At 41.4% G+C, this 143326-nt stretch overlaps 6 protein-coding genes and 1 long non-coding RNA gene across 18 annotated transcripts; 3 read left to right on the top strand and 4 right to left on the bottom strand.

The window, feature by feature from the left end:
* Positions 1–30674: 30674 nt before the first annotated feature.
* Ctnnd1 (catenin delta 1) lies at positions 30675–82478 on the bottom strand. Of its 10 annotated transcripts, none has more exons than XM_051184341.1 (20): positions 82303–82474; positions 57073–57185; positions 55673–55961; positions 53386–53457; positions 52076–52228; positions 51118–51653; positions 46651–47114; positions 44817–45000; positions 43320–43437; positions 42432–42585; positions 42061–42078; positions 41557–41625; positions 40281–40408; positions 40032–40182; positions 39229–39421; positions 38543–38657; positions 37927–38014; positions 35054–35116; positions 33522–33625; positions 30675–32766 (listed from the first exon to the last, which is right to left on the bottom strand). In XM_051184341.1, the coding sequence occupies exons 3-20, from the start codon at positions 55865–55867 to the stop codon at positions 32758–32760; spliced, it is 2814 nt and encodes a 937-aa protein (XP_051040298.1). In that variant the 5' UTR covers positions 55868–55961; positions 57073–57185; positions 82303–82474; the 3' UTR covers positions 30675–32757. The 10 variants fall into 10 exon arrangements, with proteins under 10 accessions (XP_051040298.1, XP_051040297.1, XP_051040301.1 ...); XM_051184340.1 differs by having other exon boundaries at positions 30675–32769; positions 82303–82472; XM_051184334.1 differs by having other exon boundaries at positions 32697–33155; positions 82303–82476.
* A 5075-nt stretch (positions 82479–87553) lies between these two features.
* Positions 87554–88653, top strand: LOC127222341 (uncharacterized). Its single transcript, XR_007834535.1, has 3 exons — positions 87554–87853; positions 88048–88254; positions 88568–88653. It is a non-coding gene; the product is annotated as an uncharacterized LOC127222341 (long non-coding RNA).
* Positions 88654–89840: 1187 nt separating this feature from the next.
* Btbd18 (BTB domain containing 18) lies at positions 89841–94166 on the top strand. Its single transcript, XM_051184345.1, has 2 exons — positions 89841–89980; positions 91510–94166. Exons 1-2 carry the CDS (start codon positions 89857–89859, stop codon positions 93573–93575), a joined length of 2190 nt encoding a protein of 729 aa, XP_051040302.1. The 5' UTR covers positions 89841–89856; the 3' UTR covers positions 93576–94166.
* Positions 94167–94491: 325 nt separating this feature from the next.
* On the bottom strand, positions 94492–95966 carry Selenoh (selenoprotein H). Of its 2 annotated transcripts, none has more exons than XR_007834534.1 (4): positions 95700–95966; positions 95463–95608; positions 95182–95344; positions 94492–94668 (listed from the first exon to the last, which is right to left on the bottom strand). XR_007834534.1 is itself a non-coding variant. In XM_051184360.1 (4 exons), the coding sequence occupies exons 1-3, from the start codon at positions 95795–95797 to the stop codon at positions 95244–95246; spliced, it is 345 nt and encodes a 114-aa protein (XP_051040317.1). In that variant the 5' UTR covers positions 95798–95966; the 3' UTR covers positions 94492–94668; positions 95214–95243. The 2 variants fall into 2 exon arrangements, 1 of the variants encoding a protein (XP_051040317.1); XM_051184360.1 differs by having other exon boundaries at positions 95214–95344.
* Positions 95967–96666: 700 nt separating this feature from the next.
* Positions 96667–104771, bottom strand: Tmx2 (thioredoxin related transmembrane protein 2). Its single transcript, XM_051184355.1, has 8 exons — positions 104502–104771; positions 101354–101414; positions 101026–101139; positions 100289–100365; positions 98828–98934; positions 98395–98460; positions 98164–98293; positions 96667–97735 (listed from the first exon to the last, which is right to left on the bottom strand). The coding sequence occupies exons 1-8, from the start codon at positions 104688–104690 to the stop codon at positions 97589–97591; spliced, it is 891 nt and encodes a 296-aa protein (XP_051040312.1). The 5' UTR covers positions 104691–104771; the 3' UTR covers positions 96667–97588.
* Positions 104772–105005: 234 nt separating this feature from the next.
* On the top strand, positions 105006–114956 carry Med19 (mediator complex subunit 19). Its single transcript, XM_051184356.1, has 5 exons — positions 105006–105309; positions 111656–111912; positions 112039–112135; positions 112431–112525; positions 113213–114956. The coding sequence occupies exons 1-5, from the start codon at positions 105093–105095 to the stop codon at positions 113279–113281; spliced, it is 735 nt and encodes a 244-aa protein (XP_051040313.1). The 5' UTR covers positions 105006–105092; the 3' UTR covers positions 113282–114956.
* Positions 114697–141541, bottom strand: Zdhhc5 (zinc finger DHHC-type palmitoyltransferase 5). 2 transcript variants are annotated; one of them, XM_051184346.1, is made up of 12 exons: positions 141386–141541; positions 136945–138099; positions 129327–129448; positions 123186–123343; positions 121259–121431; positions 121010–121112; positions 119894–119985; positions 119305–119437; positions 118823–118946; positions 117662–117774; positions 116401–117260; positions 114697–116005 (listed from the first exon to the last, which is right to left on the bottom strand). In XM_051184346.1, exons 2-12 carry the CDS (start codon positions 137046–137048, stop codon positions 115840–115842), a joined length of 2148 nt encoding a protein of 715 aa, XP_051040303.1. In that variant the 5' UTR covers positions 137049–138099; positions 141386–141541; the 3' UTR covers positions 114697–115839. The 2 variants fall into 2 exon arrangements, with proteins under 2 accessions (XP_051040303.1, XP_051040304.1); XM_051184347.1 differs by lacking the exon at positions 141386–141541 and adding an exon at positions 139219–139235.
* Between the last annotated feature and the right edge of the window lie 1785 nt (positions 141542–143326).

Raw genomic sequence — 143326 nt, 5'->3', positions numbered from 1 at the left:
GTTGTTATCTTAGCAGAGAAAAATTAAAGCAATCTTGTTTATCAAAAGTCAGAAACTCATGGATAGATTTGGGCAGAACTAAAACCCCAAAGAAAGTCAGTAAAGTAAGGATAAACAAAGACCATGCATGGACGCCCAGGTGAAAAAGCCAGAGTGTAGGGCAGGAAGCTAACTTTGCTAGGTTAAATCTTAAGATTAATACTGGGCTAGGATTCAGCCACTCCACCATCAAGACCCTCATTTTCCTGACCTTTATAACAACTTGATAGTTAGGAGGTGTGGTGCTTTGAATAAGAATGTTCCACATAAGTTCATGCATTTGAATGCTTAATCATTGGGTAGTGTGTCACTGGGGGTTGGCTCTGAGGTTTCAAAAGCACAAACTTGCCCCAGTTTCCCTCTATCTTCCTGCTGCCTGCAGATAGAATATAGAATTCTTAGCTACCTCTGCAGCACCACATCTGCCTGTGTGCTGTGATGCTCTCTGCCATGACAATAATGGACTAAACCTCTGAAACTGAAAGCTAGCCCCAGTTAAATGTTTACTATTGTAAGAGTTGCCTTGATCATGGTGTCCCTTTACAGTGACAGAACAGTGACCAAGACAGAGCAGTTGTAGTATTTCAATGGATTCTTCTGCAGTCACAGGAAAAAGAGGTAGCAAGAATAGAAAGATGGCTCTGGAAGGGTCAGGGAACCATTTAGTTCTAAGATCTCAGTTTTCAGTCTGAGGTTGTATTTTCCTGATGGTAAGTAAAGACTCTTCGCAGGGGTCAGGGGCAAACTGCCAGAAACTCAGTGTCTGTGTGTACCCTTTCCTAAAACTGGCATCCTAAAGAATGCATCTTTGACAGAATCATTGTGTTTGTTTCTGACCTCTACCCTCACAGTTGCCCTTCTCTGCTTTTGGAAAGAGATGCATACTTCTCACCCATCCTGAAACTTTCTCAGAGGCATTGCATCACCATACAGAAACTTTCAGGATACCAAATAGAAGTATGTATTTAAATGACTTTAATAACAGACTATAAGGCTGGGCAGTGGTGACAAATGCCTTTAATCCCAGCACTCAGGGGGAAGAGGCAGGCAGATCTGTGGTGGTATCTTTCTTGCACAAATAAAGCTTGCTGAGAGATCAGAAAGAAGGAGCAAGACACAGCACACCTCACCTCCTAAGGGTCTCGGCAGAGAAGAGAGAGATTTCCTGTCTCTCCCTGCTTATATTCTATTTCTGCCCAGCTATGTCACTTCTGTCTGTCTGTATAGACCTCCAGATCTCTATGGCTAGCTAGTGGCAAGCTCCATTCTCTGACCCCCAGACTGGCTTTATTTGAGCAAGAAAGATATCACCACACAGATCTCTGTGTTTGAGGCCAGCCTGGTCTACAGAGGGAGCTTCAGGACAGCCAAAGCTACACAGAGAAACCCTGTCTCAAAAAAACAAAAATAAATATCAGAATGTAAAATCCATTAAAGCCATATGGATCTCTCTCCACAAAGAAAGCAGAGGGAGACTTCATATGCAGAGATGATAAAATATGAAAAGCAATTTCTGATGGTGCACCATTACATAATTCTTAAGGGTTATTATCTAAGGGGTGCAATGAATTGAGTATCTTTACCACAACGGATGTGACATTCATTTATGTTAACAAAGTGTCTCAGAACTTATCATTCCTTACTGTTTGTTGTCTGTCTGTTTTTGAGATAGGATCCCATGTATACCAAGCTGTCCTGGGAACTCACTACATAGCCACCATGACTTTGAACTTCTCGTTCCCCTGCTGCTTCCCAGGTGTTTGGATTACAAGTATATATGCTGGGATACTACTTTGCGTCCAAAATATTTACACAATATTACTGCTGTGAGTGCCCAAGTATTTGTAGGAAGCTGGACAGCTCTAAAATTGTCTATTACAATCAAGTATAAAGTATCTTTTTTGTTTGTTTTTCCAGATAGGGTTTCTCTGGGTGGTCTCAACTGTCCTGGAATTTGCTTTGTACATCAGGCTGGACTCATAGAGATCCAACTGCCTCTGCCTCCCAAGTACTGGGATTAAAGATGTGCACCACCACTGCCTGACTTAGAATATCTTTTGTCTAAGCAAGTTTTCTGTGTTCCTTGCACACACTAACACAAAGGTCCATACTTAGGCAGGAAACTGGGGAACTAGGTAGTCACTGGAAGACCAGATGTGACCTCAAAGAGCCTTCATTCCAGACCTTTACTTGGCACGTGAGGAATCAGAGACATAATAAGAGAATTGTCCAAGGTAACAGAGCAAATAGATGCAGAGCCGAAACAGAAAAGCAGCTTTATCTGTTAGCCCAGGGCTCATCCTGCCCCCTCCTATACCAATTAAGAAAGCTGGGGACGGTCTCTTCCCATAGTCTGCATGGTAACAACACTTCCCCCTTGTCCTCAAACAGAAACTTGTTTCACATGAATGATCATGAATGATTAGGTTAGTGAGGTTCTCTTGTGACTAAAGTCAAGGACATAGCCCCAACCATTCAAGAGGAAGGTATGAAGGTTCAGAAGGGAATGGAAAATCTGAACATTGCTGGTACTTTTCATGAGTTAACATCAGGCAAGCCTGAAGTGCATTTCCAAAGTGATGGCCTCTTGGGTGATGAATAGATTTGCCAAGGACAAGCTCAGTGTAGCACAGAGGATGGCATGCCTTGGAGAATGTTTGAATATAAGACAGAATGCATTCTGATATATATATATATATATATATATATATATATATATATAACACAGGTGAGACCTGAAGACATTGGCATAAATGGAAAGAAGCCAGACACAAAAGATGCTATATTATATAAATCCATTTGTGTGACATTTCCAGAATAAACAAATCCATGAAGACAAAAATAGACTAATGGCTCACAGAAAACTGAAGAAAGGGTAAAATGAATAACTACTAACAGGTATGGACTTTATTGAGGGTGGGGTGACAAAACTGTTTTGGAATGAAATATGATATTCACACAACTTTGTGGATATACTAACAACCACTGGATTCTATACTTTAAAATCATAAATTTTATGGAATATGAATTATATCTTTATTCAGAAACACGATGAAATTGTTGTCAAAGAGGAGTAAGAGATTGGGGAAGACACCTGAAATTTCTTGATTACCTACTGTACCCTAGACATGCAATCCTTTCACATTTCATTTTCTCATTTAGAGCACAGAGCAACCCTGAAAACTAAGCATATTTTCTTCAGTTCACAGGTGAAGAAACCAAGGGTTATAGGTATAGTTTAGCCAAGAAAGCATATCTAATTATTGCTACAGCACAATTAGAAACCAAGTCTCCTGTGCATAAGGGCACATGCTTTTAATGTCAGCATCTGGGAGGCTGAGGCAGGAGGATCCCAAGATGAAGACCAGCCTGAGCAACATAGTGAGTTCCACACCAGCCTGGTACACATAGTAAGATTGTGGTTTTTTTTATTTGTTTTTTTACTTTGTTCAGCTTTTTTGAGATGGGATCTCATGCACTCAGGCTCAGAGCCAGAGCTGTGTGCATCCTAAGCAAGCACTTTTAATAACTAAGCTGCCTCTGAAGTCCCAGGACCATGAGTCTATGTATGTAGATACAGACCCAGGTCTATTTGACTTCAGGGGCCTTGTGTTTTCCACTCCTGTGTGATAGTTCCCATTAGTTTCACATAAAAGAAACCTAGTTCTTCTTAGGTGTTATCCCTCACAGTGCCTTCCACAGCAGTGAACACTCTCAGAAAACACTATCTAATGGCTCAGCAGTTAAGACTATAATGCTGCTCTTACAGACGACCCAGGTTCAGTTCCCAGCACCCACATTAGATGGCTCATAACTGCCTACAACTTCAATTTCAGGAACATCTGGTACCCTACTTCAGCTTCTTTGAGTACTGCAGGTACATGGTAACACAAACAAGTAGATACACACACAATATACATAAATTTTAAGGCCGAAAATATCCATGTGGCTATCAATTGTCACCTCTGCAGATGACATCTGGAGAATGAGGTCTTACAGTAGCAGGCACCCTTCTCCCCCCCCCCCCATTACCAGGTTTGTCTTCTGGGTTTTCTCAGTTTCCCAGCTCTCCAGGAGCTTCTCTTTGGGACGTGTGTGCTCATTTATACCATACAGCAGCAAGCAACATGGGAATGACAACACTCATCTTCACCAACTCCTTAGGCCCGTGTATTTCGTCCTTGGTGCCTTCTGTTTTCCTGATATTTGTTACTCTTCTGTGATGACATCCAAGTTCTTGGTAAACCTCCTGGCCTTGCACAAGCCTATGCAGTCTAGCTAACCATCTTTGTCATGCATATGACTACTGAGAGCTTCCTGATGGCCTCCATGGCCCATGACCATTTCACAGCCATCTGCCAATCCCTTTGTTATGATTCTGTCATGACTAAAGGGACCTGTCTTCAGCTGGTGGCTGCTTCCTATGCATTTGGAACTCTGTTATTCAGACTAGGAATGTCTTTGTGGACTAAGTAACACTATGTCTGTGACATCCCTTTTCTTCTCCCCCTGGTTTGTGCCAGCACAGCCATAATGGGGTAGTTAGTATTGTATCCTTTCTGCCTGGTTACCCTCCTGTCTGCCACAGTCATCCTCACTTTCTGCAGCTGGGGCTTGGTGTATAGTTCGTGGTCTAGAAAAGGCTCTCTCCACATGTGCCTCTCACTTCCTAGACATTGCCTTTTTCTACAGCTCTGTGCTTTTCATCTGTGTTCAACCCCTTGGACCTATTGGTGGTAAATGCCAATTAGAGCTGGGCAGTGGTGGGGCACACCTTTAATCCAGCACTCAGGGTACAGGGGGGCAGAGGAAGGCAGAACTCTGTGTAGTGATATATTATTTATGATTTTTAAAGCTTGACTGAGGATTCAGAAAAGCAAAGTCAGACTCTCACTATAGAAACCAGACAGTGGTGATAGATACCCAGCAGCCAGAAGCAAGGAGGTAGTGGTACACACCTTTACTCCTAGGACTCAGGATTAAGAGGTAGGTGGCTCTCTGTGAGTTCAAGGCCACCCAGATCTACATAAGACTGAATCAGTCTAAAAGAAAATTATAACTTGCACCTTTAATCCCAAGACTCATGAGATGTATATAAGCCAGTACTTACATTCAGTATGAGTCATTTATTCTCCAGCCACACTGAAGAGAGGCAGAAGTTTGAAACTTGGTAAAGAGCTCTTGCATGGATCAGTCCTTTCAGCCTGAGCTGGAGGTGAGAGCTAGTGGCCAGTTGCTTTGCTTCCCTGATCTTCAACTTGAACCCCAATATCTGTCTCTGGGTCATTTACTTTTTGTGCTACATCTCTGTGAATTCAAGGCCAGCCTGATCTACAAAGTGAGTTCCAGGACAGCCAGGACTAGGACTACACAGAGAAACCCTGTCACAAGGGGGGCAAAAAAGCCAATTAGTATCTATCTTCTTCATCATAATAATAGCAATGCTCAATCCCTTTATGTAACAAAGAGAAAAGAGACTCCTTGCAGAGGAACCTGGGAATCAGCATCTTTTGAGCTGAGCCCTATGTGGCTGTCTGTCTTCCAAAGAACATTGTGGGTTGATCTAACAGGTTCTGAAGAAAGTAGAAGTAAGGAGGGCAATAAGCACCATAATTTATTTAGTTTATAAGGCATGTTCTTATCCATTATCATACTGAACCTTTTCCACCATATAAGTAGCAGCCATTGTTACAACAATCACATTTTACAAATAAAGAATACATGACTGGGAAAATAAATTAACTAGCTAAATTCATTAAGAGGGTGTATATTTAGGCTGGCAAGATGGCTTAGGAAGTTCATGTGCTTGCTGCTAATCATTACAACCTAAATTTAATCTATGGGTCCCACATAGGTGAAGGAAAGAACCAACTATGGAAAAGTTTTCTTTCTGATCATCCATGTGTCATATCCCCCATATAAACTCATAAATAAGAATAACATAAGAACAAGAAGGTGTGCTAGCATCATGAGTTCCACAGCAAACAAAGGGCATTTCAGTTACACCACAACTACGTTGGGTTATGTGTTATTGTCTTATCTTGTTTCCTTTGGAGACTAAAGTGTCACTCTAGCTTGAGTTATCCTAGAATTCATTTTAAGTCTTTATTGCCTTCTTATCATAACTCCCAGACAAGGGGTCACACAATTATTGCTAACTCGATACCTTCTTAGTAAAGGGGGAGTGAGCAATGGGCAACTCAGTTCTTTCCTCTGCAGAAAGAAAGAACAACAGAATGAAGGTTTGTCTACATCTTGTCACAGTTGTATTTTGTCAACATGTCTCATTAGAACCCAGGGATCATCAAATTACAGAAACCAAGGTCTTCTTCCTGCTGCCTGGTTCCCACCAGAACTGGCTTTGCCACAAATTGGTTCAGTCTCTCATTTTGACTGAGCAGTAAGTGGCAAGGAGCATTTTTGGAATGACAAGAAATTTATACAAATAAGGAATATAAAGCAGTTTGAGTGAGAACCTGACCCACCAAAGCCACACCATCCTCAGATTCCTGCATTGCTGGATTGTCTTTCCTAGAGAACAAAATGAGTCCACCCAGGGTGTGGCTCAGTGGTAGAGCTTGCCTAGAGTGCATGGAGCTCTCAGTTCAACTTCTAACACCACAATAAATAAATAAATTTCAGTATCAACAGACTTTATCCTGCATTTCTGTTTTCTAGAGAGATGTCTGTGCATTTCTCATAATTGCTAAGGGTGTGAGATGTGGGGCTTGTGTAGGTGTGTGTGAATGGTGTTTGGGCAGTGACAGCATTATGTAAGACACTTTGCTTTGGAAGATGACTCAAACCTCTTTTAATATTTGTGTCAGCAATATATATATATGCATATATAATATAATAAAGCATGTAATTATTAGTGTTTTAGAAAATCACACAAGTGATCTGGCTGTGAACTGAACACTGAACAGAACTAGTGGCCCACGCCTTTAATCCCAGGGAGGCCGACGCAGGTAGATCTCTATGAGTTTGAGGCCAGCTTGGTCTTCAGGATAGCCAGGGCTACACAAAAGAAACCCTGTTTCCTCTAAAATCACAGAGAAACCCTGTCTCAAAAAACCAAAGTTGGGGGGTGGAGAATAGTGCAATAAGAGATTTTTAAAATTTTTTTCTCAAAACTTTTCCAAAATTCTATATATATATATATATATATATATATATATGTATGTATATATATATATATATATGCATTCACACACACACACACATACACACACGCGTGCGTGCGCGCGCGTTTTAGTCTTTTTTTTTTTTTTCAAGACAAGTTTTCTCTGTAGCTTTGGAGCCTGTCCTGGAACTAGCTCTGTAGTCCAGGCTGGCCTCAAACTCACAGAGATCCACCTGCCTCTGCCTCCTGAGTGCTGGGATTAAGGGTGTGCACACCAAAGCACAGCTCAAAATTAATTTGATACTTTATTGTGAAAAAAGAATAATTAGGGTCAGTGAGATGACTCAGTGCATAAAGGCAATTGCTACCAAGCCTAACTACCAAAATTCAAGCTCAGGAGCTACATGGTAGAGAAGAGAACTGACTCCCAAAAGTTGTTCTCTGACCTCCACATACACACACACTCAAAACAGAGAAATGAATGTAATACACAGTCATAAAACCCCTTCCTGGGGGCTGAGTAGGCACATCTCTCCTGTGCTGCTGGGGATTAAACCCAGGGTCTTCTGAATGCTAGGCAAGCACTCTGCCACTGAGCCACATCCCTAGCTACATTTTTAAAACTTCTTTTTATGTGTGTGTGTGAGAGAGAGAATGTGTATACCACATGCATACAGAGGGCCATAGAGATCAGAAGAGGCTATCACATCCCCTGAAACTAGAGTTACAGACAGTTGTGAGCTGCCATCTGGGCGCTGGGAATGGAACCCAGGCCCTGTGGAAGAGCAACACATTTAACTGCTAACCCATCTCTCCAAATCCCACCTTTTGGAAATATAAAAGTCAGAAACGGGAGGTCTGGAAAGCTGAATGTGCATATGACGACTAAATAGACATTGAACAAATATTTATAGACATCTAATCTAAGGCGTGATAAATTATTACTCCGCTGGATTGACCTTTATCACCATGTTTCATACTCCTGCACCATCCCCAGTGTCCCTCACCTTTAACCCAAGGCAATAAATAAATGCTAGTGAATTCATCCGTTTCTCATGGTTATGCTACAACCAAATGGACCAAAGACACAATTAAAACAGATGCACTTTCAGAAATTTCAATAGCTTGACCATTTTTACCAACATATTTCGAGGTTAGGGCTGCTCTTCTGACTGGCTGTGATTCTCAATCCCTGTGAATCTCAATAATACATAATATTAGCTAGCTACAGTCACAACCTCAGCATTCTGGAAGCGGAGGCAAATGATCAAACTGTGAGACCAACCTGGGTGACACGGTAAACCCAGTCTCAAGCAATCAAGACACACAATGGTTCTCAGAAATGTTTTTCTAAAGTAAAATATCTGGTACTTTAACTTTACACTTAAGTGTTTGTTTTGGTAAATTAAAAAAGAAGGAGGGGAAAAAATCAATCCAAAGAATTGAGAGAGACAGAGACACAAGGCAGAGCATAAGCTTTGGTAAAACTCAGTGATGGAGAGCTCCCCTGTCATAGGCCCTGTTTGATCCATTGCATACTTTTTTTTTTTTTTTTCTGAGACAGGGTTTCTCTGTATTGTTGTGGAGCCTGACCTGAAACTAGCTGTAGACCAGTCTGGCCTCGAACTCATAGAGATCTGTCTGCCTCTGCCTCCCGAATGCTGGAATCAAAGGCTTGCACCACCAATTCCTGGCTGCTGAATGCTTTTTAAAACTTTTTGTATTTGTTTATGCCATGTGTGCAGTTGCCCATGGAGGCCAGAAGAGGGCATCAGATTCCTTGAAGCAGGAGTTACAGGGGGGTATCAGCTGCCTAATATAGGTGCTGGGAACTAAACTCTGGTCTGGAAGAACAGCAAGTGTTCTTAACCACTGAGCAATCTCTTCAGGCTCCATATTTTTTGTTTTTAATACCCGCAAGTTCTCTTTTTGAGCTCATCATTTGGCAGGTGTCAAAAGCATACTCAATCCAGAGCAATCTCATTTAAGTCAATAACTAACCCTCAACACAATCCATACACTTCTTCCCCTTCTAGTGGGATTGTGGAGTGCCAAGGAATAAGGATGGAACACACACAGGGATCCTGCCTAGTTATCTGCCTCTGTTGGCATCTCCCACAACATCCTGCCTCCCATTTGGTCCCCAATGGACGAATTATGATGATTATAGTCATAGCGACACATCTGAGTCAAGTCAGCAGTATACAACTGTAATCTCAGTATTTAGGAGGTGAAGGCAAAAAAATCAAGAGTTCAAAGTCATCCTCAGCTACATATCAACTTCAAGGCCAGCCAAAGCTACAATTATAAAATAACAAAACAAAAACTTCCTCATTCCAAGCAAAACCTCTGTAGGCTCTCAACTACTCCTTGGTCTCACACAGGGAAGTTAGATGTGTCCATCCACTCCATGCTGCCACTCTGGCTCTGCAGGGCTGTTCAGGCTATATCTATCTGACCCTGCCACACAGCCATTTCTTGTCCCTAGCTTATACCCCTCAAGGGCTTCCTGGAGATTTGCTAAAAGTGAAGCTCACTTCTTTGACTTTCTTTGCTTTCCAAGCTTAGAGAAGTTTTCATTAAGGCTTTGAGAAAAATCCAGGCACTGAGGAACTGGCTCTAACTGGTCATATATTCTTATATGCTTGTGGTTAAGCCATGACTTTTTGCCCTGGATTATTGATAGTTCTAGCATTTGAAGTTCAAAAGCTCTTAATCACAAAGGTTTTATCTCTGCCTTCAGTTTCCAAAACATATTTGTAACCTCAAAGGCCAGGGATTGACTTTTTTGGTATCTGCACTATGCTATAACAACTGTGCCCTAGGGCCTGTCGCCAGAAGTCAGGTTTGAACGAGGAAGGAACACTGAGTAACATATGTATGTATGCATATATTCAGGGATAAAAATCAGTGTATCACAGTACTCCACTATGCATACTTGTAAAGATCCAGACACTTGCTCTGTCATTACACCTTACTTCCGAGCCACAAGCTCTGACAAATAACATTTTGTACATGTGCTTCAGGTTTGGTTGTTTTCTTCTATAATTGAAAACAGTTGCTAGACTCAAATTCAAAAAGGATCAGATTTACTGTTTTGGTATAGTAAATATCTCAGTTTTAAAATCATTAACATCAGCACTTTAGTTTTCCATTTTCCACTAACTTTTATAAATGAGGGCAAATATGCTATAAAATGCCAAGTAATTGCAGAACATTGCCATATTTAGATGGCAAGGCTGCTTGAAGAAAGCTATGGGCTGGCAGGTGGCACATCATAAGGTAACTTGATATAGCTGTTTGCTCACTGAAATGGGAAAAGTCAAAATTCAATACAGAAGTTTAGTGTTTGATGCAAACATGATGCATGGTACTGCATGACTATAGATCCAGCACCAGGAGATGAAGGGGTGAGGATGAGAATGTTCAAGGGTATCCATCCCAGCTGTGTGCAAAGTCAGCTCAAAGTCAGCATGAACAACATAAGACCCTGTTTCAAAAGGGGGGGGGGAGCAGGGAAGGAGAAAGAGAGAAATGATCAAGTATATCCTAGTTATGTGCAAAGTCAGCATGAACTATATAAAATTCTGTCTCAAAAGGGGGCAGGGGTGTCTGGTACATCTGAAAATGCCAGTTATGGAGATGTTAACAATTATTTGTATTTTGATTTGTTAATTTTGTTCACTTTTCACTCATCCTAATATTCCTGAAATATATCAATATTTTGAAATTCATTTGTACGTGTATGAGTGTTTGCCTGCATGTATGTATGTGCACCACATGCATGCAGTGTCCACAGAGACCAAAAAGGGCTTCAGATCCCTTGGAAGTGGCCTCAGACTAACAGATCTATCCACCTCTGTCTCCTGAGTGCTAGGATTAAAGGGATGTTGTTATGAGCAGTTTTCCTGCCAGCCTAGTCCCACAGCCACGTCAGTCCCAAATAACACAGAGACACTGTATTACATATAAAGCTGTTGGCCTGTTACTAGTGTTTCTTATTGGCTAGCACTGTCTTAAATATTAACCCATTTCTATCAATCTAAGTGTTTCCATCTGGTCTTGTCTTACCGGAGGGTCCCAACTTCTCGCAAGTCCCTACATCTTGACTCCCCTACTACATCTCCCAGAATCCTCCTTGTCTCCTAGTCCCTCCTATCTTGATTTCCTATTGGCCAACAGGGCTTTATTCATTAACCAATAAGACATGATGTCTCCCATCAGGGTGTGCCACCACAGCCCAGCCTACTTTATTATTTTAATGCTACTATAAAGGCAATTGCATTCACACACCTAGTTAACTTTTTACGTGTGTGTGTGTGTGTGTGTGTGTGTGTGTGTGTGTGTGTGTGTGCGCGCGCACACGTGCGCACGCACGCCCACACATGAACATATATGCCATGGAACATTTGTGGAGGATACCTTTGTAGAATGGATTATCTTCTTCCATCTTCACATGAGTTCTAGGAATCAACTCTGGTCCACAGGCCTGCATGGCAAATATCTCTACCCAATGATCCATCACATGCTCTTATTAATCCATAACTTGGTTATTTTAAACAAGGTCTTGCTATGCAGTCCTGATTAATCCTGAACTCACATCCTCCTGTGTCAGCCTCCAGAGTTTGGAGTCCATCTCTCCAGTCCAATTAAGAGCACTGGCTGACCATCCAGAGGATCTAGGTTTGATTCCCAGACTCGCATGGTATTTCACAACTGTCTGTAATTCTAGTTCTAGGGGATCTGACATCCTCACTCACACATACACGCAAGTGAGACTCCAATGCACATAAAATAAAAATAAATCTTCAAAAATAAATACATTCTTAAAAATGAAAAAGAAAAAAAACCATAAAATTTGTAGGTAAATGGATATAACTAGAAAAAAAATTCATCCTGAGTGAGGTAACCCAGGCCCCAAAAGACAAATATTGTATGTTTTCTAATATGTGTGGATGTTGGCTTTTAAGCCTTTAATAGGCATTTAACAATCCATATAGCCACACAAGTTACATAGAGTAAGGACCTGAGGGGGGGTCCTCCAAGGGAGCAGAATATATAGTTATGGAGAGATGGAGAAAGACTGGAACAGATTAAACAGACAGGATGAAAAGAGAAGGATAAAGAAGGGAATGAGGGGAGAGATAGCTACCACTAAGGGCCATTTGAGGATCATATGGAAATCTACTATACTAGTAGCTTTCTAAATATATGCTTTTGTGAAAGAAATCTAAATGAAGTTACCAAATAATGGGGAGAAAATGTTGCAGCTAGATATCTCACCACCCAGTAAAACTTCCAGTGCCAGGAATGGGTCCACATCTAGCTGAGTTGTTGTTGTTGGCCAAAGGGTCCCCAGGGGAACCCCCAAACTTCTCCATTTATTACAAAGGCTGGTTGCTCTCCACAAACTGATGGTAATGCCCTATTGCTGTAGACAACATTTACATCTCTCACTGAACATAGAGAAGTCAAACTGGTGCTTAGAGGCTTCACTCCTACTAACTAGCATTTATGGTACTGGGAGGAGAAAGTTAACCACCAACCCCACTACAGACCTGCAACATAAAACAGTGATCTGCCTGCAAGACTTGCTGGTGTAATAGTGGCCTAAACATTGTGGGAGTAACCACTGTCTGATTAGATTGAAGGTCTACATGTAACCCATGTCTGACATTGCTTGGGTGGCCAAGAACCTAAGATTGAATAGGGCATGAGCCTAGGTAAAAACTAAACACTATTGTTTTGCTAAAAGTACACAGCTAATGACATTCTATGATACCCATAGATAAGTGTCTTAACCATCATTAGAGAAGCTTCTTCTTGCAGTAAATGGGGACAAACACAGTGACCCATAACCAGACAATGTGCAGAGAGAGAGACTTTGGAGCACTCAGTCCTAAATGGATGTCATTACCAAACCCCTCCCCTCAGGGAACTATGAGGAAGAGGAGGTAGAAAGAGTCTAAGAGTCAGAAGGGATGGAGAACTCCAAGGAAAGAGTGTCTTCCAGACACAGTAAGACTAATGCACATATAAACTCACAGGGACAGTGGCAGCACCTCCCAGGGCCTATACAGGTTCAGACCAGATGGGGACCCAGCACTGAGAGAGAAGAAAGTGGACATGGGTCCCACCCCTAACAAAGAAACCATCTGCAATTGATAATTGCTTGCAAGGGAAATACTCGTTTTCTCCAATGGACTCTCACTGAGTATACTAACCACACTTCCGGTAGGCCCCATGCCCAGGAGCTAGTGTCAAACACAAAACAATTTCAATGGTATTTTTGTAGACTCGCTCATTTTTTGTCTTACTGGTCTTTTGCATGTATATTTTGGTTTTCATTTTTGTGTTTTTGTGGGGTTTGTGTGCTTCTCCTTTTCATTGTTGTTTTGTCTGTTTGTTTTTTTTTTTTTTTAAAGAGAGAGGGAGTTGTGGAATTTGGTGGGTGTGGTGGTAGGGAGGGGAAAAGATAATAGCAACATTCTTAGCAATGATGGGACAAGAAAGGAAATAACAATAATCAAAGCAAAGGACAAGAGAGCAAATCTCAGAGAATTTAGAAATTGATTTTGGGTGTAAAGTCCAGAATTCTGTTACAATCACTCAAGCCTGAACAGTCCCTTGAAGGAATGTGGCCCAGGATAGCTCTGTGCTGCCAGGACAAACAAATCAGACTTTCTCTTGAGAGGAAAGGCATTCTACTCACCTTCCATCCGTCTTGATGCACTGCTTCTGTGAACCCCTTTAGAGCATTTCTAATACATAATTCAACTTCTAAACAGTGCTAAGATGGACATTTCCATTAAGGTAAGCTTTCTGGAAAACAGCTTGGCAACACATAAGCAGCGCCTTTAATATAGTCTACAATTTTTGACCCCGCAATTCCTCTTTCAAGACAATAATCCAGAAAACAAAGATTTAGACAGAAATGTTTATTGTAGCATATTTATAATATTATGCATAGTTTTATGCTTAAGTATCCAATAACTTAACATAAATTAAGTAAATAATGGTATATTCATGCAGCCATGAAAGTAACTGGTTCTGAAGAATCAATTTAGAAACGATGTCTAAAACAACACTGGACAGGAAAAGCAGGCAATTATATTGCCTGTATTGCATAAGCTTTATTATTTTTAAATGGGAAAAATAACAATGAAAGGACACCAGAATATTAATAGTCGTTGCTCCTGGATGGAGAGACCCAAGATTATAAGTGCTTATCCTGCACTAAGGAAAAAACAAAAAAACAAAAAAACCACACCCTTTGATCCTCTATAAACTACCTTCAATTACATTTTTTTCAAATTGTACAGCCAGTAAAAACCATAGAAGAAAAGTTACCCAGTACAACTTTCTCTGCTGGTATCAGTTTTGAATCTCAAAGGAAAAAGCATGACCTTTTAAGATTTAGGAAAACTCTGCAAAACAAAGCTTGTGGCCTAGTTTGGTGTCAAACTCACTATGTTGCCAAGGACGACTAGTATTCCTCATGCCTCCACTTCCCAAGTGCAGGGATTACAGGAGTATGCCTTCTGCAAAATCTCTTACTGTACCCCTCTAATCTCATTTACTAGGTCCTCTGACTGGATCACTTGCTATCACACAAGAATAATACAACTGAGTCAAAAAAGCACAGAAGCACAAGACAACCTGCTTGGGTGGGAACCAGTAGGGATGCAAGGAAAATGAGTACACAGAGTCCATGAAAAATCAAAGACTGTGTGGAGCAATCTAAAACAGGGCTTAGCAATCCAAACTGAAAACTGTATAGATACAGAATTACTACTGTTAGATTCCAAGGCTTCCTCAAGAAGACACCTCATACCCTAGCCTTAAAGGAAATGAAGCCTCTTTAGAAGAGGACCAAGACCAGACACTAAACTCTGCAGCTGGGGTAAGAAGCTGGGAGGGGAAGACAAGATAGACCACGAAAACAAGCTGGGTCTTTAGAGAGGAATTTCTGGCACTTCGATGTACTTGAGAGTTATTATTTAAGTTGCTGCTTCTACCACCAGAAATTCTTCTTTAACCAATCTGGAGTAAGATCAAGCACACAGCTTCCCCTCACCCCAACTCCACCCAAGAGAAGTTATAGGGGGAGTAGCAGGTAGATATGATCAAAGCATGTTGTATAAATTATGAAATTCTCAAATAAATAAAAATGTATTTAAAAGGGAATACTATATTTTTACCAAGCAAACCCCATAAACCCTGAGGTTTTCCTGATGCATGAAGCATAAATTCTTTTTGGTTTTTTGTTTTGTTTTTCGAGACAGGGTTTCTCTGTGGCTTTGGAGGCTGTCCTGGAACTAGCTCTTCTACACCAGGCTGGTCTCGAACTCAGAGTTCCACCTGCCTCTGCCTCCCGAGTGCTAGGATTAAAGACATGCGCTACCAATGCCCGTCATAAATTTAAACTCTCAAATTGTACCTGAATTATTCTAGGAAAGTCCCATAACTACCATCAGATTCTCAAGAAGTTCCCTAACTGGAGAATGTTTAAAAAACTGTCTAAATGAGCTCAGAATTTCACAACTGAGGAACCCTCACTCAGGATAGAGTAGTGGGGATAAGGGAAAGATGAAAATAAACAATTATGGGGCAGCGTGGAGTAGAAGCAAGCCCACAATGCTGACAGATTATTCCCACTAGTCCTGGGCAGCTTGTCCCATGAATGTGTATCCATGCACATTAAAAAAGACACAGGGATCAAAGAGACTTTAGTGCCAGGAGAGACTAACAAGTCCATGGCTTTTCCAAGATGGAAAATTTTCAACTTTGAAGAGAAGAAAGAAAAGATGGTCAACTGCTGGAGTCTTGCAGTCTGGAATTTAAACAACTATCAGATTCAATGGGAAAGGAGTGGTGGCAATGTTACTGAGATGCACTGTAATGTGTATGGAAATGGTCAGAGGCTAACTTTTTTAAAGGTACAGTGCTACAAAGAAGGTGTGATGTGCATGAGAAGCAGCCATTGCTGAGAGAGGAACTATTACAGTAGAAGTTGCTGCAAGCCTACTCACCAGGCACCATTCCCTGCCTTCCAACCTGATCAGTCACAGTACACAGAAATCCATCTTCAACACTATAAGACACTGAGACACAGAAAACTAGCTGGGGCCCAACCCATACAACAGCTGCCCAGAGCTTTGGTGTGATGGGAGATGTCATTCTGTAAATATGTTTCTCATACTGGTTAATGAATAAAGCACTGTTGGCCAATAGGAAAGCAAGATAGGTAGGACTAGGAGACAAGGGGGATTCGAGGAAGTAGTAAGGAGGAGTCAGCATGGAGAGACTGGGGAGACCAGATACCGGCCCCACTCCCCAGTAAGATGAAACCACGTGGAAATACTTAGATTAATAGAAATTGGTTAATAATTAAGACAGAGCTAGCTGATAAGAAACTAGTAACTGGCAACAGCATAATATCAAATACAGAGTCTCTGTGTGTTATTTGGGGCTGGTGTGGCGATGGGACAAGACCGGTGGCGGCGGGGGGGGGGGGGGGGTACCTTATTCTTTACATATGGCGCCCAACATGGTTAATAAAAACTTCCACTCAAAATTTAACAAAAGCTAAAAAAAAAAAAAAAAGGGGGGGGGAATCTAGAAACAAAAAAAAAAAAAAAAAAAACAAAAAACAAAAAAACAGAAACAAGTAAGGCTTCTTGATAGCAGCATTTTTCTCAGTTGGGTTCTGTTTTGTTAAAGACAGAGATTTGCAGCTCCTTTAAAGGAGGTTTCCTGACTCAGCATAAGCGGCAAAAAACCGCACGGCTTTTAAGAAACTCTGCTAACAATTTATTGGTGTGTATCAGAGCTGGCAATGGCAGTGACCACACCTCCTAGCCAGCAACATGCTGCTGGATGGCAGCGTAGACCAAGGCAGTGAGCACAGCTCTCAGTTCTGGTGGTAAAATAGCCACCGCCATCTTGGATAGACCGTGGCTAACACAGCTATGACTTTCATTTTAGCAATGTTGTTGTTTGCCAGATAAAAGACTCGTGGCCAGAAAAAGATAAAGATTTACAGTAAAAACAAGTTCACATTAAGAAAACCTCTAAAGGTTTACAGTGTGTTTCAAAATATACATAGGGGAGAGAAAAAGACTAAAATGGTTTTAAAAAGACAGCGAGGAGCTGGGTGTTGTGGCACACGCCTTTAATTTCAGCAGAGGCAAGCAGATCTCTGATTTCAAAGTAAACCTGGTATGCAGAGTGAATTCCAGGACAGATTAAATTTGCACAGAGAAATCCTGTCTCAAAAAATGAAAAAATAAAAGTAAAAGAAACAGAGTAATAAAAAAGCCATGTAAAGATGGAGGAAAGAACAGAGAAACTGTGGATACTATATGCTATTCTGTTGTCTTTAAATTGTTTGACTGCTGAGGAAATAACAACTGATAAAAAGAAATGCTGCTGAATTAATTCAATTTATATTTTAAACATGCTTTGACTTCAAAATTTAAGTCCAAGGACAAGTTACTGGGGAAAAGGATTTCTAATTTTGTTTCCACAGAAAATGAAAAGCTGTGGATTCCTTCCAGACTAATGTGGTTTTATCAAGCCAGACCCCCTGAAACAGAGTCGCAGGTGATCCAACATTCAAAACAGTTAGGACATAGCAGCCTTGCAGACTACAGCCAAGATATCTGGTTCTTCTTAGGACCCCCATGATGGTGCCCCCTACCAGCAGGAAGCAGTTTGGAAAGAACGACGCCCAAATTCCCAAATATTTTTTATAAGTGTTTGTTTTCATTTAAGTGGGCTTGGTTATAAATGATTAATGATCACAATAAATCTCTTCTTAAAGGTAAATGGGAGATTATGGTATAGATATGAATACTTTGTTTTGGAATGGATTTTCATTTATTGATACAAATTTAAGGTCAATCTTGTGATAAGCATATTTCTGTTGTTTAGGTATTGTGTTTATATAGCTCATTTATAAATGTAATGTATAATTTAGTACAGAATAGATAGTTACCTATGATAGTCAAAACTTAGAGTTAAGTTGTTAGGTTTTTCAAGATACATAGAGATGTATTTGAGATAGGCATTCTTCAAACCTTTCAAAGACCTACAGAATATGGCATTTAAAATGGTTTAGGGTTTTTCTTGACAGTGAGACATAAATGCTCCTGGCAACATCACCTGCGTCAGAAAGAAAGATGGACATCGAAGAAATGGGTTATGAAGTTTGCTTTCAATATGGCAAGATGAGCCATTTGGGTAAGATACTGCTCTTGTCTGGACTGTTCGACTTTATGCTATATAAACTGGACATGCAGGACCCGCAGAAAAGTGACTGCTGATTCAAGATGGACATTGCTACAGAGTACCTGCTTCATGGAAGAGTCTGCCAGACAGTCTGCAGGACACAGAGAAAAGTGACTGACAAACTGCCAATACAAGAAGACAGTTTAAAGTTTCCTGCTTTGCTGAAGAGTCTACCAGACACACTATGGCCTATGGGCTGAAGATGGAAGATTACAGAAGAACTTTGAGTGACTGACCAGGCAGTGAGTTGTCTCTGTCATTTCTAGAATTTATATATTATCCTTCTGTGGTCTTTGAGGGAATTGAAGACAAATAGTTATGGTTATAGTTTTCCTTAGTTAGGATTAAAGATAAGTTACATATAAGACTTTAGTCTCACAAAGATAGGATAGATGACAAAATATTTTCTTTAAATCTTGCTAAATGTTAATGGACTAAATATTATTAACTGTGATTTTTATTTGATAACTGTTGTGTTAAAACCCTTCTTTTTTTTTTTTTAAAGACAGAAAAGAGGAGATGTCAGTCTGTAAATATGTTTCTCATACTAGTTAATGAATAAAGCACTGTTGGCCAATAGGAAAGCAAGATAGGCGAGAGTAGGAGACAAGGAGGATTCAAGGAAGTAGTAAGGAGGGGTCAGCATGGAGAGAATGGGGAGACCAGATGTTGGCCCCTCTCCTGGTAAGATAAGACCACGTGGAAATACTTAGATTAATAGAAATGGGTTAATAATTAAGACAGAGCTAGCCGATAAGAAATTAGTAACTGGCCAACAGCAAATACAGAGAGTCTCTGTGTGTTAATTGGGGCTGGCGCTGCAGTGGGTCCCGGCCAGCAGGGAAAAACCTTACTTGTTACATTGGTGTTCTGAGACCTGAGCACATTTCCCTACCAATCCCCCAATCCCTAGAAACAAATTAATATACACAAATTTACTTCTTGGGCCAAACCTTGATTAGTTAAATTCCTCAAAGCAAACTTCTCATTCACTTCTAATATTGTGACAGCCTTGTGGCCAATTTTCCTACTTTGTCTATTCTCTACTACAATTTGCAGTAGTACATAGCTCAAGTAACAGCCTTTAAAATATCGAAATGATCCATCAGTGGCCATAAACAGAATTTTAAGTCTTCTACAGTCATGCTCATAAATGAAATGCTACCAGCAAACCAAATTTAACAAAACTTAGTAGCGGGGCTGTTCTTGTTAAAATGTGATAGGGAATCTCCTTGGTTCCACCTCTCTCCATCCTTATGGCTGTTCAGAATCCCTTACCCCACACCTTCAGTCCCATGGAAATCTGAAACCTATTCTCTGCTTGCACTTAGCAGGAAAAGTAATGTATAACCCAAAACCAAAACCTACCTCTGCTGCCACCCCTGTTTTGACCCTGTTTCCTGATGTTTGCATGGAGGTACTAGTAGTCAAATCCATATGTTATTAGTACAGGGAATCTCAAATCCACACAAAAAGCAAATAAAATACTACATATATATATTTTTAAAAACTCCACATATATAACAGCTTTGATGATTAGCTCATAGGCAGTCACATTTCATTTATACCCCAATTCACTCCTCCATCACAGTACTTAAAGCAATTTTCCCAAACATGGCTTTTCACCCATGAACATTCCAATTCATTGCTGGAATTGCAAGGATGCAATCAGACAGATGTGGTGGCACACATATATAATCCCAGCACTTGGCAGGCAGAGACAGGAGGTTCTTGAGTTCAGGGCCAGCCTGGGATATAACACAAGACTTTGTCTCATTAGTGGCATATGCCTATAATCCCAGTTATGTATAGAGGCAAGAGCATCAAGAATTCAAAGTTATCCTCAATCACAGAATAAGATCAAAGCCAGTCTGGTTTTGTTTTTGTTTTGAAGTTTTGTAATTCTGTATGTCAAAACCAGTAAAATGGGCTGGAGAGAGGTGGCTCAGTGGTTAGGAGCACTGGATGATCTTTCAGAAGGCTGGGCTCAATTCCCAGCATCCACATGGCAGCTCACAACTATCTGCAACTCCTGCTCCAGGGGAGCAAACACCCTCACACAGATACACATGAAAGGAAAATGCCAATGAATATAAAATAAAAATAAATCACTAAAATGTTGTAAGAAAAATCATAAAAGAAATAAAAAACAACCAAAAAAAGCAAAACAGTAAAAGATCCTGTCTCAAAAGGCAGAAAATACAAAACAAAGGGGGGATTATAATTCACAATTCACACTTACAGAATAATGATCATCCCTTTGTAACAATTATGCTATGTTTAAATGTCCAATTATCAGCTAGGCAGTGGTGGCTAATGCCTTTAACGCCAGCACTTGGGAAGCTGAGGCCAACCTGGTCTACTGAGTGAGTTCCAGGACAGCCTCCAAAGCTATAGAGAAACCCTGTCTTGAAAAAACAAAATAAGTAAATAAATAAATGTTCAATTATCTCATTAAAATGTCCTTTTTTGAGGGGAGGGCATGGTTGAAATATGGTTTTGTGTAGCCTAAGTTGGCCTTGAACTTGATTTGCAACTGAGAATACCTGTGAATTCCTAACACTCCTCCCTCTGTCTCACAAGTTTATAGGCATTCATTGGAACTACAATCTTGCAATCTATAGGTCTCCCTAAATTCTTATCTTATTATAATTAATTTATCAAAGGAATGTAGTCATCTTGATAACATAGTTTAGTACTTCCCCTATCTTACCTCTGATTAAGAGTTAGATCTAGAGGCTTGATCAGACCCAGGAGTTTTTCTTTACCACATTTAGGCATTAAACAAAGGACCCCAAATATGTGAGACAAGAACTCCATTATTGAGCCACATCACCAGATTTTTTAAACTTCATGGGTGGTACCTCTTTTTGTAATATGGACCACTGATGTTCAGTGCCTAAAAGACTCAGCTATTAGGGACTCCACAGCGACAACATTCTTTTTTGACTACTTCATTTATTAGATGAAATGTTTCTACAAAAAGAATCTCCTCTTGCCTACTTGGTGCTTAGTGAACTACATTCTTTGTACATTTCTGTAGTTTTGCACCATATTCCATCTGACTTCAATGACTTCAAATCTTCAAGGAGCAGAATCCCAGTACACCTCAAGGACAGCTTGCTGCCCTTGAAAGGTTATCATTATAATAGGGCTTACCTCACTGAGTCATTAATTTATAGCCTTCTTCATAGAATTGGAACTCTTAGAAACAGGAGGAGCAAAAAAAGAAAATAAAAAATTAAATTAAATTTTAAAAAAAGAAATAGGAGGAGCCTTAAGCCCAAGCATCTGAATCAAGTTATTGAACAAATATTTGCAGAAAAATAAAGTATGAAAGAAGTTAATTTATGAGGTAATTTCCTTTCCTTCCTTTCTTCCTTCCTTTCTCTCTTCCTTCCTTCCTTCCTCCCTTTCTTTTTATAGGCAGGGTTTCTCTATGTAGTTTTGGCTGTTCTAGAACTCACTACGTAGACCCATTTAAACCCAATAGGACAAAGATCTGCCACCACTGCCTCCTGAGTGCTGGGATTAATTAAAGGCTGTACCACTATGCCCAGCTCAAATTAAAGGATACTGTGGGAAGAAAAATGTAAAACTGGAACTGGGTTGCCAAAGCATTCAGTCAGGAACTAACCATGCCCAGAGTGTGAGGACTCAAAACTACTCAGAAGATAAGGTGGAAACCAGGGTGAGCCAGAGTCCTTCCTAAGGATTCCATCAAACACATGTTAGAAATAGATAGTAGCTTTCTAGCAATCGGGTAGGATTCAACGCCCATTGCAAACCCTCTTGTCTTTGTACTCATGCAATGCCAGACATATTAAGGCTGATGATCTTAAGCAGGGAAACTCTTATTTTCAATGAAATAAGGGTTTAAAACAGTTAATCCCCTTTGAGGGCTGAAAAGATGGCTCAGCAGTTAAAAGTACTTGCCACTCTTGCAGAGAACCTGAGTTCCATTCCCAGGACCTATGTGGCTGCTTAGAAGGTCTCTAACTACAGTTATATAAGTAATCCAAAGCACTCTCCTGGCCTCTGTGGTACACAACTATACATGCAAACGAAACCCCACATACATAAAAATAAACATGTAAAAGAAAAGTTTCCCTTTGGTACGTTCTGAAGGAAAGGAAGGAAGGATGCTTACCATCTCTGGCTGGGGGCCATAGAACAGAAGCAGGTTTCCTTACACATCTTCTGGGGAGGAAAGGAAAAGGACTAACAGACTGGACCATAAGGAGAAGTGAGCAAGAATGGTCACAACCAGCTCATCCTACCTAAAGGGTCCTGGGTTCCAGATCGAGAACCTGCCTCCTGAGGACTCAGCCTCTACAGTTTCCATAGTGGCCATAAAAAGGGTGCTTCAGAAGCAGGAAGATAGCAGGCCTAAATAAAGATGTGATACAGAACATAAAGCAGACATATTTTATGAGGAAAACAGACCATGGGTTATGTAGAATATGTGAAGCCACTGCTTAAAGCAGGTCTATGCTGTAGAAACATAGAGAAAAATGCCTGAAAGCACAGACAAAAGGAGTGGCACAAAAGAAAAACTTTAACTCTCCCATCTGCTATGTTAATTTTTGCTTTAAAAATACTTATGTAAATGCTTACAAGTAAGCATTACTTGTATTAAACTCAGGAGACGATGCATGACAGGCATTTGCTATACTATCAAACTACATTAGCTCCTAAGCCAAATTCTGCAAAAATAATCAATATATGAAGTAGTGTGGAGTTGGGCTATGACCGGTTTGAAGATGCATGCCTTCTGCAGGAGGCCAGGATTCAGCTGATGATGGGCCCCAAGAGCAGAGGGCGTTATACATTATCTCTGCCATCACTGGAGGTTACTAAGCACTGCCATTTTTGGGACCTACTCCACCATGTGTTGGGTATTTCAGTGGAGAGCTACAGGGTAAGGGCACACCTACATATACATTGGTCTTATTTGACCCCATTAAGTTTGCAGTAAGTCTGCTGGGACTCAAATGAAGCGTGGATTACAAGTAAAGGATCTGTGAGTTATCACCCCAGTGTGCCAGCCTTTTCTACTGGAAAGGAAGTGGAAGAGAAATGAAAAGATGGGTGGGGACCATAGAACAATTGAGAGAACAGAATGAGACAGGACAGTCCAGGACATGGTAAGATGGCCATCCCTATTTTAGTCTCTCAGAATTCTAAACCCCAGTTTATAACCAGAGGAAAGAGAGTTAAACAGAAATTGAAATCATTCTCTCTAGGATTCTAGACCATAGACCAAGATCAATATAGTAGAACAGACTGTAGGAAAAGCATCATATTCAAACAGGGTGAAGACCAGCTCCCATTTTCAGGACCTCATCCACTCAAATACATACATATAACCAGAGTTTGAATCTAAACCATCTGCTCTTAGGGAATTTACATGCTACCACAGCTTACAGTACAGCCCAAAGGCTGCCCAACAAATCTCTACCTAGATCCAGCCCTCTCTATCTAACTACTCATTGCATACTCCTGCCTCAGTGTCTGACAGTCACCTCCAACTATTTTTTTTTTTTTTTTTTTTTTTTTTTTAGTGTTGGTTGGTTACAAGATCTTGCTAGGTAGCTCAGGCTGGCCTCAGACTCTAAAATTCTCCTGACTCAGCATCCCTGGGCTGGGATTAGTTATGCACACATTAAATTTTAAACTCTAATTGTACTAAACCTTTTCTAGTCACCTTGTACCCAACACCATTTCCTGTTTCGGTCTGTGGCAAATACCAGCCAGCAACCAGAATAGCACCCTTAACTCATCCTTAGTGCCTAACCTTGTGTTCCATTAATTCTGCCTTTCAGGCATCTCAAGCAATTGAGATTGGTAGTTTAAAAAACAAAGGCTCTAGGACTGGGCATGGGAATGAGACTAGGGCAAAACTGGTACCAAGAAGTAGCTCTGTTGGTAGAGCACTTGCCTAGCATGCATAAAGCCCTCTTATCGAATCCCTAGCACTCCAAGCCACACATAATAGTGCACACTTATAATCACATTACTCAAGAGGTGAAGACAGTCTTGGTTACACAGTGAGTTCAAGGGCTATCTGGAGCACATGAGACCTAAATAAAATGAGACCTCAGGCAGGTTAGTTGACCACTTTAAATTTCACTTCTTTATTTCTAAGATATGGACATTCATCAAGTTGTAGTAAATATAAAGTTGGAATAAAGTGTATAGCACAAAGCTTAGCCTTAGGATTATTTTGTATTATATATTCATGCCATTACCTTCTACATACAAAGGATTTGAAAGTGTCTTACCCAGAAAGAACTAGCAGCATGTGTGGGTGCAGGCCTGTAAGTCCAGTTACTGGGCAGGATTCAGTAGGAGGGTCACAGTTGCAAGGCCAATCTGCAACTTAATGATATTCCATCTCAAAAGTGAAAATGGGTTGTGAGTGCAACTGGATGGTGGGGCGTTTGCCTAGATCACTCAAAGCCTCAAATTCAAGTCCAGGGGGAGAGAGGAAAGGAGAAGAAGACAGAAACAGGGAGGGAAGGAGGAGAGGAAGAGAAGGGGGAGGGGAGAAACACTGGCTATTACTGTCATTATTGCATACACCTTGAATTGGTAAACTTTTTTTTTATAATATATCCCAGTGGTCTAAGGCACCATTACCTCTTGCTCCAAATCATGCATCTTCCTGTAGTTGGTCACACAATCTTTCCCACACTACACTCTTCTCTGTAATAGTGATCTAGTGGTGTCACTGTTTCAAATTCTTAAGGAAGGGGGCCTGTGCTCATGATAACTGTTATAACAAGAGTGAGTTCACTAACAGTCACTGGCCTCAATAAAGACAAAACAAAAACAAGAGGATTAAACAATCAGCATTTGAATAAGACATTAGATAGCACATCTAGAGTCCATATAAAATCCAAGCTAAGCACCATGGATAGGCTCTACTTAGGAGAGTATCTATTACAAATGTGTCTCGCGATGGAGCATCAGCATTCCAAAATCTCTCCTAATGGCCCTGAGAAAGACTTTGAGGCCAGGAAATGTTGAATGGTGCTGAAATGGACTGGAATAGCACAATGTTCCTCATTGGCTCGCTTACCTTAAAGCCAGCAGTCTCTGAAAGAAGGTACATCTCACGACTGAGGAAAAGTGCTGGCTATGCTAGCAAATGACAAGAGTCAGACTCTCAGCACCCATGTTAAATCCAGTTACACATCTCCCCAGTACTAGGGATTACATGGGTATTTCCCAGGAGCTCAATGGCCAGCCATTGTAGCCAATCAATGAGTCTCGGGTACAATGAGACCGCCAACCACAGTTTCAGATTCAATGACTTTTCTCCAAAGTAAGGTAGAGAGCAATAGAAGCCACCAGAAGTTGACCTCTGACCTCCATGTATGCACACACTCACACACACACACACACACACACACACACACACACACACGTAAAGTTTAAAAAAAGCACAACTCCATCCTGCCAAAGGGCAGCCTACATTTTTAGTTAAGCCCTACTAGAATGTAGGAAGCTAGATTTTCGTACTGTCATCAATTTAGAAAACGAGGCAGCAAGACTTGAAGTATTTCATCCTACTCCAGTCTTTAAGTTTACATAGCTAACTCACTTGGTAGCTACTAAAGCTTTATTCAGTTAGCTTTGCCTTTTGGGAAACTCAGACTTCTTCCCTATCTCTACACTTGCTTTCCACCCTTGCTCTTTTCTGCACACATCTGTTCATTTGTTGGATGGTAACCCCAGCACTAGGATGACACACATCCTTCCTATATTGCTGCAGCCCTTAAGCCTAGCTCATTCCATCAGATGAAATAACAATTTTAAGGATACCTCTGCCCTTCTGCTTTTCTTTGGCAGTTATATGTTCTATTTCTATTCTTTGAACAGAGGTAATATGGACACTTAATTTCATAAAAAATTTTTATCAGTATCTGTACTTTTCTGAGAATTCTGTTCTAATTACCCTTCAACATACATGTCATCAATATCCAGCATGTTGATTTCCTTCTGTCCAGCTTCTAATTACATGCCACCTTTGTGTAAAGCTTACATTTACATCCTTTACCAGGGCTTTGAACAATAAGCTTTCTTGAATGTGCATTCCACTGGAACTCACTGACCCTAAGCCATATTATAGACTATGCTAGTGCCAACAAACATCCGAAGTTATTTAAGGGCTGGTTTATGCATCTTCTAACCCCATTTATACTCATGTAGTTTTTGAGCACCTGGTTGAATTCTTAGTTGTTTTTGAACCCTTAGAGGAAACACACTTCTGGAAACCATCCACAATTATGGCCAACAAAGTACCACTTGAAAGTTTACTGGTTTGTGAGTCACACAGGTTGTCTAAATTTGGACTTCACACCCTCCCACATTTTATCAAGATCAGCAAAAATTCTTTGTCTCCCTCAATGGGTTACTTGTTGTGTAATAGGTGTGCACACACTTTTTGGGGTCAGTTTTATCTTTCCACATTTATATGGGTTCCAGGCATTGAATTCAGGTCACAAGATTTACATAGCAAACCATCTGATCATGAGTATTTATTCATCTTTGTGCTGGGGGTATTCAGCTTTATGTGGATTCCTTCCTTCCCACTTTCCCACATTCTTTAGAAGCTTAAAGTATGCTGTGCTTGGCAATAACTCTGAGTAAAACTGGTTTATCAGATACTTGCAAGGATTCCAGTCTTGGCTTTTAGATCAGCTTTCTTTTGTGCCTCTTCAGCAGTGTATTTAAACAGTTACTTTTTTTTTTTTTAATACACAGCTAGATGTAGTTCAGTGTTAAGAGTGTTTGCCTAATATGTGAAGCCCTGAATTCAATCCCAACAAGATAGGAGTGAGAACATTTTTTAAATGTTTATCTAGCATGCTACTTCCCTCTGCTCAAAAGCAAAAGCCTGACCAACACCAATCCTACAAGGATTAAGATAAAGACAAGAAGAAGGGCCAAAAGGATGATACAGATGGATGAAGAGCATTAGTGAAACAAATTGTTTGAAAATGCCATAACGGAACAAACAAAACGATGAAGAAGTGTACAGGAAGCAACTGGAACATAGTCAGGAGTCACACCCAAACTCCTTTTCCTCAGGTATATTACAGCATTTGGACCATGTGTTCATTAGCACTAGAGATAGCATGGAATGGCAGCAAGACATAGCCTTTGTGTCTTCAAAATGGAAGTGGCTGTCCTTTGTTGCAAAAAAACCAGAAATGGAGACAAGGATAGTACTAGAAAAAGAACAGTTGTCACATGCTTACAAAAAGGCTTGAAATTCCTAATCACAGCAGCATGGCGAAGCTCTCCATGAAGTTCACTTGTGGCACATTGGACCTGGTCATTGTATGCTACACAAAATAAAAACTCAAAACTGTCACAATGTAAACAGAGTGGTTCTTCCCATTGGCAATTATGTGCCTAGCTTCTCCAGCTTTCTTTCCTTTCATGTCTACCAGTAATCCTGGGCGGGACAGCTGAAGAGCTGATATTTTAAGGGAGAGTTTGGTAGCAGAGGTCAAGAAGTCTGTTCTATGAAAAGAAGTTTGCTTCAGGCAGTATCTTATTTCTTTCATGTTTATGTTTTCTCTTTCAGAAATGATTCATTTTCGTACCTGACCTCTTTGGCTTTGGACAATAGAGCCATTTGCTTCCTAGTTTAAGTACCCTTTTGTGGACAGAAGCAGTTTATTAATTCATTATAATCCAGGACATCCTGTCTACCTTAAAGGGCACAATATTCAGGGACAGCCTGCCCTCGGAAGTCTGGGAATTACCTGGATGATCTGAAGGATAAGAAAAATATTAGAACCCACAACCTCTGTACTTCCTTTGAAACAAATGTTCCCTTTTATGAATTACCATATTTTATCATCACCATATTATCTATACTCACTACTATTGCTAAGAGTTAGTTCATCATCTCAAGTTCCACATGGAAAACAAGCAAGTGTCCTAGACCAGAATTTCAAGGTAGATAAACACATGCATCACAACCTATGAATCAATTTCCAAAGTGAAACATGGGATTTGATGTTGGTACAATACCCATGGTCTTGTGCCTGTAGGCAAGCACTCTAGCTTAGAGCTATAAGGGTTCTGAGATAAAAATCTGACAATATAGCCCAGGATGGCTTCAAATTTATAGCAAGCCTGCTTCAGTTTTCCAAATGCTAGAATTGGAGACATGTTTCACCACAGCCAATTTCTGGATCCACATTTTCAACTAACAGGTCTGGTAATTTTTATATACTTGCTCAGGTTCATAAAACTGGATCTACTGATTCTATAATGCAAAAAAAAAAAAAAAAAAAAAAAAAACTAAGAGGGATGGAGAGATAGATTAACAGTTAAGACCACTTGCTTTGGGTCCAGCAGACCCAAGTTCCATTCCAAACACCCACAGCTAGCAGCTAACAATTGCCTGTGACTCTAGCTATGAGGGGATCTGGTACCCTCTCTGTCTTGCAGGAGCACCCACACCACTGGCATACACTCTCATACACTCACATAGAAATAAGGAAAAAACTTTTCAAAAAAGTACTAAAAGGGGTAGCAGTTAAGAGCACTGGCTGTTCTTCCAGAGCACCTAGGTTCTGTTCCCAGCATCCACATGGCAGCTCACAACCATCTACTCTAACTCCAGTTCCAGAGGATCCAACACCCTGTTCTGATCTCTCTGGAAACTGCACACATGTGATGCAGGCAAAACACTCATACACATAAAATAAAAAGCTGCTAATAAAAAACCACCCCCCCCAAAAAAAACTATTAAGAACAACCATGAAGAAACAAATTCCAAAGGTTTCAAATGTTAGAGTGAGCAAGAAGTATCAAGAGGCATCAAAAACACTGTCAAGTCTGTCAAGAAACTTATCAGAAAATCAGGCAACATTGCAAAAATCCATAATCTCAGCACCTAGAAACCAAAGGCTTGAGGACTGATCTACATAGTGAGTTCCAAGTCAGCCAGGGCTATAGAATGAAGCTTTGTCTTTAAAAGCCAAACAAACCAAAAGAAACTTAACATATAGGGCTTTTATAGACCAGTTACTTCAATATTTAATTTTAGCTATGAGCATGAATAACTGATTGACTATCTTGCTATGTAGCCCAGGCTGATGTCCCCCAGCTGGGATTAGTGGTATGCACCATCAGAACTCAAATGATCTAGATCTTTGGAAATGTAGTAGCTGAACCTAGTGATATGCACCTATAACCCCGGCACTGGGACAGGCAGGACCATAAGCTTGAGGCCAGCCTACAGTACAGCTTCTATCTACCACAATACCAATGGCCAGGATTTTCTGCATGCACAGAAACCAAACCTTGCTGCAAAGCAAACTCTTATGTTTTTTGACTTTGTATTACATCTAAGACTACAGGTATTAGTGCAAATCAAGCCTTCATGTACACAGCTACTGTAGGGGTTGCCTGGTCTCACAAGTCCAAAAAAGTTCTCATACTTAAATCTAGTATAATGTGGTGATCCTGGACAGCCAAATAATTTTAACTGAAGATGTAAGTATACAATAGGCATTTTACACAAATTCTCTTGGGAAGTTTTTAAATATTATGACAGCACATTAAGGGCCCTGGAAAAGTATCTTGCTATGAGTCTGAATCTTTGGCATCTGCCATAAAGATAACTCTCAGTAATCTCCTTTCTTTAACCAGCCATATACAGTTTGTCAGGATATCCTATCAAATAGCCTGACTCACTCCGTGCAGCCTGTGATTAGTGCTCATGTGCAGAGAACTTTGAACTCTTTCACATTTACTAAGATGGCAATTGGGATTGCTAGCTTTAACCCTCTAGATTCCATGTATTGTGTTCAAGAGAGCCATGTATTCAGAAGGCTTTGTTTGTTGTCGATTTTGTCAAATGATATTGAAAAAAAAAAAAAAAAAAAAAAAAAAAAAAACGCCAGAGAATAAGTAAGCTATTACTGTGCACTCTTCAATTCTTATATCTATTAGCAATAACATTTTTTGCTCTACTTCAGTCATTGATTAACTTTAAGACTCTGGGGCAGGGGGTGTTCCAAAGAATGTTCCTTGATAAGAACTGGGACCAAAACAAAAGTAAACCCATCCTGAGACAACTTCCTTTTGGCAGCCCTGAAAAGAAAAAGAACACTGATACCAAAATAACTAAGATAAAAGGAGGGAAGAAATATAGCTCGAAGTAAAGAAATGACACAGACCTCCCACATACACACTTTAAAAACTTTATTTATATAAAAACCTCATTTGTTTTTAAAAGCATTAACAAGAGAGAAAGAAAAAGAGAAAAGATACAGAGCAGAAGACATGCCCCTTAGTAGTGTTCGGTGGGAAGGTAGGATTTTTGGTTTGCTGAAATTGAATGTTTAGTGTTTTTATAAATGAGAGAGGAAAAAACAAAAACAAAACAAAAAAACAAACAAAACAGTTACAGGTCCCCAAAAGCCCATGGCTATTCTAGTACCCACACCCCACCTAAACAAGAGCACCAGGAAGAGAGCAGAGGGGGACAAGAGAAATGGGAACACAGCCAGGTCTGGGGGGGGGGGGGGAGGCTCCCTATGCAGTGTACTCTGAGGGCCACAGACAGAGGCTCCTTTTTGTTTGCCAGAAAAGGTGGATGGCGGTGGAAAGAAATGGGAGGGAAGAAAAAATAAAAATAAAAGAGGGGGAGAGTTGTAATGCATAGGGAAGGGGGTTGATGGGTTGTGCACTTTTCTCCTACCCCATAGCCTCAATATATTAAGGAACAGGACAAGAGGGATAAAGAATTCCAGTTGCATTGGATAGAGCTTTTTAGATTAAGAAATGAAAGCAAATAAGGAAAAAAGTTAAAAAAAAAGTTAAAAAAAAAAAAAAACCCATATAGTAGCTATAACATTCCCTACAAATGGAAAGGGTATAATGGAGGCAAAGGAACTGGCCAGAAAGCCTTAATTCCCTATAACCTTTCAGAGATGATGGGAACTAGGGACAACTAATAAGAGTCATGGCGCTCCCTCCTACCAGCCTCACTTTGAGACTTAAATCAAGATGGGATAGTTACCAATCCCCACTGCACACTGTGGCTAAATCAGAAGCTATAACAACCCAAGAGGACTTGAGGTTCCTTAGTTCATCACTCCTCTTCTTTCCTTCAGCTACTGAGGGTCAACGGTGGTTAAGAAAATAACAAAATCTAACTTGTAAAATCATGAGAAATGAGACTGCAGAGGCAAAGAAAGGCACATGGAAGAGAGGAAGGAGATGCACCCCAGGCCAAAGGCACAAAGAGGAGGCAAAGCCAGGGCAACTCCTACCTTAGAAGGGCAAAGGGGGGAGGAGTTATGTACAAGTCTTATAGTTGGCCAACAAATCCAGGGAGGGAGAGGAGGAGGGACAAGCCTATAAAGGAAAAGGGGTGGGGAAGGTGGGGAAAGCCAGCTTTGAAGCTTCTTGCCAGTCTCAGACTAACCGCTTCATGTATATTCCTTCTACTTCTTCCTAGAGGTTCATCTTCTCCCCAGTAGACAATCTGTTTCTTTTCAAGCAAGAAATGTTCCATGCCACTCTCTTTTCTACATAGCCTCTTGCAAACAGCCAGGTCAAATTAGCAGATTTATCACAGGGTAAGAGAGGATGGTTGAGGACAGCCTTGGTCAGGGCAGCACCCCAAGGTTGGCCTGAAGCTGACAGAAGAGATGGAGTCTGTAGGTCCTTTGTGGTCCCTGTCTCAGACAGGAGAACAAGAGCTCTCAATCCCAGTTTGAGGAATACTCACTTACTCGAGGGCCCTTGCCAGGTGGAATGTGCCAATGTTTCCAGCCTTCTTGGCTTCAAAAATAGCCGATAGATAAGGGAAAAACTCACATTTCCCATTATCCAAAACAAAATTAAAAGTTCCCTCCCCACCAGAAAGATAGTCTTGATTAAAAATCATCAGTTTGTCAGAATGCTGCATATACAGCGTGCAATTTTCAGTTCTTACAGCGTCCAGCGAAGAGTTCCACTCTCTCCCTCCTTCCCACACAAGCCAATAGTCCAGGGAGGGCTGGCAAAAAGAGCTAATCAGCAGCAGTTTCTCTGCTGGGGAAACTGGAGGTAGGGGATGGGAAGACAGGACAATTAAACTGTAGTGGAAGGTGTTGGGAATTGATGGAATGAAGGCAGCCACTCTGGGCTATAAGGGTAGGAGGCAGCCTGGCAGTTGGCACAATAGTCCAGCGAAGAAAGGAAAAAAATCATCAGTCCATTTCACCACCAAAAATTAAAAGTAATATATTATATGCCCAGATGGAGCAGGTAGAGTGGTGCTATATCTTCTGCTGTAGGGAAAAAAAGAGAGAGAGAAAGCTGTTAATAAGGTTGAGACTAGGAAGACCTGGAGGAAAACAAGGCAGTAAAACAAATCTGGAGTCAGGAAAGCAACACACAACAAAGAACCAGATAACCCACTGCACCCCAGCTCTGAAGAGGTCAGGGTTCCAGAAGCAGAAATCCTTGGGCCCCACATGGCTCTCAGACAAATGTCTCAGGCTTGATCAGATCAGCATGATTGGCAAAGAATAAGGCATAAAGAGGCCTCCTTCTTAAGGACCATTTTAGGAGTGACTGGAGGACATACCATGGGGGAGTAAGAACCTTGGTTCCCCTCATCATCCAAAACCAACACATCCAACTCTTCCTCCAAAGATTCCTGCCCCTCGTCCTGCTGTGAACACATGCAGTTTGTTAGTAAGAGAGCCAAGGTAAGTCCCCTAACTGTGTGCCAGTTAGGAAAATCCCAAAGTTTGTAAACAAACACTGCTAAAAGTAAAAAGGTTAAAACACCCTCAAGGTAAGTGCAAGAATAGGGTAATGTATGAGAGAACAGATTAGTTCATGTTAGTCACATCAGTAATGCTTGCAAAGACCATCCCAAGAAACTTCAAGATGCATCAAAACCTCTACTTTTTCCTGAATATACTACCAAAGAAAGACAGTGTCTTTCTCTTTTCTTTCCCCCATTTCATATATCACAGTTTCAAAATACTACCAGTCTCCTATACACAGCAGTAAGTATATAACAAGTATTTACCATCAAGGGTGCTCCCTTCAATGGTTCCATATCACCCAGATCCCCAGATCGATCCAGTGTTCTATTGTGATCTCCTCTTTCACTCAGTGTGGAATAGTTGTTATCTAGAGGAAAAAAAGTACACAGAAACAATATAGTCTCTCTAGTATACAATGTATATGAATTAGGCATCTCAATAGAGAAGTGAGCTAGCTGTTCCAGGTGCTCCAAAGCATAAAGACTGATGTTTTTTAAACTTAACTGAAATATCATGGGGAAAAGAATGTATGTGAAATACCCAGTACTGGGAATGGTAGAGTGGTTAGCCTAGACTCAATTCCCACCACAGCAAAAACAACAAAAGGATAATAATGAACAACAACAATGTATCCTATAGTGGGTAATATAATATAGACAGCTCTGAAATTAGGAAAAGACAGAAGTAAGCTGAAACTGGAAGGAATTGACAAAGCACAACACAACTTGAGTTTAGCCTTTGGGAATGAAAAGAAATTAGAAGGGCAAAGGGGAAGGGCGTTCCAGAAGAAGGTTTTTAAATACCGCAGTGTGTTGGATCCTGATGTAAACCTACAATTAAAGCACTGGGAAGGTGAAGGGGAGGGATGACGACCCACAGATGTTCAAGGTCACCCTCAGCTCTGTAGTGAGTTCAATGTCATTCTGAAATATGGGAGACCCTAATAATAACAAGTAATAAAGTAGAATGATGAGATAGAATAGCAGGTAGGCAGGAGGCCCAAGAATTCACAGCTAACATGGATTGTGAGAACCTGCCTTAAAAAAAAAAAAAAAAAAAACTAGATCAACTGAAAGTAAGGAGGAAAGGGGGGGGGGAGAGATCAGAGCAGATTATATGGACACATCAAGACTTTCTGAGAACATATGTTAGGAGGATCAAAAAAGTTCAAGGTTAGGGGAGGCTAGAGAGATGGCTCAGCAGTTAAGCACACTTGTTGCTCTTGCAGAGGGTCTGGGCTGGCTCCTATTACTCACATGGTAGTTCACAACTGTCCCTAACTCCAGTTCGAGGTGATCTTACCTCTGAGGGCATGAAGCACCACACATGGTAAACAAACATACCAGCAAAACACCCATATACATAAAATAAAATAAATAAGCCAGGCATGGTGGCAAACACTTTTAATCCCAGCACAGGGGAGGCAGAAGCAGGCAGATCTCTGTGAGTTTAAGGTCAATCTTATCTACAAATTGAGAAAACCTGCCTCAAAAAAAAAAAAAAAAATTTAAGAGTTCTAAGGAAATTTAAGAAAGGTCATCCCATCTACAGCAACATGTGAGAACAGTACAAAGAGTACATTGGTCAAATTTTATTATATTTCCAGATATCCTTTCAAATGGAGATTATTAATCACAATACTTCGAGTTCAAGATCAACCTCAACAGCAGTGAGTACAAGACCAGACTATGTGACTTGAAACACTGTCTCAAAAAGAGAAAAGAAAAAAGAGAAAATACCTACTCACCCCAATTAAACACTATTCTGCAACATTAGACAGAAATTCATCACCTACCTAATGATTTTGTGTTTGACCCCATATTGCTCATTGGAATTTCTTCCCGGTCAGGTTTCTTATCTATATGGAATTAGAAAGTTATCCAAATCAAAATCCAATATACCAAAATCTATTTAAAGCACACATTTCTCTCTGGCATGCCATTCTTCCCTGCTTTTACTCAAAGTTTTACTCAACACATATAATGGGCCAAGTACTAATCATAACCTCACAGGACTTTGATCTCTTTCCTATAGAAACCTAAATACAAGAACATCTCAGAGGCCAGAAGACAGCTTAATGGATCAAAGTGCTTGTTGCCAAGCCTGATGGCCTGAGTCTCATCCCTGGAATCAACTTGTGGAAGGAACTGACTCATAAATTGTCCTCTGACCTCCATAAATGTACCTACACACCCAAACAAAATAAACAAATAAAAAGCACTTCAACAATCTAAGCCATTATATCTCAAAGCCTCTTTAGTCTTCAAAATTATGAAGGTCTATGTTGAAGATGTGGCTCAAAAGTAGGTAAGGCATTAGCCACCAGAAGCTTAGTTAGATTCAGTCCCCAATCACACAAACATAGAATAAATTAAGATGCAAAGGGCTTTTATCGGTGTGGAATAAGTACATCTTGCTATATTCAGAAATGTCAACATCTATAAGTTTGATTCCCAAAAGCCATGCAAAATTACAAGAACCAGCACCACAGGGTTGTCCTGAGCTCCACTCAAAAGCCACAGTATATGTGTGCCCACAACACATACCACAATACTAATAAATTTGGGGGGGAGGGGAGGCAAGAACACTGCTTAACATTTTTGTACACTTCTTTTAACTTTGATTAGTAAGTGCACTCCCATAATTTTTAGCACTTAGAAGGCAGAGGCAGGGGATCGCTGCTTATACATTATGAGTTCCAGCAACCATGGGGTCCGTGGCAAGACCCTGTCTCAAGAAAAATCATAAAACATGGATTAGCCTATCTTGCCCTTGAATGGAACATTTACTCATAGGGAATTTTTTACAGAATTGTGCAAATGTTATAAAATTAACACATTTTAGTATGCATGTGTATTTTAAAACACATTTATATCACCACTTATATAATCACAAAAGTCATTTTTAATTTGATACTTCTATTCTTAACACCTTATTTTTTAATTTTTCTATTATTACATTGTGCGTATGTGTGTCCATCCATACTGTGACACAGATATGGTTGTCAGAGGACAACTTTCAAGAGTCAATTCTCTCTCAAGAATGGAACTCAGGTTGTCAGGCTTTGGGACAAGTGAGTTTATCTGCTTAGCCACCTTGATGGCCCTACAAAAAGCCTTTTAAATACTGGGAAATTACCAAGCTCAATGACATGGATATGATTTTTCAAGGGGGGGCTTGGGGGAAGACAGGGTTTTATTCTACATCTCAGGCTGGCCTAGATCCTCCTGTGTAGCCCATGCAGGCTTCAAAGGGTAATCTCTCTATGTCAGTCTTCTATGTGCTAGGATGAGTCATCACACTCAGTGAAAATTATACTGTTATATTGTTCACTCAGGTAGCAAATAAGTGTCATTTTATTTGTTGTTGTTGGGTTTTTTTTTTTTTTTTTTTTTTTTTTTTTGTTTTGCTTTGTTTTGTTTTTCTGATACAAGCTTTCTCTGTGTAACCCTGTGTCCTGGAATTCACTCTGCAGAGGCTGGCCTCAAGGACTGGGATTAAGAGTGCAGTGCCACCACCACCTGGCTTTGGCCCCAGTTTTTTAAACCAAGTGATAAGGTTTCCATGTTCATTTTTGAAGAAATTCTTATCAAATAACCATGTTTCAGCTGCTTCATAAAGTAGTATACTCTAAATAAGTAACATCTATAGTCTGTCTCAAGACTGCCACAGTAGCTCCATACACAGCACAAGTGCTGCCCGTTTCCTCAGTAGCACTATACATCTAAACCATGTGTACTTAGGGTATTAAGTACACCATGGATGCTCCTGAGTGAAGACGGCTGTTTATAGAGTATATGGTAATGAAAATAACTTGTTCAGATCAGGGTTGCTACCCTCATTCATGTTGACCAACCAGCAGCAAGCACCACTGTTTTTATGCCATCAACACATTTGTTCAAAAGTCTTGGGGCCCTTATACTACTCCAAAGTTATGGGTCAAACCGAAAGCCAAAATCATTAAGAAGGGTTACAGTACACACTTTCAGTGAAAGAGACAAATACATACAATACAAAATACATAATTCATCTATGGTAAAGTGGTTTGAACTTGCCTAGAAAGCCCTGGGTTCAATCCCCAGAACCACACAAGCATGAAAACACAAATGTGCACACACACACACACACACACATACACAGCTATAAGCTAAAATAGTAATAGTGGTGTTTTTTTCTAAGCATTAGAAATAGTAATTTTCCAGATGTCAGTAGTTTTTAATTAGTAATTAACCAAGCACATTAACCAACAGAACACAGAAATTTAAGAGGAAGAAATTAAACAGAAAAACTATGCCTTGCTTTCTAAGTTCACAGGCAAATAGAGGAGCCACACTCAAGCTCACCAACTGCCTTGATTTTGGTTTTGTTTTCTTTTGAGACAGAGTCTCATGTAGCCAGGCCTGGTCTTGATATACTTACTGATCCTCCTTTCTCCATCTCAGAGTCCTGGACTGGGATTACAAGTGTGCACCACCACACCCTTCCCTGCCTGTTTGAATTTCTAAGTTCAAACCTATTTTTTTACACATTATAATCCAGAGGCAAAGCATTACTCCTTTCTTCAGGGTCTAGCTCATTCAGAAATAAATACATACCCCATTGCTTAGTTAATAAGACATTAAATAATAGTGGGAGCATTAAAAAGGGTGCACCTCTTAGATACTATACCTGATTTTTGGTTCCGATCAATGAGGGGGAGAGTGCTATCATCATATGAATGGCTGCTCTGGCTTCTAGATGCATTGTTTAGATTCACCTGGAGGCAAACATAAAACCCAATGTCAGAGAAACATGAATGCCCCACTTCTTTCTGTTCCCTCCTCCTAACCATGTACTTCCTGCTTCAGAAGCTCTTAAGAACCACTGACTTCCTTCTCCATCATCTGCCCTAGCCCTCACTCATACATTCTTCCCCTCTAGGTTCCTATTGACAACTATAACTCTTCAGAAAAATAATCTGAGACTAGGCTGTGGCACATTCTATAATGTCAGTACTTGGGGGAATAGAGGCAGAAGAATCAGAGAATGGTAAGCACATGAAAGGGGAGAGAGATCACAATGGCCATGTATCATCACTACTCACCACCATCAGTATCTACTGCATGATCAACATTGAATGACTATGGGTACCACTGTATTAAGAAATAATGTGGCAAATAAAGTCTTCACTATCTGAAAGACTTGGATTTAGTATGATAGTGAAATAGAAGAAACCATAGACAGAGGCACTAGCCAAGGACCAAAGGAGAAGAAAAGCCAAAGCTTTGGGCAAGAGTTATTGCACCTGGAAGTCTGATTTCTTCCATCCTTCTTTTTCCAGTGGTTTCCGAAGCTCCTTATAGCCCCAGATCGTCTGTAAGACAAGAGCTGCTGCCCGGACTTCTTTTTCTGAGCGATTCCTATAGAGGAAAAAGAACACCATACAGTTTGGCTCAAGACCAGGGAATCTTGAACCTGTACCCTCTAACACAATGGTTTTCAACCTTCCTAATGCACAACTCTTTAATACAGTCCCTCATGTTGTGATGACCCCAACCATAAAATTACTTTATTTGCTACTTCATAACTGTCCTTTTGCTACTGTTGTGGATCATACTATAAATATCCATGTTTTCTGATGGTCTTAGATCACCCTGTGAAGGCTCATTTGACAACCCCAAAGGGCTTGTGATCTACAGGTTGAGAACCACTGCTCTAACAACACAGGAATATTAAAATGTAAAAATGGGTGAAATCAAATTTTCACCAAATAGTATATTCTGTCTGAAACACTGATATAACTAATTTGATGTAAGAGTCCATTATCAATTTATAGACCAACATTAAGAATGAAAATAGATCACTCTCTCTCCACATGTTACAGGATAATATAAGGGGAAGTAATCTCAAAGAACAGAACAGGACAGCTCCTTTCTGAAAATTCTTCTCTCACACTCAAATTCTTTCAGCTCTGATTATGTATAAGCTCACCCTGATTTGTTAATCAACACCAGCTTCTCAATACCCTGGGTCTCTCGAAGCTTTTTGGCAGCTTCCAAGTTCTCAGCAATAACTTCATTGATGGTGTTCAAAACAGAGACCACAGTATCTTCAGAAAAATTCCAGGAGGAGTTCTGCTGACCTCCCGGCAGATTCTTTACCAAGTTAGGAATGGCATGTTTGCCTATAGCAGTGAGACAAAAGTAACACATTCAGGAGACAAGGCAGTCAAGCCAAGAGGGGCCTTACAATACCCTTTAGAGTAATCATGCCAAGTGTAAGTTCTGGTCATACAAATCAACTTCATTATTACATAAGATTATATCAAAGGGGCAAAGAACATGAGATAGACATGAACTCACTGCCCTTCCTCCTTCAAGTGCACTAAGACAATGTGGTGCTAGGTATCAAATATACTGCCTGGTCTCTTCACACAAACTAATGAAAACAGTATGTTCAATACTATTATATGATAATTCAATGGGACAGAGTTTTCCTTATGAATTCAACAATTTGGGCTCTGCCACTAACTAGCTACATTAATTCTGGGCAAATAAAAAAATAGAAAAATTCTTAACAATATCTAGAGAAAGAGAAAAAAATAGCAGATATTAAGAAATAATAGTGGCTATAATGTTTTTGAGAATCATCACTTCTTGCTTTTTAAAAGAATCACTAAATCAAGAACCTTCACCAGCACTCAGCTATATAAACTAAGGGAGATCCTACTCTTCAGTGACATCAACAAATGACTAAACATTTGCTGGAATTCAGGTACTGATTTAAATCCTTACCAATTAATTCTTTGTTCCGAGCATCCACAGCCAGGTTTCTCAGTGCCCCAGATGCAGCTTTCACTACTCGTTCATGTTCACTGGTCAGGAGGTCAGCTATGGCAGAGAGAGCCTTCTCTTGACGCAGAGCAGAGCGGATGTATCGACCATACTAGGAAGCACATGGGAAGTGGTGAAAAGATTACAAATGGCAGGAAACTAGTTAGCTAAGGTCCCTATCTCCAAATCCATTTTCTCAGAGGTACTCACTGTCCAGCGCCCAGCACACAAGTTCTGGATAGCTCCAGCAGAGGCTTCTAAGATGGCAGGTGTCTTGCTCTCCTTAAGGAGTGAAATGTATATTCGCACTACTTCTGGCTGAAATAAGAGTTCATAGCCTGTACAAGAAAGGGCAAGGCAGAAGATGCCAATCAATGCCTACAAACCAGGTTCTGGCTGCCTACAGCTCTGCATCTCCATCATTAGGCTCCTTCAACCTTGCTAAGTTTGTTCCACGACAAACTCAGAGGCTTGATTCCATGTCTCTTTCTTCTTGGATTTTTGTTTTGTCTTTTGAGACGGGGACTTGTAATGTCACACAGACTGGCCTCAAACTGCTAATCTTCCAGTCTTAAGACTCTCAAGTGCTAGAGTAGCCTCGAGTGCTAGAATTACAAGCATGTACCACTATGCCCAGCTGACCTCATGTCTTAAGGATAATTAGTCTAGCCTGAAGCAGTATACACACTTTTCATCTCAGCACTTGGGAAGCAGAGGCAAAAGCAGATGGATCTCTATGAGTCTCAAGCCAGCCCAGTCTATATAGAGAGTTCCAGGACAGCCAGGGTTACATAGTGTGACCCTATCTCAAAAAACAAAACAAAACCTAAAATAACAACAATTAGTCCATGGCAAAAATAAAACAGACATCAATTCTATCATATTCAATTCCTGTCTCCTTCCTTCTTGAATTGTACCCCATAGCTAATTTAAGCCTTGATTTCACCATGAGTAGTTAGGCTTAATGATTCAACCTCTCAAACAAATTATTTCTAATTTAACTAAGTAATTCTCCCCACCAGGAATATGACTAAATGAAAGGACAGCCTGAGATTTAACATCATTTAACTAATATCTTTTATATTTATGGAAAGCAAGCAAATTTATATTTATTAATTCAGTAGACCCAAAAATCTAAGCTGTGATAAAGAGATTTCTTCTAACAGTAAAGTTCAAGATCCAAAAACAGTTGCCACTTAGCTAGCTATGTCTATGCCTTTTCTTTTCTTTTTGGGGTGTTCTCTCACTCTCTACCCCAAGCTGGCTTGAAACTCACAGCAATCCTACTAAGTTTGCAGGCAGGTACCATTCTTACACCCAGCCTAGCTTCTAACTTTACTGTGAATTTTCCTACTACTTTTTAACATCACTTCAAATCCAACAAGTCAGAGAGAATTGTTAGTATAGTGCTACCATGCACAATAATGTTACCATGTGCAAAAACCATATCTGAGATCTCTGGAGACTGAGAAAAAGGAAAACTTACCTCGAGCAGGACTAGTTCTTTTAGGGAAATCCACTGTATCATTTGCTGGATCCTCTGTGGGCTTTTTCCCTATAAAAATGGGGGAATGGTAGAATTCGGTAAAGAACTTTTAAAGAAAGGAAAGATTTCAGCTCAAACAGCTTTTCATTCTTCAATCTTCAGATCAGAGATGCAGCATCAAAAGAGGCAAAAGAAGGGAACCCCACACATACCTGTCCAAACAGGGTTGATGCAGAAACAAGACCAAAACCAGGCAGCAGAATGGTACAAAAAGGATAACCACTCTTGCTGCTAACAAGAGTTCTGATAACAGAGACTGCTATCTAGAAATAGCAAGTCAAAACCACAACCCAGAAGACCCAAACTTATTTCAATGCTTTTCCTCAACTAAAATTTTCCTACATGCATCCAACAGGGAAGGGTTAGACAAGGAAATATTAGGGAAGGTAATAACCAAAACATGCAAATTAGAAGGAGATAAGCGCCTTAAAAGATTGCACTCACCTCTGGAGAACCACTCATCTTCCAGTGCATCACCAAGGTGGAAAGCGAGGAGAGAAATGAAGAAAGAAAACGCAGGAGAAAGATGTCAACAGGATCATGGGCAAGTACACAAGAAAGCAGAGAAGGAGGAGGAATAAGGAGAAGGCCTCAGATTAGTTGAGTTCTTGTCTTCAATGCCCCGTCTGCCAATACACTAACAACCATCACCACCATCACCATCACCACCACCATCAAAGCATCCAGAACAAGGGGAGCAGCAGCAGAGCAAAAGGACAAGTCTCCACTAGGTAGACTTCCCGAGTATTTGTAAGTACCTAAAAAGCTAAGTGTTCCTTCCTGTCCCATATTAAAGAGCAGGAACTAAGGCTCACCTTTGCCCTTCTTGGCCCCAAAACAACTGGCAGCATGTGGCCCAGTATTGTTAGCCACACTTGGAAGTGTCTCTTGGTAACGTTCTGCCTGTGGGATTTCTCGGTGAACTTGATATGATAAGTTCCGAAGGAGGCAAACACAGTTCTCCACAAGCTTAGGGATATAAAACAGAAGGCTTAATTGAAAAAAGAGAATGTCTATGGTGATTTCCAAGAAATTCTGTCTCCATAATTGAATATTAAAATATCAATCCTAAAATGCATAACTCAATCTATCTTCTCTCAGGTTGCCTTCTCAGTGCCTCAGGTTCTTCAAAATTCTTGTTAATTTTCAGGTTAACAGAAGGTCTAATTACAGACATACAATGGCTTCTGCAACTATTTAGTGATGTAACAATTAGGTTATTGTTTTCCCTACTTAAAAAATGTATAACCTAGAAGGCTACTAAAAGCAGCTTTAATATATATGTATACGAAGGGGAGAGTGTAAAGTCATTAACAGCACTTGCTACACAACAAGCCAGGCATTGTCTTGAATATACCTGTAAACCCAGTGCTATAGGAACAGAGACAGCATTGTTGGAGTATATTTACTGCCAGCCTAGCCAAAAAATTACAACCTCAAGATGAGTCCTTGCCTCGAAAGAATAGGGAGGAGAGTACCTGAGGGACAAGGACACCAATGTTTTCCTGGCCTCTTTTGCACTTGCACGTGAATGCCCACACCACACCCCCAATACCCATACATACACACTGCTTCTTCTAAACTCAATGCCCATTTTAAGGAGAAGGGGTTGGCGTAAGTATGTTATATTATCTGATAAGCTGAAGTGGAAGATCTGAACCACAGTCACCTTGTGAACAAAATTCACTCAGTTATTAACTTACCTTACTGTCTGAATCCTTCTGCCCAATTTCTGCCTGAACAATGAAAATGAGGGCATCAACTAAGCCATCACATTCCCGAAGTTTCCGGCGAGCTTCACTCCTCTCTGAGCTTACATTTCTAAGGGAAACCACAAAGTTCTGAAGATGACTCAAGTTCCTAACATCCTCTCTTTGATATCTTTTTTCATCTGTATCTAAAGCTTCCTTGAAATCTTTTCTATTCAGTACAATAAACAGCTAATAACCATTAAAAGCAAGGATTTGCAGTTGGAAATTGACTGACAGTCTGTCTTCTAAACTTTTTATAAGCTTGTGGAGTCAGGTTGAAAAATGTATACCAGGGGCTGGAATGAGTAGTCAATCCCCAGCACAACATGGTAATTCAAGCCCCAGAGGATCTGACACTCTCTTCAGGCCTCCTCGGGCACCAGATACACATGTGGTTCACAGATAAATATGCATACAAAACACCATACACATAGTAAGTATTTTTTAAATGTATAACACAGCTCAAAATGGTAATTCACACCTGCAGTGCTAGCACTTGGGAGGCAGCAGCAGGATCAATTTGAGTCCAGAGTGGACTTATTATAAAGCAAAACCCTCTCCACCACCACAAACAAGCATGTGTGCATTGCATGTGAATGCACATCAGGGGTAGAGATATAGCTAAGTGGTAGAGAGCGTACCCAAGCATATACAAGGCAATAGGTCCAATACCCAGCATCACAACATGGGGGTTTGAAAGGGCACACCAACATCGGTAAATCCAGACAGAAGAGTCGCTTATTATATAGGAGTACAAATACAGGGAATGACAAGGTGCCTAATTTGAAATATGGATGACTGAGACAGCAACCAAGACACACAAAAGTTCAGAACAGATAAGAACCTTGCATGTGGGAGGTTCTAAATAGGTATATACCTAATTAGATGAATAAAGCTAAAGAGAAATAAAAGTGATAAGAACAGGAGGAGGAAGGAGGGGAATGAATACACGAATGAGTAGGTAAACATGATGCACATAAGAAAGCAACAAAGGCAGGTAGGCTGATGGCAAACACACCTTAGAATAGAAGCTTGAAGTAGAGTAGAAGCTTGCCTAGCAAATGCAATGCCTTGAATCTGGTCCTCAGTGCAATAAAACAAAACAAAACAAAAAAAGAGCAAACAAACAAACACCCCCCAACTTCTAATTTAAAAAAAAAAAAGAAATTATATCACTCTTCAGAAAGTCAATATTAAACTGCATGTGTGCACGTGCATTGAACCCAAGCGAGCTCTTTACCACTAAGCTACACTTTACCTGCTGGTAGATTACTCTCTTTTTGAACCAATCTTACAAAGCTAGCTTTGGACTCACTCTAGCATAGGCAGGGTACTGACTCAGCCTCAGACAGGTTTACAGGCCTGTACTACCAACCCCAGCAAGACCAGTACTACCAACCCCAGCAAAATCCAATCTTTATAATCTCAAAAAGGGAAACGCTTCCTTACCTAAGGCAGCCAGCAGTGTTGGTGAGCACTGATTCCCATTCAATATGCCGTGGCTTACAGTCTTCATTAGGTTCTCTCTCCCAACCAGAATGTGGAATGATCACTTCATCCGTCAAGGCGTGCAGTGCATGGTCCACAATTTCCATTTTGATTGAATCATGGGATGAGAGATTCCACAAGGTTCCTGACAGGGAGAAGTCATAAGAGAGTTCTCCAGTACCCAAGACAGTGTGTCTGAAGAATATCAGAGAGAGCCATATTCTATTCCTTTTTAGTTGTCCTCAATAATTACAGATAATGTCCATTAGGGAGTCTATATGATTCCATGTAGTGTTAGTCAGGCTGTTTTCTGCTTATGACCCACGGTAAGACACATTTTATTCTGTAGTTCAACACAGACACACAGCCATGAAATAAAGCTTTACTAAACAGTATTTACTATAATCTATGCTCAATAGTCTATACCAGTTACTCTTCCTCAGCAACACCGAAACTTTGGTTCACATAATTCTTTGTTGTGGGGACATTGTCCTGTCTATTGTTTGATGCTTATCAGTTAAACATATCCTTAGCCTTTATTCAATAGATGCCAAGAACTCTCTACCCCTCCCCAAGTTATAACAGTCAAAGAAACTCCAACAAAGGAGATGTCCTCTGGGAGCCAAAATATTCTGCCAATCAAGAATCAGTATTATTTATTTTTCTTTCTTCCTCCTGGAATGGTGATTATGGCCCACAAAACTGTGCTCAGTTCACACTAATGAATCACCATGTACAATCTGAAAAATTTTCATTCTAAATAAAGGACCACAAGTTCAAATTTCTAAATGGAACAGGCAGGTTGAGTCAGGTCAGGCATACATTTAAAACAAATTATAAGGTTGTGAATAAATGGCAATTGACATTCAGCCTCTGGGTTTAGAAGACTAGTTCCTCTACTACTATAGTTGGTCAAAAATAACAGAATGTGTCAGACATGGTGGCACATGCCTTTAAAGCCAGAACACATGAGGCAGAAACTAGTAAATCTCTGTGAGTTAAGTACAGCCTGGTCTACATAGTAAATTCCAGGATAGCTAGGGTTATGTAGAAAAAGACCCTGTCTCAAAAACAAACCAAAAACAACCGGGGGGGGGGGTAGGGAGAGAGAGGGAGAGAGAGAGAGAGAGAGGGAGGGAGGGAGGGAGGGAGAGGGAGGAAGGGAGGGGGAGAGAGAGAGAGGGAGAGAGGGAGGAGAATGTCTGAATGACTCAGCAGTTAAGAGCATTTGCTATTCTTCCAGAGGACCCAGGTTCAATTCCCAGGACCCACATGAATGCATACAGAATATATCAGAGATTACTATATGTGTCATCTGTCATCCAATCAAACCTGTGAAGCAGATTTGACCCAAAGGCCACTACTTCAGAACCTATAATCAAAAGGTAATGAACTGGCCAGGCAGAGTGGTGCATGCTTTTTATACCAGCACTTGGGAGACACAGATAGGCAGATCTTTGTGCGTTCAAGTCCAGCCTGCACAACACAGTAAGTTCTAGGACAGTCAGAACTACATAGTGAGACCCTGTCTCAAAATTAATTAGTTAACATGGCTGGGCAATGGTGGCACACACCTTTAATCCCAGCACTTGGAAGGCAGAAGCAGGTGGCTTTCTGTGAGTTTGATACCAGCCTGGGCTACAGAGTGAGTTCCAGGGCAGATTCCAAAACTACAGAGTAATAACCCTGTCTTGAAAAACCAAAGGGGTTAAAAAAAGAAAAAAAAGTAATGGCTGGAAACCTGTAGACCTCTGCCTCTCTATGAAGTAAGAGTGACTCCCATCCTAGCACTCACCAGTAATGACTTCGGTCAGGTCCATATCACGAGCCTTTCGGAGCAATCGGACCAGGGCAGGAACACCATCACAGTTTTTTATGGCAATCTTGTTATCTTGGTCACGCCCAAAAGAGATATTCTTGAGAGCTCCACAGGCTCCAAGGTGCACTTCCTTTTTAGGATGGTCTAACAATCCTACCAATACTGGGATACCCTTGAGCTTCCGCACGTCAGTCTTCACCTTGTCATTTCGATAGCATAGGTGCTGCAGATATGCAGCTGCATTGGACTTAACAGCATCCAAGCGGAAGCCTAGCATGGCAATCACCTCTGGCAGCTCAGGCTGTCTCCAGTTTGCAGGTGGAGGCACTCCCTTTCGCAGACTATCCAAGCTTGCCAAACTTCCCCGCTCATGCTGAGCCAAAGGAGCCCAATAGTACTGATCCGGTGGCACTTCCTCTCCAATCATATCTTCATAGCTCCTACAGTTTTGAAAGAACCAATAACCAAACAGCTAAATCAGGATTTCTTGGACATTCCTGTTAACCATTATCTTCAAGGGAGGATCAACCCCAGGTCTACACAGCGATCATTAATCTCCTTTGTATGGTCTATGGTCAATTTTAATTTTTTGTGCAAACTTAAGTCTTCTCAATAGCCTTCTGCCTTATTTTTTGAGACAGAGTCTCTCACCAAGTCAGAAGCTTGCTGATAAGCTAAAATGAATGTCCCACAAGACCCAGGGGTCCTCTTGTCTCTGCCTCCTCAGTGCTGGGACCACAAATCTGAGTCACCACAGAGCTCAGCTTTTTATGTAGACACCGGAGCTTGTGAGGAAAGCATTATATCAACTGAACCATCTAACCATCTCCCTGCCCGACTTTAATTTAAAAGTAATCTGTATTTAGACTAAAACCCTCTCTTTTTTTCTTGTGTTCTCTGATTGAGAAAGACAAGAACTTGGAAATGTTCATCACAAAAACAACAAATCCGGATTTATTAGTATTTACTTGAATGGCATTTGACAACTATTAACTTCTCTGTAAAGAATGAAATACACCCTTAAACAGAAGAGTTAAGCAAGGTGACTGATTCCATGTCACGTAAGCAAGCAAGCAAAGTCTAAGAACAAGTATGAACCCAGCACTGAGGAGGCAAAGACAGACCACAAGTCTGAGTCTAGAAAGGTCTAGACAATCTAGATCTACAAACCAAGATTCTATCCCAATGCATTCTCCTCCCACTCCCACCCTCAAAAACAAACAAAAAACCCTGAGAATAGTTCTTAAATCCTAGCTGAAAAGGAAACAAGGCATTTGCACACAGCAAACAGTAGAAGAAGACCATTAAACACATTTCATATTTAATTTTCCTATTTTCTTTGCCCTATTCTGGAAATTACAAAAGAAGAACTGATCAAGAAAAATGGGGGACTTCTTGCTACATTGTTGAAGACTTGGCTTTAGTACTAATGAGGTATAAACTTGAACATTAATTGTCACAGATCATCCCAAGGCCTTATATGCTATCCAGGTAAGTATATTCCAACAATGAGTTCCATACTCCAACTTGCAAATACTTCTAATTCTGCCAAATGGCATCTACATACCAACATCTAATTGGATTGTCCCAGCTCTTGGATCAGAGGAAGAAACTGAAAGAAGTCAAATGAAAAGCAACTTTTCCTGGTTCAGTACTACCAACAACCACTAGAGGGTGAGCCTGTCATACTATCATTTATTCATAACTACCAGGAAGAGCCCCAATATCTGTGAGCTCACCTCACCCTGTGGGAGCCACAAGGGAGAAGAGAATCTATTGTGTGGGACTCTCTAAATAAGACTGTTGTTTGTCCTATAAGATCACTCCCACTGTCATCAAACACTGAAAGTTAGCCTGATCAGAAGACCTACCTAACAGGTGCCAACCCTGTTAAACAATAAAAGATTCAGTGGGACAAATCATTTAGTTAAAAAAAAAATAAATAAATAAATCTTAAAAATCACTTTAAAATTTAAAACTTTTGTTTCAAAAGTAGATTACATCTATATTTACATATATACATATACATACATACATTATTTCTTTTTAATGAGAGAAAACAGGACACACATAATAAAACCCCAAGGACACACCAAACTGTTCTTTGTGAAAGAATGGTGCTTCAGGCTATGTGTGTCGAGCAGATTTTAGTTTTCTTGTTTAAGATAAGCAACTACAAAAATAAATGCCATTGCCAGATTTTTTTCAATCACTCAAGGAAATCTATATACTTCATTCTTTCAGAAGCAATAGATCAAGATTCTTTCCTATGAGCCTGGAGAGATGACTCAGTAGTTAAAAGAACTGGCTCTTAACCAGAGGACTTGGGTTCAATACCCAGCATCCACATGGGAACTCACAAGTGTCTGTAGCTCCAGTTCCAGGGGATCTGACACCCTTACACAGACATACTTGCACACACAAAAAAATTAATTAACAGGAATTCTTTCCTTTTTCAAATGACAAAACTGCCTAAATGTTCAAATAACTCGCTTAAGGCTATATAGATAATGGTAGAGGCACAACTAGAACCAGTTTTCAAGTTCAGTGGTTTTCCTACTACTCACTGCCTAAGTTTAACCTTGCAACTGTTCTTGTAAGGCCGAAACAGGAAGCAGAAGATATTCTTGCTAATCAAGCAGGTTTCTAAGCCCAATGCCATCCTGGAGCAAATCCAAGAACCAAGCCCCAAACAAAACATTTCTATGTGAACTGCCACTTCAAGGAACATGGGAAATGGCCTGGCAATCCACACCCATCTGTGTCTGATCTCTCTTTGCTAATGAGAAGTCATAGTAAGCAGACTTACATTCCAGCCCCACTCCCTGGGCAGACTGTTTCAATGATAGCTGCTATCTACCCCTGGCTAGCTCACACCAGCTAAGATCTGGTGCCCCATCAGGAATAAAATGTGAGTCACATGGGAGTAGAATTTGCTAACCAAGCCGTGTGAAGAGTGTCAGTGACTCAGGCTTAGATAATAGGGCCTCTACTCCTATCCTCAGACTAATTCAGTTTATGGTTAGCCAATACTACCTAATATGTTCGGAAAGTAAGTGCCAAGACCTTTGCTTTGGAAGGTCATGAACCAACATACAGAAATTGAGCAACAGCTGGCAGGGCTCCCTCACTATCAAGATAACATAAATCTTGTCTTGGAAAATATAGATCCTGATTTATTCTAAACTAATGTTTTCAGCCCAAGACCAAATATGTTTTTTGTATACACCCAGAACTAAGAATTTTTAAAGTAACCTTTTATAAATATAAAAACCAAATAACAAGCATGACAAAGATACTAATGCATAGTGTACAATCAATGCCTAAAATGGGCCTTTAGAAAAGGCCTGCGAGGTATGCTGGAACACACCTTTAATCCCAGCACTCAGAAGGCAGTGGCAGGGGACTGGCAGAGGCCAGCCAGAGATATACAGTGATAGCCTGTCTCAACAACAACAAAAATAAAGGGAAGGAAGGAATAAATGGAGCAAGGGAGGGAGGGGGGGGGGAGGATGAACATTTTAATCACATTCTGAAATACTCTTCCAAGGCAACTACTGATCGATCACCCAAACAGTAACCCTCCATGTCACCAAAGATTACCCCAAGGAATAAATACCCTTAGAATAGATAGCCTCTTATTGACCGTTGGGGAATATTACTAACATCCCCACTTACTACCTTCATAAAACCCTAATTAAATACAAAGTGTCATAGCTTCTGAGAGGTCAAAAGTGACTGTTTATAAAACACCAGGATTATAACACTGCAAGGCAATTCTAAAAAACAATCTTAAGTGTGTTCTAACACCAAAAACTTAACTTTAAAAGTTCTCAGGAACAAGTGTGAACACTCACACTCTGTGATGCTCCTTTCTCTTTCACCAAAAGAGAGCCAAATCTTAGGAAGAAATTATGGCATAGTAACCAAGTCTCTTCCTCAGGGCAAAGACCAATAACTATCACTAATCACTTCTGGGGTATAGAAATGTCCACACAATCATAGGCCGCGGCCTCCTCAGCAGTGGAATTACAAGCTTTAAGTCACCACACCTGGCCACAAATCATTCTCACCAACTGTGGTGACACACACTTGTAATCCCAAGATTTACAAAGTAGAGGAAGAAGGATCCATCCAGAGTCTAAGGTCATCCTCTACTACAAAGCCAGACTGGTAGATAGCCTGAGCCACTGAGACATCTAAAAAAGCAGTAGAAAACAAAAACCAAAAAAAAAAAAAAAAAAAAAAAAAAAATCACTTAGTATAACTAAAATCTGACTCTAACAAGAAAGAAAAAGAGAACAAATCAACATTCAACGAGCCTTCTATGAAAAAGAGAAAAGAACCAGTATCCAAAGGTGTCCCCGACCCCTAAAAGCTTAAAAGATAACACTATGCCTTTCCCATCTGGAAAAAAGTCTTTCCTCCCCTATTCCTGCCCACCTGAGGCGTCGGCGAGGGTCCGAGGGTGTTCCTGTCCGACGGGCAGTGCCATAATCAGACATCATGCCATAATCTAGGTCATCATAGCCCATGCTGCGCTGGTCATCCTCTAACCCATAAGGCTCTGGATGAAATCGATGTAGATCCACACTGCTCCCACCCACTCGAACCTGGGGCTGGGGACCATAGACATCTTGTCTACTGGGTGCCCGGTAACCTTCCATGCTGGGTCTATACCGCTCCTCAATTCGGGTCACCCGGGACAAACTGCCATAGTTGTCACTACCACCTGGATAACCATCTTCATAGTGTCGGCCATATCCATCTGGAGGATAGTGGAAGTTCCTAGGAAGGGTCGCAGTGCCTGCTTGCCCCACATAGGGACCAGGGCCCCCATTGCCATTCTTTCTAAAATCACGGCCCAAAGTCTGGATATAATTGTTGGAGACTGATGAGGCATCCACAGGCAGTCCATCTGGTCCCATGGGGATTGGCTGTACTGTCCGTGTTGTCATTGTCTTCACAACTTTCTTGACCTTCAGTTAAAAGGAATGAGAAAATGAAAAGCAATGATTGAAAGAAATAAAGAATCTAGTTTAAATTCCACACTATTCTAAGAAAGGAACCCCTACCTTCTAGGTCTTTACCTAGAAATGTCTCATGTTTGTCATCCATCTATACCTTTTTTTCCATCCCAAAGAAGCCTCTAAGTGAGAACACTGCCCTGTCAGTTTCAGACTCTTGGGCAACTATTAGAACTGTCATACTCCCATCTCTTCCCCTTCCATTACATTCCCTACATTTCTTTTACCTTTTCTGTTTGCCCAGTGATCATTTCTTTCTGGCAATCAGTGACCTGCTGTAGTGGGATATTCATCACCCATCTACCTGGTTAACCTCTCTACTAAAACACTACAGATGACCTATATCACTCTAAGACATGCAAATTTCAGCTCACTGTGGTCTCTGTTCGCCTAGTGGTCCCATCATCTGAGGTCTCCACAGAAACAACAGACATGGCTCCTTCAGGGTCCTCCTCTGTATAGGTTTCCACAATCTGTCCTGGCTCCTGCATCCTGGGGATAGTGCTATACAAAAGGTGGTTGTGATCCTATGAGAGAGAAAAGAGTAAAGCCATTTCTAAATATAGGTAGTAACAATTCATCCTAATAAGAAACATTAGTGCCTCTAGAGACAAGAAGTCTTCATGAAAATCCCACTGGCCTCGGGGGTTTTTAGAAAAAGTATTGTCATCTTTTTAAACTTGTAAAAAGGCAGGGCATGGTAGTGTACACCTTTAATCCCAGCACTCAAGAGGCAGGCATATTTGTGAATTCCAGGCCAGCCTAATTTAAATTGCAAATTCCAAGCCAGATAGGACTATCTAGTGAAACCCTATCTCAAAAAACAAACAACTGTGTCAATAAATAAACAAGGACAGTAAATAGAATTTCCCTGAAATGAAAACAGGTCTAGCAGGGTGGTGGTGGTGGTGCATGCTTTTAATCCCAGCACTCAAGGAAGGCAGAGGCAGGCAGATCTCTGTGAGTTAAGAGGCAAGCCTGGTCTACAGAGCGAGTTCCCGGACAGCCAGGATTCACAGAGAAACCTGTCTCAAATGCCACCCCCCAAAAAAGAGGTAACTAAAACCACACTGGCATCTTAGTGGCAGAAACAACAGATTTAACTTCCCCTTCTGGTCACCTACTTGAATATGAACTGTTAACTGTTACACCTACATCCGAGTAACACTTCAAAAGAATAACTCAAGATTAAAAACACTAATAAAAATTATCAAAAAACTAATAATAATTATCAAATTATTTTATTTTGGGTGGTACTGGGAATTTCAAGCACTCAATTCAACCACTGAACAACCCAGAACCTTTTTCTTACTTTTTACTTTGGGACAAAGTTCCAGTACTTACTTTCCCAGACAGGCCTTCAACTTTTGATCCTCTTGCCTCAACCTCCCAAGACACTAGGATTAGACTTGCACCCCCAGGCCTAGCAAGAGTTTTATGCTATTTACCAGATACCAGTCACCAGTCAGGTTTTAGGTAAGGTTTTCTATAATGTAGAATTATGCCCTCCCCCAAAAGGAACTGCATTACCAGAGGATTTAATGAGGAGACAGGAGTAACATAATAAAAGCCAATGACTTTTTTTAAATCAACAAAACTATATATAATTTACTTTCCTAAATTAAAGAAAGACTGAAGAAGTAAAAAGATATGAAGTCATACAGACTTGAATCAAAACAATTACCTGGGGTCCGTTGAGTTTCAAATCTGAAAATTTCTGTCTCTCAAGGTCAGCATCACCCATAAATCGGCCGTTCTGAAATATAGCCCACAAGACAATTCATTTTCTAGCCTTCCTTTGTTCTTTCAAACACAAACATCTTTCTTTCCAAATAGAAGGGGGGGGGGGAGGCGGGGTGCTTTCAAGTTGTTTGTGTCCTGAAATCCTTGTGTTAGTGTTCATAAAAGACCCAAAGCATTCCTTAATTTTAAATTACCACTCTCCTCAACATTGAAATTAGGCCTAAAATTCTGGCAGACTGGGTCTCTGGAATATAAGAATGTTCATTTCCATGAGTGCACAGGGTTTGAGGTCAGTAGTATTAAGGATGTATCCCTAATGTCTTGAGTAGTGCTTGCCACATGAGAAGCATTAAAAAATCATTTGCTGAATAAACATCACAGAACCACCCCCCTCCACTCACAACCTTTTTTGAAAGCCCTAAGACTATAAGGAGAGTCAAAAAAAGCTACAAGGAGGGGGGAGGCTCCCCCCAAAAAAGCCTTCTTTATTAAGTTCTAGGAATCTTCATGCTCTGCTACCATGGGAAACTCCCATTCCAGAAAGCCTTTTAAAGAAGAGTTAATTCTCCATTTCCAAATACCAAGACAAGTACTCGGCAATCCCCTTCAAGAAAAATCAATGTCTTTATCAAGCTACAGCCACAAAACACATTCTAAAATGTTCTTAAATTGCTCTACCTTAAGCACCAAGACATAGCCCAAAGACACTATATACATAAAAGCATATTTCTTGCTCCTTCCCCAATTTAAGATAGTAAGACCCAACAACCTCTGGGGATTCTCCCTCCACCCATTCCCCCTTTACAGAGAGTATAATGCTACAGAGGGAGGAAGTTAAACATTGCTTTCAGGAAGGAAGAAGGGTGTGGTTTCATTGCTGAGCAGAGGTTAAAAATAAAAGAACAAGAGAGAAACCACTAAATCCTGGGATTCCCCACCACCTATAAAGTTAGAGCAGCCCACTTTCCTTCAATCTATCTCATCCCTAACTCTCTATGCAATTCCTGTAAAAGTCCCTGAATAGTGCAAACAGTCTCTTTTAAAAATCCTGATTATTGCCCATTCAAATTATGCCCACTAGTTTAAGGATTAAACAAGTAGCTGGACACGACTGTAATCCTAGCACTAGCGAGGCAGAGGCAAGAGGTTTATATCTTGTCTTCAAAAATTCAAAGGTCTGAAACGTTTAGTGGCTGAGTGTCTGCCTAGCTTGCACAAGACCATGGGTTCCATCCCCACCTCCTCATATATTAATAAATAGTTTAGGATGTAGCTCTGTGGCATAGCATATGCACTTGCCTAGCATGTTCAGGGCTCTAGGGTCAATCCCTTGCACTACAAAATAAATAAACAAATAAATAAAATAAGCAATCAGTTAAAAGAGCTGAGCATAAGCACTACTCTAATTACACTCAGAGACCTCTTCAGAGGTAGTCTAAGTGCTTGAGCACAAGCTCATGTGAGCAACACACACACACACACACACACACACACACACACACACACACACTGATAAAACCTCAAACAGATTACATCACAGTAAAGTCAGACATTAACCATAGGAAATACAAAATACTTCTCATTTCTAACACCAGCCCTCCCACGTCCATCACAGATTCAGCCAACCCAGTGACCACCACTGACTCTTGTGGTTATCTGGGTTAAATAACAGCAGAATACTCCCTCTCCAACTCCAACCAGTAAAGATTAACAATGACCCTTCCTTCCAAAACATGATTTACACACCCAACAAAAGCACACAAAGACAATACAGAACAGGAATATACAATTTACCAACACTAAAATACTTTCTGAGAACAAATTGTTCCATGGATGAGACTGAACTGGAGCTAAGAACTCAAGCTGCCCAACTGCCCCAACCACTAAGTAGACATTCTTTCCTAATTTTTGACCCTAAGACAAAGGATATTTCAAAGAAAACAGAAGTGATTTGACTACAGCTCCAAACTGCACTACCATAACTAGAACTGTATCCCTGCCCAGAAAACCCACTCCAGCAAAACAGGAAGTCTCACTGGTTACTAAAGTCCACACCACTCAGATCAGCAACAAACCCCTTATCTCTTAATCAGTGTTTATCATATTCCTGGAACACTTCATCATGAAGTGTACATACTGGACAGCCCAGCATCTCATTAAAGATCCATAGGCCTCTCTTACTGACCATGCCAAAGTCCTACCTGCAAGTCTGATGGGGAGAGGGTTACCTGATGCCGACGGGTGAGGGTGCCGTTGGCCATGAGTGGATTGACATCTTGTGGTGAGACCCGGACGCGTTCCAGTTGCGCCGAGACATGGCGCCGTTCCTCCTCTAGCGCCCGGGTCAGCTTCTCAAACTGGGCCTCTTGTTCCTTTACAGAGGCCAAGATGCTGGCGGTCGACTCCACCTCTGAGTCGTCCATGAAGGTTAGGGGAGGAGCCGCCGCAGGGCAGGATAAAAAGTAAGGTGGACCACAGAGGGAGTAGAAAGGAGGGAGTAGGACCCCTCACTGCACACTAAGGAGGGGGCGGTAAGAGAGAAAGAAGAGAAAAGATCACAGGTCAGAAGACAGATGAATTGTTAATCCCCAGTGCCAAAGATACCCTCTAGTTTTACTGCAGTGCACAAAGCAAGACACCACCAACCAAGCTTGGAGCCCATCACCAATGTCTTCTCAAAAAGAACCTTTGCCTACTACCCTCTTCTACACTCTACTATGAACACCTATTAAAAGAAAAAGTACAGCTTGACCAAAGTCTCTGCATTGTTGCCAGGAGAAGGAGACAATGGCATGGAATTAAAATTAAATTCTTTTTTCCTGAGGAAAAAAGTGCAGGGTCGTTTAACCAAAGTTTTAACTCCCTGGTACAGGTAAGCATTTACTGTCCTGCAGGGACAAGCTCCTAGCGATAATGGGACAGCAGTTTTTACTTAACCTCTCCCAAACCTGAATACTACAAATGCAGTGGAGTGATGAACTATAGTAAATTAAAATACCAGTTAAGAAGTGGAAATATACCAGATTGTGGTGGTGCACACCCAAAACTGAGAAGGCAGAGGCAGGAGGATCTCTGTGAGTTTAAGTGAGTTCCAGGGCAGCCAAGGTACAGAGAAACCATGTGGGGGGATGTGGGGTGAAATGGGGATGGGACATGGGACTTCCCAAAGTTGAAAGACAAAAGGCCTCCAACACATTTCATATATTTACGAAGAGGTCTTTGAGGTCTTTTTATTGCCAAAACTATACTCCAGTGTAGACCTGATTGGGCTACACAGCCATCTTGGGCAATTTAGCAAAATATTGTCTCAAAAAGTTTTTGTGGCCAGGTATGGTGGCTCAGGGCTTTAATCCCATCATCTGGAAGGCAGAAGCAGATGGATCTCTATGAATTTGAGGCCAACCTGGCCTACATATCAAGTTCCTGGACAGCCAGAAAGGACTACATAGAGATCCTGTCTCAAACAAAACAAAACAAAACAGAATAATAAATACAATGTATATTGCTGAGCAGCACACTAGGAGATTTTTTCCCCCTCCCATATTCCCTATTCTCTCACCAATCCCCTGAGGAAAAGGAGGTACCTAAAAATATTTTTAATTCTTAAAAAAACATATTCCATACACACCTGTTAAGAGAAGGGTCGTAACTGATTGGTTTAGCACAGAGAACAGTCTAGATTCACACAAATCATGGAAGCATCCCAGCCACCTCAGAAAGCAGCAAGCAGGAAGGAGACAGCTGCAGAAATGTGAAGGGAAAATGAGAATGGGAAGAAAATAAACTATACCCAATGCATAAATACAAGACGGGTAAGGGGAAGTATTAGAAATGACAGGGAGTTATTTAAGATACAATTTGGAATTGCTTACTGTAACAAATACCCTTTAAACATTTGCTGTGTTCAGATATCTGGGCCTTGGATATAGGATTAATTAAAACACAAATTGTACTGCTACCACCTAGAGTGACTCTACTTTTAATTCCATGAAGAACCAGGTTATAACGTAGCTAAATCCCACATATCTTCTGTTCCAGGAAACCAATTTGGGGGTGAAATGTGTTGTTGGAATGCCCTTCCCCCTCCTTCCCACCCTTAAGGCAGAAACCTCAAAGCCCAGTCTCAGCATGCCCACAAAGACATTGAGAAACCAATGCAGTAGTCATGGTGGAGAAGACAAGTAGAGACTAGCCTAGGCTGGGCCTTCTGCTTAGGCTCTCTTTCCCACGCTCCCCAGAGCCCCACCAAATACAAAAGCTTGGGCCTGTTTGCCTTAGAATGTATCCAGCATTCAGCAAGCAAGAGCACCCAGAGGAAACTGATAAACAGGTGTCCAGTAAACTGAATTAATTCAGTCATTAGATAGAGAACATGCTGAACTGTCCCAAAGTCCCTCCTACCCAGCCCTTGGCTCCCACAATCACTTATCAACTACTGTTTTCATTCAGCCCAAAGCCCAGTGCCACTTTCTCATACTCCTACCCAACATTCTAACAGGCCACTCAAAGGTCTTTCTTTTCTCTCTCTCTCTCTCTCTCTCTCTCTCTCTCTCTCTCTCTCTCTCTCTTTTTTTTTTTTTTTTTTTTTTTTTTTTTGCTTGTGACAATCTCCTGGGCTGGCCTAAAACTCACTATAAAGCTGAAACTGGCCTTGAATTCCTAATCCTCCTGTCTCTACTTCCCAAGTACTGGAGTATAAGAATGTATCACCATTCCTGGTTTGCTTCACTTGCTCCCTTTTCATCCCTGTTCATTTTAAACACTTGTCCTGTCTACTATGTACAGTGACCTATGACCCATCTACATCAAGAGAAGCCTGCTCAAGAGACTCTTTAAACAGGGCCTGCACTGCAGTCACCACTGTGGCAGCCTCCACCCTGTAATCTTCTTGCTAATAAAAGCCCAGGCAACCACTACGAGGCACACAGAAACAACACTCCCTGGCGCAGAGAGACATTGTTTGTCACCATGCCTTAAATGGTCACTTTTTGCCCCCAGAACTTTAATTCAATACAGGGAGTTAGAAAGAAAGTTGGGGAAAACACTGATCTAGATCACAATGCAGGGTCTAGAGAAACACCAACTTCTCCAGCATCCTGGCTATAAAGCTGACCAAATGACTCTGAAAGGAAGGTACAGTTAAGTAGAAAAAGAGGTTGAATTCCTAGGTCTTTATACACAGATAGATTTTACTGCTTCAAAGAGGGAAGTAGTGGCTGCATGAGACAGGATACAACTCACAAGACTGGTCCAGGTCTTGGCTTTGTGTGATGGTTATTCTCATCTGTATGGTGTTGACAGACCGTTCATTCTAAGTCAGAGCTGCTGTGAAGATGGAGTGAGATAGTGTGTTCTACAAGGTGAGGTATTAAGTTGTTTCAAGAGTTAGTTTCAATCTGCCAATTACATTACTTCATGGTAATGTCTCAGTCCTAAACTATTTTGTGAAGTAGTACATGAAATTAATCGGATCAAGAACACAACTGGATTCTACAGAGTAGATGAGCTGGTTTCTCTACTCAAACTCTATATACGAGGAGATCCCAACTAAACCAGTGTTTCTGGGACAGAGGGTGTTTCTCTAGTACCTGACTGTCCCTGTAGCAGTACAAATCTATTACACTCATTTTTACTTCCTTCTCAGGGCCTTAAACATTTGTTACCTCAGATAAAGAAAACACGTATGTAAAAATTACCAATGATTGAATGGCTTACAGTCATTGCCCTAGCAATCACAGAAATCATAAGGAAGTGAAGTTTTACTGCAAATGTGAAAACAGACTCATAGGTGAAAAAAATTAACAAAGTTCCTAGAGTTTATAGCAAATTTAGAATTTAAACCTCAGTCTAGAATATTTTTAAATCCTATATTCCCTTCTATGCCACGCTGCCCAAATACATGTCCAAGCAGGACATACTGGCAAATGCCTACATTCCCAGCACTTAGGTTCAACAAAAGAATCACAGGTTCAAGCCCAGCCTGGGGCTACATACAAGACCCTTCCTAAAAAACAAACAAAAAAAGAATGAATGGCTGAATGAATGAATGAATGGTCAGCCCAAGGCCATTTGACCTATACTTTGAAAACTTTCTTTTTAACCATTATAGGAAGAGGAAGGGGAAAGAGAAAAGGAAAGCACATACGGGCAGCTGCAGCCATGACAAGCAATAGCAGAGAGTCTCAAACTTGATGAATCCCTCTTCCTGCCACATACCATAAAAAGACTGTATTACAGACCAGAGTTTGCAAACCACTGACGACTCTAGCTGGCATCAAGAAAAGTCCTCAAAGTTTTTTCAGGTTCACCAATTAATGTTGTCAGACACTTTCACCAAAAATGGATCATGGGGGGTGGGGAGGGAGTGTTTAACCTTGTTATTCTCCTAAGATTGTTTTATGAGAATAGTTGTGTTTATTTTTAACAAGGTCTTTAATGGAGGGAATCCACCCATCCTAGAAAGACCTACTGCTTACTCATTCAAGCAATGGCAATGATAAAAAGTCAGTCTTTTTTTTTTGGTCAGAACTTCAAAATAAATTAAATCAAATGTCCAGAAGGACCAAAGTATTAGACCATGTTAACCAAATAGCAGAGCAATAAAACAAGTCACTGATAGCACAGTCCTTGGACTGATTTGTTCTACTATAAACTGGCCAGAGAAATCTATTTGGGGGCCAATGAGATAGTTCACGGGATAAGACTTTTGTGCACCAAGCCTGATGACCTGAGTTGGATTTCTGGGACATGGTAGAAAGAAAAACCTGCTCCTACAAGTTGTCCTCTACCTCTTCAGAGGAGTCACTCATGTTCCCAGACACAAATAAATAAGTGTAATTAAAAACATATTTTATAGGAGTATAATTTGGGCATAGTGACTCACATATATAACCTCAACACTAGGAGGCTGAAGCAGGAGAATTTGTTAGCAACAATCACTAATCATCATCATCATCATCAAAGAACATGGACTTTTAGATCTTGACTGCATTCAAGTCCCAGATCCCAACATTTCCACAATGAGCAGTTATGAGAACTAAATGAAACAATCCATCTGAAGTTCTTAGAAAATGTCTGAACATAGGGGAAGCTATTGCCAATGTAACTGTAGTAGTTACTCCAGTTTGAACACAAGGAACTAGTATGTCAGTGTGAGAAACCACATACATGCCTTCCTTGCTTGGCTTTCTTTTCTTTTCTTCCTTTCCTTTGAGTATTGCTTTGGAGCCTGTCCTGGAACTAGCTCTGTAGACCAGGCTGGCCTCAAACTCACAGAGAACAACCTGCCTCTGCCTCTACAGTACTGGGATAAAAGGTGTGCGCCAGCATGGAATTCTTTACTTTCTTAATGGCAAAGATTAAATGAAATCCTTTACATCAAAAGATCTAGGATCCAATCACTGGTATTGAAGAAAAAAAAAAAAAAAATCTAGGAGACCTGGGAGAAGCAATAACCCTGTTTAAGTATCAATTTCCATTATCTTCCAGAGCTCCATTTAATGATTATGCCTATCACATGCCACCACCCCCCAAACACACATACATGTCCATGAAGCTCAGGTGGACACATCCATATATGGGCAGACCTGGGTGTGCACTCTGGAAGAAAATCCAAGTTTCCCTAAGTTGAAGATCTCTCTAAGCTTCAATCATCAGGCTCTGAGGAAGGAGTTACAATCTTCTGTAACCAATCCCAAAGTTTCCTCCTTTCTTCCTGTTAGCATATTATAAATCAAAACTAATAACTAATGCACAGATATATGTTCTTCCTCAAAGCTAACTCCATTTCCATGTCTTCTGGGCTATAGAATGACTTTTAAAGCACCAACCCTCTTACTGAAAACCAATCAGTAACATAGAGCAAGCACCTGTAACTCTTCCGCACTGTGTGACAGGGCTTTCAGCAAGAAAGGATGTGTCCAAAACTTACAAGTCAACGTCCCTGTTCAAGCACACACACAGAGAGAATTACCATTCTGCTTCTAAATCTCAGAAATATATTCCATGAAGAATTTTCCTAAGACTCCATCCATGTTAGGAAGAGTGCTCGTAACTAGAGTCCAAACCTCCAGCTTCCAATCCAACCTTCATAAGTTTCCACCTTCTGAAATTCAATCAGACTATAGTGTTTCTCACTTCTCTATTAAGATTCATACCCATACTAACCCAAGTCCCTGGAAGATCCATACCTGTAACCCTAAATACGTGAGCTGAGTGAGACATAAGTATCACAATTTAAAGCATACTTGGGCTACATAAAGGAGTTTAAGGGCGGGAAAAACACTGCTCAAAAATTTTTTTTAATTCAAGGGCTGGGGATTTTAGCACAATAATATAGTGCTTGCCTAAGCATCTTAAGGCCGTAGGTTTAGTCCTCTATATCACACAAACCAAAAACATCCAAGACAGAAGAACACAGCAGTGTGTGCCTGTTGTTTAAGCCAGGTCTGATTCAGCCAGGGCAATACAGTACGACAATAATAACATTAGTAATAATAAATAATCTAAAGGGGACTCTGCTTACTTCATAATTTCATCTCAAGTGAGGACTACTGAGTCACAAAATTTACACTCTAGAAATAACCCAGCCTTGGAAATTTTTGCATTTCCCTGAGGCTCCCTCCACTTTATTGAAAAGGCTGAGCAATAATGTCTTACTATGTCCACCCTAAAGCTCACTCAGGGAATTAATGGGCCCTCTACTCCTATCACCTTACCCTGGGGAAAGTAATAATACATCTAATGGAGTACCAAAGGAAAAGAACTTACATACATTCTTTTTCATAACTTAAATTTTTTTCCACATGGAACTGGAGAGAAGATGTCACAGCATTTAAGATTGCCTGCTGTTCCTCCACAGGACCAAGTTCAGTTCCTGCACCCTAGTCAAGAAGCTTACAACTGCCTGTAACTCTAGTTGCAAGGGATCTGATACCTTCTCTTGGCTTCCTAGGGCACCTGCACACATGTGCACTTACATATATACATACATATAAATAAAATAAATAGCCAGCAATGGTGTTGTGCACTATGGAGGCACAGGTAGGAGAGTCTCTTGAGTTCAAGGCCAGACAGGTCTACAGAGCTAGTTCCAGGACAGCCATGGCTATCTATATAGTGAAACCCTCTCCAGAAAATAAATGAATAAAAATAACACATGAAAGGTTTTCTTGTGCCTCTGTGGTAGTTCACACCAGCAATCCAAGTATTGGGGAGGTTGAGGCAGGGGGATCCTTGGGAGTTGCTCAGTGAGACCAGCCTGGGTTAGCTATATGAGCTCCACAACAGTCTGGGTTACACTGTGTTATCCTACCCTCCCCCCCCCCCCAAAAAAAAAAAAAAAAAAAAAAAAAAACACCAGGAACTTGATCCCCTGGCGGGTATGGCCAGGGGCTGTGTTCAATGGCCTATGCTGCACTAAAGGATCCTTGGACCTGAGAGGATATAGCCAGGCTTAGGGTAACCAGAGCCACAAGAGTTTCTGGGTCGGGGACATCTGAAGGGTACAAATACATAGGCCAGAGGATGGCCAAGGCCACAAAGATTGGCCATCTTGGCCTGACTCCGCTCTAGGTAGCATATGGCCAAGCTGAGAGATGAACTTGGTTTAGCGATATAGACCAGGCTAACCTAGAACTCAGCACTCCTATCTTCCTCAGCTTTCTACTGACAGGATTACAGGTGTGCATTACATCCATTTCAGAATGTAATGTTTGTCTTCTTCATTTTGTTTGTTTGAGACAGGATCTCTACTCTGCAGTTTAGGCTGGCCTGTAACTCTATATAATCCAAACTATCTTCAAACTTTCAAATCCATTATCCTATCTCAGCTTCCAGAATGCTAAAACTGCTGGTGCTGACCACCACAGGTGGTCTTAAAGTCCCTATGGTAAATTTATAATTTCAAGAAAGTATGTGGCGACTGGGGAATACAGCTCAGGGGTACAAAGCTGCCTAGGCTACAGGAAGTTCTGGGTTCCATATCCAGTGCCACCACAAAAACTGGTGCACAGGCAGGACAATCACTGGAGCCTAGGAGTGTGTGAGGAAACCACATACGCAAAGACATCATCTCAAAATAAAGGGGAAAAAAAAAAAAACACTTCTGCCATCATGGCCTCCTAAGTTCACAAACTATATAAAATATTATTCTTGCTGGGTGTTGGTGGCACAACGACTTTGATCTCAGCACTCGGGAGGCAGAGGCAGGCGGGTCTCTGTGAGTTCGAGGCCAGCTGGGTATGCAGAGCTAGTTCCAGGACAGGGTCCAAAACAATAGAGAAACCTGTCTCAAAAAAAGCAAAAAACAAAAACACATTGTTCTTGTCCCCCACCTAAGAAACCCCCAAACCCTAACGCTGGCTAAAACTGCACTGGCTTTGAAGCAAAGGAAAAGTGTGACTGAAAGGGCATGGAAAGAAACAGAACCTGCTTCTCTTTGGAGCTGTATGACACATACACAGGACTGGTCTAACGAGTCCTTCTGATCTCTCAGGCCAGGCCACCTCCTCTCCTCTCCTCCCCCATTAGCCAGGTGCCTCTCTCCAAGGCCCTCCACTGGGACAAACACTGCATTTTCTCTCCAGAGACACCGAGACAGCTACTCACCTAGATCCCTCTGCAACTCTAGCACAGGGACCTTGCTTAGCCTTATAAGGAAAAAGCAGGGCCTGGGGAAAAGCCGATAAGGAAACAAAGATAAAAGGGAGGGGTGGGGGAGGTGTCAGACTAAAGGAAGGGGGAGAGGCCAAATGCCTTTCTCTTTCTTGAAAAAGGAGGGAGGAAAAAGGCAAGTCAGTCTACAATGGGAGGAGAAAAAAAATCTATCAGAATTCCTCATTAAAAGGAAAATACTAAAATTAACTGTGACACCTTATACCCCCAAGCAAAAAACTGAAGAAAAAAAAAATCCAGAGAAAAGCTTAACCTTTGGGTTTAGGAGAGGTCATCCAACTGTTTGAGCTCACATTCTTTGTTTTAAAGAGGCAGTGTCTCTCACCAACCAACCCCTTTACTTCCTATCTACAGCATTTCCCCATCTCTTTTGCTCATCGTTTGAAAATAGCCTGGAAAGGGTGGGAGCACGCAACTGAATCATGTTTACAAAGTCCTTACTTCCTCAAAGCCCTAAAAAGGATAACAGACAACCCTTCTGCCACATTTAGGGAATACTTGCCTTTATGGACAACAAACAGGGAATCTATGAAGAAAGCAATGGGAGGAAGCATGAAAGTCTATTTTAGCTAGATTAACAGGTAACAAGATGAAATGCTTTTTCCATCTGAATGAAAGATAAAATACAAACCAAGAGTAAAGTGTACTGCAACCTCCCCCTAGTAATTATCATTAGAATCTTCTCAATACCTTATGAAGCAAGACCAGCCTACTTGTGAGATGGGGTCTAGCTAGTACCTGTAAGTGTGTGTTGCCCAGGTTCTTTGAAACCCCAGGTGAGTTCAAGTGGTTCTTTGCCTCACAGTAGGTATGTGCACTAATTTAAGTCCCTTTTTTATGGATGAGTAAACCACTTATTGAAAGTAGCATTGATGATAGTAGAAATGTCCTGCTCACATCCATATCACTTCTCGATACAGAAGAAAGTGTATGAGCTTTCTATGCTTCCAGTGGTTATGAGTCATTCTAAGTCTACAGATTTTAAGTATGATTTGATAGTACATACACAGCTGTAATCCAAATACTGGCTAGGCTAAAACAAGAGATTTCAAGGCTAATCTGGGCTATATAATGAGCGTCTAGCTACAAGCGCGCATGCGCGCGCGCACACACACGCACACACACACACACACACACACACACACACACACACACACATCTCTCAGCTTGGCCATATGCTTCAAACACCATGTGTTTGAAGAAAGGGTGGGGAGTGGACATGGGCAAATGAACCCACTCAGAGAGACCTCTGGGTCTTTCACTTTTAAAAGCAAAACATTCCTTAATTCTGGGGACAAGTCCTTTGTATTCTACTTCAGACTAAGTTTCTTGTTTTTTTTGTTTGTTTGTTTGTTTGTTTTTGTTTTGTTTTGTTTTAAGACATAGTCTTTCTCTATAGCTTTGGCTGTCCTGAAATTCACTTTGTAAACCAAGCTGGGCTGGAACCCACAGAGATCCACCTGCCTCTTCATCCCAAGTGCTGGGATTAAAGCCATGTGTCACAACTGCCTAATCTTTTTATAAGGAACAAGAACTCAGAAAAGGAAGGTAGTGGACACAAAACAGATTGCTTTGTACCAACCACCTACTTTTCCACTGGCAAGCCTCGCCTAGAAATCTGGCCAAAAAAAAAAAAAAAAAAAAAAAAAAAAGCCCCTGCTCCACATCAAGAAAGAAAAATCTCACCAAAATATTCTCATTTTTAATGTGATATCTCACTAAATCAAAAGAAAAGATCAGAGGTGGGAAAAAGAAGGAACTAGAAGCAGGGAAGACTGTGTTGGTCAGCATCAGAACAGAGGGGAGGGATTGTTCTAGTGGTATGTTAGCAATCTGCCTTTAGGGCAGCTGTCCTCCAGGGCAATCAAAAGCAGATCTGTGTGTGTGCTCAGGGGCTAGCCAGTTTAGAAAGAGGTTGAGGACTCAGCCACCCAATCAACAAAATGAGAAAAGATGCCTGCTTCACAGCTACACTACAGAGTAGGAAAAACAAAACAAAGAAGAAAGGGAGGCAGCAGGAGGACAAAGTACCCTGGTACTACCTCAATCCCAGGAAACTACCAACCATCCCCAGTTATGGGTAAACACTGGAATGCTAAAATCAAACTGTGTAGCAAGATACTGAAATCAAATGGGCAGGGTACTCCTGTGTGTAGTAAGGTGCTGAACAGAAGAATTCCAGCATTATCAGTTTCTTTGTCCCTTTTAAACCCAGCAAGGTTTCTGCAACATACATAGTATATCAACACTATCTAACATCTATGTCCTTCTAAAATTCCATTCTTAATTAAATCCTAAAGATCCATAAATAAGCACACACAAAACTTTGGTAAGCTCCTCAATGTTAAGAGATCAAGGCCATTTATATAACTCAAGTGTTAAGATGTAAAGGCCACAGTCAGATCTCATACCCTCTAATCCCTCAGAGTATCTAGATGCTCTGAGACCCATTAGACACACAAAGGCTGCTCTCTTCTCTGTAGGGCTCTGTAGCAGAGCTGCTCTCCAGGGACAAAGAGATTTCACAGGAGAACCACAAAGACATCACTCCTCTCTGTTCCCCCCACTCCCAGCTTTCTCACTTCCTGTCACAGTAGCACCAGACCACAGTCTCCCAGAAACAAACAAATACAAAGTGCTGGATTCTGGGCTGCAGGCCAACCACATTCCAGGGCATCCTGTCTACCAATCACCAGCTAGAGCTCCTACTTTGCCCTGCTCAGTTCCTTATCATGTTCAGGAAAACAACCCTCCTCTCAGCCTCAAGCCAACACTACATAGGACAAAGCTCGGGCCTTTAAGAATCAGCAGAAAGATACTATGAGCACAGAAGAGTCTGGGGGGGGGGGGGCATGAAGGATTTTTTAAATTGTACCTGGCAAGTTTTCTCACTTTGGAGACACTGAAATGGGGATTTTTAAAGCTACAGCTGCCATTCCAAAGAAAGCACCACCAATGACAAGTTGATCACCAACAGGAGATCACGCCCTCGGTCACATTCTCTATCACCCATTTCCATTGCTTTTAAAACTTTCAAACTTCACTACATGTGGAATTAATTCCTAAAGCCAGCCCCACAAAGAACAAACAAAGGCAGCAGACTCCACCCTACAGAAAGGCAGTTTATCAAGTTCTGAGGGCAAAGTTCCTGACTTCCGAAGAGAACAAGAGGAGGGCCACTAGGAACTACACTGTAGCCCAGGCAGCAAAGAGAGACAGCAACCTCAGCTTCTCAGCTTTTCCTATGGCCTAGTCAAAAAAAAAAAAAAAAAAGCACTGGCTGTCTCCGAGAATTGGCTAAACTATACATTTTTCTATTACCTTGTACAGTCCATTGGAAGTTAATCGTCCTAACCCCTAGAAGCAAAACTTTAGACAGAGGTCACGCTCCATCAGATTCCTGAGATCCAAAGAAATAGCACCCTTTGCCCAAGGTTCCATTTAGTGTGCATAAACAGCCAAGCTCAGCAGAGTTCTAACCAGAGGAACATTCCAAGCCAAGAACTAGTAAAATGCCATTTTTCTCATCTTCTCTCTCCTTCCCCCTTCTAGCCAACCCCTCCCTCCATAACACTATCGGCTAAATCCTGACTAAACCTTGATCTCTGCAGCACAAAAAGCAAACGATAAACTGAGAGCAGCACAACTTAGAGAAATGTAGTCCTTATCTGGACCTGGCACAACCAGATGGAGAGGTAGGGCAAGAATATACAATAGTCAGCTATTCTAGGTAGACACAAACCAGCATTTAGCAACACTCTTTTAGAGCAGCAGGGCCAAGCCATTACAAATCATGTCGCTGAAGCACACAAGCAAACAAGTTTTTGACATTTTACCTATCCCCAAATTTAATTCCCTTTTTTCCCTTAAGAATTTTAAATATGTAGTTATAAATGTCAATATTCTTAATGTTCCCTTGCTCATGACCCAAACCAAATATAGGAGAGTGGATTGTTTACTATGAGATGGACATACAAAATTAATTTGGGGTTTTTTTTTTCTTCTTATTTTACATATAATCACAGTTCCCTCTCCCCCATTCTCCCATGCCCCCTCCCCCCTGCTTCCACCCACCCACTCCACATGTAGGGTGATGCCTTCTAGGAGGGGTCACCTAATCTGACAAGTCATTGGGAGTAGGAACTAGGCCCTCCCTTCTTCCTCTAAATTAAGAGAGTATCCCTCCATGGGGAATGTGCTCCCAAAGTCCTTTTGTGCACCAGGAATACATCCTGGTTCCACTGTCAGAGGTCCCTTAGACTGCCCAGGCCTTCTAACTGAGACCCATGTTCAAGGGAGTCTGAGATAGTCTAATGCTGGATTCCCAGCTATCCGTTAGCTCCTCTACAAGATTAATTAAAAGAAAAAAAAAAGCATCTAAGGAAGTTTTCTGAAATAAAACAACAAAACTTGTTTGTAAAAGACTCCCCTCCAAAACAGAACTAAACACACCCCTATTCATGCTATACTGCTCTGAAAAGGTGTCTGGCAGGTTTGCATCAAACTACACAGGTGAGATAGGAAAGGAGTGTTAAGTCACAATTGTCATCACTATGGACTGTGAATCAGGGAAGGAGACTAGTACAGTTAACCAATTACAACTTCACTAGAGATCCTGAATCTAACTAGTACCTCTATAGCTCTTTCTCATATATTTGGAAAATGCAATCAAAGGGATAGTTAAACAGAATATCCCCTGGAAGCCCTCCAGATCTTTAGGTGAAAGATGAATTTGTTCTGCTATCTAGCTTCCTGCTCCAAAGCCAAAGAATGAGAGGGAGGCTGGAAGCAGAGGCTCACATCCGTAATCTCAGCACTTGGGAGACAGGCAGGAGTTCAAAGTTAGCTTCTACTACATTAAAAAAAATAAATAAATAAAAAGCCATCCTAGCATTTGGAAGGCAGAGGGAGGGGAGAAAGAATGTGTCTCAAAACGTTAGGCTGCATTCCAAATAGACAACATCCCACAGTGTGTTAAGAGTGCCTGAGAGAAGCCAGTGCCCCTCCACCACCCAGTTCCAATTCCTGGTCACTCCTTATTCCAGAACAATCTTTAAGAAGAATTACTGAAGTTTGATGAAGGCACCAGCTGTTTCCACTACTGCCCTCCCCCTCCTCCTCAGATCGCAGTTCTAACTCACATCAAACAGTTAATACAATTGACCAGTCAGTAGGAAGGAGAAGCCTGGACTAAAATAGCAAGAAGAGTACCAACTGGCTCCACTTGGAATGCTTGCTTGGCTCAATTTAAAAATAAGAATCTTTTGTCATCTACTCCCTCTGTTCAATTAAATTCTTTCTACAATCTACCTTTCAGTCAAAAGAGTTTCAGTTTCTTCCCTAGAACTCCTTGGTCTATTTTCAAATCTCAGAGAATACAAGGGGAGTGTACATAAATAAGACTGAACATAAAATAATGTCTGAGGGATAGGAAGGTTTCCTGTACTGCAAAAACAACCTTAGTACAGGCTTCCCCCTTCCCCCTCCAAAACAAACAAACAAAAGCACAGAGACCAAGGGAAACATACAACTACAAACAAGATGGTAGCTATTTCTTAAGGCTTTGGTAACAGGGTGAGATCAATAACACAGATTGAATGTAGCTCAGAATGGAACACTTGCCTAGCATGTATGAGGTGCTAAATCAATCTGCAATACAGAAGAGAAGGAGGAGGAGGAGAAGGAGAAGAAAGACATGACCAGCTCCTCCCCCACCCATATTCCAAGTTGCCCAGAGTTGGCCAAGAAGGAAGTGAAGGAAGCCAGCGTTTCCCTTTCAGACAGGAAGTAAATTAGCCCTTCCTGTGAGTTTTAAACAAATTGTACAGCTGGGGTTTCAATGCTAACATCCTTTCTCAAATTTGTTCCACAATTTCAAAATTTAAAGGGGGAAATGGAGCTGTAGTCTAAGTTTCTCTTTAACAGGCAACTTGAATTCTCCATACCATGCTACATATTGGCATATCCTTCAAATCAGCATTAACATGTAATCCCAAAACAATATTGAGTAACACTAAAGTACATAAATTTAAATTAACCAACCCCCACTCCATGTCTACCATCACAAATCAGTTTGTAGTCTACCCAACCACCTGAGACCTCAATTCTGAGATATCACAATAATTTGGGAATTAAGTTTCAAAAGAGCTACATAGTGATTCTCACAGCCTGTAGGAAATCATGTGGCCTATTCCTGACAATCTAACCACAATATTCCTCTGAAAAAAAGGGGCAGTAGTTAGAAAATACATTTGGGCCTGTTTTGCTGCCCACTAGACAGCTCAGATCATTACTCAGTCTGGATTAGAAGCTCTGAGAAAACATGAACTTAAGTATAGGATGGCTGAAACAGCATAATGTTATAACGTTTTTGTTGTTTTAGACAAAGTCTTACTAAATAGCCCAGTTTGTTGTTTGTTGACCTCAAACTTACAGTGATCCTCCTGCCTCAACCTCCTTCCTGGTTGCTGGGATTACAGAAATGTCCCCAAGCTCAGCTTTAAATTCTGGTTTTTGTTTTGTTTATTTTTTGTTTTTAGAAGAAAGAATAGTTCTAGAAGGAAGAACTAACTGTTTTGCTTACCAGCCCTACCGTTTATGGGGATCCTGAGCTGCTACTTACAGAGTACATGCCTATTTACCCTTCAGGTGGAACAACATTTTAAATATTTTCATTTCCTGCAAGGAACGAAGGTCTATGCCAAATTCTCAAAGACTGGTTTCATATTCTACTGCAAAAGAGGTCAAGTCCTAAAGCTTTTTCAAGCATTCATGACCCCTAGATATTTCTAGTCTTTTTGATAATAGATGAAGAATAACCAGAAATTCAGACATCAAGCACTATTGATGACATTTTTCCAAACAAGTCAATTTAACTTATGGTTTGAGATCAAATGAGTAGCAAAATGTCCTTAAAGAATTATGGAGAAAAGTATTTCTATAGAAACATGTGTGAGTGAAGACTTAAGTTTAAAAAAAAAAAAGAGGCAGGCATTGGAGATACACGCCTTTAGTCCCAGAGCTCAGAAGGCAAAGGGGTCTCTGTGAGTTCGAGAACAGCCTGATCTCCAAGAGCTAGTTCCAGGACAGCCTCCAAAGCCACAGAGAAATCCTGTATCGAAAAACCAAAAATAAATATATAAAAACTAGCATTACGTGATACAGTCATGGCAATTACAAACATCTTTATCATCTACACATGCTGGAGAATTAAGCATCAACTAGTTACTTAAAGCAACTTGAAAATCTTGCAGAAATCTGTGATTATTTGGAGTACTTCCCACATAACATGATAGAAGAGAAATGGTGTGGAGATGGGGGGCCCTTAGTCAACCCTCAAAGATGTATTAAGTAACAGGATGACAACCAGGTAATTATAGAGGGAAGAATAAGGAGTCAAGTACCAGGACTAAAGCCTCTAACAAAAAGAAAGGGAAAGCTGGGTATAGTAGCTCATACATGGTAATTCCAGTCTGGGGAACTGTTTCAAGTTCAAGACTATGCTGGACTATGCTGTAAGCTTGATCACCCACATACACACAGAGATCAGGGGAGGGAAGAGAGGTATCTTTAACTGGATGACAGACTTCTAAGTCAGAAATCTCAAGAGGAAAAATAAGTATAGGTGATTCAAGACACAGGATCTGTGGCGGCCAGGTACTATCTGATTTTCTGATATGGGTTGCAAAATGCACTAAATCACCAAATAGTTGGTTATTCTTCTTTAGCTCCATCAAAATCACCAAGCAAAGTAGTTCAGAATGTGCTTTGATAATCCCTAACAAATTAAACTTTCACATCTGGAAATCAAAAATGGATTCCTATGATTACTTATCAGCTCTGATATACAATATAGAAATATGGATATGGTAATTTATAAAGTGACTGTGATCCCCAATCTTAGGAGAGGGTTTCCAGAAACCATCAAAACCCAACATTAAAAGGAGGAAGGAGGAACTTCTTCTAACCAGGCATAGTAGCCCACACCTTTAATGCCAGCAGAGGCAGGCAGATCTCTGTTAGTTTCAGGCCAGCTTGGCCTAAACAGTGAGTTCCAGGGCTTTACAGAGAAAGATCTTGTTCCCCCCCCCCCCAAAAAAAAGCAGAAACTTTTAGTCAAATGAACATAAGAAGCAGCATCAAGTAAGTGAAGCCTAATACACCTAAACAAAACCAACAAATATAGACAAAAGGAAAAACAAAACCAACAAATATAGACAAAAGGAAACTGTACCAGATCTATGCAATTTTTCCTTTTCCTAGACAACTATGTAGATAAGAAAAAATTTTATCTTTACAAACACTTATAAACTGATTCTAACTGCACTAGTATTATGGTTCTCCAAGACAAGGATCGTCAACCTATACAAAACCTACTATTATGAACATCACTCTCACAGAGTGGAAGACGCTGAGATTGCTGCCGCCTCGCAAAAGACTAGTCAGTCACAGCTGTTGTCTCTCTAGTACCTAAGAACAATTTTTCTTTGTACTTCATAGTGCTAGTCAGGATCCTATACCAGTACTCTATCCTTCAGTACACCCAAGCCCAGACAGGTCTTTGCTGATACTCTCACCCTACCATCCCTCCTGCCAGAGTTAACAACTAGCCTAGAGTCTGTGACCTTTGTATTCCTCTCATATGTCTGAACACTCATTTATTGTTCTCTTCCAAATATACCTTACATATATGGCCTCCCTGACCACTCTTGTAAAATATAATAACCCTCAGCATCTGAGAAGTAGAGGCAAAAGGATCAGAAGTTCATAGGCAAGTCTGGGCTTCATGAAACCCTATCTCAAATAAAACGGATGGATGGATGGATGGATGGATGGATAGATGGATGGATGGCAGCAACATACACCCACAAATTTTCTCCCTTTGGCACCATTTAGCTTTCATACTATGTACTATGCTTTTTTCAACATAATTACATATTGTAACATATGTGCTTATATATTCATTATTTATTAAATGTATTTGGTTTATTATTATATACTAGTGCATGGCATGCAGAAGATTTTTTTGTGTGTGTGCCAGAATCAAAGCCAGGGATTTGTTTATGCTAGATAAATGCTCTACTACTGAGCTACCTCATTGGCCCTAGGTTTTTTCATTTTGTTCATTTCTATTTTGTTTTGATCTTTTTTGATTTGCAATTGAGTAAGAGTCTCAAAATCTAACCCTGCTAGTTCCCATCTCCTATCCTCCTGCATTAGCCTCAAGAGGTTGTAGGTATACCACCACACCTACCTTCTTCTGAGTAAAGATGTTTTACGTGTTCAATGAATCAAATAAACTTTAGAAAAATAAATCAGCTTCATTCTGTTTTTACTGTAATACTTTTTGTTTAGATGGTTGCATTTTTGTTCCTTTTGAGACAGGGACTCATGCTCCCCATGCTAACCTCAAACTCACTACTTACCCAAGTAGTGACCCTCCACTTCTCAAATGCTAATAATATTACTAGATGTACCACCATGACTAGCTCTTTTTTATTATTTTACATTCATTTTGCATGTGCATGTATATGTGTGGGAACCTATGCCCATTAGGCACACATGCAAAAGTCATCAAGTTTGGCAGCAAGCACCTTACCCACTGAGTTGTCTAACCAGTCCTAGTTATCTATATTTCTTGGCAAAGTCCACTCTGTAGCATAGGCTGGCCTCAAACTTCAGATCCTCCTGCTCAGCTTTAAAAATACTGGGATTACAGACACTGCCATACCAGGTTCTCTACATTTTCTTCTAACTATGATCCTTAGGCCTATCTATGATTTGGGCACCCTTAGACAGCTACAGCCATACCTACTCCTTTGGCTAACCTTCAACTGGGTAGACACTCAAGTGTCCAACTCTGTCCTAGTTTACAGAGCCAGCAGTGGAAAGGTTACAGAGTTCTCCATTCCAACAAAGAAGCAGGAAAGAATCAGATTGGCATCAATTTCCCTTTTAAAATAGAGTCTTCTATTTTAAAAGTGGACTGAATATACACCAGCTACTTTATTCAATGAGATTTACTTCACTTGCAATGAGATGGGAACTGCAGGTGCTTTGATAAAGGTACTGAAAAGTTGACCTACTTTCTATAACAATGTCTATGTCCTCAAATATCAGAATAAATTTTGGTCTCTTAAAATATAAGCTTCTTCAAACAAGTATCTTTTCATTCTACAGTAAGAAATGTGCTTCTCCATTGCAATATAGAAAAACGTAGGTCGCACATACAAGCATGGTTATTTATTCTGGGAAAAGTAAATTTCTTTTTCTCTACTATTGGCTGGGCTATAATGAGTAATTAATTAGGAAAGATGAGATCTAAAAAAATAAATAAATAAAAGATAAAAACTAAAGGCTTGGCAATGGTGTTACCACACACCTTTAGTCCCAGAATTAGGAAGGCAGAGGGAGTCAACCAACCTAGTACACAAAGTGAGTTTCAGGACTGCCAGAGCTACAAAGAGACACCCTGCCCAAAAAAAAAAAAAAAAAAAAAAAAAAGGCAGCAAAAAAAAAAATAAAATTAAATTAAGGGTTGAGCACTTGGGAGGCAGATGGGTCTCTTGAGTTAAGGCCAGATTGGTCTATAGAGTTCCAAGACAGGGCTACACAAAGAAACCTACAGGTTGAATTACTAAATGGACCTTCATGTCAATCTAACTCATGTAAACCAGAAGCAGTATCCTATACTTGTCTTTAGCACCAATACAACTAATGAAGAACAATCAAAATCTTGAGAAGACCATTAACTTAAGAAAGATAGTACAGAGAACAGGAAAGCAAACAATGGGAGAAGAATCAGAAGGAACAATAAAGAATATAGGCTAAAAAAATGTAGGAATTTGGGTAACTAGACATCACAGAAGGCTAAAGTACCAAATAAATGCTACTCAGAACTCTAGTTACATGGGTTACATAACATAAGAAACTACATAGCAAGGCCCTGTCTCTGAAAGGTGTGGGATAGGATGAAGAGAAGGAAAAGTCTAGGCTGGGAGAAACTTACAAGTTTCCTTCCAGACATACATACATCCCAAGCCCAGCTAGGCTTTTCTTCATACCTGAAAACAGACTTGTCTTAGAACCATTTTTCACAGGAAACACTCATGAATTCAAAATTTCTACATGGCACAGTTTTTCAAATGTCCATAAATATGGGCTGCAAGTAGAATGTTTCCAAACAAAAAAGAGGGAACTCATTTCAGTAAAATGGATAGCAAAACCCTGCCTTCATTTTTGTACAAGCATTTATAAACCAGCATTAGCTTACAAATTCCTGGCTAGACAAGCTTGAAGTGAAAAATCTGGCTCAAAATGGCATGTGAAAAAAAAAAAATTTTTTTAAATGGGGGTGTGATTCAACATACCTGTACCAAGCAGCTGGGGAGGCAAAGATAGGAGGCTTTTCACAAGTTTGTGGGCAGCCTGGTCTACATAGCAAATTTCAAGCCAACCATGGCTACATAGAGAAAGCCAGACTCAAAACAAAAATCTGGTTCAAGTTGATAATAATAAACCCAAGAAAAACCCTTCTCAGTCCACTCTGATCAAATTACACTTACTCAGAGTTCTGTTTCTGCTAGACACAAAGATGGGAGTAGCCTGTAGTTCTTTTCTAAAGTTTTTGAAGGAATTACAAAGATATTCGGCAGTGGTGCCTGTTTGTCTCTCTATCAATACCTCCCATTACAGAGAATTGCCACTGTTTTTGACAACCCCCTACACACACACACACACACACACACACACACACACACACACACACACACCTCCCTCCCCAAAGTTGCTGCCTACTATAAAATAAAGTGAACCCTACCCAACAGAATTTCTCTGTGTAGCCCTGACTGTCCTGGAGCTCACTCTGTAGACTAGGCTGACCTTGAATTGCCAGAGATCCACCTACCTCTGCCTCCTGAGTGCTGGGATTAAAGGTGTGAGCCACCACCACCTAGCTCAAAATAAAATATTTCTTAAAGTTAACAGAAGGCAGACATGGATGCTTGAGATATGTTCCCACAGAAATGGTCAAAGTGATCATGTCTTAGAACAGACCAGGACAAAGAGTGACTAAGCAATTTGTCCTGGGATAGATTGAAGCAGGATTGGAACCCAACAGTCTAGCTCCAAGCATCTTTTCTTCAACAGGACTTTCTTTTACAGAGTGTTATTTTTGTTTTTGTTTTTTTTTTAAGCATTATTTTGATAACTACTGTGCTATGCTACTTGGCCTTAAAACATTGGAGAGATGATCTCAGTAGGAAATTACTTTTTTGATTGAGTATATTAAAAATATGTGATGATTAAAATATATGAAGCAAAACAGACACATGTGGGGCTAAGTGAATAAGGGTAAAGAATTAATGTGATTCTTGAAATTTTTCTTATGAAATTCTGCATGTTTGAAATAAAAACTTTAAATACCACTTTCCCCATCATATAATGAGTCTTGTGAAAACATTAACAAAATTATATAGGCAGAGGCAACAGAATTTCTATGAGTTTGGGTGCCAGCCTGATCTATATATAGCAAGTTCCAGGATAGCCTGGGCTCCAAACCAGAGAGACCCTATCAAACAAAACAAAACAAACAAAACAAGAAAGACTAAGGATATAGTTAAATTGATAGAGAGCTTGCCCGATATACAAGAAGCCCTAGGCAAGGTCAAGGCCTGCCTGGACTACTTGAAACCCTGTGTCAAAAAAAAGTGATTAAAAATAATTACACAGCTAAATAAAAATCACTCATACTTTAACACACACACACACCCTTTTTTTTTTTTTTTTTTTTTTTTTTTTGGCTTTTCCAGACAGGGTTTCTTAGTTTAGTTTTGGAGCCTGTCCTCGCACTCACTGTAGGCTAGGCTGGCTTCAGACTCAAGAGATCCACTTGCTCCTGCCTCCCAAGTGCTGGGATTACAGGCGTGAGCCACCACCATCTCACTAATTTCCCCTTTTTAATTCTAAACAAGACAGTGTTCTCCCTCCATCAGTGCTCTATTGGAAATCTTTCAGGTCAATGAATACCTATTTCAGTTTCATGTAACTAGAACTTATTTTATGTGTATGGATGTTTTTGCCTACATATATTTGCCTAAATATACTATGTATGCCTAGTACCCACAGAGACCCAAAGAGGGTCTCATATTCCTCTGGAACTGGAGTTACAGAAGGTTGTGAGCCACAATATAGATACTGGGAATCTGGGTGCTCTTAACTGTTGAGCCATCTCTCCAGCCCCCAAAGGAGACTTTATTTTTGTTTTTTATAAACCCTTATTTTAATCCCCTTTTCTAAGCACATACAAAGGAATATCTGTAGTCTTGCCATATCCTGATTTACCTATGACTCATTCCTTATATAAGATAGTACATATATGAATTGTACATAAAAACTAATTTATGTCCTTTTAAAGAGATCTTTACTTTTACTTAGGTGTGTGCATCTATGTGGGTATATGTCACAACTGTGCAGGTGCTCAAAGAAGCCAGAAGACGGCATCAGATCTGGTGTAACTAAAGTTATAGGCATTTGTGAGCTGTTTGACTTGGGTGCTAGGAATCAAACTCAAGTCCTTGGAAGAACAACAAATACTCTTATCCACTGAGCTACCTCTCCAGCTTCCATAATTCAATTCTTAAATTAACAGAATTTTTAATACAGTTCCATGGCTGAAAGGGTAATTAATACAGTAATCATGGTAATAATAATGGCCACCAAGTGTGACAGCTCCCATTCTGGTCACAATACAAAGTGACACTGAGACAAGAGAGTTGCTTCCAGTGTGTTATCCTGTGCTAGCCCTACACACACACACACACACACACACACACACACACACACACACGCCTAGCCAAAAAAAAAAAAAAAAAAAAAAGACACATGATAAAAGGCCAGGTGTGATAGGTAGCCTACTCCTGTAATTCCAGCACCTAGGAGGACGTAGAGACAGAAAGATCAGCAGTTAAAGACTGGCCAAGTTACAGGAGACCCTGTCTCAAAATGAGACTGGGGAGAGGGAGAAAACGTTACCAACATATTTTCTTTGAAGCACTCATGTCTAAAACTATCATCCCAAGCTCTTCATGTTTTTGTTAGTAGTGGTATATAAACCACTGATCCAAGCAGTGCTGAAAATGTCCTTCCTTGCTACTGCCCACATTTTTCCCCATAAAATGGATATGTTGCAAGTTTTCACCGACTGAAGGATATAGCTGCTTAAACTATGAAATGCACCTTACTTCTTACACCATTTTTTTAGACTGATTACCAAGAAAAGCTAAACCTTAAAATCTTCCATTATTTCCAGAAACTGTTTAGAAGCTAGCTGTGATAACAAATGTCTATAATACCAATTACCAGCATTCAGAAGGAAGAGGCAGGAGGGTCAGAAGGGGTCACAAATGCAAGGTGATCCTCAGCTACATTATAGTTTGGGCCAACCTCAGCCAAACGAGATCCCCCCAAAAAAGTTAGGATTGGTGAAATTCTCAGTGGATAAAGGCATGTGCCACCAAATATAAGGACTTGAGTTCAATCCCTAGAATTCACACAAAGGAAAGAGAACACACTCTCCACATCCCCAAATTGTGCTGACTTCCACACACCTGCCTTAGCAGGAACAGGTGTCTGCCCCTCCTCCATCACACAATGAAATAAATGTAAATGAATAAATAAAAGATCTAAACTACAGGCTATAGTGAAAGTGTCAAAACTGTAATTAATTCATGTTGTTTTGCTTCCTGTCTTTAACTTATGCCATCTCAGACCCCCTAATTCCCATCAGGTACTTTAATTAAACAAGACTTATTGAGCACCTCAGTTTGTAGCAGACACTGAGATAGGCAATAAAGGGATAGAGATAAGATAGTACCTACACACAAGCAGCTCACATTCTAAAGTGAAAGACATAATTTTTAATACAGTATATTTATTAGGTATATAACAAAACATTTATTAGAACTACCTCCTACAAGCTGTCATTAGAAGGTGGCATCATTCAACCTAAAGAGCTGAAAATTCTCTGGAAGAGAAAATTTCACTAATAAGCAAATGAAGGTTGAGGCAATTCCCAGAAGTTAAAAACGGATAAAGCAGCCGGCAATAATGCTGCACACCTTTAATCCCAGCACTAGCGAGGCAGAGGCAAGCAGGTCTCTGAGTTTCAGGCCAGCTTGGTCTACACAGAGAATTGAATTAAAGACAATCGGGGTTACATAAAGGATTGGTGATGAGCCCAGTGGAAGAGCACTTGTCTAACTTCATGTCCCAGCACTGCAAAAGGAAGGAAAAAAAGAGAACAGTGGGATGGCAGTAGCATGCACATGATATGATCCCTGCTTTTAGAGCTAAAATAATATCTATGTCAGCACATTCAGCTCTCACTCACTCTAAGGAAACGGTTTTTTTAAATGTATCATTCCAACTTGGTCTCTGTTAAGTAACGACTAAAACACTCCTGCCAGTAGCAAGGCTTTGCTTAATTTTAGTTCCAGCTGTTATGTCCACCCTCTCTGGGTAATGGCAGTGTATCCCTAGTTAAATCCATTGACTTTGTAACCAATCAGACCAGGATTAATTCATTTAGATAGTGAGATGTTCAGCAAATCTCAGCTTCGAGTCCCAAATTCTTTTCCAAAATGGCTATTAGAAATTAGGTAGTCTATGCAAAATGCTTAGCACACAATAAGATGAGAGGGAGGGTAGGGGATAGGAGGGCATAGAAGGCATTAACAGAGGGCCATCACCTACCATAATAGGAAACAAGAAATTGTACCCAGCTAAATATTTTATTAGTGCAACTGATAGTGACCCAGGCTGAATTTATTTGCCTGCATCCTGTCTCATTCATCCTTAAGAAGCCAACTATTTGATAATCCAAGGCTGAGATATAATTACAGGAAGCCTTCCCTTTTTTTTTTTTTTTAAGATCTTCAAGAGTCCCAATTTCAGACCAGCACAGAACATGTTCTGCCCCCTCTGTCTGTTCATACTGGAATCCTAAGAAAGACACTGGAACTACAACCAGCCATGTGAGACGCCCCGTACACACCTGAAACAGACCACTACCTCACTCACATAACAAAGAAACTAAGCAAATTATATGTAAAGCAAACAAGGAAAGAAAATCTGTACAATTCATACTCATGTCATCATTTTCACCCCAAAATCAAAATAAAAAGCACAGCAAATAGTAATAATAGCAAAATAAAAGATTACTTATCTATACCCTTTCCTATAATTCCTGAAAGAACCAATGGAGGTGAAGTAAAAGATAAAAATCTTCCATTTTATCACCTCAAAAGGCTCTATATTACACGGCAGGCCAAACAATGCCTTAATTTGTAAAAATAGTCCTGGCCTCTAATGCTGTTCAACCTAGCTACACAAAGCCCAGTTTCAAAGCCGAACCCAGATCACTACCAGCCATCCAGAACCTATTTTCAAACTGCCTTTGTACTCCTCCTTCAGACTCTCATCCCTCCCCCTAAAGGTTGAGCGAGAAACCGACACACTCTGGCAGCAACAGACCAACCCTCTAAAGATCCACCAAGAAACCTCCCCAGAAAAGCATTTCAAAGGAAAACTAAAGCACTGGAAATGAGAACTATGGCCCAACTGACTGTACACACTGTCTTTTTTCTTTCTTTTCAACTAAATCTTTTAATTCTGGGGTCTAGATGTCAAATCTTTTCCTGTAACCCTCACCTAGACTATATGAAAAGGAAAAGGGGAACAAAAGTTGTTTCCTTACACAAGCCACAACCTCACAAGGACAAAATCATCTTGCAAGGAATGTCTTCACTATAGAAAAAAATTCAAGGAAGTGTTCCGGTCTAAAAAGAATGGAGGCAGGGACTATGAAATCAGAAGATTAAAGATTCATATCAATTTAAAGGTAATGAGCAGCTTACACATTAAGACTCATCTTGCTACAATTAGAGCAATATCTATACCAGCCCTAATTTCCATATTGAATCCCATTTTAAAAGAAGAGTACCCTATTTTGCAGCTACTGATGAGTAGGCTATATAATTATCTGGGCTCAGTACATTTGCGAGAATGTATGTGCAAAAAGCAAAACCAAACAAATCTTAAGACCAATTATAAAACATGGAGCAGTCATAGGCCTTTATCTCTAACAGATTCTAACTTAATGGTAAGTTAACCAAACAAACAAACAAAAGACAACTGTAAAAAAGCACCTTTCCACTGGCTTAAAAATAAAATTCCCTTTGTTCTTTCTCAAATGGGTTTTGCAAACTCAAGTTTTCATTAAGTGGTTCCTTTTCGCCTTATCATTCACAACCTACGAAACCAAGAGGGCTGAAAAGACTCTCAGGTGTTCTGTGGCTTTCCTCTGGTCAACAGAAAGCATGGTTAGAATTCCTTACCCCTTAAAGCACCAACATTATCATATTTTCAGGTCTAACACACAACACCTTCAAAAAATCTCTGCCATCAAAAGTATTTGTAGGCTTTAAAAAACAAAAACAGTGGTGGCGATTCAGTTAACAAGGATCCATTTGTTTCTCAAGGCAAAGTGAAGAAGTTCCTACTAACACGCTAGGCTCCCTCCCACCCACCACACCTGGAAAAGTAAGGGATCCACCCAGGAAGAGCTGAGCTGAAACCCTTCTGGGCCGTTCAAACTCTCAGGAGGAAAAAAACCAATAAATGCTATTTAAGCTCTAAAGCTCCCTGCAACTCTCCATTGCCACAAAATTCAAAGGTGAGGGGACTGAAAGTTTTGAAACTGTTCAACTTTCTTCCGACCAGGACAAATTCCTTTCCCAACCCACACACAACATGCCAAAAAAACAACTTTTTGAGCTCTGAAAACAGAAGTATGTTAGCTTAACCCAGAAAAATCAAACCAAATCAAATCAAATAAAAGTACACACAAAAAAATGTAATTTACACAACTTTTACCCCCGGTTCTAAACCAGCTTCCGGTATTGGGTCTAGTACATTTACCTTTTCCTTAATATAAATAAAATGCCAAAATAGAGCCAAAGCATTAAAAGTAGAAAAGGTAATTGGTTAAAATTCACCATCAGCATTAACAGGCTCTCTTGCCTTTTTAAAATTCCCTCTAGTTACCATTAAGACAAAAATTCTACTTGGATTATCCTTTTCCCAATTAGTTATACACACATTTTTATAAAATGAAAAGAGCACACACCTCAAATGTGGACTCCTAAAGCCAATCCTTTAAGACACAAACCCAAAGCTTCACCAGTGTGCTTGCTGAGAAAGACAAATCCAGCGAGGTTCAGGCCACTTCTTCCTCTTCCTCTTTTCAGGATCTTTCCTGCCTCTCTCCGTGTCTGTCTCTGTCTGTCTCCCTCCCTTCCTCCTGCGCTTGCTCGCTCGCTCGCTCGCTCGCTCTCTCTCTCTCTCTCTCTCTCTCTCCCTTCTCTCCCTCTCTCCTCTCTCTCTCTTTCACTCTCTCTCTCTCTCCTCTTTTTCCCCTCAGAACCAACACCTAAAATGGAAGTTGCACCCAGCCAAAGGCAAAGGAGCCTGGGTGGTGACAAACCGATCTGGCAGCCCTACCCTAGCTTTCCTAAGTGATGTCAGCCCCTGCGAGCTTCCAATAGGAGCCAGGCATAAATCAGGGAGCTGACCTTATCCAATAGGAAACTTTATTATAGGAAATTAAAAAAAAAAAGGAGAGAAAGACGAGGAAGTTTTATATATATATATATAACATATATATATTTATATTTAAAGCGGAGACTATACAATCTCCGAGGAATTACTGCAGAGCTCAGGGGGAGGTGGGAGGTGCTAAATAACAAAGCTTTTTAGAACGGCCCGCCTAAGCCTCAGTTCTCTTCGATGAGGGTCTTGCTCCCTTTCCCTACCTATCAGGATGGGAAAACAGAAAAGAGCTTACTTTATTTGCCTGCTGTTGTTTGGTTTCTTGCTTTTTTCCCCCCCAAAGCATTTCCCAATGGAAGCCAGGAAGGAAGGAGAGAGAAACCCCAGAAACAGGACTGTGTTGATTGGGATGGTAGGAAATATCTCAGGCAAACTCTCAGTTTCATTGTTTTGATTTAATTGCATTAGCACTAATGAGTTAAAGCAAATGCTTAGGCTTGTTACCAGCGTGTTAGCCTCTCTGCTCCAAACTACAAGAAAGCAGAATCCACAGAGCTGTTAAGGAAAACCACTGTGTTTCCATCAAAATAATGTGGGTTTGCCTGGGACAATAGACAAAACTCAATAAACAAATAGTTTAGAAGTGATAAAAATATAGTTAAATTAAAGGAATGCTATTTGTGAACTCAAAATTACCTGGCTTTTTTATTTGACCTAAATAAAACATTATGGGGATTTTTTTTTCTAAATTCTTTTCAGATTTAGGAGGGGAAGGGGTTTTGTTTATTGTTGTGTTTTGTTTTTTTTCTCAGACGCTGAGGTTGCTTTGTTTTGTTTGAGACAAAGTCCCACTGAACACTGACTGGCCTCAAACTTAAAATCCCTCAGCCTCTGCCTTCTCAGTGATGGGAATGCTAGCATATTACCACCTGGTAAGAATGGTATAAGTTACTCACTAATTACTAAACAAAGATAATGAATTGGAAGGTTTCTCTTTATATTTTTTAAATTTGTGTGTATCTGTGATTGCATATATGCATAGGTACGCATGTACCAGCATTCACTTTTAGGTCAGAGAACAATTTACAGGAATCCCTTCTTCCTGTCTGTGGATCCAGGGGATCAAACTTATGTCATAAGGCTTGGCAGCAAGGCTTTTAACCACTCAGACCTCTTCCTGGCCATATTTCTTATTTATTTTTATTTTATTTTATTTTTTGAGGCAGGCTCTCACTATGTAACTATGGCTGTCCTTGAATTCTTGATATGTATACCATACACCAAGTTGGCCTTGAACTCACAGAGATGCCCCTACCTCTGCCTCCTGATTCCTGGAATAATAGGTGTGTATTCCTACTGGCTGCTACAAAATGAATCTTCCTAAAGCTTTCATAATCTATAATGGTGATACAATAGCTAAGAAGAGAGGCTGCAGTCAAACTGCTGGCTTCCAACTACTCATACAAGTACACTAGCTCAAAGCTTACACCACTATGTGACCGTGACCAAATTATATAATTTCTGAACCTGTTTCCTTATCTATAAAATGGAAATAACTATCTCTCATAGTTAGTGACTAACAGCTCAATTGCTGCTCAGATATGAGAACCTGAGTTCAGATGCCAGCATCTATGTAAAAAGCCAAGAGGATCACTGGAGTTTGCTGGTCCCCAGTCCAGCTCCAGGTTCAAAGGCGTAAGTCAGAGAGTGCTGGAGCACAACACTGGATAGCCTTCTCTAGCCTTTGCATTGGCACACATCACACTCATGGTGGTGAACACCTATAACCAAACCTACTGGGGAAGCTATGGTAAGAGGGTTGTAAATTTGAGGCAGGCCTAGGCAACATTATGAGATCCTGTTTTATTTTGTTTCTTAAGTAAAAAAGAGAAATTCAGTTGGGCCTAAGATTTAAATAGCTTAGAACATTAAAGCACATGCTCCGCTTATAGAAAGAAGGCCTGAGTTTCAATACTTAGCAACAAAAGGAAGAAATATTAAAATCAGCAGATAGGGTATAGGGAAGAGGGCTGTGTAATTATAATACACCTAGTTCTTCTTATTCATTTTTAATTTTATTAAATCTATTTACTTACGAATGGTGTACAAGAAGAGATCACAGGGCAACTTTTCAGAGTCTGTTCTCTCTTTCTACCATGTGGATCCCTAGGATAAAGATTAGGCCAACAAACAGCAGCAAGCATCCTTACCTGCCAAATGGTCTTGTCAGGAAAATTCTTTATTATTATTATTATTATTTTAGGTTTTTAAGACAGGGTCTCATATAGCCCAAGTGGTCTCATACTGCCTATGTAGCTAAGGATACCTTGAGCTCTGATCCTTCTGCCTCTACCTCCCCAGTGTTGTAATACTAGTGTTTTCCACCTCACCCAGTGTTTATAGGGTACTAGGAATGAAGCCCAGGCTTCACATATGCTAACTAAACACTGAGATACAGCTCTAGTCCCTTACCTTCATCCTCTTTTCTTTTTCCTTCTACTTCCTCTTTCTGTTTCCTTCTTTTTTTTTTTTTTTTTTTTTTTTTTTTTTTTTGAGACAACTCAAGCTGTCTGCTATCTCAGTTCTCTGGAGAAGATTAGCAGTGTATGCCACCATACCCAATCTTGATTCTAGCTTTAAAACAGACCAAACTATGACTGACATGATGTGATGAAATGAAAAGAAAAAAAAAATTCATCTTTCAAAACACTGGCTATCTATATAAGGAAAAACAAAATGTTTTTGTTTCTATCCTCTGGTGGCTATATACCCTGAGGTAGTTATTTTTGAAGCCCTGGGTAGGATGGTTATGTATTATTCCCTTTACAAATTTTACTACCACAAGCTGGTGTGATGGTGCATACCTTTAATCCCAGAGGCGAGTGTATCTCTATGAGTTAGGCCAACCTGGTCTAAGTATCAGATTCCAGGACAGCCAGGGCTGTTATATAGAGAAACCCTGTCTCAGAGAGACAGAGAGACAGAGAGACAGAGAGAGAGAGAGAGAGAGAGAGACTTTACTACCAAAAAAACAGTACTTGATTAAAAAAAAAAACAAAAACAAAAAACAAGCCAACAAGGGGAATAAAAGATTTTCCTTACACCTCCACAGAATAAGCCACAATGGTATTGTACCTGCTCAATCAAGTCTTAATTCTACAGTCACGGATGCCATAAACAAGTATTATTTCCACTTGTAGCTTTTGTTTTCCCTTGCTTGCTTGTCTCTGCTGCTGCTACTGATAATATCTGGAATCTATCTTGTCTTGCAGCAAGTTGTATGTCTTTTCACAAACTGCTTCCTCTTCAAAACTTGACAACTGCAACTGAAAATGTCCTGCTTCTTGTTTCTTTTTTCATCCTTGAAGCAGAATCCAAACTAAGGGAAATATGACCTACTTGGAAATGTGCTGAACTACTTCAAGTCCTTTTCTTTTTTTCTAGTTTTCAAGACAGGGTTTCTCTGTATAACAGCCCCGGCTGTCTTGGAGAACTCTTTGTAGATCCTGGTGGTCTTGAACTCACAGAGATCCACCTATCTCTGACTTCTGAGTGCTAGGATTAAGGGCATGCACCACCACAACCAGCTCAAATCCTTTTCTTAAAGAAAAAAAAAAAAAAAAAAAAGAGGGGGGGTGCTGGAGACTAGGCTCAGAAAGATATTCTTCCAGAGGTTCTGAGTTCAATTTCCAGCAACCATATGGTGGCTCACAACTATCTATAATAGGATCTGATGCCCTCTTCTGGCATGCAGGTATACATGCAGAGTATTCATAAATAAGATATAAATAAATTAATTTTAGAAGAAAGAAAGAAAGAAAGAAAGAAAGAAAGAAAGAAAGAAAGAAAGAAAGAAAACAGAACTCAGGGCTTCCTATATGCTAGCAAAACATTCTAGCATTAAGTTACACTTGAAGCCCTCTGATCCTAAAGACACATTTGAACACCCTGTGTTATATACGTTTTGTTTTTGCAGGTTCTCCTTTCTACATCCTCTTGGCTACTTCATTTCATTCTGCCCACTTTGCAATCAGTAGCTTTGAATTTGGACGTTTTTACTCTAAGCAGGGCTTCATCAGGTATCTACTGAGGACCAGTCATCCATCCTAATGCACATTGGTAAAGAGATGTAGAGAATGACTTTTTTTTTTTTTTTTGGTTTATTTTTATTTTTCCAGACAGTGTTTCTCTGTGTAGCTTTGGAGACTGTCCTAGAACTCGCTCTATATACCAGGCTGGCCTCGAACTCACAGATATCAACTGCCCCTACCTTCCAAGAGCTGGGATTAAAGGCCACCATTCCTGGCTTCATTCTCTGTAATTTTTTAAAATCTTGAAATCATTCTCTTTTTTACCACTCCTGAAAACAGCAGTTTCTAGTTAGCAACCGAGCTAAATAAATGGTCTGTAGAAGGCTACAGGAACACACTACAAGTAGATGCTCCCACAACTCCCTTGGGTCACCACTTCTATAGATTCAGGGTTGGGATGGAATCCACGGGGGTGGGGGTGCGGTGTCAGAACCTCTCTAATCTTTGAAAATATCTATCTTGATGGGCAATACTGCAAGCAGAAACATAATAATTTTTTTTTTCCTCCACAAATGAAGCCTAGACTGATCTAGGCAGGGCCAAGGTTATTTGCAGCCTGTCCAGGAGAACAAAGACGTGTACCTCAACTGCATTGGAGCCGCTTTATTTAAACAGGGAGTCTTGGCCCTGCCTTCAGTGTGTTCCGGGACAAGGCACGTTCCAGAACAATCCTTCCCGTTCGGCCCGGTATCCCTACCTCTCGCAGCCCAGCCGTCTTCCCTCAGCCGCAATTCCCTCGATACTTCGCCTCCCGCCAAAGCACTCCTCCTCCTCTGATTGGTTCTCCCGGGGGCGGCCGTCCAATGGGGATGACGTATTTTGGCGCGCGTAGGTAGCGCCGGGCTGAGGAAGGAAGTCGTCGGAGCCCTCGACGCCCGGAGCGCGAGGATGGCAGCGCGCGGTGTGTAGCCCGGGCCGCGTGGCCTCAGGCCCTCGTCGTCATCACTGCCCAGTGCATGTGGGTGCTGGAGACCCGGGGAGGCCCGTGGGCGCCAGGGAGAGACTGCAAAACACGTGTGGACTAAGCCAGCGGTGTCCGTGAGGATCAGCCCTGATTTCGGGCCTCCACTAGCTCCATGCCCTGTTCCCAGAAACCCTCGCGCCGAATTTCCCTCTTCAAAGGAGTTGGGCGCCGGGGCCCAGAGCGTGCGGGGTGACCTGTTTTGCAGGGCCTTCCTTCAGCGCCGCCACCGTTTTCTCCACTAAGCCTTGTTTCCCTGTTTTGGCATTAGGAGGGGAATCGCTGAGGCAGTTGGCCCACCTGTGCTGCTTTGCGCAACCCTTCGGCTAAAGACTGGACATTAGGAGGAAACAAAGCAACTGGACAAGAGGACCAGAGACAACAGGAGCAAATTTACTGCCAACACGCTTCCAGGTTGGGTCCGAGCACAAGGCTAAGCACTGGTATTTTGGAAGGCTTCTCGGCACCCTTGCAACAGGTACTTTGTTCATCCACATTCATTCCCTTTGCTAGGATAAGAATTAGTTGTTGTCTTTCTCCCCCCTGCCTGCCCCCTGCACCATTCTTGATATAAAGCCTCCACACTTGCCAGGCAAGAGTTCTACCCCTGAGTTATTTTAAAATTCTATTTTGAGGACGGAGTTTTCAGTAAATTGCCCATGCTGGTCTGAAACAAAACAATATTCCTGCGTTGGCCTCCGGAATTACAACTAGGATTACAGACGTGGGATCACCAAAGCCAGCTGATACTTCTCTTTCTTAATTTATCCACTCTTTTTTTTCCCTGATAGTTTTGACGTGAACTATTTGGACTCTTCAGTGCTACCTGACAGAAAACTACATAATTGTACCAGAAAAAGAACACACAGCTGTGCAGTGAGTAGGGTTGGGGAAGTGGTTCTGGCCTTCACGCACGCGTGCGCACGCACACGCAACACACACACACACATACACACACACTAGAAATTTTAAGTTACAATATTCATTTTATTTGGGTGAGAAAGGGTCAAATGCTTACCTCTCCTTGCTCCACTGTTAACCAGGCTCCATAAGTCCATTTTTATTTTTATTTTTTCAAACTGACGAGATTATTCCTGTTCACTTTGATCAGTCAGCAGTGGTCTTATTCTATATGCAAGACCTTCCAAATTCTGTCTTTTCTTGATTATGCACCCTCTGCTGGTTAGTGTGATAAGTGAGCTTAAAGCAAGGTGCATATGGCTTCCAGGAGTCAGTTTTAAAGCTAGCAGTATGGTCTTTGAAAGTGTGAACTTGAAAGTATGCGGAGACCTGGTGCACAGGAAGAATGTGAGTGGTTGGCACTATAGGATTTAGGTCTCAGTGCTAATATGAGTGAGAAAGACTGAAGTGTATTTGGAGAAGATAATTATTTTGTTGTGGGCACACCGTACTAAACATTTTGCCTGTCATTTAATTATATTTTGAGTCAGTCTTCCTGTACAGCCCAGGCTGGCCTCATATTCACAGTCCTCTACTTTTCCCTCTCAGTTGTTTCAATTACAGACACTTACTACCATGCCCTCATTTGTTTTGTTCTGTTTTGTTGTGTTTTTAGACAGGGTCTCATAGGGCCTAGGCTGGTCTTAAACTAGTCATATATGGGAGGATGGATGTCATTGAATTCCTGATCATACTACCTCTGCTTCCCAAGAACTGGAATTATAGACATGCTCCACCATGTCTGGCTTGTTCAAAATTTTTTTAAAAGCCCTACAAAAGCTAAGTACTGTTATTTTTCCATTTCATGCCTGAGAAAAGTGAGTTTCTGAGAAGTTAGGTCACTTGCATGGTATTATATAGCTAGTCTAGTTAAGAACAGACCAAGTTTCAAATGTAGGCTTATCTTGGAGCTTCTGCATGCAACCACTGTCATAATAGTCTTTCTTGAGATTATCCTCAGCATAACTTCTCAGCTGATGTTTCTTCAACTCATTGTCTCTTACTTTACCATTTCAAAGACAAAAAATAAGTTAGGTATAATCATACCTCTGAAATATATTATCTCACCCACAGGAATCTGAACTGAGAAAACCTAGAAGGTTTATTCATCAAATACAACATGTGCTCTCCTGCCAGTTCCAAAATCCTGTACAGGAATCCCCGGTTCCTCCGGGTAGCTTTTCTGCAACTTCATCACCAGCAGCAGAGTGGTGTGTTTTGTGATGCCCTTCTGCAGGCAGAGGGTAAGAAAATAAAGGAGGTTCAACTGAAAAGTCATTATAGAAGAAGGTAAAATGAATTCAAGGCTAGAGGTAAACAATAAACCTAGAAGAATGTTCTTACCTATAAATATTGTAAACTCTTTGGTGAAAAGCTTTTTGTTTCCAGGATAATTACTTTTGTGAGGGGATGGGGTGTTGGTGGTGGTGGTGTTTGTTTTATTGAGTAGGGTCTCATTATGTAGCCTTGTAGAACCTGCTATGTTGACCAGGCTGACCTGACACTCATAGGGATCTAGAACTTGCCTCTGCCTCTGTCTCACCAGAGCTGGTATTAAAGGCTTTCTTTCACCATCACACATGGTTTAGGATTAGTCTTGTTTTTTGAGATAGGAACTCATTCAGCCTAGGCTTTCCTCAAACTCTATGTAGCTCTATGAGTAATGAACTTACCATGCAAATGTAAGAACCTGAGTTTGAATCCTCAGATCCCAGGTAAAGCCAGTACAGTTCTGCACACCTCCAATCTCAGTGAAAACCCTGGGAAGCTTGTAGACCAGCTAGCCTGGCATTATAGAGGACACGGAGAGATTCTATGTCAAATAAAGTGAAAGGTGCGGACTGACAGTTTAAGTGTTCCTCTTACTTCCACATGCATACAATAGCATGAACACATCACCCCTTCAAGGATATGCATGCACACACACAAAGAAAGAAACTAGAGTCTGATGTAGTGGTGTACAATTTAACCACTGTTCTCAAATGGTTCGTGAATTTGAGCCGAGTATGGGCTATATATAACCAGACCCTGTCTGAAAATAGGCAAACAAACAAACAAAAAACAAATTGGAAAGTTTTGTGGGCATAGAAATTCTATAAAATACACATAATATCCTAATGGGATATATCAAGCACTTAGGAAAGCTTTTTTGTTTGGTTGGGTGTTTTGAAAACAAGATTTCTTGTTGGGTGATATCTCATACCTTTAATCCCAGCACTTGGGAGAAGAGGCAGGCAGATCTCTGTGGGTTTGAGGCCAGCCTGGTCTACAGTGCAAATTCCAGGACAACTAGGAGTACAAAGAGAAACTCTGCTTGAAAAACCAAAAGGAAGCTGGGTGTTGGTAGCACACACCTTTAATCCCAGCACTTGGGAGAGGCAGAGGCAGGCAGATCTCTGTGAGTTTCAGGCCAGCCTGGTCTACAGAGTTAGTTCTAAGACAGGCTCCAAAGCAATACAGAGAAACCCTGTCTCAAAAAACAAAAACAAACAAACAAAAAAAAAAAAAAAAGAAGAAGAAGGAAAAACAAAACAATCTCTCCTATAGCTCATACTGGCCTTGAGAATGACTTTTTACTCCTGATGTTTCTACCTTCCAAGGTCTGAGATTACAGACTTATATCACCAAACCTGGCTTGGACAAGGTTTTTAAAGCCCTAATGATACTGCTTTTTTCTTTATCTTCAAATTAGTAATTTTTGTTGTTATTGGGACTAAAAGCAGACCAAAAGAAATAAAGAAAAAGCTAAACAAGAGTGTTTTCTCCCCTCCAGGTGAGGCTGTCCCAGCCCACTGCTGCATCCTGTCCGCCTGTAGTCCCTTCTTCACAGAACGCCTGGAGCGGGAAAGGCCAGTTCAGGGTCGGAAGGTAGTGCTGGAGCTGGGAGGCTTAAAGATCAGGACACTTAGGAAGCTGGTGGATTTCCTGTATACTTCAGAGATGGAAGTATCTCAGGAAGAAGCCCAGGATGTGCTTTCTGCTGCCCGTCAGCTCCGAGTATCTGAGCTGGAAACTCTTCAGCTAGAAGGTGGTAAGTTAGTAAAGGCTCCCCAAGGCCGAAGACTAAATAGAGAGTGCTTACAGCCACCAAGTACTGCACCAATCTCTGCCAGAGTGGTAGCACCCAGCCGCCGCCCTCGAACTCCACTGCCTGTCACCCAGACTCCTAGTCCTCTTGGAGCTGTGAGGTTGAAGTCCTTAGGGGAAGAAGAGGGGCCTCACAAAAAGAGCACCTTACCAAGTGTAGATAGCTTGTCAGACACCCTTCTCCTCAAGAAGAAAGCCAGGGTTTGCTTGACTCAAGAAAGAAACTCATCTCCATCAAGCCAGAGAGAAGGGCCTAAAGAGAACAAGAATGACCCTGCTCTAGGTCCTACAGCACTTTCCCCTCCCAGCTTGTACTCTTCTTCTGTGGATGAGCAACTGTTGCCCAGAAAGATCAGGCTGAGTCGCTCAAAGCCATCACCCCATGTCTGTACATCTAAGCCTTCCAGCGTTTTAAGTGGTCCCAGTTCAGTGCCCACAGCTCCTGGCCGGCGTCTTTGGAGGCAGAGAAGTGTAAGTAAAGCAGCACAGGGTGTGGACAAGCAGAAGCCAGGGGAAGTGAGACTTCCACAGAGCACTCCAGACCCACCAGATGTTAGGAAGACAGGTGGGAGCAAGAAGCAGAGCCCTGAAGTCAGAGCAGTCACTTCCAACTCTGTGGAAGAGGGGCAGGTTGGTAGAGTAAAACTTAGGAAGATTGTCAATGGTACCTGCTGGGAGGTGGTACAGGAGCCTCCCCTCAGAAACACTCAAGATAGCCCCCAGACCCTAGAACCCTCAGGTGTAGAAGAGCCTCCAGGAACTTTGTTGTCCTCAGTTAATGAGCAGGAAATACCTGCCAGATTACAACTGTGTCAGGACTCCCCAGAGAGCCCTAGGCTACAAGATATTTTGCTCTCAGCTAGCCACTCCCCAGAGCACCCTGTGGTAAAGTCAGAGTTTGGGTCCAGTCCAATGCTGTTAGGGAAGGAACCTGTGTTGAATATAGACTGCAGAGAGCCCTACACATTTGACACAACCCTGCTAGGCCAGCCCTGTGAAGCTGAGCAGTATCGAATCACAAGTGCAGCAGCCACCAGTGAACTGGAAGAGATTTTGGACTTCATGCTTTGTGGCTCAGATGTTGAGCCACCTGTAGGATCTTTGGAGAGTCCTCAGGCAGAAGGCTGCAGAACCCCAAGTTATCACCTGTCAGAAACAGGGAAGAATTGGATTGAAGGGGAAGAATGGTGTTTGCCAGACATGGAACTCTGGCCCAGAGACCTTACAGGATTGGAAAAGGAACCTGTTGGAGAGAACAAAGAGCCAGTTGAGCCCTTTAGTCCCCTTGTCTTGCGCTCTGAGAACTCAGAATCAATTGAGGCCCTTAGCCCCCTTGTCATGCCCTCTGAGGTGAGTAGAGAGGCACTTTCACTAAGAGGTTCTTGGCCTGCAGACCTTGAAATTACCAGCTCCCAGCCACTGGATGGTCAGGGAGAAAAACTTCTCCACCTTGACTCCCCTGACTCTTCCCAAAGGTCTTATAGGGATCTCTCACTTCCATGTTCACATTGGGCAGAGACAGGACTGGAAGTGTCCCTAGGCATGAATGAGGTATTGTATCCTGCTCCCAAGGCAGTCAGGGAAGTGTCTTCTAACCCTGAACTGCTGGATCCATTTCCTGGCAGTTCTGAAGATGAAGAGATTGATGTGGTAGACTGGACAGTGGAGGGTAGGCTAGGGCCCACTAGTGTTCCCTCTGTCTGGCCTGACCCTTCCTCAGAGTCAGAAACAGAGGTAGATATACTAACATAGTGGAGGCAGAGGGCTGGTTAGAGCTTCTAGGAGGGTGACAACTGTTGATCAGCAAAAGGCTCTCTTGGCAGAAAAGCAAGCACGTCTCCTCTCAGCACTGGTTTCCCTACTGAGGTTTGTGCACCAGGCAGAAGTCAAATAGCAATACCATGGGTAGAAAATTATGAACTTGAGCTATTTTTTTGTAATCCATTTTTTGGTAACAAAATAATTGTGGTCCCCAACTCTAGTTAAGATATAGGAATAGTTAAGACAAGGCCTTTCATAGTTCATGAGATAGCTGATAGTCACTGAAAATTCAGGAAAACGTAGAACACTGTTTGTGGTTGGGTTCTATTTAAAGAATGTTTTCAAAGGAATGAAACTATGTTAGGTAGAACACTGGAATGAGAGTGGGATCTCTAAATTGCCCAGGCTGGCACTGAACTTTGACTCCTGTCTCAGCCTCTTATATCTGGTGTTATAGGTCTGTGCCACTAAGCCCAGCCTATAGGGCTTACTCACTGCCAGTATGAGAAGTCTAGCAAAAGCTTCCAAAGGGGCCTGGAAGATGTTATTTCCATAACCACTTCCAAGAAGTAGATTAAAAGTAGTTGCTTTAAAAAAAAAAAAAAGGTTTACTTTGTGTCTATGGGTTTTTGTTGTTGTTGTTTGTTTTACAAAAAGCAACCTGGTATTATAGGTCAGGTTGGCCATGAATTCCCAATCTTCCTGTCAGCCTCCCAAGTACTGAGATTTTAGGCATACTCTACCAAACCCAGCAACATCCATGTTTTTATAAGCGGTTCACATTTTACCACAGACCCCACAATTTCCACATAGAAGTTATTTTGCACTATGAAAAATACAAAAACCAACGACCCCACAAGGCTGGTTGTGTCCATCCTTTAAAACAAAATTTAAACTTGACCCTTACTCTCAGATACTTTAACTTTTATTAAACCAATTCAAACACTTTTACAATGCCTTGTTGGAGGGCTGTCTCACAACTGAACCATCATCTCTGGTGAGGAAGAAACTATGGCTTCAGGTACATAGCTTAAGTTTGGCCATGCACTATCATAAATGCTTCAACATCTCCAGGGAATGAAAGCTGCAAATAGACAAGAGAACATCAGAGTTGGGTTCCAGGCAATCACAAGGACCAATAGAGCATGCCCACCCCCACCTGTAGTTAGCCACACAAAACTCACTCAACATGCAAGTTCAGAAAACATGCCAAAGCAACATATGAAGCACTAGGGACAAAATCAAATATATGTAAACAATAATGGGGGTGGGGATGGTATAAGGCTACCTTATAGACTAGCAAAAACCAGAAAAGTGCAGGTAAAGTTTAAGTAACTGCAAAGATTCTGCCAATACAAGGGAGAAAAACCTTAACTAAAGAAATACATCACACTTTGTTGAACCAGGAAGATTTGCAATAGACTCATATAAATTAAAAAAGTCACCAGAGATAGGAAATGGAATTAGTAAACAAATGCAAAACTTGCCTATACCTGTAGGGCAAGACTTTGAGGGGGAGGGGTTACCAGCAGGAATTCTACTGTTTAATCCCACACGAGATAAAGTTGTAATGGTAAGGAGACTTTTAATAGTCGACCTCAATGTGCATCCCTGTGTCTTGATGCAAACCTCAGCATGGAAATTTCCTGCCAACGGCCCTTATGAAAGGTACTTCTTCAATTCTTTAACCACTTCTTGAGGCTCAGGAAATTTTAGCTTTCGTGGCGGGCCCTTCTTAATACCAGTCCAGAGTTCGGCACCTGGTAATGGATCGGATAAAGCTCAATTATGGTGGCATTCACTACTACCCCAACTCCTCAGTCATCAGGTGCCCGGGTTTCGTTTCTCGCCCCTAACCCCATCACGGCCTCCACTCACGGCTGTTGTCCGGGCGCAGTAACGTCACTTCGAAGCTGCCCCTCCGCGGTTTGGATGGATTCACCTGCACAGGCAGCTCTGGGACCTCCAGCTGCAGAGCCTGGCTCAGGGCAGCAGCATGGCGCCCGTAGACGCGTCAGCTCGTGCTGTGGACACAAGGGATTGCAAAAGGGGCCTCAGTCCCAGCAGCCAGGCCTATGCTCCCCCGCCCCCCCCCCGCGACTCCCGGCCCCTCACCAATGCTCAATGACCACCGCCAGGCCCTCCGCCAGTTTCTCGCGCTTGTCCACTGTCTCTGCCGGCGCGGCCTTCCGCTTTCTTCCGCTAGGGGCCATGGTACGGACCTCCGGTGCCCGAAACAACGTGGGTTTGAGGCGTTCGTAGGATAAGGTGGGACGCAACCCCAAAGAGACAAACTCGCAGCCCAGAACCGCAGTTAAATTCAAACCCCGAAGCAAAAGAAGCGCGGCTGGCGGCGCCCACGTGACCTGAAGGCGGGACCTTTAAACACAACCACGCAGCCTATCAGAGGGGAGGTGGGGGGCGGTGCGGAGGATTGGAGCAAACTACCCTGTACCACGAGGACCTGCATACAAGATGCGTACGCGCACATGCACCCCTCTACACACACACACACAAACGAGGCGCGCGCACACCTCTCTCCACCACACACATGCGCGCGCGCGCGCCTTTCTTTGCGTCCTTTTCGGCTAGTGGCTCTCTATACCTCCTACCCTGGGATCTGTAAACCAATTCTAAGTGAAGTTTACACCGCATTTCCGTGCTGTTTGTACATAGACTACAGAAGCTAACTCGCACAGAACTTGGAGATCCATGTCCTCACGTGGTGAAACCAAAAGTAAGGTCTTTGATGTTAAGTGGACTTTGAACCCCAGCCCATTTTATAATTCAGGCGCAGTAGCTGACGCCTTTAGTCTCAGGTATTTAGGTGAATCAAGAGGATGGTGATTTAGAGGTTAATTTCTCCAACAGATCAAGAACCTCACCCACAAGCTTTAAAAGGGGAAAAAAAAAAAGTTAATTAGGGTCTAGAGGTGTGTTTGATTAAAAACAAAACAAAAAACTCCCTGAGTTCAATATTCAATCTTAGATTCAAAAAACAAAACAAAAAAAAAAAAAAAAAAAACTGGGGCAGTTCTTTCACAGCTGCTCACTTTCTAATAAAGGAGAAACACCAAGGCAATCAAAATAACAATCCCTTTATTAAGGAAAGCTGGGTGGACAATAGTAGAAAACAGCTGTCCAGCCTTGGGGCTTTCTTATTCCAGCCTACCAGCCACACAAAAGAACCCCTCAAGTTAACATTGCCCTTCCCTCAGTTCCCACAGTACAGGGGGACCGTTTAATTTTATTTCCAATGATGAAAATTCTGGTTGAAGGCTTGTCATTGGGATCAGTGATACTTAAATATTAAATTATACCACATGCACCCCTTTTGGGTGTTTTGCCTTCATGGATGTTTGTGCACCACATGCATACAGTGACAGCCAAGGCCAGGAGATGTTACTGGACTGCCTGGGACTAGAGTTGCAGACAGTTCGGCCCCCCACGTGGCTGTTAGGAATCGAAGGGAGAGTAGCCAGTGCTCTTAACCACTGAGCCATTTCCCCAATCCCTTAAACTTAACTATGTTAATGAATGCCACAGATCAGCCAGAAAGGCCTAAGGAAGAAAGGGTCCTTGAGGAAAAATTCTTAGTGCTTTATACTCTGACATCTAATATTAGAGTTTAATTTAGTCTGTGCTTTGCAGGCTCACTAGGAGGCATAATGAAACCACAGACTGGTGATATCCAAGCGTTGAATAGCATTTTACATGCTGACCCAACCTTGGAGGGATACCATTTCTACCTCTATCCATGAGGTCACTCCCTGGGAGAAACACTTGGCCAGGGCAGAACAGCCCTTCCATAGAATGAATGCTTCATGGTTCCCTGGACTCCGAACTTCTTCAGAAATCAGAAGCAGGCACCCTGCCCCAACCCAGGCACTGCCAAATAGGAGAAAACAAACAGCCACAGCCTCGGGCAAGGATTGTGGTTACAACTGGAATTGGGCCTCAGAGGTGCCAAAAACTGACAGAAGAAGCAAGAACAATGCAGGATCCTATTTGTCCTTCTTGTTTTCCCCATCTGGCACAGCAGTGGGAGAAGAGGCCACAGGCTTCTCTTCCGACACATTGCCTCCACCCTTTGACAGCTTCTTGGCTCGTTGGTATAGCTCATTCAAATTGAATTCTCGAATCACATTCTCCTATGCAAAAGAGATGAACACATCAGGCATTAGGTGGGAAGGTAAAGTTCAGACCCAACCTAACTTTTCTTTGGTATTTAAGTATACGTTAGAGATCAGTTTTTGTGCCAAGAATTGTATCTACATGCAACTGTAAAGCAATCCTACGAGCCAGGTGTTACTACCTCCAATTTACTGACGAGAAACCTAATTGCCTACAAACTACAAGCACCTCACAGACTAAGTCTTATGTATGGTTTTCCTCAGTATCAGCAGCAAGCATATAACAAACCTGCTGAGTTACTTATTAGGTAACATCTAGTAACTAATCTACACTCTCAAAAACAGTGGGCCAGTAGCAGAACTCAGAATTAAATCCAGACTAAGTATAAAGCCCATTCATTGTTGTATATCATTTTCCAGATTGTTGCCCATTTTTTTTCATGTACCTCAGAAAAGGTCCAAGAGACAGCTCGTCCTTTTTTGTCAATCTGCGGCCGACGAATTATCTCCTTGCCACCTTGGAACAGGATCAGGGTAGGGAGTTGTTTGGTGAGGGGTGACGTGCTCACTTTGTACCTAGAGGATCCAGAGAGGATTTTGTAAATACAGCTGTATCCATCACTTACACCCCTCTAAGGAATTCTCAGCTCAGACCCTCTGCCAAGGCATCCACATACCTTGTGCCAACATCAGTATAGCGTCCAACATCTACCTTCCCGAAATTCAGCCCTGTACAGTTGTACCTGAAAAAAAATATATTATTTAACATACTGTAGGGATAAATGGAGGGAACTGGAAATATAGATACCTGAGCAAGAAAGGGAGAAACAACTCTGGATATACAACATTAGGACAGAGAAAGAAGTCACAACGTTTCCAATTTTGACGAGCCTCACTCTACATACTTATCTCTAAAAAAAAAAAAATCTTGATTTATATTTATTTTTTATTTTATGTGTGTTGGTGGTTAGCCTGCAGGTATGTCTGTGTGAGGCTGTCAGATCTTAGAGTTACAGACAGTTGTGAGCTGCCATGTGAACCCAAGACCTCTGGAAGAGCAGCTGGTGCTCTTAACCACTGAGCCTCCTCTCCAGCCCCCTGCATACTTACTTGAGAGACAGGTCAGCATAGATCGGAGCGAATGACTGACAATCATTAGACCAGTTGGCAAAGAATTCCACAATCCAAGTGACCCTCTTGTCCCGCTCCAGTTCTTCCTACCACACAAAGGGAAGAGAGAACAGGCTGAAACAAACAGCTGGCAGCTGAGGAGGTTCACACCTGTGACTAACTCCTTACCTTACATTTCCCCTTCCCATAATGAACCAGTACCCTGACAGCCTCTTCAGGTTTGTTTGTTGGTACCAAAGACTGAATCCAGTGCCTCATACATGGGAGGCAAGCACTGTACCATAAGCAAAATGACCATTTTTCCCCCCTTTGTTTTGGTTTTTTGAGACACTGTTTCTCTGGGAAACTGCCCTAGCTATTCTGGAACTAGCTCTATAGACCAGGCTGGCCTTGAACTTACTGAGATCTCCCTGCTTCTGCCTCCCGAGAGCTGGGATTAAAAGTGTGTACCACTACCACTACTACCGGGCAACCAACATTTTTTTTAATTACCTAAATTTTTTAATTAAGATTTTTTGTTTTGTTTTGTTTTTCAAGAAAGGGTTTTTCTGTATAGCTTTGGAGCCTGTCTTGGAACTAGATCTGTAGACCAGGCTGGCCTCGAATTCACAGAGATCCACCTCCCTCTGCCTCCTGAGTACTGGGATTAAAGGCGTGTACCACCACTGCCCGGCCAACCTAAAGTTTTTAATTGTAGTTAGCGTGGGTATAGGCACATGGGCCATTGCCCACTTACAGTTTTCTCTTTCCAGCCTAAAGACTGAGGGCTGGCACCAAGGACCTCCATTTTACCCACTGAATCCTTTTGTTTTATAACATTTATTTATTAATTTATTTATTATTGTGTATATGCCATGGTGCGTATAGGGAGGTCACAGGAAAACTCTGTGGAGTGGATTCCCCACTGCTACTTTTACATGGGTTCCAGGGACCAAGTTCAGGTCGTCAAGGCTCCTGTGGCAAACATCTTTACCTGATGAGTCATCTCACCAGCCTACCAGTCTTTCTTTTGAGACAGAATCTTACTATGTAAGATACTATGGAACTCACTATGTAGCCCATACTGGCCTCAAATGTACATCAATCCACTGGGTGATGGTGGCATATGCCTTTAATACTAACAACTGGGAGGCAGAGGCAGGTTGATCTCTTCTTTCAGGGCCAGCTTGGTCTACGGAGGCAGTTTCAAGACTATCAAGACTACACAGAGAAATCTCATCTTGAAAAACAAAAATGAACAAACACACAAACAACTGGAAAAAAAAAAAAAAAGAAAGAAAAACATCTTGCAGCAATTCTACCCCAGACTCCCAAATAACAGGATAGCAATTATGCTCTACCAACCCCAGCTACCAACTTCCATCCTGAGGCACTATCTTTATGAATGAAGAGCACAAAACCACAGAGCAGGACCCAAGAAACAGAAAGTAGAATACTCACATCAATGGTTTTATCATTGAAGTACTTGATGTACTCAGGACCCATGTACAGGGGTGGCTTGCAGGTCATCAGGAACACTAAACACAGAGAAAAGAAGTCAGTAACATACACAGCAAATCCACTCAGGAATTTCAGACATCAAAGAATACACATGAGTACATAAATCTCTAGCACATATTCCTCTTAAAATACTAAGTAAATACTTAGCAACTACATACAATTAAGAGCTACAAATATGGGCTAGAGAGATGGTTCAGCAGTTAAGAGCAGTTCTTCCATAGGACCTGGGCTCAATTCCCACCACCCACGTGACAACTAAGAACAACTACCTGTATCTCCAAGACCTGATACCCTCACACACATATACATGCAGGCAAAACACCAATTCACATAAAATAAGAGTAAATTATGTTTTTTTAAAGAGCTACAAATACAATTTATTAGGTATAAAATAAAGATTGGAATCTGGTCCTTAAAAATCAAGCCTTTTCGGGGAGGTGTTGGCACATGCCTTTAGTCCCAGCACTTGGGAGGCAGAGGCAGGTGGATCTCTGTGAGTTCGAGACCAACCTGGTCTACAAGAGTTAGTTCTAGGACAGTCTCTAAAAGTACACAGGGAAACCCTGTCTCGCAATAAAAAAGAACCCCCCCCAAAAAAATCAAGCCTTTATCAAAAAACTTTACTATTTCAAATTATTAATGATAGAACTGTAATGTAATAAAAGCCATTTTCTCACCTATGCAGAGTGTGAGGTACAGCAGACCCATTCGAACATCCAGGCGGAAGAAAAGAATTGCATTGGCCACTTTACTAAACATGAAGATGTTGCCTACATGTTGCTCCACAGTGACTGGAACACAGAGATACCACAGTCAGGCTGGGCTGAAGGCTCCCACTCCTTGTCCCTCTTTCTGGGGTACTTTGAAATGGGAATGGGAAGGAGAGGATAGAGTCCAAGGTCAAATTAGCCCCTGGCATGAAATGTGGAACTAGTTCATTAAAAGCACTTCTCCAGGGCATGAGTCCTAACCCCCAGTGAGAGCAAACAAAGCAGGTGAGCTTACTGGACCTGCGGTTCTTCATCATCACAATAGCACTGAGGAACATCAGGATCTCCACTTCTCTCTGGAAGATAATCAAAGACAGCAACGTGGAGAATGAAGCTAGTGGGATAGAGTGCAAAACAAAAGATGCAAAACTAGAGATCCAGCTTGGGTTGGTAACAAAGAAATAACTGGAGTTGGCTAAGGTGTAGTGGGAGCAACAAGTCCAAAAAGCTAGGTTTAGAGTCTACTCTTGGCAACTGAATAGTATCTTTCTGCAAATCCCCGACCTTTGTGTTTTCTTTTTTCTCACTCTCTCCTCCCCTTCCATTCTTGAGACTTTCTCTCACTATCTTGCCCAAGCAATTCTCCTGTCTCAGCCTCTAAAGTACCAGGATTATAGTGGTACATGACCATATCTCAGTGGTTTTCTTTTTTTTTTTTTTAACTACATTTATTTAAAATGTGTGTGTATACCCATGCATGTGCCACAGCACACATGTGGAAGTTCGAGGATAACTTGCCAAACTGTTCTTTCATTCTATCTCATTGTGTAGTTCAGGCACGTTTCAAACTCACTATGCTCCTCCCACCTCAGCCTCTCAAGTGCTGGGTTCTTTTTTGTTATTTGGTTTTGAGGAAGGATCTTACTATATAGTTTAGGCTACAATGGTTTGTCTTTATTTTTTTGAACTTTGTTTTGTTTTCGAGAATGTTTTGTAGGTCAAGGTAGAATCCAATTCCCTAAAGTGGTTTACTTTACACTTGTGATCTTGTCTCTACCTTCCGAATGCTGATATTACAGAGGTGTACTACCACGCTGCGCTTTTTACAGTTACTATTATAATATTATTATTTTTACAATTTCTTTCCAATGAGTCTCAAATTTGTATTGTTTTGCACCTTCAGTGTACACAAAGGGCCAGTCCATAGGTAGTAGTGCACATATGTGAACCCAGCATTCTGAAGGGTAGATACAGGGGAAATGCCAAAAGCACAAATCTATCTTGGTCTACATAACAAGTTGCAGGCCAGAAGGACTAAAGGCACAGCCAGAGGAGTTCCCCTCATCTTTTAGGAGCCCACTCAGACCAAACTGGGACTCCTAGTTTCATTAAATCAGAGTTTCACAGTTGGCCAGTATGAAGAGCTTAGAGTGCATGTGCTCACTTTTAAAGAGTTATTTTTATTTTATGTGTATTTTAGTGGTCTATCTGAATATCTATAAGTTTGCTTATTACTGAATGTCTATAAGAGTACAGAATGTCTAGTACTCACAGAGACCAGAAGTCAGTGCTGAACTGGAATTATGGATAGTTGTTTCCAACCATGTGGATGTGAGGAACCTCACTCAAGTTCCCTAATAGAGTAGCTAATGCTCTTAGCCATTAAGCCATCTCTCCAGCCCCCAGAGTTGAGGTATTCTTAAAACTATTTCAATATTCAATTTTATTAGTTTTTAATCATGTATATGTATTCGTGTATGTGCAACTGAGTCAAGGTGCCTGAAAAAGATCCCTAAGGCTGGAGTTACAGGCAGCCATAAGCTTCCTAACGTGGGCATTGGGGATCAAATTTGGATTATCATTAGAGTATGTAAGGTTTGGTTTTGGTTTTTGACACAGGGTTTCAATCTGTAGATCAGGCTGGCCTCAAACTCACAGAGATTCACCTGCTCCTGCCTCCCAAATGCTAGGATTAAAGGTGTGTGCCACCACTGCCTGGCATGACATGGGCACTTCATTTTCTTTACCATAGTCATCTATACCGTATTGGTGAGATTTGAAGTTATCTTCAAAGGGTAGCTAAGAAGGCTAGATGAAATCATAGGGTGATTCTTTCTTTTTTATTTTTTATTTTTCTTGAGACAGGGTTTCACTATGTATCCCAGGCTGGCCTTGAACTCAGAGGTCCACCTGCCTCTGCCCCCCCCCCCAAGTGCTGGGATTAAGATTGGCATCACCACCACCCAGTTTACAATTTATAAGGTATGACTATAGAGCATAGGGAAGGAGAAAGGTAGGGTATCTGGTGTGGTGTCCTTTTGAGACAGGGTCTCACTATGTAATCTTGTCTGACCTGGAATGATGTAAGACCAGGAGGGCTTACATCAAACTCAGAGATCCACCTGCCTCTGTCTCCAGAGTTCTGGGATTAAGGAGGTATAACACAAAGCCTGTGAAAGTACAGTATCTTTAATGTAAACAAAGTTAATAATCTTGTTTGAGAGTCCCAGAAATGTCTGAGGAAAGAAATAAGGTATACCCAAGGTTACAGTAATACCTTCAGTCCTTAAGTCTGGGTCACTACAATTTTTTTTTTTAAATTTATTATGTATTCAATGTTCCATTTGCATTTCTCCCTGTGGGCCATAAGAGGGCACCAGATCTCATTACATATGGTTGGGAGCCATCATGTGGTTCCTGAGAACTGAACTCAGGACCTCTAGAAGAGCAGCAAGTGTTCTTAACCAATGAGCCATCTCTCCAGCCTCAGGATCACTGCTACTTTAAATAAATATTTGGATAGGGAAGGAATGTTAGCTCTATATCCACAATCTTCACAACAAATGTTAATTGTTCTGAAATTATTGCTTCTCAAACAATGAGGGGCTTCCCGCTCCTTGTGTTCTTGTAATCTCTGTCTTTCTATCCCTCTGAGGATGATATTATGTGCAGTTACGGTGGCCAGGGTAGTTATGCTGTTGATTTTCCACCTAAGTCATTTTGTTGAGTTAGCGATCTAAGTCCGCCGGCCTATCATTGAGTTGAACAAGGTTAGACAGCACTTTCTGAACGCTGTGTGACCTTGGGAAAGTCGCCTAACAGCACCGAGATCAATTTGCCAAATACATAAATAACTACACTGAAATCAATTTACCAAATTGACAGATAAATGATTTAAAATGGTATTTCTACTACTGGACTGCCTGCCTTCCTCTCCGGTGCTCCAGGAAGCTTGGCATCACTGTAGAACACTGTTTATGTGTGAAGAAACCCTGGAATCTGTTTCTCCATCTTAAACAAGTAGGTTAAGACTAGTAACGGTCTAGCATCTCCATTCAGTGTGTTAGATGGTTACATCCCGAAGTCTATACCCCCCATACTTTCATATGCACCTGCAGGGGCAGGGATGGTCAAGGTTGAGAGCTGAGGCAGGGGGCGCTCACCCAGTCAAAGTCACACGGGTTGCCATCTTCGCGCTGCGTGGGGAGACCGTTGCAAATGGGCGGCAGTTTCCTCACGAGGAGGAAAGCAGCGGAGAGCAGGGCAGACAGAAGGCAGTAAGGTCGGGCCAGCCATCGAGATAGCCGCGGCACCGAGTACACCAGAGCAATCAGAGGCGCGAGGACAGCCATCTTCCTGCCTGTTCTCTCCCAGGCTGCGTTCGGTCCCCCAGCTCTTCCCTCCGCCGCCCCCCACCAGCGAGGCTTCTATTGGGCCAAATATCAGATGCAACGCCTCTGGACCCGGATGTAGATCGTTTATTGGGTGCTATGATAGACGAGAAAATGAGTTAGATATCCCATTGGTCTATAGAGTTGTCGCTTTTTTACCTGAGTCATTTTATTGGCTGTAAGACTGCGAGCTACTTCCCTGTCTCTTAGAGCGACGGAAGTAATTGCCGGAAGGTGGTAGGCGGGGTCTAATGTATCCAATGACGGGAAGCTCTTCGAGGACGAGGGTGGTACCCTGTGAAAGTACTGTCCAATGAAAGTTTTTAACCCCAGATCCCGGGTAATGCAGGAGCCGAGAGTGCTATGGAGAATTTCACGGCGCTGTTTGGAGCTCAAACCGACCCCCCACCACCCCCAAGCGCCCTAGGTTTCGGGCCTGGAAAGCCGCCCCCGCCACCACCGCCTCCTCCAGGAGGTGGTCCAGGCACGGCCGCGCCCCCGACTGCGACCTCGGCCCCCGCGGGCGCAGAAAAATCGACTGCTGGAAGCGGCCCCTTCTACCTTATGCGGGAATTGCCGGGTGAGAAGTGGGGCCAAAAGCAGCCAATTAGATAATAGATTAGGTGACGGGTGTGGCTTTCTGCCTACTGTGCGCGGTGTGAAGGAATCGAGGACGCGTGGCCAGTGAGCAACTCAGTGCCTGAAGCTCTTGGGCGATTCATAACCCTAAGAGATGGCTTGATTTCATGGGATGGATTTGGGGTGGGTGTGACTATCTGGGACAACTTCTGGCGTGAAGTTCTGTGACCGGATTCTCTGACCGCCGTTTGTGACTTTATAGAAACGTGAGCCATTGTTTGGGAACTTGGGAGACCAGATTTAACATTTGTAGAAACGCTAAGACTTTAGTTTAAAGTCTGTCAGGTATATAGTAAGTTGTCATCTTTGTCAGGGACTCGGAGACTAACTTGTTCAAAGAAAATATGAAAATTGAACCAATGCTTTCTTTCATAGAATTATTTGGAAATCGGGGGCACATGGCTCATTGGTAGGACTCTTGCCTGCCATGCAAGAGACGGTGTTTTCACAGATCTTCTCTGAGTAGGTAGCATTCAAGAGTAAACAAAACCATCCATGGACAGAAAAGAGATACTTCTAGATACAAGAGACTTAACAGATCAGGAGACTGTTTTGGGGGGAAAACTTGGAATATCTAAGGGGCAGAAGACAGATTGGACTCAAGTAAAGCAAACAAATCCAGTAGTGATGGGAGATAGGCAAAGACCTTTCTAAGGCAATGTAGGTTGTTTAAATTTCAAATCGAAGCCATTTCAACAAGGGTGCAAAATGATCGAAATGATTGATTTTCAAATATTCTGCATGTTACCAGCCATTGTTCAGTAAAGAAATAATGGTTTGGACCAAATCTTAGCTGTAGAGAAGTAATTGGATACAGGGTACATGTACAGAACCTACAGAAACAAATATAAAAAGAGAGAAGACTTGGGGTGTCTTGTACAGAGGGTATGATAGTCTAAGAGTAGGAAGTTGTGCAAAGAAAAGGTTTGAAGGCCTAAAAGTCAAGAGGGGTTCTGGACATTTTAAGTCTTAGGGATTTGTAGTACTACACACCAGCACTCAGAAGGTGAAGGCAGGAAGATCTAGAGTTCAAGCCCAGCCTAAGTGACATGGGCTCCTGCTTCAATAAAGGTCCTCAGTTCCAGTAACTATTAGTAAAATAATTTGAATCTCATATCAGGTTGTAACAATATGTAATACTTTTGTAACCCCTTTAGATAGGTATTGTCTGTGTTTTATAATTGAGAAACTGAAGCATAGAGAAATTGACTGTCCTTTAGTGATAGGTGTCGTCCAACAGTTGTCTTTTAGTTTTTTTGTTAGTGTTTTGTTTTGATTCACTATAGACTTGACTGATCTTGAACTCACAGAGACCACTTGTCTCTGCCTCCAGGTCTCTTGTCTTTTGCATTATCTGTTCTAACTGTACCTGTTTGTGTAAATCAGTTGACAAATACTGATTTCTGTTCTAGGCAAATGCTGGGTATATTGGAATGGAAGGAGGGATGGTGTGAGAAGTGGAGATTAGTAAGCCTGGTCTTTAGGTAGCTTATTTTCATTTTTACTTGAGATTTAAAGTACATGGTTTAAGGGTTGTGCTTGTATTTTTGTTTGTTTGTTTTTGTTGTTGTTGTCAATCTTATTACTTTGTAGTCTTGTTTCAGACATTTTAGGGGAAATGTTAAAAACTACCTGATGGTTTTCAGAATATGTTGTTAGCCAAAATGGCAGCAAGAATAAACTGTCAGCTGAGCAGTAGTGCATGCCTCTAATCCCAGTGCTTGGGAGACAGACAGATTGTAGGTCCAAGGCCATCCTGATCTACAGAATGAGTTCCAAGACAGCCAGGGCTGTTACTGGGGGTGGGGGTGGGGGGTTGCATGGAAGAGTAGTAGAGTAGTGGTTGATTGGGCTCCAAAGCTAAGTTCGCATAAAAATATGAATAGGAAGACTGGAGATGTAGCTCAGTTGGTAGAGTACATGCTTAGCAAGCATGAAGTCCTGTATTCGGTGTCCATGCTTGACAAATCAGGCATGGTGGTACATGTCTGTAATCTCAGCACTTTGGAGGTGTAGGCAGGAAGATTGGGAGTCCAAGGTTATCCTTGGCTTCATCAAAAGTTCAAGGCCACTCTCGGCTACATGACACCTGTCTCAAAAAGGGCCATGGGAGCTGGAGAGATGGCTCCCAGGTTATGAGGTTAAGAGCACTTGGTTCTTCCAGAGGACCCCAGCTTGGTACCCAGAACCTACATGGGGACTTCACAATTACCCATAATTCCAGCTCCAGGGACCCCAACACTCTCTATTGGGCTCCACAAGCACTCAAATAATATGTGGAATACATTCACATATCACAAACACATATACATACAAATAAGGTAAAAATAAATCCTTCAGGATGAGTTCACACCTTTTATCCCAGCCCTTGGGAGGCAGAGACAGGAGGATCTCTCTGAGTTCAAGGCATATTAACTCATCCAATACTAGAGAGACTGTCACAAAAAAAAAATTTTAAATCATTTTTTAAAAAGCATTAGAATCAGGGACTAGAGAGTTGGCTCAGTGGTTAAGAGCACTTGTTCTTGCAGAGGACTGGAGCTCAATTCACAGCACCCACTTGGAGGCTCACCATTTCTGTAGGCATCGTGCATGCATATGGCAAACAGACAAACATTCAGGAAAAGTACTCTTACATACAAAGTAAAGTAAATCTAAAATAATAATAATATATTTTTTTTAAGTATTAGACTCTGTGTGTTCAGGCCAGCCTGGTCTACATATAGAGTAAGTTCTAGGATATCCAGGGCTACATAGAGAAACCCTGTCTTGAAAAACAAAGTATTAAGCTCAAATGCCATGATTTTTTGTTGTTTGTTTTTCAAGATAGTGTTTCTCTGTGTAGCCCTGGCTGTGTTTTCAACCTCCCAAGTGCTGAAATTACAATTAAGAGCATGAGCCACCATAGAGTGACTTGAGTGGCTTATACCATGGGAATTTAAGTAGCAGTTTCTTTGCCTCTCCTCCAACTCCCCCATTACCTGGAATCACATTCAAGGTCTTCCACATTGCTACACAAGCAAGCTGCCACTGTTTTCTTATCTTGTTTTAACTAAGAAGTATTGTTTTCTACAATTACAGAATGTGAGTTTCAATTGGAATAAAGAGGCTATAGTGATGTGAACAGGATTTAGAATTCCAAGAAAGGAAAGAAAATGAAAGTTTCAAGATTTGTTTTCAAAAGTCATGGCTTATGAAGGAATTTTATTAATAATTTTCAGAGAACTAACAGTTTAAATAGAAGTTAAACTCATATTTCTTGTCTTTCCCCCCACCCCCAGACAAGGTTTCTCTGTGTGGCTTTAGAGCCTGTTCTGGCATTCACTGTGTAAGCCAAGCTGGCCTCAAACTCACAAAGATCCACCTGCCTCTGCCTCCCAAGTGCTGGTGTTAAAAGCATGTACCACCACCACCCAGCTTCGTATTTCTGTATTTTTGTAGTGTTTATTTTTAAGATTTATTTGTTATGTATACTGTGTTCTGATATATTCCTGCATGACAGGAGAGGGTACCAGATCTCATTATAGTCCGTTGTGAGCCACCATGTAGTTGCCGGGAATTGAACTCAAGACTTCTGGAAGAGCTGCTGAAGCTTTTAACTTCTGAGCCATCTCTCCAGCCCCTAGCATTTATTTTATATGTATGAATGTTTTCCTGCATGTATATTTGTGACCATGTGTGTGGTTGGTATCCATGGAGGTCAGAGAGGAGGGCATCAGGTTCCCTGGAACAGGAGTTACATACAAATGCCTGTAAGCTGCCTTGTGGGTCCTGGGAGTGGAATCTGGGTCATCTGCTGAGCTATCTAATCTAAACAGCCCCCTGATATTTACTTCCTTAATTCCCCCTCCTTTATTGCAGTCTCATGTCACCTAGGCTGGCCTCAAATTCATGTAGCCAAGGATGAGCATGAGCTTGTGATCTTCCTGCCTCACTTCCTCAGTGTTGGGATTACTGCTGTATACCACTTTGATCAGCTGGAACTCCTTTTTTACAAATTATGAAAAGCACCAAGTACCTCTCAACTGAGCTTTATACATAACCATCTGGAAGGAGAAGCCCTGGCAAGTAGAAGGCAGTGCCAGTTACGGTTACAAGGCATTGTAAAGCTAAGTATCCAAACTGTTGAACTCACTCTTCTGAGTCATTGGCAAAGAAAAGAAGGAAACAGGTAGAGTAAGACCTAGACCAGAAGAAAAATGCTTGTTTATTTCAGAAACATTTAGTGTATAACCTGGGCACTAACTAGTCATGTGAATAAGACACCATCTGTGCCCTCAAGGGCTCACAGTTCAGAACCTGAACTTTCCCAAGTAAATGATTATAAACAAGCCACTTTATCTGTATGTTTTCATAATTATCAGTTAGGTTGTAAGTTAAATATTTCTATTCTATGTGGTTCTTATTTTAGCATATTTTTATTCTTTTCCAAAAAAAAAAAAAAAAAAAGGTCAGCCACTGAATATATTGGTAGAGCCTTGTACTTTTGTTTTGTTGATGCTGCTGTTGTTGTTTTAAATCAGTGAGCCTTAAAAATAATTAAATGCAAGGCTGGAGAGAGAGTGCAGTGGTTAAGAGCACTGGCTGCTCTTCCAGAGGACCAGGTTCAATTCCCAGAACCCACATGGCAGCTTGCAACTGTCTGTAACTCCAGTTTTGGGAGATGCCAGTGCACATAAAATAAATTTTAAAAAAATGAAATGCCAAGCTATTATCCTATTACCTAGATAAAGAAACAACAGCAGAGAAGCCAGCTAGTATTAGAATTCTGGTTGCTCATAAGGTAATACCTGGTATCATAAAGAATAAACATATTGGTATGTTGGTTACAAGATAGTCATAACCACAGAATCTCCTGTTTTCCTATGGTGACTTGTCTTCCTATTAAAAATAATAATAATAATAATGCGAAGCATGGTGGCACTCACCTATAACACCAGCACTCAGGAGGCTAAGGCAGGAAGTTACCACAAGTTTGAGGTGAGCTAGAACTACATACTGTCTCATATAGCAACATACTATCTCAATAAATATGTAAATAAATGCACAGCCAACAGAGGGCCCCTGACAAGACCTTCATTCCACTTCATCAGATTTGATTTTTAGTTATCTGGAACTAAACTTCAAGGTCCTGTTATCCTGATCCAGGTGAGATGTTTGTGGGACATTTTATATAAAAAAAAAAAAATGGATTGGTACATGATTCAGTGTCATGTAAGTTATTCTAGTCTGGTTTTATTTTTGTTTTCGGTTTCTATCTGCCCTACTTGCATTATTCTGTTTCCATTCCCTTTAGCCTATAGTGTAGCATTTTGTGTTTGTTATGTGTTACTGAGTTCGGGTATTTGAGACAGGATCTCACTATATAGCCCAAGCTGGTCTTGAATGCAGCTGTCTTGCCTTAGCCTTCAGAGTGCTGGCATTACAGGCTTACAGGTATGCACCACCACACCTGGCTGTTATATCATTACAGATTTAGTATCTGCTATCTAAAATGCTTATCTAAAATGTTTCAAATTTTGTAGTTTTTCAAAATATTTGCATAGATTTTACTAATTACAAATCCCAAATACAGAAATGTGAAGTCTGGAATGCTTCTAAATCTGAAACATTTTGAGTGCTGGAATCCTGTAATTGTGACTTGAATAAGAATAGTATCCATAGGCTCATTTATTTGAATGTTTATTGTCATGAGAGAGTGGAACTCCTTGAATAGATTAGGATTAGGAAGTGCATCACTGGGGATGGGCTTTGAGGTTCCATGCCCAGTTTAGGCTCCCACTTTCTGCCTGTGGATCAGTAGGTAGCGCTCAACCCCTCCAGCACCATGCTACCTCTGAAACTGTTAAGCAACTCCCCAATTAAGTGCTTTCTTACAATTGTAAGAGTTGCTGTGGTAATGCCTCTTCACAACACTAGAACAGTGACTAAGACAGTAGTTTTTGGTTTTGTTTTTTAAATAGATTTCTCATTAGTAGTTAACTAAGTCCTTCATGGGGCTGGAGAGTTAGGAGATAACTCAACAGTTAGTAGTATGGGCTACCCTTGACCCAGGTTCAGTTCCTAGGGCAACTCACAACCATCTGTAACTCCAGTTCTAGGGGATTCAGTCCTCTCTTTTGGTGTCTGCAGGCACCAGACATACACATGGTACACATGTATACATGTAGGCAAATAAGCATACAGATAAAGAAAACCGAAAGTTCTTTTTTCCTTCAATTCCTATTGAGTTAGTGACAAAATATTATCATCTACTTTTATATAACTTCATTATTGCTGTTTTCTAGGCAGCACAGAGCTGACAGGCAGCACCAATTTAATCACACACTACAACCTGGAACAGGCCTATAATAAATTCTGTGGGAAGAAAGTGAAGGAGAAGCTAAGTAACTTCCTGCCTGACCTACCAGGGATGATTGATCTCCCTGGCTCCCATGACAACAGCAGCCTCCGATCCCTCATTGAGAAGCCTCCTATTCTCAGTAGCTCTTTTAATCCAATCACAGGGACCATGCTGTCTGGTTTCCGCCTGCATACTGGCCCGGTAAGTCCCTTCTTGGGGAGGAAGAAAACAAATGGGGAGGCCTCAAAGGTATGGAGGTAGCTTTGTCTCCAAGTCTGGGAGAGGGCAGTTGCTCTCTCCGCCTGAACCTTCCTTTGGTACCCTCAGTTGCCAGAGCAGTGTCGTCTGATGCATATTCAGCCTCCCAAGAAGAAGAATAAGCACAAGCATAAACAAAGCCGTACCCAGGATCCTGTTCCTCCAGGTAAGCACTTCTGTTCAGACCACCAAGACCCTGGCCCAAGTCTGCATGGCCTTCAGTTAAGCTCAGTTTCTCTGGACTCCCAGATTTCCCCAAGAAGGAATTCATGTATTGACATTTCTTGGACAAGCAGTGACTTTGTACAGCTGCTCTGCCAGCACCTCTATATTCTTTCTGGACTCGTAGAAAAAAAGCAGCTCCCCTGGTATTAGGTTTTCTTGTAGCCTTAAGAGTTCATAGCAGTAGATATTAACTCAACATCAAACGTAAGGTTATAGGCTCTTAATGTCTCCTACAGAAACACCATCTGATTCAGATCACAAAAAGAAGAAAAAGAAAAAGGAAGAAGATCCTGAACGAAAAAGGAAGAAGAAAGAGAAGAAAAAGAAGAAGGTAGAGAGTTGTTGTAGTAACTGGTTGTTTTATGTATATGTGTTTCCCTACACTAGTGCAATGCCCACAGAGACCAAGAGGGCTTTGGCCCTGTAGCTCAGTCACTACTACTCTATGGTGGTGCTGGGAACTGAACTGGGGTTTTCTACAAGACAGTTCATGCTCATAACCAGAGCCATCTATCCAGCCCCCATCTCACCTTTCTTTACTAGAATCCTTTGCCTCAAGTTGGACCGAGGATTGAAAACCCAGGGCAAACATTTTTTGTTTATAGCCTTGGCCAAGGCTAGTAGTTCTTTGACTCTTTTTGAGGTAGTGCCTTACCATTGAGCCATACCCAGTCTCCTCTTTAATAAACGTTTTCATTTTGCTTGTTTACTGATAATTTTTGAGACAGTTTCACTGAGTTGCCCAGGCAGACTTTGAATTTGCCATCTTCCTAACTCTGCCTCCAAAGCAACTGAGATTACAAGTCTATGTTAGCAGGCTCATCCTGTTATTATTTATTTAGGCTTTTTTGTTATTTTGAGACAAGGTCTTTAGATGTAGCTTTGGCTGGCCTGGAACTCACTATAGACCAGGCTTGCTTCTGCCTCTCTCCAGAGAGCTGGAATTAAAGGCATGTACCATGTCCAGCAAGGTCATCTTTTAGTGTCTAAATGTTCTTAACCCTTTTATCTCTCCCAGAACCGACATAGTCCAGACCACCCAGGTATGGGAAGCTCCCAGGCCAGCAGCAGCAGCAGCCTCCGCTAACAGGACTACGGAACTCTGCCAAGGATGACTTCCCTATTGCAGTGAACCTGCTGACAAGAACTGTCTTCCAGGCACTCAGGCATTGCCTTGGGGTATCCAACAGCTAGACAGAGGCCAGCCCCTGCTGTGCTTGTGACTAATACACTTTTAGAGAAGGGCCATACTTTTTTATGGTTTAGTTCAGTTGGCTTTTTCATAGGCATCCCTTTTCACAAGAATCTGTTTTTTTTTGTTGTTGTTTTTTGTACCCCTCTTTAGTGTAATTTGATTTCAGAACTTCATTTGTTAGGGTTTTCTTTAAAGAAAAAGAAGAAGGTATCTTAACAAACTGGCTAGTATGGCTACCTTTTTTAAGAGGCAATTATCATTCTGTCTGAGGTAGTTTAAGACAAGGCACTGTTGAGAATATAAGAGATTTTAGATCTTGCCATCACATTATTTCCTTAGACTGGGAAATCAAAATTAGAGCTGAGAACTGGTCAAAAAACAACAGTTAGCTAATATTTTGCCCATGTTCACAGCCTAGTGCCTGAATGATCTTCATCCTGTCAGGAAAGCTAGCCAAAATGAGGTTTATGCCTGTGTTGATATACAACAGGGAACATATAAGTAAATAAATAAATAAATGAACTACCCACCATTACCAGCATGTTGTAGCAGGGGGAACCCCCCCCCCAAAAAAAAAAAAAAAAAAAAAAAACTGGTATCTCATACTCCCACTCTTTCTCCTAGGGACTGTCCCAAACCTTGTAGATGCTAAGCAAGCTTATCTTTTCCCTTCCCCTTTTTCCTATGTGCTTTTTAAATGAATCTCTGACAAGAAGTTTAGCACTTCTCTTATTCTTTAGTTTAAAAAATGGATTTGGTTGTTTGGGAAAAACAAGTTTTTGGTTTGTTGTTTTGGAACAGCATCTCGCCATGTAACCTGCTATGAGGAACACAAGCTTAAGAGACCCACCTCCCAAGTTCTGGGATCAAAGGCATATACCACCATGCTTGGCTTTTTACTTTACTTTTAAAAAAAATTTTTATTTACTTTTAGATGTATTGGTGTTTGGCCTACATGTATATCTGTGTGAGGGTGTCATATCTTGGAGTTGCAGATAGATGAGAACTGCTATGTGGATACCAGGAATTGGACCTGGGTCCTCTAGAAAAGCAGTCAGTACTTTTAACTGCCGAGCCATCTTTCCAGCCCCTACCTTACTTTCTAAAGAGGAAATTAAGGAGTGACACCAGTTCTCTAGTTATCAAAAGACAGAAGTTTTTGTTATGAAAAGTTAGGTTTCTCTTACCCAGCAGAGCATTTAATTTGATAGCCAGAATAAAAGCAGACTAGAGAATGAGGCTTTCCTTTTGACTTCCCACAAGCCCATTCACCTTGCCTTAACCAGATAAAACATGAGTCAGGTGGAGCTGGTTAGATCAGGATTTATTTTATTCCTTGTTGGTTTAAAATGGCTAATCAGAATAAAAAATTAAAGGGTCTCTGTATAGAGGCTGGGATCTTCCCTGTTTAAAGGTAAGAATCCAGCTACCCCTTCTACCCAGCACCATATTGAGGTGGGCTAAGGGGTAAACCCCAGGGGACAATTGGAGGGGCCCAGGCCTGCCACTCCTTCTCTCTATCCCATTTTTGGCATATGATGAAAAATATTGCTTTTTGGATTCTTCTCTTCTGGCCTTGGATTTTTAAGATCATTTTAACAGTAAGTAATAGGGAAGCATTGAAGAGGCCCACTAAGCCCACCACAATCCCTATCTCCCAAGAATGGGGGGAGGAAGGTTGCCTGATGTTATGTAAAGTAGGCCAAGCTCTTTTCCTGATCTCCCACCACCATCATGGAACTGTGACCCCTTTCCTCGGGAAATGATGTCAATGAGCCTAGAAAACTCTGCAGGTTCCTTTATCTGACCAAGAACCCCAGGCTTACCCAGGTTTCTTTCCTAATCACTTAGCACCAGCAGAGGGTGCTATTTCCTTAGTTGACAACTGGGACAAAAGAGGGAACCATGGGGAAAAGAAAGACTTTTTAGTCTCTTTTCCTGCTGGTCTAAGGAAAGGGAAGAATAAATTCCCCCTCCTTATATATATATATCTATATATCCCTCCCTTGTTTTCCCATCCCAGGATAGATATATAATTTCTTTGATATTTATAATATATATATATGTATATATATATATGTACACACACACCTGGTAACGGAGAAGAGGAAAAAAATAGAATCCGTAACAATAATAAAAAAAATTATTTCTGGTTTAAAAATGATCTGGTTCCCTCCAGGGCAAGCAATTGCACAAGTGTCCACTGAGTCTGGTCCAGGGATCAAAGAAGGGAAGGTCTTAAAAGATCAAAGGGGGGGGTTGCCACCCCTGTCTCAGGGCCCCAACTCTCCTCAACGCCATGGCATTTTATAAAACAAGCCTCATCCTCTTGGAATCGGTGGTTTAAAAATGTCCATGCAAAGTAAGGGAGACCCTTGAGGGAAAGAAAGTGGCCACCTGAGGCCCTTTGGTGTAGGTGCAGAGGTGTAGGACAGGGGAGGCGCCAAGATTCACACAGAAATCTCATAAGTGGTACCGCCCACCCCTGACACCTTCTTGACTCCTCCCCTTGTGGGACTACTGAGAGGTGGCTGTCCTGGGCCAGGGGAAGCTGAACCTATACTCTTGGGCTGCCCATTGGATTTGCTGTAGGTGGTCTTGAGCTGTACTTCATCTCTGAGGGAAAAAGAAGAAACAGACATCAGGAAAAGAAACACAATGGACAAAACACAAGCATACACAAAAAGGGTCTAATGGGAAGTGGGGGAGGGTGCTTTTCCACATATTTTCTTATCTAAACAATCCAGTCCCTGTTATTTTATTGGCATGCTTAAAATAAGACTGATTCTTTCTCCCCAATTTATTCCTAACCTCAGCTCTCATATACTTAGTCTTTGGCAAATAAAACTTTCAGGGACTTATCTCTTAAGAGGAGGTATCCATAAAGGCAATCAAATATCAAAGAGTTCTCAAGATCCCCAGGGTCTACCTATACTAGAATCATGTACAGCCAAAGACGTGATGCCTTCTGTTAATTACACTGAAGTAAAGAGGAAAAGACAAATACTTACTTGGGTGTCAGTAATGGCTGCAATGCCACTTCCTCTGTCTCAGAGACACCAGATGGGGCTTTTTGGCTGCTATAAGACATTGATCGGCCCAGGTAGGGGGCAGTTGAGGCTGTTTCAGGGGACCCCAGTCCCCGGCTCCTTAGCCCATCTGGTTTGCCAAAACGGGGGACAGCTGAGCGTCCCAGTGGAGTCTTGCTTAAGGGTGATCTCTTTGAATCATCTGAAGAGGAACTAGTACGAGGGGCATGGCCTGAGCCTGGTGTTGACTGAATGCCTGAGTCTCCCAAGCCTGATTCTTCCTCACGGCCTGCAAGTGGAGGTGACTGTCGTAGCAGCTTCTCTCGTTCCTGGAGGGAAGCCACAATGTGGCGAGACAGATTGTCATAACGGACTGGCGAGGGCTCTCGGTGTGGTGGGCCGGTTGGCACCAAACGTGGGTGCCTCTCAGCTTCCCGTTGCTGAGCCAGCCGGGCTGATAGGAAGGGAGAGGTGTAGCCTAAAGGTGGGTCTGGCTCAGGCCCTGCCTGTACTGACTCAAAATCAGGGCTGTCTGAAGGAGTGAGTAGGCTGTCATAAGACAGACTTCCATTGCGTGTCTGATTGGCCAGGCTTTTATAGGAGGTGGAGGTGGTACCCTCTGAACGAATGGACTGCAACTGGCCCAACTCAAAGCCCGTGCCCTGGGCTGACTTGAGGCTGGAGGATCGTGAGCCACTGGACAAAGGATCAAAGTGAAAGGTTTTTCCAAAAGTGGGAGACCGGAAGCTCTCTGGCTCCAAGCTGGGCTCTGAGCGGTAGCTGGGATGGCGGCTACTATCTGCAATTGAGGTTGGTTCCTTCAAGCTATCTCCACGACTCAGCTGTGGAAAGAGTAAGACAGTCTTAGCATTCCTTTTGACAGTTGCCAGATACCACAGCCCGAAGAGACAGTGAATTACATGCCAATAGTAAACTTCAAACTTGGGACAGCATATGGTTGGCCTTTAACACAAAGCTGTGACTTGGAACAAATACCTCATTTTAAGATGCTGGAAATGAGGCTTACAGAGACTAACTTGGCAGAAGTGTTTTTAAAATCAGATTTGACATTAGTGTTTTTATCTGGAATTCGTCATTGCTCCTTTTTTGATGAAAAACACATCAAGGAAATTCAATTCCATTAAAGCCAATAATCAGTAAAATGTCCTTGGTTTTTATGTTTCCCCTCCTTTCCTCAAGATCTGGCACAGGTTATGACCCCAGTTCTTAGAATACAGAGTACCTTGGCACTGGAGGAATGAGGCATGGCGGCTGATGTACTGCTGCTGCTGTAACCTGGTCGATATTTATACATGGTAGGTGTAGGGGGGCTGTCCTTGCCCAAGAGACTGCTATCTACGGGGGAAACCCAGAGAGCACTACTTTACAAATTAATTTTTTTTTTTTTTTCTTTCGGTTTTTCAAAACAGGGTTTCTCTGTAGCTTTGGAGCCTGTCCTGGAACTCAGTAGACCAGACTGGCCTCAAACTCACAGATATCATCCTATCTCTGCCTCCTGAGTGCTGGGCCTGGTCTTTAGATACAGGCCTATAGTCAGCTACCCAGAAGGTTGAAACAGGAACACAAGTGGTGAGCAGACATACACATTTAGGCCAAACACTCTCACACATGCAATAATAACTAAGTCATAAGGCCAGGAGTGGAAGTACACATCTTTAATCCCAGTACTCAGCAGCCAGGCAAACTTTTCTGAGCTCAACAGTCTTGGCTATATAGTCCTTGTTTCTTTTTTTGTTTTGTTTTTTGAGACAGGATTTCTCTGTGTAGTCTTGGCTGTCCTGGAACTCACTTTGTAGAACAGGCTGGCCTTGATCTCAGGGATCCCACCTGCTTCTGCTTCCTGAGTGCTGGGATTAAAGGCATGTACCACCACCCATGGGGGTAGGTATCTTTTTTAAAGACCAAGGATCTATACTCATTTCAGAATTTGTGGTAGGCAAATGGACCAAATATACTAAGAAATTCCCTGATTCAGGCAGACATATAGCAAGTAAAGCACATGCCACAAAAGACTGGAGTTCAATCCCCAGAATCCATAGTGGAAAGAAAGAACCAACCTCTGGAGGTTATTTTTTGATCTACCTAACGTACGTACGTACGTGTACACACACACACACACACACACACACACACACACACACACACACACACCATGCACATATATTACATAAAATTGTAAAAAGTAATTCTGGAAAGTTCAAATCACTGTCTATTGCTAACTGGCAGCCCTCCTTTTAGATATTCAAAAGAAAACTCCATTTACGGGGTGTTATAAGCCCATAATTCAAGTATTTCCCAGCCCTTGCTCATCTTCTCTACAGCTTACATGGTATCTTGTCCCTGACTTCTACTCTAGGATCTCACATATCAAGGCAGCCCTTACCCTCATTAGTAGCCAGACCGAGGTGTGTCCGAAGCCCTGTATATCGACTCAGGTCCGGCTTAGGAGGAGGAGGAGGTTCTGCATCTGCCGACTGGCTCTCTGTTATCTCTAGGCTTCCCTTAGACTAATAAATAAATGGAGGGAAATCAGACTGGGAAAATGCATTAAGGTAACATTAAGTTGACAGAAGAAAAGTATTAGAGAACCAGTTATGTTTTTAAACTGAGAAGAGTTAGTTTGGGGATCAAATGGACAAAGAAAAATTGAGCATCTAATCATCTAATAGTTGTTATATCTTACGAAGACATGGAAAGAAATGGACCCAGTGTCTGCTGTCACTGAACTTGAAATCTAGCGGAAAAAAAGATCTGTATTCAAGTGTCTTTAACACAAAGATGTATGTATACTCAATGTAAGTTTCTATATTTGCCATGGGTGAAATTTCCTGAGTTTACCTAAAGTTTTACTTCCCTGTTCCTCACCTTAGTCCTCCTCAGTTCTCCCTGGATACCATTATCCATGATCTTCACAGTTATCTGCCCATCTGACACTTCTGGTCGAAGGAAAGGAGGTCTGATTACAATTGTCTTCTCTTTCTTTGGTCTCCCCAAATACCTGTGTAGCAAAAGTGAGAAGGCTTTCACTTACTATTTCTACTTGCATACCAAGTATCAAGGAAGCATTCTGCATATGGACTGGGGTATATAGTTCAGTGATAAAGAACAAGACCCTAAATTTAATCTTCAGCATCAAAAAACATTCCTATCAGTCTAGTGTAAAAGTCAGTGCTAAACTGATTTAACTCAGTGAACATCTTCAGCAAGAGTAGGCCTTTATAAGCAGGTATCTAGCACTCTGGAGTTAAATTTTATGCACCCTCAATTCTCTAAGGCAATTAGCTATACCTAAACACCTGAATTCAAGAGTTCACCAAGAGATCACATCTCTCCCTGGTAGCACCCACCATTCTATGAGCAAATCCTTTCTACAAGGCTTCCCTTATTCAGAAGCAGACTAAAGAAGACAAGAGTTTGACCAAGCATGAACACCAACCAAAGTGTGTGGTTGTACCTGGGTGCTGGAGAGCTGCAGAGGACACGGCTAACATTGTTACAGCAGCCATTAGTGAAGGGATTTACACCTCCCCGGAATTTACCTGTAACCTAGGAAATAAAAAGAACCAGGTAAGCCAACTATGCCAAATGGCAAATTTTTGTGCAGCCTTCTTTCAGGTACAAAAGTAATACTTGTAATGATTAAGAACAGGGAATCATCAGGTAGTGGTGGCACACGCCTTTAATAGCAGATCTGAGGTCAAGGTTAGCCTGGTCTACAAATCCAGTTCCAGGACAGCCAGGATTGTTACACAGGGAAACCCTACCTTGAAAAGATAACAACAAAAAGCAAACAGGGATTCTAGAGTCAGGGGTTCTCAGTTAAAATTCTGGGTCTACCTTATGGAAACCAACCCTCAACATAAGATATATACAATTGGATTAAGTAACTTTCTGAATACTGACTAAAATAATCCAGATTCCCTTATATAAATTGGTACAGTATTTGCATACACCCTATGTACATGTTATATACACTAGTTTATCTCTCCATCATTATACTATATACCTAATACAGTATGTTATATAAAGAGTTAATATGTTATTTAGAGAATAATGCCAAGAAAAAGAGTGTATAAATTCAGTACTGATGTGATTTTCCTTCTAAGTCTACTCCATTTGTATCTGATTGAACCTAAAGAATTCACAGCTAACAGAAGGCTGACTGCAAGAGTAAAAAAATTAAGTTATTATGTGCATAAAAATAATCTTTAAGCAGCACTATGTGTTTTCTAAAGCGTGTGCCAGCTAGTTTCTATAAATTCACAGACTAAATATTTGTAAAAAGAATAAAAACAAAGCCATTTCTTAAAGGTTATTTTTCCTCCTTTTTTTGGAGACAGGCTCCTCAATCCTACTGCCTCAGCCTTCTAAGTAAGATTACAAGTGTATACCACCATTCCCAGCTTTAATTCTACTTACTGAGGACTTAGGCCTACTTCACCCATTTGCCTACTACTGTTAGTCTCTACATCATCACATAAGTACTCGCTCAGGTTCTGTTTGTGAAAGTGTTATGTTCTTCACTTGGGCTTGACATACACCCTGTTCAGTCTCCTGCCACTTCTCATACCTGTTCATTGGTTGTTCGTCCCCTAGCCACCAGCACCACATGAAACCCTGTGAGGCCAGCTACAGGGATGAAAAACAAGCCAGCCACACACATTACTGCCATTCTGATTCCAAGTAGTCAAGGAGAATAAAGCAATGTTATCTTGTTTTCCCCAGCTCTACTGTGACCACTTCCCCTTTAAATTTCTTGACTCAAGGAGTCAACTTGTCCTCCCAGCCATATCCCACAAGCCAAAGCCTCCAAGGATACGTGACAGCAGTGCGGACCCCTGAGAGTTCCTCTATGTGATAGAGGACATAAAGGAGACCAAACCCAAACACACCCATAATGTGGGCTGTCAGGGAAAGGAGGAAAAGGAAGAAATATCTGTAGTTCCTGCGACCAATACAGTTGTTCACCCAAGGGCAGTGATGATCAAATTCCTAGGAGTAAAAAACAGACAAAATAAAAGGTATCCTTAAAACAAAGCACTAGGGTTAGCCAGATAAATGGTTCACTGGGTAAAGGCATTTGCCACCAAGTCTGACAACCTGGATTCAATTTCTGGGACTTACATGATACAAGACAATCAATCCCTGCAAGTTGTCCTCTGACCTTCACATATGTGCCAGGCACACACATGTGCGACACATGTGCGCGCGCGCGCACACACACACACACACACACACACACAAAAGAAAAGACAAGCGAACATTATTAGATCCCTTCTGTTGAAAAGAACAACAAAGGCCCAGCACTTGTGGTATACACCTTTAATTCCAGCACTCGGAAGGAAGAGACAGGCAGATCTCTGTGAATTCTAGGCCAGCCTGGTCTACAGAGCTAGTTCCAGAACAGCTAGGGCTGTTAAACAGAGAAACTCTGTTGGGGGGGGGGGGAGTGAAGGGGTAATGACAAAGTAACAAAATAACAGAACTTAAGATTTACTTTTTGTATTCATATTCACCACTTAGTTACAAAAATTTTAAGTTTTTAAAATTTAAATTTAAAAATACTCAAAGCAGTTTCTTCTTGTTTTGTTAACTGAAACAGAGCCCTTCCAGAGGATAGCCAAAACCCAAGTCCTCAAATTGATCACCATGGTACTACAAGTCTACAACTCCAGTACTTGGGACACAGGAGGATAGCCACAAGTTTAAGGCCAGCCTAGTCTATATAGTATGTTCTAGGTCAGTCAGCCAGGGCTATATAACAAGTCCTTGCTTTAAAAAAAAAAAAAAAAAAAAAAAAAAAAATCTATGTGACCAAAGAGGCAAAACACTCAAGATTCATGGGAATAAAAATAAGACAACAGAAGGACAGCTAGGAAAGCAGAACTAAACACAAGAACATGCTTTTTGTAGAAGTGGTCACACTAAGTAACCATGGGATGGAAGACTAAAATTATGAAACTTGGGGTCAAGAAAGCTGTTATTAGAGTGTAAGTTTCCCTGTGTAATAAGAGTTCATGCTCTGGTTCTCATGTGTGCTTCACTCCATATACCATTTGATGCAGTTAGACTATGCAGACTAGGTGGCTCGACAGAATTATACTTCAGGACTCTACTCTAGGGGCTACAGAGATTTGCTCAGTGATTAAGAGTGTGTGCTGCTCTTGCACAGGACCTGAGGTCAGTTCACAGCACTCACATTAGTCAGCCTATAGCTGGCTGTGACTCTGGTTCTAGGGGAATCCCAGCCTCTGGCCTCCTCTGTCACTGGCACTTCACGCACAAATACCCACAAAAAATACACATACACATATATATACAAAAGTAAACCTTTGAAGAAAAAATAATTTACTCTAGAATAAGCAAGGATGGCCTAGTCAAGAGTACTTGCTGCTCTTGTAGGACCTGGGTTTGGGTCCCAGCACCCAATGTGGCTCACAACCAACCATCAGTAACTCTAGTTTTTGTGAGATAATTAATTACACTGTGTAAAATATGTCGCTCTAATTTGTTTAATTAAAAAGCTAAATGGCCAATAGCTGGACAGGAGGTATAGGCAGGACTTCTGGAGAGAGCTCTGGGAAGAAGAAAGGAAAAATGGGACAGTCACTAGCTAGACATACATGCAGGCAAAAACACCCATACAAAAATGATAAAAACTTTAATGAAGAAAAAAGAATCTATGCTACAAAAAAGGAAGAAGACAACTTAAGATGAACACAGTCTTACCCATCCAGTGCTCTCACCTCCACACAGTTGTCACAGACACTGCAATGGGAACATCTGGGAGGCCGGTAAAAGCGGCAAGTGGCACACCATTTCATGCGCACCTGGATACCCTTGATCTCCACTGTTTTGTAAAGTGGAGCTCGAAAATCATCTTCTTTGTCTTCATCCTCTTCAGCTTGAAAAGAGGGAAAATCAATTTAAAAACAACTATGCCCAAACTACTAAGTACCAGGAACATAAGGATGTTTAAAACATAATTCCTTAAAACTTATTTTGTGTGTGCACGCGCACTGCAACCAAACACAGGGTCTCTGCCAGAGCAATATACATTCCTAACCACTGAGCGATCTCTTTAGCCCTAAAACCTAGCTGCTTAAGTACCTCGATACAATGTTCTGTTTCATAAATCCACAGCTCACATACTGCATGGTTAAGAACAAAACATTTTCTCTAACATCAGAAATAGCAAGAATATTCATTCTTCTTATATTAAAATTTTTTGCCAGGCAATGGTAGCTCATTCCTTTAATTCCAGCACTTGGGAAGCAAAGACAGGCAGATCTCTGAGTTCAAGGCCAGCCTGATCTACAAACTAAGCTCCAGGATAGCCAGAGCTACATCGAGTAACCATCTCAAAAAGGAAAAAAAAAAGGCTGCTGCAGGAAAAAAATAGAAACAATATTTTCTTAATCTTATCATTATTTTGTGTTGGTGCATGTGTGTGGAGGTTAGAGGACAACTTTCAGGAGTCAGTTCTCTCTGACTGAACTCAGATTTACTTTTATGTGTATGAGTGTACGTATATGCATCACATGCACGCAGTGCCAACTGAAGCCACAAGATGGCATCAGATCCCCTGGAAGTACAGTTACAGACTTGTGAACCACCGTAAAAATCATGGGAATAAAACCCGTTCTCTTTAAGAATAGCTTGCGCTCTTCTTACCCACTTAACTTCTCCAGCTTAAGTAAGTCTTAAAAAAAGTAATGAAGGAAGGAAAGAAGAAAGGAAGGGGGCCGGAGAGATTGCTCACCAGTTAAGACCACTGCCTGTTCTTCCAAAAGACCCAGGTACAAATCCCAGCACCCACATCACAGCTAACTGACTATAACACCAAAATCTAACACTCTCATAGATATACCTGCAGGAAAAACATCAATGCACATGAAATAAAAATATTAAAGTATTAAAACAAAAAACAACTCAACTTGTAAAATATATGAATAAAAAGAACACTGTTAATGAATGCTAGTAACCTTCCCCAGTTCCTCTATTTTTACATGCTGGCTAAAAGTAAATATTAAATATCTTGTGAAAATGCATTATTTTTAATTACTTTTGCTTTTATCTACATGTGTATTAAAAATCAGTAAAACTTTTATTTAGGGCTGGGGAAATAGCTCAGCCAGTAAAAGAACTGCTATGACTGTCAATCTGAATTTGATTCCTGGGACTTCACAAGGTGTAAGGAGAGAACCAATTCCATATGTGCAATACAGAATGTGTACCTAATTCATACACACACAAAATAAATAACATAATATACACAAAATTTAAGTAAAAGAAAAAAGTTCTTTTTTTGATACAGAGTTTCTCTGTGTAGCATTTCTCTGTAGCCCCGGCTGTCCTGGGATTCACTCTGTAGACCAGGCTGGCCTTGAACTCAGAGATTCGCCTGCCTCTGCCTCTATGAGTGCTAGAATTAAAGGCATGTGACACTATGCTCCAAATATAATAGTTTTTAATTAAAATGTATATTTAAATAAAATTATTATATTGTTTTATTTTGGTTTGGTTTTTTGAGACAGGCTTTTTCTGTACCTTTGGAGCCTGTCCTCGAACTGGCTCTGTAGACCAGACTGGCCTCAAACTCACAGAGATCTGCCTGCCTCTGCCTCCTGAGCACTGGGATTAAAGGTATGCTCCACCAATGCCCAAATAAAATTATTTTTTTAAAAAAACATGGGTTCTTGGTGGGAGATGTCATTCTATAAATATGTTTCTCATACTGGTTAATGAATAAAAGCACTGTTGGCCAAAAGGAAAGCAAGATAGGAGGGACTAGGAGAAAGAGGAAAGAGGAAGTAGTAGGGAGTCAGCATGGAGAGACTGGGGAGACCAGATGCCGGCCCCATTCCCCGGTAAGATAAGACCACGTGGAAATACACAGATTAACAGAAATGGGCTAATACTTAAGACAGAGCTAGCCGATAAGAAACTAGTACCTGGCCAACAGCATTATATCTAATACAGAGTCTGTGTGTTAATTGGGGGCTGGCACCTTGGTGGGTCCAGGCCGGCGGAAAAACCGTACTCCTCACAGGTTCTGCCTTTGAGACATTCACTTTCTAATGGGTAAGGGAGACTGGAAACTATTAATATGGTGAGTTCAATTCTACATGCATTATGGGAACATGGATGAGGAAAGAGTTTATTCTACACTGGGAAGTAGGCTAGGAGAGATGGCTTAGTGGTTAAGGGCACTGGCTCTCTTCTCAAGGACCTGGGTTCAAGTCCTAGCACCCACATGGCAGCTCACAACTTTCTGTAGTTCCAGTTCCAGATTTGATTCCCTCACACAGAGGCAGGCAAAACATCAATGCCTATAAAATAAAATCATTTTTAAAAGTACTCAGAAAGAGACATACATGTGCTAATTTTCCTTGGTTTACATATTATGAAGCTATCCTAACAGATAATTTACATATAGAAAGGCATATAGTAACCTCCACAAACAAATCTCTTGTTCCACATGGTCTGCTCTATTAATTCCATCCCCCTACTGTTACTCAAGCTCGAATATGCCTCTGCTCCAAGTTTTCAACTCTCAGACACTATCCCATTTTGAAACTTAAAGGATATTATCTTCCCCCTCATATATAGTGAGCAATTTTTACTTGTAGGAAAAAATGTGGGAAGGAAAAAAAAGTGACTATACAGGCATTATTAAAAATGAAGTTTTTGAGCGAGGCGTGGTAGTTCATGCCTTTAATTGTGGCACTCAGGAGGCAAAGTCAGGCCGGCCCCTTTTGAGTTCCAGGACAGCTTAGGCTATCCAGAGAAACCCTGTCTTGAAAAACCAAAAATGGATGGATAGATGGATGGATTTTTCAGCCAGGCATGTGGATCCCTGTGACTTCAAGGCCAGGACAGCCAGGGTTGTTGTTATACAGAGAAACACTGTCACACTGTCTCAGGAAAAAAAAAAAAACAAACAAAAAAAAAAAAAACGAAGTTTTCAGCCAGGAGTGGTCATGAACACTTTCAATCCCAGAGGCATGTAGATTTCTTGTGCACCATGAACAAGGTATTGGGTTCAAGTCCCAGAATGGAAGAAAAAAGACATCTTACTACTTTAGTACATGTTATTTATAAATAAGCCTAAATAAATACATATATAAAATTACGGTTTCTTTGGAGTTTGTTCTTGACATATGGTCTCACTACATATCCCTAGCTATTGTGAAACTACAGAAATCTGCCTGCCTATGCCTCCCAAGAGCTAGGATTAAAGGTGTGCAACTATGCATCGCTATATGCAAAATCTTCAAGGATGGAGCTTTGTGACAGTTATTGTCTAACATGTGCAAGTCCCTGGGGTTTGATCCTCAGCAATGTAAGAAAACAAAACAAAACAAACAAACAAACAAAACAAAAAAAGAAAAAAAAAAACCCTTTAAAATAAAGGGAATATGCCAAAATGTAAGCATTCTCTCTGAACTGGGTAGTGGTAGCACAAGCCTTTAATCCCGGCATTTGGAAGGCAGAGGTAGGTGGATCTCTGTGAGTTTGAAGCCAGCCTCTGCTACAGAGGGAGTTCAAGTAGAGTCAAGGCTATACACAGAAACCCTGTCTGGGGGATGGGGATCACATATGGTCATTACAGCTTTCCATAGAGTAAGCTACTGAATAACTGAAGAACGAACATTAATGACTCAATAAAATAGTTTTCCTTAGTTTGGGGGACTCAAAGTACCTTCTTGTCACAGAATTCTCAAATGATCAGTAACACTGAGGCAGGCTTTCAAAGCACAGTGACATTCACGAAAATCTCATCTCACTTGTTATCCCAAGCCCACTTAGAAAATGTACACTTGTGAGGAAAATCAGATGTCATTAGTGATTATTCTGATTGGCTCATGGTTTTTCTTCCTCTTACTCATAAAAGTTGTTACTCTATCTAGTCTACTTTCAAACAAAGAACCTACTCCTTCCATGAGACTTCCAATATGAACTGGAAGTCTTTTCCGTTCTTCAATTTAGGCTTCATCACATTCTTCCCTGGCCCTATTTCCTCATGCTACCAATATGGTAGTCTTCTGTCTTGTAAAAAGTTTGCTTCTCTCTTTAATATTACACCATCTTCAGCCTTCTTTGCTTACTTCTTAAAAGAGGAAATCTAATACTTGCTGACTCTGCTTCCTCATTTCCCATTAACTGCCTTCAAACAACTGTAATTCAGCTGTATCCTTTCCAAATACAGACCTTAACTATTGTTAAGATCAATTTTTCAGCAGGGTATAATGGCTCACACCTATAATTCTATCACTTAGGAGGCTAATGAAGAATTCAAGGCCAACCTGGGCTACAGATTGAGACCCTGTTTAAAATAAAATAATGTTTTAAAGGATCAATTCTAAGTAACCAAATGGGTCACTATAGTACCAGTAAGTTAGTTACCTGATGAATTCTCCTTAGCTTTTATTTTACTTTCTCCTTCTTCTTGTCCAGTCCCTCTTCAATGGCTCCTCTTTCTCCTAAACTTACAATAAAAATGGCAGAACTGACCAAGTCTTCATGTCTTTCCTAATCTCACTCTAGTTTCTCTAGATAACCTACTCCTGTCATTACAAATACCATAGCTGCACAGTCCTATAACAAAGTATTTAACTCTTACTACTCAATTGCCCACTGGGTACCTGTACCAAGGAGTATCTCAAATTCATTATCTAGGTCTGAGAGTATAGCTCAGTGATAGAGTGTTTGTCTGGGGCCTGGGATCAACCTCTAGCATGGAGGTGGGGGAACAAAAACAAATATACAGCTTATTTAACAATCAGTTTCTAAAACTCATCATCCAATTTATCTCCCAAGTTCTGACCCTTGAAGCTATCACAGTAAAATTATCCTCTGCTAAGTCCTCTGCATGCCTAGTCTTGCTAGCTCTGAGTTCAGACAGGATCAAGCATGTTAAGGGCAGTGTAACAGAGGATCTTTTTTCACTTTGCTCTACCCCATTAAGCTGTCATACTACTACTGAAAAAGCTAAAAATCTTGTTTTGAATTTAAATTTCATCTGGTTTATATTATTTATATTGTATTTTGGCCAAAGCCAAAAGCTAAAAAACTGTCTGTACACTCTCAGAAGAATTATTTGCTGTAAATTAAAGACCCCTTGGTATCAAAGGAAGCAGCACATTTACCAGGAAGCGTCTGTGTACACTTCCTTTGCCTGAACTGTCCTCCTCTCTTTCAGCCTTCTAGTTGGTAAAGTCTTCTCATCCATTCTTAGCAGTACTTCACTATAATTGTACCCACGTCCATGTTGTCAAGAGAACCTTACCCACACTTCCACTGTAGTTTGTACCACACTGTCTAACTCATAGTAAGTATTATACTTAACACCACTCAACTCAGAAGCTCTAAATAAATTTCTGAATAACAAAAAACAAATATTTAACCCAAAGCAGCAGACCAAAGTTCCACCCTTAATCAAGATGCTATTTACAATTGATACCTGCTGAAAAAGAAAAAAGTCAGTTTCTCCAGTGAAGGGACACACAGTATCAAGTCCAAAAGCAGGCCAACACAAAACAGGTTTCTTTTTTGTGTGTGTGATTTTTGTTTAGGTTTAATTTTCTTTGTTTTGGTTTTCCTTTTTAATTTTCAGAAGGAGAAAACATGAAGTTGGGTCAGTAGAGAAATGGGGAAGATCTTAGTGTTCAGAGAAGGAAAAGAATATGATCAAACTATAAAACACCTTAAGTAAAATTTGAATAATAAGGATTCGACCCAAATTGAACCAAATAACAATATACTATGTGATATTTAATAGTATCCCAGAACCCTCCCTTGAAGCCCAAGATCAACTGTTACCTGCCAAAATAATTATTTTTAATGATGACAAAGAGCTATATGAGAGTATAGCAAGATCTTACCTCGGGGGAAAATCCCTGGGTCCATAAAGGTGGCCATGCTGAAGTTGGCCAGCACAAAGAGAAACATAATCGCATTGTAGATGGGCACTGCAGGTGACACATCCAGGCTTAGTCCTGGACACCTGTAGACAATAAAGAAAACGAAGAGCTGCCTCTAACACTTGGACACAAGCACAATTCTACAGAGTACAGGGCTTGCAATGTAGCCTTATCTCCTTACAAACAGACCCGAGAACTAGAGATTGACTGTATAATGGAAAGCAGCTACACTCCTGTCTCTGGATCAACCTAAGGTTTCTGGATCCATGTTCCACTGACCTGCACAACAGCCCAAAGCATATGGGTACCACCTGCCTCTCTGGCTCCCCTTCCATCTTCACAGTTAGCTCTGAACCAATCTCAGCTACCTTACTTTTCTCCACTGTCAGCTATCTAAAAGCTAATTCTAATGGTTGAAAATAATAATGCTGGGCATGGTGGCACACGCCTTTACTCCCAGCACTCAAGAAGGCTGAGGCAAGTAGATCTGAGTTTGAGGCCAGCCTGGTCTACAGAATGAGTTCCAAGACATCCAGGCCTGATATATAGAGAAACCATGTCTTGAAAAACCATCATCATTATCATCATCATCATCATCATAATACAGACAAGAATGTGTATCAGAACACCAACACTTGGAATAAGGAAAGTACAACTGCCAGTTCAGATCAGTGTGGGTTCTACAGACAAAAACAATGTTTACTTTGGCAGCACATAAACTAAAATTAGAATAATACATAGTATTATGGACTCTATGCAAGAATGACATACAAATTTGTGAAGTATTCCAAAAAAAAAAAAATTAAGGACAAAGAACTAGACGTCTCCCGACATCTAAAAATACATCAAAGAAGAAAAATTAGAGAATTTCAGATCAAAGTAACCCTAAATCCTTCAAGGGGGGAAAAATGTCATACATATCAGTATTAATAGCATTCAAATCAAGAGACATGTTTTAGATACCACTTGGCAAGAAAAAAAGAGCGCTCATGTATGTCTGAGTTCAGGTTCTTTCAGAATCTAATTCTTCATTGAGGGACTGCCCTTCTCTTCTGATTTCCCAGGAGTTCAAACTTCGGGTGTGAACCTTACTTTATCAGTAATATCTCCCATTTCAGCTCAGAGAGAACTTCCTACTCACTACAAGACAGTGGCTAAGTACCCTAATCTGCTTTGTGGCAAAAATTTAATCTCCAGAATCAGGACAGCATCTGTCCTTGTCCCTTTTACCCGGACAGTCAGAAGACAGGAAGAGTTTCATGAAGGAAAAGACAGGCCTACAATATTAAGACAACATTCAAGTATGGAATACTAATTCACAACAGTCAAGAGAGATAGTCAGTTCCCATGCTAACAAAAAAACACAACTCTTAAGTGGTGACCCAAGACACCACTTAAGACATCACTGTAGAAGCAGTGAGCTTCATAATAAAACATAAACTAATGAGGCATAAAATTTTTAGCATCATTACCTAGTTTTTCATATTCAGCCATCCATTTAAAAATTTAAAGTAAATACTATTTATGTGTCAGGCTCTGCAGATAGTAGACATCAATAAACTCATTGCTTCTCTTTATTGGGCTATCCAGAATTGGGAACCAAAATAAGAGAGACAGATTTCAAAGTCAAAACATCCCTTCAGCCACAGTTCCACCCGATTATCACACAAAGTCCTCTATGAAGCCTCTTCCTCTGTGAACTCTTTGGTTCAGAAAAGATCTTCTCATATCTTGGCATGAGTTGGAGTAGACTTAAGAAGGAAGAGCCCCTGCAGGGCCCCACTGAGAAACCTACTTCCTAGGTTTCTTAGGAGGGAAGGAGAGAAACTGAAAACCAGTCATCCAGGTCAGAGCCCCTCCCTGGTACTTAGCTGTCCCTTCAATTTCTGCCTGAGAAAGAAGAGAAAGGGTGACTCACTTCACTCCTACAGGCTAGGAAGATAATTAGAAGGGAGAAATAAGTTAAACCTTTAGAACACCAAGGTGCTTAGGACTTAAAGTCCTTAGAACTGGTCACCATAGCCCTCATCTCACAGTCCAACCTAGGTCTTAATTTTCTCCCCACCCCAACTGTCTTATTTTGTCTCTTTGTGCAGCCTATTCTAGCCTGGCTCCTCTTACTATGTCCCTTTACACAAACTTGGAACTCCTAATATTCCTGCCTGCTTCAGCCTTCCCAAGTTGTGACAGTATTACAGTCTGTGCCACCACACCTAGCTCCAGTCTTGATCTTTCAGATCCCTCCTTTTCTTCAGTTTCAGTTCCAAACTAAACAAATCACCTAATTTCTTGTATATCCTGCCAAACTTCCCCTCTCAACCTCTATTATCACATCTCAGTGAAGTGTATAATCGTGGAACTGAGTCGATCTATTGCCAAATAAAGACTGCTCTCACGTGGCAGAATGTCTAAGTGACTCAAATAATTTAACTTCATGAACAGTATCTTCTAGTTTCAGTCTTACTGTTTCTAGCCTTAGGACTCTAGCTGAAGAGACAATCCACCTCAACAATTTGTGAGCAAAGCCTGTTTCAGCCATAGTCTACATTCTACTTGTCTTGAGAAAAAGCTTTCCATTGCTTCACTATGCCGGATTCCAAGATGACCACCACAAATGGCCTGTTTGAATCAGCTGCCTTTGATGGAGAGAGATGCAGTCAGAAGGAGAGAAGTCAAGACTTGTCCTTAACTCTATAAGTAATAATCATAGACATAAGAAGTTTAGGGAGTGGCTGCAGCCCAGAAGGCTGACTCACTGATGGGATTCCCAGACATAAACCACTCCAGGTAGAACAGGTTCTTCTGCCCACCCATTCATTATGCCTATTTTTTAATGCCAAGTAAAAAGGGAAGTGGGGGTTTCAATATACACTCTCCTGAAATTCTGCTCCCTAGCATTTCTAACACTACTACTTAAAAGAAAAAAAAAATTAAATTCCTAGAAAGAAATAGGTCAATCATTAAGTTTTAAATTCTAATCCTGTCTTAATTCACAGGAAACGCTTACCCTTGCCACTTCAGTTGTATAATACACACATGAAAATGAAGGAGAATGTCTGAAAAGATGCTAAAATTTGGGAGTGGGGGGAGATCTGTTCTTTGTCTGAAACAGGTTCTCATTATGTGAACCAGGTTGTTCTCTCTCAGAGATCCACCTGACTCTGCCTCACACATGCTGAAATTAAAGCCATGCTCTGCTACTAAAGTTCTTTTTAAATTAGCATGTGTAGCATTGAGGATTCACTAAATATAAGACACAAGGAGCCATTATCACTGTCATTAATCACTCCAGCCCCACTTTCATGCTTAATCCCACCATCCCCCCCAATCTGAGGCAGTAGATTCAAGGACACTCAAACTCAAGGCACTAAGCTCATGAAGAACAGGACCATTCATTCCAAACAAATCTACCATTAGTGCTTGTGCGTTTGTCTAGTGTTTCTTGATGAGAAGGCTGGAATGGATGCCCCATTTTCTGCCTAGAATTTCATTGAGGAATGCTTTCTTCAAAATTCCATGGGAAAACAATTTGTACTCTGACAGGTTCACAGGTTTCTCTTAAAACACTTGTTTTTTGCGCTTCTATACACTGTGATTTCCAGCAGCTAAGCCATGTATGCAGTAGGACCTAGGCATTTATTCCTGGATGAGGAAAACCATGTGGGAAGGAAAGGAACAACCACTACTCAATCAACCTGCCAGATCACGAGGCTGTTCCCACTCAAATCAGGTGCTAACACCTCCACAGGTATGAAAGGGGGGAAAAAGCCAGAGGTTGCCTAATTCTGTAGACAGAAAAGTTGGAAGGGACCTGAGGCAGAAACTAAAAGAAAGTGAGCTATGCCATGGATAGAACACTGGAAAAGTCATCTGGATTTCTAACCTGTTTTTTATTCTACCAAAAACACAAATCCCCCTACCTCTTCTCTCCAACTAAGCAGCAGAAAATTGAGAGTCTGTAGTAGAAGACTTTAGAAACGATCAATTTCGTGATTCCCAAGTGTTTTCCCAAGAGCTCTGAGATCTCAGGCACCTCGGGAAGGTAAATCAGGAAACACCAAGTAACTGGACTTACTTAGTCTCATTTAAATCATATCATTCCCTTCCCACTGTTTGTTTTATGTACTGAGATTCCATGTAAGATATCATCCAGAAAAGTTCACATAGCTGAAATAAACTGTTCCAGTTCAACTTCTTTGTAGATAGAAAAGAAAAACTGAGATCCAGAAACATTAACAAAGTACCAAACTCAGTCTCCTGACAGACCTCCAAAGCCAGGCATGGTGACACTCACCTTTAATCCCAATACTTGGGAGGCAAAGGCAGGTAAATCTCCATGAATCTGAGGTAATCCTGATCTACACAATGAGTTCCAGATGAAACGGGGATACATAGTGAGAATTTGTCTTACAAACAAAACAAAACAAAGCAAAAAAAAAAAAAAAAAAAAAAAAGTAGCTGGCTATGGTGGTGAATGCCTTTAGTCCCAGGCCTCAGGAGGGAAAAGAAAGGAGATCTCTGTGAGTTCGAGGTCAGCCTGGTCTACAGAGTGAGTTCCAGGAGAGCCAGAGAAACCCTGTCTTGAACAAAACCAACAAAAAAGTATTAAACTATGACAGATGAGACTCAGAGGCATTATCTTAGATGCAAATTCTAGTTCCTAACGAGGAAAGGGCGTGTTAACTTAAGCAGAAACTCTCCTATCCAAATGATTAAGGCAGGATGCTCACTGCCCATTTGGCTTTAGTACTGAACAAATGAAGCTGATGAGAATCAACTCTAAGTAAACCTTCAACTACCCTTTGCAGACTTCTCTGGGGCAGAAAAGCATCATTATTTCTTTGATGACCAGATCTAACTGGTAATTTCTGCTCATAGCTTTCCCTACTTAACAAAGAAACATGGAGGGTAAATTGTTCCTAATTAGCTGAAACCTACATGCCTCCTACTAATTATGTCTGCTAGCTGAAAGGAACTCTTCCTCCTGCTCCCATTCCTCCAGGTCCCAAAGTAACCATCACCTGGGACCTAGAGTGATGTACAAGCCACTTGTAACCTAGTGAAAGAACAGGAGGGTGATGAGCAGTTACAGATTTATGAACCCACAGAAGTAGATTCAAAAAGAGCTTCCTTTATCTCTCCATTTGAAACCATGAACTCTTTTTCACATGGCATAGTTTTAAACAGTGTTTTCCAAAAAACTGAATCTCAAAGGGAGGGGATGCATAAAAGGACCATTCTTAACAACAGTGGTGTCTTGGAAGTGTGCTTATAGAGCAGATGCCAGTCAGATGGAAAAGAGCTAGAACTTTCAGAGGTAGCAAGAGCTAGATGATGGGGTTGCAGAGACAACCCAATGATTAAGGCAACTCTTATTCTTCCATAAGGCCTAAGTTGGATTCCCATCATCCACATGGCATAAAACCTTCTTTAACTCCAGTTCCAAGGTATCCAACACCCATTCTTGGACTCTGAGGGCATCAAAAACAGACAAAAAACCCAGCTAGGTGATAAAAGTAAAATCAACCATGTGTGTATGACTCCATAGGGTGGACAAGTGAGACTTTGGTAAGAAACAGGAGCCCAGAAATTTATCCTGTAAAAATTAATGATAGAGGAATCTCACCTATGATTTAAGACTCAAGTTGTATGAAAAGCAGAAATTCCAAATAGAGTCAATAATAGCCTCTATTTTCTTTCCCAAGCTAAGGATGTAGTGTAGTGTTAAAAATATTCACCTACCATGCATAAGACCTTGGAGGCAATCCCCAGGGCCACCAAAAAAAACAAAAAAAAAAAAAAAAAAAAAAAAAAAACAAACCCACAACTTTTTGCTACAACTGACACAACATAAAATAAAGAGGGACCCAACCAACTCAAACTGGCACCAAAGAATGAAAAGGCATTAAGAAAGAGAGACAGAAAGAGAGAGAGAGAGAAAGTAGGTTAAATAACTTCAACTATCAGTAAGACAATGCCTGTCAGGACAATTCTTTGTGGGCAAACTGGTATAACAAGCCAAGCACTTCAATGGTTCCAGATTAACAAATTAATAATAAGGGTTCTACATGTATGATCTCAAAGACAGTTTGAAAGAGAGAAAACCACTTAGTTCCCTGAATACGTTAGCTACTACAAGAGCTTGACTCTCAAAGGGAAACAGACATTCCCATAAGGTAGGTCTAAAGGCATTAACCTGATCCAGTTACATATCTCTCCTGACCCAGCACAAATGCTACTAAAACACAAAGAGAGGCTAAATTTTTTATTCTGCTTACACCAAAAGAGCAAAAGTCAAAACACATTCTGACAATGAAGAAGCATTCCTCCTTTTGCTACTGAACATATCAAGGACAGAATACGAGATACACAGGGGAAAAGATAATGAAAATGAAGATCTTGGTACCCTGATCACTTCAAGAGGTGCAACTAGAATACTAACTCAATGACTCAAGAGTATAAAGCTCAGAAGGCTGGTATAGACTCGTTATAAATTCCTAACAGAAAATATACTTGCTAGGTGGCCGCAGCTACACATTGAGGACAGGAGAAGGGGAAAATCAGTCTCCAGTAAAACAAGTGTATGAGCAGCCTTAATACTGGGACCCTTGGCTCTAAACGAGCCAAGGGTATCTCTGAATGCCAACTACCTTTCCCATCAGAATTAATTAGCACAAGAACTCCCATTCCTTTTAGTGAGAACTAATGATTCTTCTGGTATTTTCTTCCTAAATAAAACCCCCTCGTTCCCAGGAGTCTTTCCATCTCCAGGCCTTAGCTCTTAGAAGTACCCAGAAAAGCATCTGGGTAACACTATATATCAAAACTGTCTCATTAGCATATCTTAAATCAATTCTCAAAGTGCTCAGAAGCCTAAAGCAGGAGGAGCATGGATTTAAGGGCCAACCTGGGCTACAAGGCTAGATCCTTTCTCAAAATTCTCAAATCTCAAAACAAATTCTGGCATAGCTGGCCAGGTGGTGGCACACATCTTTAATCCCAGGTGGATCTCTGTGAGTCACAAAAAGACAAAAACTTCCTTCCAGAATCTCTAACCTAGGCTCAGACATCCCAGGTGTGACTAATTGCTATTTGAAAAGACTTCTTAAGTCAGCACATCCTGGTGATCCCAACACTTGAGAGGCAGAGGCAGGAGATTCTACGTAAGTCCATGGCCAGCCTGGTCTACATAGCAAGTTCTAGGACAGTCAAGGCTTTGTAGAGAGGCCTGGCTCAAAATACCAGAAAAGAAGGAAGGAAGGAAGGAAGGAAGGAAGGAAGGAAGGAAGGAAGGAAGGAGATTGATTTAAGTCTAATCCCGTTCTCTTTCTTTCATTTAAACTTCAGGCCTCACTGAAGGTGTTTTCCTACTTCCTTCCTAGTTTATATTACCTGTGATGGAACTAGATAGGAAACTATGAAGACATCTATGATTCCAAAGGACAGGAAGCAGAGCAAAGTATAAAAATACCAACAGAGTAAAGAACAGGCATCTATTGACCTTCCAAATACTAAAAAGTCTTCACTTCTATGGTATGACCCTCCCACCCCCAAATGCCACTGCTGGGAGAAAACTCACGTAAAGGCAAAGAAGAGTGTTGTAGCTCCCACTAGAAATATGGCGGCTGCTGAGACCGGTACATACTTGCTGGGTTTGAACCTCTTTCCAGACTCTGCGGGCATGTTGGAGCTCTGATGAAAGATGTGCCCTGCCGCATAGCCCAGGCCCACACAGTGGCAGAACAGACAAGAAAATGGGATGAGGGAAACAGAGAGGAAAGAAACTGGGGAAAACAGAAAAATGCAAAAATTATCACCCTTCCCCCTCCCAAACAAAAATAAAGGTCAAAAGATCTCAAATGAAGGAAAGCACATGGGAGGGGGAAAGGTGATTTCAACTGATTAATAACCACCTCCCCAGAATACAGCAGAAAAGGAGGTTAAGAAGCACAGCTTGTACAATTTAAAACTTGAAGACAAACAGTAGGCTGTATGCATGCAAATAGCTGCAGGTGGAAAACATGGAGAGCCAAGCAGATCAAGGTATAGCTCATGGATGGAGGCAGGTCTTCAAAAGAAATGAAGAAAAGAATATGGGAGACAGGAAGCTTTAACTCTTCTGAGGAGATAAAAGAGCCCCTCCACAACACCACACTTCCACAAAATATGAGCAGCACCTAAAAGGTGTGCACTGGGTTTCTATTTTAATCCAAGAGGGAACGTGGGGTCCCTTCTAGCTTTAAAGAGAAGCCAATTTTTTTTCTACTGCAGTCCTTGTCCCTTTTTGGCAGTCTTCTTGATACCACCACTTTCACACCTTGACTTCACCAGGGCTGGTCGTCTGGCAATAGTAACTGAATTTTATTTATTTCTCTCTTGATGGCCAAAGTTGGACAATAGCTGTTACAGGGGTGAGTTGTAAATCCTTTTCTTTGAAGGAGAAGAAAAACAGGCAGCAGTATTATCCACTTTCAATTTCTTTTTGTTATTCCCAAGCCCTTTAAGGGCTCCCTTTCCCAGAGAATTCATGAAAAACTAAAAGGAAATTTAAAATCCTTGAAGCCATGTTCTTTCCAACAAGCAGAATAAGAGTCAATTTCACTTGATGATACTTTAAAAGATTACTGTAGATAAAGTTCCAAAGATGTCCCTGTTTCCAGTCAATGTCTCTGATCTTTTTTCTTCAATCTTGGGCTTCCTGGATGCAGAGTTCAACTGGGATATGCTGCTTTACCTGGAAAAACCAAATATCTTTATCAAAGAAATTCTTTCATGGTATTTCTTGAGAACCCCAAGGCTAAAGCCCCACAGGCAACTATTTAGAAGTGCCTTTTGAAAGAAAGACTATTTTCCACTTCACTTCTGTGAGAAAGAACTCTAAATGAAAAGAAAAATACATTCAGAGTCCTTCACCTTTTTAAGGGCTATGCTGTTTGGAAGAGCAGAAACTAGTTTTATCTGACCTAAGGCCATCTAAGGACTAGCTCTCATAAGTCCATCTCTCCTAACAAAAGTGCAGTAACAACACATACAAAGAATATAAAATCTAAAAGCAAACAAGGGCACAGAAGTGAAGGGCACTACTAAAACAGATATTCTCTTTGGACAAAGAGAATATTTATTCCCACAATGAAGAAAGGAAGCTTAAAAATAGGACAGTAACTCTCATTTCCTTTTTGTGTGTCTCTTTCTATACTTATGCCTTTTAGTGACACACCAAATAAGCAATAGTTCAATTCTAGGCCTTTTGTAATCATTTATTAAGTGTCCTGGATAAGAGATGATCTTGCACTAAAAGGCGAAATATTCTCTATGAGAAATTGAGTCCAGCACAGGGTTGGTTCTTTTCTTCCAATTTCAATAGTTTTTAATTCCTAACACAGGCCTATTAGGAGGTAAACTAAGCTACTAATAATCCAATATGATTAGAGTAGCAATTATTTCTGTTGATCACAGTAACAAAACAACACAAGCACCTTAACTTTATAGGATGTTTTTCATCTGGTGATCTCAAAGCACTTCACTCAAATTATCTGGTGACAGAGTCCCTTATCCTATTTTGTAAAATTGACGGCTAGAGAATGCCTGAAGCCATTCCACTGAATCACTTGGGTAGCCACGTTCAGAACCCAAGAGTTTAATTGCTGATATAAACCCTTTCTACTATACTACATGCTTAATGATAACTTGGAATCTACAGACCAAGATTTTTGCTTAAGTTAGAATTTTAAGTGAAAGCACTGTTATTCCCCATGTAATATACTATTTGATATAAATAGCAGTTATTAAAAACATCAAAAATCAACATACTGAAATACAAATGTGTTCTGGGATTTATAACTTCTTCTCTTACCTAAGACATAGAAGGCAAAGGACCCTGCTACATCATCACTCAGAATGGTGGTGAACATCTTTAATCTCAGTACTCAGGAGGCAGAAGCAGGAAGATTGCTCTGAGTTCTAAACCACCCTGGTATGTATGGCTTCCAGGCCAACCAGGGCCACATGGTGAGACTTAGTCTCCAAAAAAAAGGCAGGGGGAGTGGGCAAGAAACATTAGAATAAAGAGCCAAGGACTATAATAAGTTTTTATGATCCTAAAAACTAGATCCTATTTAGTCCTAATTGTATGATTATTTCCGTTTGCTAAGTTTAGGCCTAAGTATCATTGTTAACTGGACAAAGCAAATTTCATGATCTGTAGACAATATTATTAAAGTAAATGTTTCCCCTAAAACTCTAAAGATTAAAGAAGGAAAATTACATCACTTAAATTTTATGTAAAGTTAGCTTATCAGTTTGAATCCTGTGCTATTGCAGATCACATTTACTACAGAATAAAAGCCATAAAGACTAATACTGCCATGGTACAGCAGTTATGGAAGGCCATGCAATTTTGGAACCACATACTGAGATATAAATGAGACCATCATCTGAAATGTTAGGATATTAGAGGCGACAAGATAAAATAATTGATTGGGTATAAATAACAACATACCAAGTACCAGCAAAGGGCTGTGGTGCACAAAGAGAAGACATGAAACCGGAAGGGTGAGTGTGGTTCATCAGTCACACTCTGGTGGATCCACACAAGGATCAGCAAAGTGTGCAAGAATGTGTATGACACATGCTGACAAAATGGGGGAAATCATGGAGCGAAAATATTTATGTATAAAACAAATACAGAGCGGGTGTGGTGGCCCACACCTTTAATCCCAGCACTCAGGAAGCAGAGGCAGGTGGACCTCTGTTGATTTAGAGGCCAATTTGATCTACAAAATGATTTCCAGGACAGCTGAGGCTATGTAGAGGAATCCTGTCTCAAAACAACAATAAAAAACCTTACAAAACAAACAATTTAGGATATGCAGTTTGAAGGCTTTAGTAAGGTGTACTATAAGTAGTTCCTTAGGAGCAGTGTCACTGACAGCACATGTATTGTTTGTTCAAATAACTGAGCATTATAGCACAATACATTAAACGTGAATATATCGTAATGGAGGTGTCATATAGAATGCACACAAGCTATGAGGTAAAGACCCAAGCCGAAATTTAAAAGCTTATTATCATCACAGACTGAGGTAGGTACCCAAGTATCTGTCGATAAAACTCTTACAAACATTAGGTGAATGTATATGCTATAATGAGCAAGAGAGATCTGTCTGATATAGAGAGTGCGCGCGCGCACACACACACACACACACACACACGGATAAAAGGATGGAGATGCAAACCTAAGATTATCCTGGAAAAGAAGGCATTCACCAGGAAGTAAACGCAAGACGACAAAAACGGTCTACAATGTAACATATATCTGACCCTACGACTACTTCTAATAACTTCAGTCACTTCCTAGCTTCTCATTTTAGTGGTTTCATTTGGCCAACTGGTTAAGGAACTTTAGACCTGCCTATGAATAGCCTCCTACAGATAGATAAAATACTGTCAAACACATTCGAGCTCCACTTATAAGAAGTACAAAGTACTTAAGGCATGGAGCACCTGGCTTGGTGGGGGGGGGGGGGATGGGGAGAAACAGCAGATGGACGGAAGAACAGGTAACCACAGGACGAAGCCCTGGTCAAAATAACTATCAGCCGAGTGTGGGGGCAAGGGGCCTGAGCCACGGGGCGGCTGAGAAGGAACAGGACCCAGTCCCCACCCGGCAGCTGGAGTAAGGAGAGTCAACACCGGGGGGCAGAGCTGGCAACCCCGGGGTCAGAAAACACGGAATCCACGGAGCAGGGCCCGCCGGCGCTGAGAGAATCCCGGGCCGGGGACGGAAGGGGCGGCGGCTCCGCAACCGGGCAACCCGGCACCAACCGGTTCCGAGCCCCGGTGGTCCTGGCTCTCCGGACTCTGCGGACGGCCGACAGTTTCGGGGCCCATGGAGCCCGAGGAGGGGTAGGGCCTTAACCTCCTCCCCTCCGCGGTCCCCCTTCCCTAGAGGTCACTCTCCCCTCCCACCTCACTAGCCCGGCACTTCCGGTTCCGTAGGGGCCAGCGTCCCCGGTACTCACCCCCGGCGCGGTGCCCGTCACCACCGCCGTCGTTGTCGCCGGCGTCGTTGTCGCCACCGCCTCCCGGCAGTGCCGTCTGGCCTCTGAGAGGCAGCGCGCGGCCCCCGCACGCTCCACGCCCGCCCCGCCGCCGCGCGCTCCCGCCGGCCGACGCTCGCCTCCGAGCCGGCGCGCGGCCGTTGCCCTCAGCTTAGGGTCTCTAGCCCTCGCGGCGTTCCCATTGGCTCCCGGGCGCGGGCGCGGGCGACGTCTCTCGCGGTGCACGTTCTTCTCATTCATGCGGCTCGCGCCGCCGCGCCCGCCCCCGTCCACTCTTCCATTCACCCCCTGCCCCCGCCCCTCCGCGCCGCTCTCGAGCGTGCGCGCGACCGCCGGCGACCGCGGCGACCTCGCCTTCTGATTGGCTGCAGGGGCACGATGCCGCAACACGTAGTGACGCGGGAGCGCGCCCGTTAGACCGTCGTGTCTGGCCGATGGAAGGGAGAAGGGGTGTGGCGAGCTGCGCAGTGTCGGGAACGAGGAAATGGGCTGGCGAGATCTTTCTCTTCCTTTGTCCGCTTTCCTGTCCGTAGTGTATCGAAGAAGAACTCTTAGAACAAAAGTTCTACGTACGTACCGAAAATATTCAAAAAATAAGCAAATGCCCTTTCATATTCCGTCTACCCCCTCCGAGTTAGCATGGTTCAGTCCTGACAGGCGTCTACGCTAGCCAATCATTGGTAGGCCTTTCCGGCTTCCTGCCTTACCTCTTCATTCATTGGTCAATTGTGTGAGGACTAGCTAGGACAACCCTCTCCCCCCCTTTTTTTAAAGGGGAGAAACTTTATTTAAAACAATCCGTCGGCGAAAAGTCTTCAGCGAGGCAAGTTCCCATACCCATGCAGAATTCCTGACTGGTGATATGTCCTGGGCTATGGCTCGCACATGAAGGGAGGAGACGGCAGAGTACAGCATTGGAAAGCGAGGGCCCTGCCAACTTGTCTAGGTTAGATGAAAGAGCGCGGCTGCCGGCTCTGGAACTATAGTGCCCAACGAGGGAGTGAAGCGTTAGGAGTGCGCGCTGTGCGAGGCGTAGACACCACGACTACACAAGGGATGGACGCCTTGACCTCATCCAGTTCGAGAAAACAGGCTGAAAAGAAAAAGCTTTCTAGAACAGCTCTTGTCCCTGGCGAGCTGCTGGCCAACTCTCCGTAGATCACGGCGCTACATTTTGCCCTAATTAGCCCGAGATAGCTGTGGACCCTGTAGCTTTGCCATGGGGCTCTCCTCTTACAGCTTCAGGCCATCTCTCGTTAGCAAAGCAGCTCAGTTATATAACAGCCCTTCAAAAAAGGTGTCCCACCTGCCACTTCCCTGATGCCAAGGCCTCTCCTGTGTCCAGTGTGATTTCCAAGTTCTATCATTGTCTCGGGTTGATTTCAAAGGTTGCTGATTTAACTTTGACGCGTAAGCCTTAGACAGCAAATTAATGCAAAAATCGCCCCTTTGTTCTTCAGAATTTAGTCTATTTCCTTCGCTGACATGACATATATTATCATTTGTACTCCATTTTTACTAGTGGCTTCAATCCAGCATTTATTACAACTGATTCGAGTTTATATTGACTACTTTTTAAAATATTCAGCTATATGAAAGATAATTTTAAGGTATTGTATGGAGTTTCAATATTTATCCTACCAATTATATTCTACCTCTAAAACAATATTTCCTTAAGATGAGTCAAATTTCATTTATTTTTCTTGGAGTTTTAAAGCTTTATTTTCTCTGCTTTACAAGTTAAGCGTTTTATTTCCTACTTTGTTAAGTAGGAAGCGCGCGCGCGCGTGTGTGTGTGTGTGTGTGTGTGTGTGTGTGTGTGTGTGTGTGTGTGTGTGTGTGAAGAGAGAGAGAAAGATGGGTGGAGGTTAGACAGCTTTCAGGTGTTGGTTCTATCTTGAC

This window comes from Phodopus roborovskii, unplaced genomic scaffold (assembly GCF_943737965.1).
Source record: "Phodopus roborovskii unplaced genomic scaffold, PHOROB, whole genome shotgun sequence".
NCBI classification, from domain to species: Eukaryota; Metazoa; Chordata; class Mammalia; order Rodentia; family Cricetidae; genus Phodopus; species Phodopus roborovskii.
This window is presented reverse-complemented; position numbering and strand designations above follow the sequence as displayed.

Excerpts from the sequence above, each read along its gene's own strand:
- Ctnnd1 (XM_051184334.1), bottom strand. The coding sequence starts at position 55,867 with ATGGACGACTCAGAGGTGGAGTCGACCGCCAGCATCTTGGCCTCTGTA. Across the intron at positions 38,658-39,228 it reads GTGTTGATTAACAAATCAGG|GAATCGCTCAGAAAAAGAAG; the intron begins GTGAGCTTATAC and ends TTTCCTCTATAG. Across the intron at positions 38,015-38,542 it reads GGAAGAAATCAGACTTCCAG|GTGAATCTAAACAATGCATC; the intron begins GTGCAATAACTC and ends GTTTGCCTCCAG.
- Btbd18 (XM_051184345.1), top strand. The coding sequence starts at position 89,857 with ATGTGCTCTCCTGCCAGTTCCAAAATCCTGTACAGGAATCCCCGGTTC. Across the intron at positions 89,981-91,509 it reads TGCCCTTCTGCAGGCAGAGG|GTGAGGCTGTCCCAGCCCAC; the intron begins GTAAGAAAATAA and ends TCTCCCCTCCAG.
- Tmx2 (XM_051184355.1), bottom strand. The coding sequence starts at position 104,690 with ATGGCTGTCCTCGCGCCTCTGATTGCTCTGGTGTACTCGGTGCCGCGG. Across the intron at positions 101,415-104,501 it reads ACCCGTGTGACTTTGACTGG|AGAGAAGTGGAGATCCTGAT; the intron begins GTGAGCGCCCCC and ends ATTATCTTCCAG. Across the intron at positions 98,294-98,394 it reads TATACTGATGTTGGCACAAG|GTACAAAGTGAGCACGTCAC; the intron begins GTATGTGGATGC and ends TGGATCCTCTAG.
- Med19 (XM_051184356.1), top strand. The coding sequence starts at position 105,093 with ATGGAGAATTTCACGGCGCTGTTTGGAGCTCAAACCGACCCCCCACCA. Across the intron at positions 105,310-111,655 it reads CCTTATGCGGGAATTGCCGG|GCAGCACAGAGCTGACAGGC; the intron begins GTGAGAAGTGGG and ends GCTGTTTTCTAG. Across the intron at positions 112,136-112,430 it reads CCAGGATCCTGTTCCTCCAG|AAACACCATCTGATTCAGAT; the intron begins GTAAGCACTTCT and ends TGTCTCCTACAG.
- Zdhhc5 (XM_051184346.1), bottom strand. The coding sequence starts at position 137,048 with ATGCCCGCAGAGTCTGGAAAGAGGTTCAAACCCAGCAAGTATGTACCG. Across the intron at positions 118,947-119,304 it reads GAGAACTGAGGAGGACTAAG|TCTAAGGGAAGCCTAGAGAT; the intron begins GTGAGGAACAGG and ends TTTATTTATTAG. Across the intron at positions 116,006-116,400 it reads CAGCCATTACTGACACCCAA|AGATGAAGTACAGCTCAAGA; the intron begins GTAAGTATTTGT and ends TTTTTCCCTCAG.